The sequence below is a fragment of the Haliotis cracherodii genome, unplaced genomic scaffold (genome assembly GCF_022045235.1).
Source record: "Haliotis cracherodii isolate W230 unplaced genomic scaffold, xgHalCrac1.p SCAF_10, whole genome shotgun sequence".
NCBI classification, from domain to species: Eukaryota; Metazoa; Mollusca; class Gastropoda; order Lepetellida; family Haliotidae; genus Haliotis; species Haliotis cracherodii.
Window position 1 is genome coordinate 50,120,511 of NW_027266265.1, and position 136,608 is coordinate 50,257,118.

The following is a 136,608-nucleotide window of genomic DNA, read 5'->3' on the forward strand; positions in this document are numbered from 1 at the left end:
AGGCCTCTGTAAAGCTTTTAATCTTATTAGGTTAGACAAGTGGAGGACATTTCCAAATTTAACGCATCTGTGACAAAAATTATGTCCGATGCAATTCCCTATTTTGACGTGTTCCCGTGTGTTGTTTTAGTTGAATTGACTTGCCTTTGCATGTGTTTGGGACGGATGCCTCCGGTGGGGCATGCTACGCTTACCTTATCGCGAACACCTAGCATCATGGCTATGTGATGGTGACTCATAAACGCATGCTCAGTTTTGGTCGGAGTCGTCCTATCGACTCTGCCTTCGGTGGGGATTTCTTATGAATATGGAAAGGGTTTTGTCGCATCTTTTTTCGAAGATTTCAAAGAGCGTCACACGACGCTTGGTCTAAAGATGTTTCATCCCGGTTACAACATTTAAGGCTTCAAAAAAGCTTTCAAAATGTTTTATGGAAGACGTGGAGGACATTTCCAAATTTGACGCAACAGTGACAACACTAATGTCCGAAGCATTTCCCTACGCATGTTCCCGTGTTATTTTTTTCAGATGAACAATTGACTTACCTTTGCATGTGTTTGTGATTGGTGTCACCGATGGGGGCAGGATATACGCTCACCTTTTCGCATACACCAAAGCATGGTATCCTCACTGTTTGATAGTGATTCAGAAACACATGCCCTTGATAGATATAGATATATTTATCGAACCTACAAACGCGAAATTAATTCTGTAATTATCATCTATTGGAGTATTACTGGAGGTCCAAAACTGCCGGACACTACCGATCAGCGCCGGACACCATTGTAAAAGCGCTTTTGATATGCAACCAATTGGGGTTATCACAGAAAGTATAAAACCAATTATCTTTGTTAACTTTTATCAATATGTTTGATATTTTCCAAACACCGGATGTACTTCCTCATTAAGTCAGGGGTGTGAGTCGTCTAGAGCGCCACAATTTGCTCTAAGAAGTTCCATCCATTAGGCGTGCCTGAAACCTACGATTGTCGGTTCGACTCCCAGATTCGCTCTGATTATGTTCCTTGGTTGGTCAGCATCCTACCCGTACTCTCCATTGTTGATTACCAAAGTGGTAAGACCTACATCATGTACGGCTTTCAACCCATTGGCATATAACCGAAATAGGGGCGGTGGGGTAGCCTAGTGGTTAAAGCGTTGGCTCGTCGCACCAAAGACCCGGGTTCGATTCCCCAGATGGGTACATTGTGTGAAGCCCATTTTCCGGTGTCCCCTGGGTGATATTGCTGTAATATTGCTAAAAGCGGCGTAAAACCATACTTATTCACTCACTCACATAACCGAAATACTACATACTTGTTCAGAGCGTCGTTAAACCCACTCACTCTTGACAATATCACGAAAATGACTTACAAATGAGTCATTATTGTTCCATCAACCCAACACAATAAAAAACATTTGGCGTTGGTCGTGTATGATATCCCAGTGGACTCGGTTCAGAGGGCCCCACTCATTCTACATACACACGACATCATTGAGTGACAGAATGTACTCTGTAGAAAGTATGGTTTTGATTGTTGCGTGTCTTGACATTTATGTTCGGCTGTTTGTAATTGTTGACACGTATTGGGCAAGCTAACATTACATCGCGACAATCCGACTTGAGCGTATCCATTACCCAAGCCGGATCCACCCTCTCGGTGTTATTGGAAGCATAGCGGAATCCAAACTATGTTTTTATACAATTTATAAAGTGCACATTGTGTTGTGATAACTAAAAGATATTTCCCCACTTCTCCGATTTTTGCAGTAACACATGTTCGAGGACAAACAGCACCCTGTGCTCACAACGGGTTCTTTCTAGTGAAGTTACATGTTCAATCAAGTCCATTAAACGCTGTTCTCGGGACGTCTAAATAGAATAATTGTTTTATCAATAATGTATATTTGAGGTATTTTTCTTAAATGAAAGTAGTGTTTGGTGCAGCGTTGCTGGGAAATGAACCGGGTCATATGTCTCGTCAAATCGGTAATTTGATGTAAAACATATAATTCAACGACAGACATGTCTAACACGGATATGCAATGGGCCCGTTGACCCTGTGTGGGTGAGTGAATGTTGTTTCGTGCCGCGTTAGCCAGCGTTGCAGCTCCCATAGATATCTTGATAGATCGAGTTTGGGCTTGACACACCACCGGTTGATAGCATGAGCACATGTACGTAATTGACAAAACTAGATCCGGTTTTTGTCTACTGTAAATATGGTTTGTTTATCTCATTATGTTGACGTTTCCTTCCAGCAATATTCGATCTATATCACGACAACCAGTGATTGATATTATGAGCAACGTCCCAAGCCGTCGGGGTATGATGGCATGCACTCGATCAAGTCACCAAGCCTGACCAGGCGATCCATGTAATCGACGTTAACGATAAGCAAAGAGTGGACCTAATCTAAATTCAAAACGTCAATAAAAAAGACATAATCTCGATTATCCGCCCAAACTTTTTGTATTGGGCGTAAAAGGCAAAATAGTGATGAAACTGTGTGAATGGATCACTGACAATCAGTGAGGACACCATGTGTTCACGAAAAGGGTAAGCATGTCCTGCTCTACCTGTCCTGCATGTCCTGCTAGAACCCGCCACAATTTGTTTGTTGCCTAAGGCCGCCCCCAGGAATACTCCACGGGGCGGTTATATAATTAGGTACTGTCGACTCGACATTTCAAGGTTAAGCCGAACATATTGCATATCTGGAAGTTATGTAGCGGTTTCAATGCGTCAAAAATGTAAACAGTCCATGACTTCGAGACAAGGGGAGAACCCTCGATGTAATTATGCCCAATTTCACAAGCAACCTCTGCTACTTGCGGAAGCCGATGCTGTTATTGCTGTTAAGACTGCAATAGTAGATCGTAATAGATCCAGTCGAGTGCATTTCAGCCATAGCTGTGATGGCTGTTGGAAATGTGAAGGTCCCGACTGTACAGACTTACTATAGACGTAGATATAAGAACTGCTTATGGAACTGATGTCCTGATTAATGGCCTATACAAAAAAAACTAATGATTAATGTTCTGTTACCCAATGACCAAATCAACAAAAATTGTTTCCCTATTTTCCGGAGATCACAAATCTTAAAATATACAGCGTAGAATGTGGAGTTGTCTACCCGTTTCATATTACATCCACAGTTTTGAGAGTAATTTTTAAAGTTTTTTTCATCTTCTCCATAAAAACAAGTACGCAGTAAATCTGAAAACCGCACACAAAGTCCCACCCACTCACCAAAACAAACCTTTTACAGCCCTATTGTCGACCTTACAAAAATAGGGATGCTTTACTCAACACCAATATATTTACTATCAACCCATTGTTTTGGTGCTTTCTAATGAACACCGAAAATAGTAGTTATAAAAGCTGTTCCAAATGTTTAAGTAAGTGACAGGAAAGTTAAAAAAAATATCTTTAAAAATGTATACCTGACCATGCATAGTTTGTTAAAGTCCTGACAATGGCGTCCATGTTTCTAAGAGGGTGCCAACACGAGCCAGCACCAATCAGCCAGCCTCGGGCAATCTCGTGCCATGTCCGTCGCCGTTACTATGAATAGCTTCCTCTCAGCGGAAACTCTCGGATATTGTCCCCGCCTCGCCTTCCTATCGCTCGCGTGATACGCTAACACTGGCATTAATATTAAACCCCCCGATCAAACGTTTTTGTTTAAACATTTGCGATATTTCCTTCTCCTGTACAAGTCGTAGCTCATGTTTACGCCAGCGAATTTTGTCTACGGAAATTACGACCAAGTTAACATTGGTGACGCGTGCCTTAGGCAGGAAAAGATTTCTATGAGCTTGGCGCCTGTCAACCACGGGGAGAGGTACAGCGGTGTTGACACATTGCAGGTGGGTGCACGCGACACCATGACAACCTATTCCCAGTATTCCAGAGTCAAGATGGAACCAGCGGACCGAGGGGGTGGGGCAAGGGGGTGGATGGACTCACAGCCCAAAGGCCTCACCCCGGGGATTGTTGCCAGAGACGATAAGTTAATTTCCTCGGGGGTACCTACCGTGAAGAGACTGCAGGATAATCTTCCCCATCCCCCAAGACATGGATATCCTGCTCCAGACAACTCGAATTCCGTGACGGAAATTATCGGAAATGATCCACGGAAAAGTGCCCCTCAGCTTATGGGGCGTTCGACGCTAGGTGACAACGTCATGTATAACTTTCCAGGCTCTCCTTACCTACCTCAGAGGAAACAACCACCCCTCCGTCAGTCCAGCTTCTCCCCTACCCCCGGGGAGGTGACGTGCACGGAGAAAGTTCTACCCAAGGTGTTTGTGCCGGCAGGTGAGTTGACGGCAATTGACGTTACAACGGGCCAAGGGATTTAGAGTAATGGCGTCCTCATTAATTTTTTCATACGTGTTGTTAAAACTCCTTAAATGGTTGCTGTACTATAAAACTCATTATGACTAACTACTAGATTTAAAAAAACCAAACGTTTTTTATGTTTATAGAAAGGTTACATACTTAACATTTTGGCTGTTCACAAATAATATAGCATCATAACGATTTAATAACAGACAGTAGTTACGTGGATGTAGATATCGGAGATATTTCTTTCGGAGTCCAATTAATGTGTAACCTGTTCCAAGATGCATTAACTCAGGAAACCTATGTTTCCCTGGGTGTATAAGTGATGAAATAAATTGTGATTGGTGGAAGATAACAATCATGTTATCATACATATATACCTCATTTGCACTATGTAGTCATAGCAAGGGATTAAGTCATGATGGGCCTATCAGTATTTACAAAAAGTAAAATACCAGAAAAGATAATACATTGTATGGATGACAGCTTCGTTTTTCTACTATGATGCGACTTCCTTTTTCTATTATGATGTAAGACTCTTGCTTGACAACGGTATAAGCATCATACCAACACGTCGCTTCATAATAGAATAAAGAAATTGTCATAAATAAAAGACCATATCCTTACTATTACTTACAAACTTCTAAAACTGCCAATCAAACAGTTCAAAAAGTAAAATAAACAAAGTCTTGATAACCTTCTTGTTGAAATGTTTGAGTAATGGAATGTTATGTCACATGGATTGCGTATGACTAATGTACTTAAGATTATCATAGTAATTCATGTTAAGACATCATTTTGAACAGGTATGTATGCTTTTTTAACATATCATACATATACAACGAATATTTCTAATATATTCATAAATGAATTGAATGATCTATATCGTTTTGCTCCATCTTACATCAGCATCATACCTCGGGCCATAAAACACACTATCAGTGTTACATTTTTTTTAAATTTGAAAATGTTTCCACGTCAATCAGTTGATCATTATGATTTTACGGACTGTATTATCAGAACAATTTGTGCGAAGAATGCATTTATTCTACCGGAGAGTGCATTAATCGCGTATGTTTATCAACTGTATTTCGTTTTTGTATATTTTCTTATATGCGGTTGCGATGAAATATCAATAGAAACTGTTGTTCCTCATGCTGAGTGAGTCATCACCATCTCGCGACACAGGACCATTTCATTGTCTGCCAAAGTCGTTCACATATTGCCACTGCATTATTTCGTGCGTCAAGACATGCGTAAAGTGTATAGATTGCCCTTTGTACATCTATATTGCCTTCTTTATACATGTACATTGACGCTTCCATACATGTCTTTGCACCTTGAGAAACTCAGATACCTTTATATAAAGTTTGACAACAAATAATATTACCTAAGTTGACAAGCATGGCACCTATAGTGAACTTTATCCTGTTATCAACAGGTTCTCATTTTCCTTTATGATCATGGAACAAGTATATTTGATGAAGGTTTGTCAGCATCATCAATATATATAATTCCTATTCTGTACATATGGGATGGAAATATATCAAACTGTGACAGCAGTAGAATGTTTTCAGATCCTGACTTGAAAGTCTTACTGAATTATTATAAAATTACAATGCGTTCGCTATATCTAAATGTAATTCCGTATAACACAATTATCCATCACCAAACGCTGTATCTTATCCCCAACATATTAAATACTCAAGATCAGACAGTGTTTCATAAAAAAAAATGTTCGTATTTTCAGAAGGATCAGTGGACATGGTCTTCTGTGTTAATAACCCTCCTGATTTTTAACAGTGATTAATACAGACTAATATGAAGCTATAAACGAGGAATGCTTTGAGAGGATTATTTCTGCATTGCAGTGTTTTAAACAGTATACACCAATCAGTGCGCATTGTAATAATGCCCACCGACAACCACAGAACGCCGTCTCATCAAAGTATCATTGCACGTCGAAGACGCATACATGTGGTGTATATGGTTCACCTCCCAGGCGATGAGGAACAAAAGGATGATATCTCCGTCTCCATCTATCAAATAATAACAGTGCAGCCTGTATTTAACACGTCCATGAAAGGAACACTATTAACAGGGCTTTATACATAAGTGCTTCTTCTTGGTTATTATAAAAACTGGATATTTGATCGAGAAGCGAGATCAAAGATTCCCAAAGACAAAATTACCACTGACCATGAGCAACATATAAAATATTGTGGTATTATAATGGTATAACATATATCCTTGCACCCTTACACAGAACATGACAACTAATAAAACATAAATCTTCCTCTACATCTTTTTCTTCTCCGTCGTCTTCTCAATGTTCAAGGCGTATGTATATATTCTTTAAAAAAATAAAGAAACTGTCAGGTGATTTTTAAATATTAATATGAATAAGAGGAAAGCCAAAGCTTAGTACTATTGCCTTCATTTAATAATTAGTGAATCATACTTTATATTATATAAAAGTGATATTGGAAGATAAAGAGATGGTAATGAATCATTTAAAAAGTCGAAACCTTCGGGGTGTTCCTTTTCGTATATGAAGAGCAAGGAAAGGAAGAATATACAAAATAATATTTTAGAGCACGTATAATTCATGTGACCAGTATATATTTTTTTATTAGGTTATCAATATTAGCAGTGGCTTTATTCTTGGATATAGATGGCATTTAGCTGCTGTATCAATGAAGACAAGTTGGCTTATGGGTTCGACGTCTTTATTCTTTCAACCCTGGTGCCTTCATCAAGGCCCAAGCATCAGAACCGAAACGTTGCGTTGAAAGAATAAAGACTCCATCCATCCACTCTGAATCGTTACTCTTGAAGTCAATTTGGTTTTTAAGTATCCAATACAAGTCAGGAATAATGTTGGTGAAAGCTGAAAATTTGTCAACCTGAAACATGATACGTTTCCTATAATTTATTGTAACCGAACTCATTAAGCATTATCGCGAGGAAAGAAAATATAAATGAGTCAAGCTTGATGGTGGCAGATCATCAGAGAAAAGGAAGAAACCCGACCTACCAAAGATAATTAGTAGTAGTGTGGCGTTTGTGGGTGATCTTGGGAAATCAGAAAGGTGAAGTATGTTGAAACCCTTTTAGATGTATCTGTTATATTGTTAATGAGGTTTATTAATCATACTGAATTATTATTTATCATACAAACTACATGCGCAGATGTGGTCACAATTTGATAATTGTAGTGTATCTTATTTGGGTTATGGTATTCTTTTATCCTTTTCACGACCACCTAGTGTCATCTCTGATTTTTAGTGGTCTATTCATATACTTTTCACCACTATTTTGCCAATGGAATCTGTTATTCGAAACTGATTATTCTATGGCTTTGACGTTTTATTTTTAACAGTATTGGAACTTGTCTACTCGCGATTGGGCTCTGCTACTGCAGTGTAGATGATTATAATCATATGTTCAATATAGGTAATAGTATACAAAGATGTTCTCCATTTTGTCAGTTCCTTCTGAATACCAATGAACAAGCTGGTGTAAGCGAGGATCTTTGGTATTCTATAACAATATATTCTGTTATTCAATTCAAACATGGTTATTGTGCGTAAAACGTTTCAACAAAATGATTTAATACGCAATGGACTCTGCTTTTAGGGGAGATTCCTTATTACTATAGAAATGGTTTTGATGCTTTTATTCATATGATTTTAACATTGTTGAAGCATTAACTTATATTCTAAGACGTATCACATGAACTCTTTTACCGGATATTTAGGTCATTTAGTGTTTTGTGCCGCCCAAAAATCAACTTGAATCAATGTCCAGGTGTGAACCATTTATAAAAGATTTATAATTTGAATACATATGTGCTTTATTTCTACTAGTTTATACCAATAGGTAAATTATTAATGTGCCCACGTGGATCGGGGACGAAAGTTATCGATTATCCCGAGCTCTACGAACGATATATGTCAACTAAACGTATTATTAGTATATGATACATTGCAAAATACACACACAATTTTTTTTCCAAAAAGACGAATTCACATAACTGTGACAATCCATGTAATGATGTTCAATTTGTGCTCACATTCAGATTACGTTTTCCCTTTGTAGGTAAATTCGAATTAAAGAGAGCGTTTATACTAACAATGTATTAATGATATACACAGAATTGTCTTTCGCGCTGTTATATGTGTACAGAATATGCACTATTGAAATTAAACACGCTATAAGAACACAGTGCAAAGTTATGAATATCAATGATATAAATAGTAGTTTATATTACATTGACTAGGAAACACAGGTCAGGTATACCGTTAATACCCCACGCAGATATGATTTACACAAACAAATAAGGCTAACCACTTGTCATGTCGAGGGAAAGACACATCTCGGTGAAAAGGAATGCTATTTCAATGAAAGAGTTGTTTCTTTTGTTCAAATTATTTGAATCGATTAATTCCAAATTATAAGAAAAGATACTGTTCTGTATATGCAGGAACTCCATAGAACTGTCAGACATGTTCATCACAGTTTATTAATTCTGCTGAATTGAATATATTCTTAATAAAATGGACATACAGAAGAAAATATCGATTTGGAGTATTTCTGCACGTAGGAAACGTCATCAAATTGTCATTATTGTCCAAGTGCCAACCAATTCTAGGTGATATTAAAAGGTGTGTCTTGGTCACTGAATTATATGCCAGTAGTAAATTATGAATGTACCAACTGGCATGGGACTGGACATTTCAAATGAAAGATCTTTTTGCGTATCAAATCTTATGGCGATATAACGATCCCCATGGGAAAATGGAATTTTTACAATCAGTATCCATATAGTTAGTGAAGCCGCAAATAGTAGATATGTTTACTAACATATATAAAATTGGATTAGGTTTAATTTGAGATCAGAATCACCATCCTCATAAAAATACCCGGGCTTTTAATGTCTGTGACTTAAGAACTATGGGTTTATTCTACTGAGAGTATAAACAAGTAAGTTTTATCATGCATGTGGTGAAGGTAGACATGCCACCTGTGAATAGGGCCCCAGTCTGATGGTCCTTTAGTCCAACTAAAACTTTAGTCCAACTAAAACTTCACAATAGAACATCATTCAAGCAATCTTTTACACATTCAGTTCATTTTGATTATCGATAAAATATTGTTCGTTCAACTGTACTACACTTTAAAATGCCTGATATAAGTATTGGTTGAAACGTGTTTTAGTCTATGCTAAAAAATATCGGACACAAAGTATCACAACTTGATATACACTTCCTCAAAGGATTTGCAACAAACATGACAATTCTATAACTATAGTAAAACAAGGATTGATAAGCAAAGTTAGGAGAAGGTTGAAATAAGACGTCTCATTGTCATCACTGATTTTCAGTGATCCATTCATATAATTTTCAGAATCTGTTATAGCAGATAATCGAGACTGAATCCGGCGTGGACGTTTGTATTTTCTTATATCTCGTTCTGACAATGTGCATTTGAACTGCTGTATGTTAGTAGTTACATTTACAGTTGCATCTGCAGTTCACACTATTCTTATTAATGTAGAAACAGTCAAAGTGTTATTGGTCCGACACCACCCTTTGAGTACAGATGTCAATGACAGATTAACTTTAGTCATATGAAAAACCGGGTGTTTTTAAACTTCTTTTGATTTGCATGTATCAATCGAAAATAATAGCGAGTTAAACATACTATCGTATTTGTAATTTTCACACTGTTGAAAATGAATTTTATTTCAAATTTCTGTTAGATGTCCATTCAAGACAACCTGATTCATCATGCATTTTAAACAAGGAAGATGCAGATGATTCTAAAATTCTTCTTACGGTTACGGTGGCTGTTATAACTGTACATGTCACCTTGACAAGCCCCCATTAAGTCTCTTATGCTGTTGTAAAGGTTTTATCCTGGTCTCTGTACTATACCTCGGAATGTTATGTACAGGAATTGACGAAGCTGCAACAAAACGAAAAACATAATTGAGGAGAAAGAAAAAAGAACATGTACTTGTAAGAGGAATAACACATGCATCCTGATTTCATTTTTCCGAGTTTTTTTTGTTTTTTTTACTCTTCCCTCAAGAAATGCTCAAGAACATAGAGATGACAAGTGTTCACTGATAGGTCAATGAAGTCCTACCTACATTGTTATTCATCCATGTACTTCGGCAATGATTGTCTTGTCGTTGGTGGACTCAGCAGTATTTCAGCTGATGACGCCGGCCTGTCAATGATATTGAAATGTAGTTTTGACAAAACAAACCAGTGATTGATATTATGAAACGCTGTCGGGGTACGTAGATGTGGGTTGCTGGGGACAAACGTAACCGCACGGGGTTTAACATTTTTAGAACATGTTACGTGATAAAGCGTTATAGGAAGCGATAGTCTATATTGATATTTCGTGGAAATTATTAAATCTAAGTGTGTTTCAAGTTTCTCTGTGCTGACAAGACAAAACAGCAAGGTACAATATAGTTCATACTACCTATACTCCTTTGGGTTAAATAACATGAATCGATTAAAATAAAAGCGACAAAAGCATTTCCACAATCATAAGAAATCTTCATGATATCATAAGCATGTGTTTATGAACCACTATGAAATAGTGATGATACCAGGTGTTCGCGAAAAAATATGCGTATCCCGTCCCTCCGGTGGCACCCGTTACAAACACATGCAAAGGCAAATCAATTGACAATTACAAAAGCACAAACAAATATTCTTACTCCCACTCATACAAACAGGCGTTGTGGAAAGGTTCGCGATCTTCTAAAATTTCGTTAACCAAGCCCTAATTTAAATATGTTTAATATTCATAAGCAAACAATGGCGTGATTCGCACATTGAAGGCTCCAATTGCCAGCCTCCAAATAACTTTATTACGTCAAAAAAACACTCTGTCAAACATAATCAAAACATTAGCGTTAGTTTGGGTAGGCATTTTGGCCCCAAGTAACTTAGTCTAAGTAATTCGGTTAAAAGAGAATGCTTTTATATCGAATGCCTACATTTGTGCCAGGCCTCAACGACAAACGCATGTTTTAAGTGGCTTTTAGTAAGCTAAACAGGAAGGTATTTCGTACATGGACCTGGCTTTCATTGAGTCGGGGTTAGAAATCACAATATAAGACACGATATGTAAATTTTCGATACTCCATATCCGTTTTAGTGTGGCGTGAGGGTTTCCAACGACAAGCAGGTGTTGGCTTTTTCTAGCCCAGACCATTCTAACAACTCCGAGAGCGTATGTCATTGTAGCTACATATAGATGCGTGCCGCAAGGCCAAGCTGCATTGTTTCTGAGAAATATTCGCTGTACTTTTTATAGGATTCTTCAGCTGATGAATGGTTGGGCGTAACGTTCTCATTCACGGCATTCAACACAGTGGCATTCAATAGTGAAAACATAAATATGTATAATAAAATACGGAAAAAAACTTTACAGTTCAGATGAAAAATTACGAACAACGTGTGTTTTTGTCTATTTTAAGAACGTACAATGGTTAATGTATATAGATTAACAGGATTGTTTTGCGCTCGTTAAACTTGGGATGTCGTTGAGGGTTGTCACTTTTTTGTCTATTAATGCTTATAATTTGTGTATAAAATACCTGGATGTGGGATTTAATTTAATTTCCACTTTTAATTCTAATAATTGAATACAAACAAGAAACGTTTAAATGTGGTGCTTCATATCAAGAGGAGGATGAAATATGCTCTGGCGCCACACAGAGCAATCAAATGTCATTACTTTTTTCGTTTAAACATATCGGCATATCGATTATTTCCGGGGTTGTACGGGGATGACGCTGAATGTACAGATGTGAGAGCGTCGGTGGGGTAGCACAGTTGTTGAAGCGATTCCCTACATGGGTACAGTGTGTGAAGCGTAGTTCTGGTGTTCCCCAGTTGAATATTTCTAAAAGCGGCTCCTGAAACCTGCACATTCATGAACTCATAAAGAATAAGACACTGCCTTTCGGACAGGGAGAGCGGGAGATCGATGGTTCCATCCCCGGCCGCGCCAACATATGGTACTTGTTATTTCCCTGTCTGCGCTCGGCATTAAGGGCATAACACAAGGACTGGTCGGCTTTAGTCAGTATACTTTGTCTGAGCGGGGTATATGTAAACCCGCGGCATGGTATCTCAATGCTGCCATAGCACTATAATGTCACTTAATTTTCAAAGAATATTTGGTCGTTAAACACACTACAGTTGATGTTTGGAATCTTTATACTACATAGAGAGAGACTTCATAAATTGACCAGACAGATATATGCAACACACTGATAGTCCCGAATTGTTGGGGTTGACTTTCTATTTCAGTTTGTAAGTAATATATGTAGTTTCTAACCATGACGACACACGAACATTTTGAAACGCGCATCTGTCACTCTTGCATTAGCACTTTGACTCAATAATCACCTTAACAATAATATTACTTGATGACTAAACCCCAAGTTATGAACCGATTTTTATTTACAATGAAACATTCTTCGGTAATTATAAAACGCCAGAGAAGAACCAGTCTCGATTATTGGACGAAACAAATTCCCTTGGGCGTAAAAGGCAAAATAGGGATGAACATTATTAGAAAAGATGACAGAAACTCATGACACCAGGTGCTTGCTAAAAGGGTTAGTTTGTCCTGCCCGACCAGGAGCACCAGTCATTATTTCCTGATACAAGTTTAATCCTATCTATTGTGACCATTTACTTGGCCAATATGCCGCAATCACCGCGACTGTATACAACATGAATTTGAACATGTGTGTGATCCTTCCTGCATAATACGGCAACTGTAAGCATATCGCATTAAACCACGGAAATGCATGTAAGCCTTTGGGTGTATTAATGTACACGAGGTGATAGAATACATTTCCCTTCCAAGGAATGCATGTCCGTTTGTACTTAAAGCAATAACATATGCATTTGTGTGCACATGGTGCATTTTGTGTGCATGACATGCCCTTCGTTGAAGCAACGTTCAGAATGCACGTCATTTTACTCACAACTTAAGATTACTAATCCCAACAACGCTGGCATATATTTTATTCCACAAGTTCACGGGTTATATTATCAGACATATTTAAGAGTTGATTCCAGCGAACACTTGCTTCTGAAATACGTTTCAAGTCGAAATCCAACAAGACGTGCAAGTTAATGCGTATTTTCCATATGCTGTCCTTGCAGGACCCAAACGGGTTAATTGTGAGGCCGATAAAACTGGTTCTCTGATGGAATGCGCTTGCGTAGTTGTACAGCCTATTCTCTGTAGACGTCGACCAAGTACAAAGACGTGCAAGATAGCGCGTAGGCTCTCATTGTGTCGTCATAGGGGTCGGTTGTGGTGGTTTGTCCCGGGGGTAGTAAGTAAACGCTCAAGTGCTGCCCCACTCCCCTCACACGAGGCCGGGCGTTAGGTACAATGAAGGCGTCGCGTCGAATTCTACTTCAAGGTTTGAATTTACAAACATAAAGCTTCTTTTCTTGTCGTAACATCCCTCCTGGGAATCTCATATCGGCGCACAGAAAACAAAACAAAATGGAGAGGCAGTTTAGAATTCTCCTGTTGTTTCACGTTGCGTCCATTATGGTAAGAACAATAGGAATAATTGGAAACGGAACAAGAGTCATTTACAGAGGTTAATGTGCAAGTAAAACTGGACCTAAGCCCTCCTTGTCTCTGTATTAGGGGTCCGAACCCCCTTGCATCGGTATCACGTGCATGTGTGAGGCATCTGTTTGCATGCACACCATATGATCGGCCATTGTTTAGGCAACGCTGGAACACAGACTAACGTGTCCTATAGTACGGTAACAGGAGCAAATGTAAAAGTTCACAAAACTAGCGACATATAAAAACACGGTTGGGTGGGATCACACGAGGCCAGCCTGGGATGAGAACCAGACAGTTCGTGTTTGTTTATCGAGTGCAAAATTTAAAAGGGGAGGTAAAAGTGAGAAAATGTGGTCGGAAAGAGCCAAAGCCTCCACCCTCGGCCGGCAATAGCCGTGTTTGGACAGGGCGATACAACGTTGACAGGGGGTTCAATCTCTGTTTACTGTGGCCGCTAACAGGTGCCCGTCCCAAGAGACTCAACGTTGCTACATTTTAACAGTCTTGCTCAGAAGGGGGGAAGAAGGGGTTAGATGTGGTAAAGGAAGGGGCTAGCCGAAGTGGTATTTGTTTTGCATCCCTAAGGAGTTTGTGTAGGAGTTAGATATTACATTAATGTTTTTAGAAAAAACCGACGGGAATATTTTTCTAACGTCGTATAATCATTGACGTTATGGGGCGCCGTCGATGGGACGAAAAGTCGGCTGACTGTGGTTGGTAATGCTTCCATGAACCTCAACTAGCCGATTCCATACACCTGCACATTAATGATAATTGTTATCATCATCACAACATACCTTTTTATGCACATTGTGTGAGTGGCCGGCGCTACCAGTAGGGCAGGACATGCCTGCCCTTTTAGCGAACACCTGGTGTCAATATTGATTTTCAGTCATCCATTCATATAACTTTCAACGCTATTTTGCCTTTTATGCCCAATGGAATCTCCTTCGCCGGATAATCGAGACTGTTCTTTGGCGTTGACGTTTTTTGACGTGTCGTGATGGGGCCGGGGCGAGGTTTTTGTTTTTTAAAAATTTATTTTGTAATTTTGCCGCGCGTTTCCACGAAACACCAACTGGGCTAAATAATTAATTTTGATTACTAAGTGCAGATTTGTTCCAACACATGTATTTTCTCGTGACATCTTGGAGAATATCGAACAAAACCTAGGATTGCATAAATATGGATTCAAAACACAAAACCAAAATATTCGTTGGTTGTGCATTTCCTCCATACAATTTTATGTTTAGTTTCATTTATTTGTTCATGTTAACGTGACTAACCCTTCTGAAAGGCTGGTGGAAAAACAAGCTTAGTAAGGCTAATATTTCAAGACAATTTGAAACCTTATATTGTATAAGCAATTCGACATTTTGTTTCCTGGACAAAGTAAGTGTGTACAAGTGATATCCTCGAAATAGGTCAAACTAGCCCTCACCTTCACAACATTCTCTCACATTGTTCGATTCTCAGATCGGAACCCAGAACCGCCAAACAAATAAAATTCCGGACATAAGGCTTAAATTGATACCAATATTGTCATTAACACGTAAATCCAAAATGGCTGATCATAAACATATGTCCGCGTCCATTATGATGCACGTTTTATGCATTAGACTAGGGTCAGTTCTTGATGTTTGGCTAAACAATATGAAATCCATTCGGATGTGAATTGTTCACAGTTTCGAACAGTGGTTCTTTCCATTCTCACGGTAGAGTATGGGACTCGCGGTGAGAACTTGTGCTTTTTCGCTTGTAGTTTTCACACGTGAAACAATGTGATGCCCAAACGTTGAACGAATTGCATCGAAAACACAACGCTGAATGTAAACCACAAATGTTAGCAATGCAAAGTGTCGTAAGTGGTTGCACTTAGACCACTACCAAGAATATAACCTTCAATCAATGTAAAATGGGTTTATTCACGTTTGGCGGGTTTAAAGTTTGGGACTATTTCATATTTCTTCCTATACATATTTTAGTAAAAAAATCCAAAGCAATCACTTTCTGATTGGCCTTTAACATTATAGTAATGTGGGCGTTTCTTTGGTGTTCCTGTTGAAGCCTAATATAACTATTCGGTTACCTGGATGAATGACGACAGTGTGTTGAATGTTCCAGTAAATGTATATGTGTTTAACCAAGAACTGATAGTAAAATAAGTAAGTGAGCGAGTAGAATTTTACGGCGCCTTTAGCACTATTTCAGCGATATCACAGCGGGGGTATTCCGTCAATGGGCTTCTCACTGTGTGGAATCGAACCCAGGTCTTCAGGGTGATAAACCAACACATTCCCTCACCAGACTACCCTTAACACCATTATAATGATGTCAAAACCTTTATTTGTATCATTATTGTAACAAACTGGTCTATGGACAATTGACAAATGTAAAACGTCTTTTGTCGATTCATTAAAAACCCGCTCAAGGATGTAGATTGTATATACTAATGACACGAGAGAATGTCTCAGTTTCACACAATTAAAAGTCACCAATTACAACGCCTTGACTAACCCCTACTTAAGTGCAAACCTATTTTAATATATATTGTTCAATTATGTAATAATGTCATAATGAAACTGATAATATAAAACATAATCCATATTCAATAATGATAATATAAAAGGTCAATCTGGGACTAATCCCCCGACATATATAGTTTTCTGAGTCAACACTTTGTGGTACAATTGAACAAATATAATGTCCCTAACCCTACACAACACAGGCAGACGTTGGTTTATGTGTATCCGTGCGTTTATTGCTTGATCTTGCTGAGGAACAAACCAGATAGGCTTTGTACTGCGCACAGGATGTGCATGCAATAACAACATCCTCTCTGGGGTGTCCGCCATATTTATTCTCGTGGAAAAACGCGTGATCTCGTTGATGAGCTCCACTGAAAGAAAGAGTGCTTATTTTTTCATCGACTCTGTTTGTTTCACCGCCAAAGGAGATTGTTCCTCACGGAAATATTTGTCCGTAATGTGAATTTAAATCAGAGAACCTGTTGAGCAGATGCACAGAAACGTGTGACGTCATCAGTTCCTGTGCCTGGAAGTCATCAGGAACAGTAAGATGTTCCTTATCCCATGGGGAAATCAGAATGGCAGTGAGGGACCGAGGCACACAGACAATAACAAGATTGACGTGCTTTAGTTAAGGAATAAATAGTTCCTTTGCGTGTTGCTCTTGAGAAGGTTGTTTTAGGACTTTCCGCTGCTTTTTTAGCTTGCAAACGAAACAGTGCTTAAATGTTTACTTTATTATTTTTTTAAATTGAATCCTTTGTGTACTAAAGCAGTGTTAGTATGGTTGTTCAAAATTACAAGGGCGTTTTTCAAATAGATGTTCACATCGAAAGATGGAATTTATCTTGTTTTGGGGGAATGAATGCAATTCTCGTTTTCGCATGGTTCCCATTTGGTATTTGTTGTTTTTGTAATATATGCAGGTCGAGTACCCTCGCGTACACCAAATTGTCAGGAGAGTTTTTTTCCAAAATGTTGAATGAACTTCTTTAAAATGTTTATAAATATTAGGGTAAAGTCATGCTGATTATTCTAGCAGTTCGGGATGATTAATAACAGACTAAATTCGAACGTTTACTGAATTTATATAATTTTTACACTGTTGCCCACCTGTAGCATACTTAAACATTTCTGGATGCCAACACAAATAGCTACTTCAAATATACTTCAAGATTTTAATGTGCCATTATGATTCTGTTTCAAGAGAATAAAACCAGTCCTTAATAAAAAAAAAAAATGACACCATCATACACAGTGGTCACGTATAAATTCTGGTGATAGAAAGATCTCACAATTGTGTTGCAGAACAAACGTTCAGTGACTATGGCATACAAATGTCCAGACACTAGAATGTGTCGTTTTGTTGACAAGAACCTAAATTGGCCTTTGTGATTGTTGTTGGAAAAGATATATGTTATGGTTCAACAAATCAAATGTGGGGAACAACAAGAGAAACATTTGACCCAGTCTAGAAAAAATATAACCGGCAACTGGGTTCATGAACAACCGAAACAACATCATGCGATGAAATACAAATTCGTGTAAAAAAACAATCAAAATACCATTCAAATTCAATATCAAACAACGTAACAAATATGTTTTGAACCCTACCTCGAAACACCACACTGTCAGCAGTAATATCTCACAAATGACCAATAAATGTTTGTTTGTTTTGTTGTTGTTTTTTTTTTTTTTGGGGGGGGGGGGGGGTTCAACGAGGTTATTATTGCAAACATGTTTTCATCTAACTTATTCACGCTTACAATAGTGTTACTTCATAGTAGCAGACATTTCTTAAACAAACTCTTGACAGTAATTTCGAAATGATTTGAGGATACCGATAATAGTCAAAGCGGAAATTTATAACTGATCAAATGGTAAACATACACAGCTACTTCAGAAATGTGAACATTTCTCACCATATTGTTGACATATCGCCCGATATTCAACACAAAATCAACTTAAACCTCAATAGTATGGAGAATTATTGCCACAAGACGTTGTGTTTAGTAAAACTAGACATTTGGACAATCACCACTTCCCTCGATGCTTAATTGTAGATTTTTGTCATTACATTAACTTCATCATAGCATGTACGTCAAACATTGTGTCTATATATTTATGTAAGTTTTACATATTGAAAATAATTCAACCCTATTATGGTAACAAGCTGCCCTGCAAAGTTAAATCACACATCTGATTCATCAATTTGAGTGATATTATACGACCTTCCCGCACAGTTACCTACCAATGCCGAATATTATTATTCAAATGCCGATGCTGCAAATAATTATGAAGCTTCATAAATAGTCTAAACATGCATGCGAAGATTCGGTAAAATTGATAATGATGACGATAAGAACACTGATAACGATGCCGACGATGACCAGGGGCAAACATTCTATAGCAAATGTTAAATTGGGTCTATAGACCAAATGATTAAAATGTATCATTGAAATGTAGTCAAAGTGTATAACAAGAACTAAAATGTATCATTGAAAAGTAGTCAAAGTGTATAACAAGAACTAAAATGTATCATTGAAAAGTAGTCAAAGTGTATAACAAGAACTAAAATGTATCATGGAAATGTAGTCAAAGTGTATAACAAGAACTAAAATGTATCATTGAAATGTAGTCAAAGTGTATAACAAGAACTAAAATGTATCATTGAAATGTAGTCAAAGTGTATAACAAGAACTAAAATGTATCATTGAAATGTAGTCAAAGTGTATAACAAGAACTAAAATGTATCATTGAAAAGTAGTCAAAGTGTATAACAAGAACTAAAATGTATCATTGAAATGTAGTCAAAGTGTATAAACAAAAGAAACAGATGATGGGGTGTTTCATTACTTTGTAAATACTGTAAACTACGGTTATAACGAACTCAAATGGACTACTAATTTTAGTTTGTTATAACCGTAGTTCTTTATACGCATATATACAATATCCATACACCAAATGGCCGGGACCAAAATTAAGTTCGTACTATCCGTAAGTTCGTTATAAGCGTGTTCGTTATAAACGTATTTACTGTATTTCCATTTCATTTATCGTAACCAAATATGTTTCAAATTGATCATGATTATTTAGTTACGTTACCAAATTTGCATACTGTTGAATAATATCAAAAGTAAAACTAGACTTTTATTGACATTTAGTTAATATAGGTAATAAAGAAGTGTATGGGTGAAAATATGTAACGTCAACACCAGATAATCAGTCTCGATTATCTGCCGAAAATGCAAAAAGTGATGAACGGATCATCAATGATGACACCAGGTGTTAGCGAAAAGGTTAAGCATGTCCTGTTCTACCTCTAGCACCCACCTCTCACATAATTTGAAAAGAAATGGATGTTTAAAAAGGTAATTGTTTGTATATTGGCCAACGCCGCACCCAGCAATACTCCCTCCATACGGCGGCATATATCGTCAATATACTGTAAAACAAATACCAGTTCACACGAAGCCATCACGTTATTCTGATTAAACTGTGCTGATCCTTCAGACATAAATGATTAAGTTTTCCACTTCATTGACATTTTCGGTTCTCAGACATGATAAGGAAAATACCCCAACTCGATACAGTGGCGCCTCCGGGGTCTGAACAATAGAGTTATCATAAACACAGTGTGGCTGAAACTAATAAAGACACACTTCTTCCTAAATAGACACATCATGAAGTTTTCTTTAACGCAGCCACATGCGCGACGCTTTTCCCATAGTCCGACATTGGAAAAACAAGTCTTTATGCGAAACAGAACAGGAAAACAGGCGAATTGTTGTCAAAAATGCGTCCATAACGCGAAATACTGGTGCATGAAACCACGCGTACTCCAGTGGCTTCACCTAGGGTATGGCCGTGCTTCCGCCGTACTGCACTGATAATCATACACAGGTTTGGTGTGCATTGCCAGAGATCTTTTCAAATCATAACCTCACATTATGTACATAGTCCACGCGGCAGGAGATCCGGATATCAGAGAATATTAAATTCTAGGAAGCATTTATCTCAATTTTCACGTAGCGCGTGTGTCATGCGTTGTTTTGGCATTTGCTTGGCGTACATGATTTTCGTATCGAATCGTCGTGCTAGGAAATCAAACGTGACATTTATTCGGAATATATATAAAACGGCTGTTGACGTATTTATGCTTTGGGACATATCATATTTCAGAATCAAGGAAACGTATCTTCATCGATGGTGGATGAAAACGTTACCTTGAAAAAAACAACGTGATAGTGCTATAATCTTAATTTACATGTGATGCGTTTTGACTAAATTTTGGAAAAAAATAGCATACTGGTTGTTTATTGGTGTTGTTCAGTTTATTGGTATTGGTATTGGTATAATTTTTAAGTTAGGACAGCAATAATAGTGATATACCATGTTAATGCTGTGATGATTATAAGTATGGGTATTAGGTATTTTATTTTTTGGTTTGGTTTGGTTTGCCGCACTCACCAATATTCCAGCTATATGGCGACGGTCTGTAAATAATCGAGTCTGGACCAGACAATCCAGTGATTGACATCATGGACATCGATCCACGCAATTGGGATCGATGACGTGCATCAACCAAGTCAGCGAGCCTGACCACCCGATCCCGTTAGTCACATCTTACGACAAGCATAGTCGCCTTTTACGGCAAGCATGGGTTGCTGAAGATCTATTCTACCCCGGATCTTCACGGGTATTAGGTATATAAGCACTTACTTGATATTATAATTTCCGAAGCTATTGTGAGTTGTAATTTATATTTTATAAACGAAATATAAATATCACGAAGGAACATCCCAAAATGGTGATACATTTGTTATGGACATCTAATCAGATAAAACAATATTAATTTGAATAATGTTCATCGATGTATTGTAATTGTGTCAGTAGTGACAAGATTTCAATAATTCATTGTCAGAATCCATCGTTTACCATTAAGATATTAAATAAAAAAGACAAAGTCCTTTCCATATTCATAGGAAATTACTGCCAAAAGCAGAGTCGTTTGAACGATTCCGACTATATCATGAGCATGTGTGTATGAATCACTATCAAAAAGTGATGCTACCAGGTGTTCGCGAAAAGGTAAGCGTATCCTGCCCCACCGGTGGCACCCGTCACAAACACAAGCAAAGGCAAGTCAATTGTTACACGGATAGAAATAGATACACAACTCAATAAGATCATGAGAAATTAATACACCATTGACAATGATAATATGTATGAGCTACAGAACTATACATCCACTAACTGTAGCATAATATTGGTGCAAATAAATAAAACGACATTTGACCAGCACCCTAAAATGACCACCCTGGTCGGTATTCTGCTGGACATTGAAAATACAGTATCACCACCGGTCACGAACACATATGCAGTGACTTCTTTCAGTGGCATTTAGAAGTTGGTTTGATGAAGTAAGTTCTATAGATGAACAACTTCTTTATTACAATTAGTGCACTAAAGAAGTTGTTCATCCATAGAACTTGTCTTACTACATATGCAGTGGCTTTTTACTGTATATTTTTACCATTCTAGAAATCTACAGAAATTTCAGAACGTAATTATTAAAAACGTAAAACAATAGACGTCGTTTAATTAGAATCAGTAGCACATATACATTAACATGGTGAAGACGAAAAGAAGTAGAGTATTAACAAACTGGATTTCACGTCGGGTTAATTACAGTATAAATCTGCAGCGACGATTCTTGGCCCAGAGGAAGAAGATGAAAGCATGAATTTTTAATGACCAATCCCAATCGCTCAACGACAGAGATAATACTTTCGTGACAACTAATACTTGAAATACGGCGAGCCCAATGAATGGGGCTACCGAGATTTGCTCGCTCGATACAATTGCTATTTGTGTTCACTTAACATTTGTAAATAATACATTTGTCTTCATAATTATGGCTAAATGGAGATGCTGCCTTATTAACGACTACTTGTTAACAATGAATAAATTGCGCCTCTTTAGCGAGCGTCTAAATTATCACATGCAGAGGGTCTTCAATTAAACCAGCTTGACTCTTTACAAAGCTGAAGGTTAAAATTAACACCTTTGCACGTGGCGGTCACCTTTTGCACAGTAGGGGGCGCGCAGAGTCAAATACGCCGTACCCGAAGGCTATTTTCAGCATGTCGGGTAACACGCGAGTTTTTGAGAGCGTTAAAGAGGTAGCACTGAAACCGTTAAAAGGTAATTTTAATCTCGCCTGGTAGAAAGAAAAGGAAATCCGAACTGTAAGTCTCTAATTTGTGGGATTGAATCTTCAACGTATCAAAGGACGACTTTTGACTCGTTTCCTGTCAGATTGTTTAAATGTTAGACTTCAGAAGAGAAAAGATACACGCTGGCGAAAAGATCCGAGATAATTTCTATCACATGTTTGAACGTGAGTAAGCCATATTATAAAAGGCGTGAACCCCACGCCGAATAAACTGATCTAGATTTGTCCACAATACATCTACAGCACCAAGAACCGCTTACAACTACACATGCACGATCTCATGTTTCCGCCAATGGGGTTTCTTCGCTGATGCTCAAGGGCAGGGTTTATTAAGCCTGTCATAACGCTTGGCATTCGGGTTCTGTTCTTAAGAGTTAAATCATCTTAAGTGTCGGAATGGCATATCAGTTTATCAAACTAACGCCAGGATTTGTATACGTCTATAACGTGCAGTCGGCGTGTATATGTTCGGGTGACTAGGTCCGCGCTGCCAGTTTATCTGACATATTCCTCACATGTACCGCTTTGTTGAATCAGCCAGTGCAAACTACTCGAGCTTCGACTACAACTATTGAAGTGATCTACGGAAATGGATTCGCTAGGGCGGATGGAGAAGTGAAACCTCCACATCTCCCTGTCACGTGTGGAAGTTTGCAAGTCAAAGACAAAACTGGAAGGTTTCCTTGCACTAACCAATGGACAAGGTTCCGCGTGGTGATTAACGGACTGGAGTTCATACCGTTATGATGAAGTGAAAACCTTTCACGTGTTCTAAGATGATAAATGTCACTAGATATGCATAGCACCATCAAACATTTCACAGCTGGGATGAACAACTTGTAAACCGATAGCCAATTATCGGATAATGTTGCTGCATATTTAAAAAAAAAATCTCAACTGTGAAGGATTTCATTGAGGTAACTTTCTGGAATTAACCCGCCCCAACCTGCAAAGAGGATATTTCATTCATCAACAGCTTTCTGTTTAGATTCAGCGGAGGGAACATCACAGTTACCCATTTGCATACACATTTGCATACAAAATTCCATATTTTGGACTGAGTTTTATTATGTTTTTGTCAGACCCTCAGCTATGGAGCGCGTGGCACGTGCAGCAGTGGGTGGATTGGGCGGCACGAGAGTACGGCCTCAGGGAGGTGGACCCTGCCAGGTTCATGCACGTGGATGGTCGCGAGCTGTGCCGGATGTCACGTGATGACATGTGTCGTCTGGTTGGACCATACGAGGCGGAGGTGCTGTTTACTCACCTCAACTACCTGCGACAAGGTGATTATAATTCTTTTTGCAATATAACGTTTTATATTTTTCACACGTTGATGAAACGCTGCCATTCCATTTTCTGTATTTCTATAAGGTTATACATACATTTCTTTCGAAGATAAAATTATTCTAACAAGGTGTACGACAAGAATAAATTATCTGTAACAACGCTGTAATGTTGAGCGTTACATGTTTTTAAAGAATTTCATTTGGAACCGAGTTTTGTTTAACGCCGCGCATTGAACGTTACTTCAGTTATGTCACGGCCTGTCAACTTGATAGCTTCACAGACGTTTACCACTTAGGTCAAACCCACAAGCATTATTTAGGAATTACTACTATATATGTTCGTATATATCACGTGAAGCCATTTCTGGTGTCTCCCGTCGTGATTTTGCTGGATATTGCGGCTTAAGAAAATACTCACTCACTCATATGTTTCATGGTTTATTGGGTACTCGATGCCCAAACATACCGATTTAGGTCGATATGCATTATTTTCAATACCGATGCTACTGTACTACTCAAAAGAAGTTAAGGACTACCGATTCTTTCATCCAACTATTGATAATCTGTCAAGCAATGACAAGTGTAGAGAAGTGTTTTATGAAAATACAACAAACATGTATTCATTGTGTAACTTCCGTGTAGTTTTCTTATAAAGTTTTCTATCGTTTCCATTTTTGTCATTAACTTGTTGCTATATAGCATTCATTGGCAGACACGTGTGATGTTTATCGTGACATGAGTCATTCCAATGCAAGACATAAAATGGAAAAAGAAAGATTTCAAAATTGTTCATAACATAAATGAATTGAGCTAAACACCATAAACCCGAGTTAAGATTAGAACAACTGAAATTATATTGATTGATATTGTTTTTACTTATTATTCACATTAGACACTATTCATCTTCGGATGCATAGAGATCGTCGCTTTTCTTTTATCTGCGTTCACTTAGTTTTTACCATCAGTATATTGAGGAATAATGGACAAACTCCATGAACCAAAAACTTAGTAATTGTTCTATCGTGTCACTGGAGGATTTTGTTCATCACATCACTTGATCGTCTGGTCGTCGCATGGCAGGATTACTGCTGTGCGGCGTCAGGCAACAAACTAACACTTACCGTATTCGACGTAATAAGCGCCGAGGGCGCTCTCAAAATTAGAAGTAGGGGGCTCCTATTAAAATATTATTTTGGTGGAAAAAAACAGAACTGAAAGATAAATTTAATTTCGTGGTTTATGCTGACAGCCTGAAATGCTTATATACGACAGATTTATTTTTCCAAATAGCACACGAGTGCGTATTACACGCAAATAAATAAGTCTTCTTTACATTGATCAATCGGAAGGGAGGCTAATTGGGATTGTTCACTGGCCAATATATTAGCAAATATCGCCGTGGGCGCTTATTAGAGCGGGCGCTTATTACGTCGAATACGGTACTTTTTTATGAAAATAGTGTGGCGGGTGCTACCGGTAGGGCAGGCCATGCTAACACCTGTGCAGTCACTGATTTTCAGTGATCCATTCATATAAATTTTCCGTTTCGGCTGTTCATCGAGACTGTATTCTCTGACGTTGACATTTTCTATTTTGTAATAAATGTTCATTATATTCACAATTCGCATTAAATCATATTTCTAATACCCCAAGGATAGATTTCAAAGAAAAACTTTCAATTCAAAAAGCATTGTGTTAATGGATGAGCTTATTATAGGTGCGCAGTTTACATATCGGTTGGTTGGTTGTTTTATGCCGCAATCAGCAATATTCCAGCTATATGTCGACGGTCTGTAAATAATCGAGTCTAGACCAGACAATCCAGTGATTGATATCATGAGCATCGATCCACGCAATTGGGATCGATGACATGTATCAACCAAGTCAGCGAGCCTGACTACCCGATCCCGTTAGTCGCCTTTTACGACAAGCATGGTCACCTTTTACGGCAAGCATTGGTTGCTGAAGACCTATTCTACCCCGGAATCTTCACGGATCTTACATATCGGAGATCAGTGTTTAAATGCTTTTATTGTCCTGTACTGAATACTTGTATTGATGTATTGAAGTGTATGTTATGTTCCGTTTCAGCGAGTTCCAGCTGCATCTCTCCCCTGCCCCCAGATAATCGCGACCGGGGGGTAGTGAACACGCCCTCCGTCCCTTCATCCCCAGGGTCGTGGTCCTACCCCACCCTGTCCACACCCGACTCCATGGGGGCAGCACACAGACAAGGTAGGAACATTACACTGTAACAAAATAATTCTTTGTTCATTTGGAACCCCTTTCGGGAAGGGACATTTACTGTTGGAAACGTATACACATTATACAAATATGATAATATTAATAAAACTAATATATAAAAGTCATATTATCAGGGGCCTAATTAGGAGATAAACATACTGTGCTTTCAATGTAAAGCTAGGTTACATGTAGATTTAACCCCGCTATTTTGATTTTGGAAACGAAAGCGCAGCATGAGGTTTCAAATGTTAATTTTAGCTCCATTCTATCGTGACTAGATAAAACGCAAACTCTATGGTGTTAGCAAATATACTGAGTTATGGCTTTACGCGTCTGTGAGCAATATTCCAACAATATCACGGCGGGGGACATTAGAAATGGGCTTCACACATTGCATTCATGTGGGGAATCGAACCCGGGTCTTCGGCGTGACAAGCGAACGCTTTAACCCCTAGGCTATCACACCGCCCCTACATATATATTGAGTGAAGCGGCATGGGTTGAGTCTATTGTTTTGAGTAGGATGTCGATCAGAATCACTGACAACAGCCTTTAAACAAAACATGGCCCTCTATATGCTCAAGCAGTGTGTTAACAGCCTAATACTTCACTCGAACCCATGACAGGCATTGAAAGCATGTAGCACGCCAGTTTCGTAAGTTAACATGAGGTGGGCACCCCTAAGAAAACTAAGCAAGCCGTGCAAAGGTTTCGTTTTACACCGTTCGTCACTGCAATGACCCCATATCGATCATTCTATGAAGGGAAGTTACAACATTTAACTCTGGCACATACTTTGTTCAGATGCTGACCTGGCCAAGTCCCAATGGTTGACACAGGGCGGATCCCCTCACGGTGAGTAGTGCTATACACACCCTGAAACAAAGTCTTGCAGGTGTAAAATAACCTGCCGGGCAAAAGAAAATACACGCTTGAAAACTGGATTTGACCAAAACTTCACAACAATACTAGACTGAAAACAGTCGCTTATTGTGAGAGACTCAATGATCGTATCAAAATGAATACGTCACCATCTAATAACCATATCTTGTTTGTTTCATATTTAACCACCATGAAACATGGGTGTGAACTTTCTTTTGCCCGGCCGTATAGTTAGACAAGTATATGTTTCCTGTGTCAGGAGTCTGTACATGGAAATATTTACTGGCGCCTGTCTTGTACATGTATATTTAATACATATAATATAAATCTTTTTCATACCATAGGTTAAATGTTAGGCAATGTATCTCATAAATGCAACAATAACCAGTTGGTCGGTGAGCACTCCATGGGCTAGGCAGCACCAAAGTAGCGGCGGACATTTCATCACGTTGTGAGAACAAGGGTCTCCATAGTTATAAGCGGTGTATCAATTACGTTGTGTTAGTGATTGAGTGAGTGAGTGGGAACAGTTTTACGCCGCTTTTAGCTATATTCAAGGCATATTACGACCCTGGACAGCAGAAATGGGCTTCTAACATTGTGCTCATGTTGGAATTGATCCCGGTCTTTCGCGTGACAAGCAAACATTTTAACCTCTTGGCTTCTCGACCACTCTCTGTGTAGTTCAAATTATATCGGGTGTAAAAACCTCATGAAGTGACATAGTTAAATTTAATCCAATTTTTGAAATGGTAAATATATTAGAAGTTACGAATGTTGATTAAGTTATGTTTGTTTGTGTAATAACACAGTAATATTCCATCTATTTGACGACCATCTGTAAATAATTGAGCAATATTCAGCATTATTCCCGCCATATGAAGCCGGTATAAATTAATCTAGTCCAGGCCAGACAAACCAACGTCCAACGCCTTTAACGTATGATGACTGGGAATCAACCAAGTCACCGAGCCTCACACCCCATCCATCTGGTCACCTTTCACGACCAGCATAGGTTGAGCACCTGGTATAACCCAGAATCCAAATAGATCCAGTGATTGCGCTCAGTGACTTGGTTGATGGCGGGGCCACTGTGATATACCTTCAATATTTCAGCCAGAAGCGATAAACAACAAATAAATAAACAATCTATCAGGTCTCAAGATATACAATTATGTTAATATCCCTAGCAATTCTTAATAACAGAAAACTACTTCTATAACGAACACGCTTATAACGAACTGAAGGATATAACGAACTATTTCTTGATCCCGTCCATTTGCTGTATATATTCTGTACATTTGCTTAAAACGAACTACGGCTATAACGAATTAAAATTAGTGGTCCCTTTCAGTTCGTTATAACCGCAGTTTACTGTAGTTAATTGTGTAATTGTTTAAGAAAACTTTAACCCGTGGATGTTGACATTTCAGGATTCAACCCTGGTGCGTTTCCCGGTGTGAGTAAAGGTGGGATGGATCACAGCGCCTCCTGGCGGACGCAGGGTAAGACAAGCGTTGTTAACGAGTATTACTGACGGGTAATCAATTGTCCAGAAACTCTTTTTCTTGTTTTATTTTCAAATCAATATACACTCTATTATATGATAGCTATCCATATTCTTATTTGTTATTTTTATCATATCATTTAAACAAGCGATTTTGTGTTGCAGATCCCTATAAATTGTTTGGACACTTATCAAGCAGGCTGTCAAATACAGGTTGGTATTTCGAGCTTTCACTGCATTTGACCATCACGCGAAGTGGGCAAAGATTATGTCAGAAAGAAATTGTACACGTGTAGCCCGTTCAAATAAGGCCCCTTGTCATGCTTGTCATATATACTGACGAATGAGGTTCGGGTGGCAGCAATGTGGCGCCATGATATACCTGATAATTGCTATCTGTGGCGCTAAATGATATTCACACACTTGACACAGGGGTGGGGTAGCCTAATGGTTACAGCTCGTCACGTCGCAGGCCCGGGTTCGATTCCAAGTGTTGGTCCAGTATTTAACTGCCATTATCCCGTGATATTGCTGTAGTATTATAATGGGCGGCGTACAACCTCACTCACTCACTCACTAGCTATAACATGAGATGAAGCAACAATATCTGAAAAATATATATCATATGTGTTGATCATACATAATTCAGCTTTGAGTTTAACGCCTTAACATAATGTTGAGACGTTACAAAACAACATCACAATCCAATGTTTTGATAAAGGTATAATTATATATATTCTTTTGTGATGCCATTTCATATTACACATTCATTTAAGTGTTTGTTTTAAATACATCTTCAAGATAAAATGGATCACAACAGAGAACTCTAATTAAATGGATAATAATTCAGCGGGGAAGTGGTCTAATGTTCAAAAGATTCGCTGGTCGTTCAATTGCAATTTAGTTCAGTGTAGCGAGGCTCATTCATAAAACATCTGATTGCTCTTGCATCGGAATTTGATCAAGTGGTGCACAAATAGCCTGCAGTGATGTGTCACGTGTGCGTTACGTGCTAACAGTTTGTTTTAATTGTAAGTAAGGTAGAAAACTCGTGACGGAACGTATCGGTTCATGTCGGTACTGCTGTATTTGTTGTGGAACAGTCATGTAAAGCATCTCGTTGTGCAGAGTTGCGTCCCTTTGGCGTGTTAGGAACGTATGCACGTGGCTTCGAGACAACAGATTCGCCCTAATTATGATTCTTGATTTGTTGGCACCAGACCCGTGTTCGTGGGTTTTACCAAAGTGGTAATCGTCTAAGACATTCATCACTTTGGGCTTTCCTCCCACATCCAAGTGACACGTCGTTATATAACTGAAATACTGTTCAAAGAAGCGTTAAACACACTCACTCTTAATGGCCTTCGTCGTGATAGTAATACTACGTCGCTACGATATATAGTGAGTAGCTGAATATGGTACAGGACTCAAAAATGAGCTTCATATGTATGGATGTCATAAATCAACCCGTGACGTCAATGCTGTAACTACTAGGCTATCATACCGCCCCTTAAAACAAAAGGGTCGGTTGGGTAGCCTTATGGTTAAAGCGTTTGCACGTCACGCCGAAGACCCGGGTTCGATTCCCCACATGCGTACAATGTGTGAAGCCCATTTTCCTGTGTGACCCGCTGTGATATTGCTGGAATATTGCTAAAAGCGGCGTAAAACCATACTCACTCACTCATTTAAAACTGAACATGAATTACAAGATGCCTTGTCTCCTCTTCCCAGGCAGCGGTCAGATCCAGCTGTGGCAGTTCCTTCTCGAGTTGTTGTCGGACAGTCGGAACGCGCCTACCATCACGTGGGAGGGGACCAATGGCGAGTTCAAGCTCGTGGACCCGGATGAGGTCGCCAGACGCTGGGGGGAGAGGAAAAGCAAACCCAACATGAACTACGACAAACTGAGCCGTGCACTGCGGTACTACTACGACAAGAACATCATGACGAAGGTCCACGGCAAGAGATACGCCTATAAGTTTGACTTTGCTGGCTTAGCCCAAGCCATTCAGCCCGCGGCCCCAGAACCGAGCCCTTACAGACACCAAGACCTGTTTCTGTCAAGTTACACCACACCTAAAATGAACTTTCCCAATGCTTATACGTCCGTACCGGCAGTGACGTCAGGGATTCTTGGGGCCCCTGGGAATTATTGGTCCGGACATAACGCCAATATCTACCCCAACCTCCAGAATCACGTAATGACCAACCCCCCAAGTCACATGACGTCACATGTGGGGTCTTGTTATGCATGAATATTTTATTGTTGAAACTTGCAGTATATTTATATGAAATATATATTATATTAAAATGAACCTTGCAATATATTTATACATACCGATGGACCTATTTATGTGACTACCTGCAACACTGAGGTCTACAGTGACGGAAGCGGATGAAACCACACTGGCTCGTACACCATCAAAGGCTAGCGGCAATCGAGGTGCTATTTTGCTTCAGATTTATGTTCCCAAACGACCCTCTATACTTTCTAGGTACACATTGTTATTGTGATGAAAGACTGTGTTAAACATGGTATCAAGTGGTGGCATACCGCAACAAAACAACGGTTTGGGAAATTGTGTTTACATTGTGTCCGTGAACCAGGGGGGATAACTCTAAAACCAGGTGGACACGCAGGGTGTACAGAGATGCAAATAATTGTAAATAAAGTGCTATGTCGTGTAATTCCATGTCGTGTTGGGTTTGCTCTTTGAAGCATTTTAAGTTCTAAGATATACAGTGTGAAACCTCTGAACTCACAGACACAGAACGGTCTACGTAAAGACGGAATAATGCGCCATTAGCGGAGGACAACAGTGTATGTTAATGAACGTTGAGGCTCGAAAACTATCGTACTTCTCACAAGTAAAATATGTAACAAATTTTGCTTTAGTCACGAAGCGGATTAATGTGCACACCTCCATACACGCAATAAAAATTAGTTCTGAAATATAATTTCGTACAACAGTTTCTGTTTAATACCCTAATTGTTTGATCAAAGAGATCGGTCACACGATGAATGTCAAACAATGCCATATAAAAATCCATTAAGTTGACTAATCATCAATACATTTAAGGGAGGCATTCTTTACAATTACAGAAAGTATTTTAGTAAAGTGGAATTAATATCATGTGGATTTTAAAAAGCTCCAAGTATTGTTTTTAATGTTTGCAATCTCAGAAAAGAAGCAAGTTCGATTACTCCAATACATTTCATTTTGTCAACTTGGTTGGTCAACACAACAAACTAAAGGAAAACGTTCATTCCTTGATCCATGAGGCATGTGTCACTAAACGCGGTGAAGGTTCTGGGCCCCGTTCCACAAAGCGATCTTAGTGCTACGTTGATCGTAAGCCTATGCTGAAGTATAGGAGTTACGACCAACTTAGCACTAAGATCGCTTTGTGGAACGGGTTCCAGGACAATTTGTAAAAAATAAAGGCAAATGTAATGTGAAGTTTACTACGAAAACACAATATGAAATCCTGGACGTCCTCACTGATGCTAAATGAATCTATGTGGGATTTGGGGATAAGACATCTAGGCAAGAAGTAAGACTCCCCAAGAGCACCAACCGTGCTTCCTTCTTGCTGGTCTGTGTTCCCGTCTTGCTGGTCTGTGCTTCCTTCTTGCTGGTCTGTGTTCCCGTCTTACTGATCTGTGTTCCCGTCTTGCTGGTCTGTGTTCCCGTCTTACTGATCTGTGTTCCCGTCTTACTGATCTGTGTTCCCGTCTTGCTGGTCTGTGTTCCCGTCTTGCTGGTCTGTGATCCCGTCTTGCTGGTCTGTGCTCCCGTCTTGCTGGTCTGTGCTCCCGTCTTGCTGGTCTGTGTTCCCGTCTTGCTGGTCTGTGTTCCCTTCTTGCTGGTCTGTGTTCCCGTCTTGCTGGTCTGTGTTCCCGTCTTGCTGGTCTGTGCTCCCGTCTTGCTGGTCTGTGTTCCCGTCTTGCTGGTCTGTGTTCCCGTCTTGCTGGTCTGTGTTCCCTTCTTGCTGGTCTGTGTTCCCGTCTTGCTGGTCTGTGTTCCCGTCTTGCTGGTCTGTGCTCCCGTCTTGCTGGTCTGTGTTCCCGTCTTGCTGGTCTGTGTTCCCGTCTTGCTGGTCTGTGATCCCGTCTTGCTGGTCTGTGTTCCCGTCTTGCTGGTCTGTGTTCCCTTCTTGCTGGTCTGTGTTCCCGTCTTGCTGGTCTGTGTTCCCATCTTGCTGGTCTGTGTTCCCGTCTTGCTGGTCTGTGTTCCCGTCTTGCTGGTCTGTGTTCCCGTCTTGCTGGTCTGTGTTCCCGTCTTGCTGGTCTGTGTTCCCGTCTTGCTGGTCTGTGTTCCCGTCTTGCTGGTCTGTGTTCCCTTCTTGCTGGTCTGTGTTCCCGTCTTGCTGGTCTGTGTTCCCATCTTGCTGGTCTGTGTTCCCGTCTTGCTGGTCTGTGTTCCCGTCTTACTGATCTGTGTTCCCGTCTTACTGATCTGTGTTTCCTTCTTGCTGGTCTGTGTTCCCGTCTTGCTGGTCTGTGTTCCCGTCTTGCTGGTCTGTGTTCCCGTCTTGCTGGTCTGTGCTCCCTTCTTGCTGGTCTGTGTTCCCTTCTTGCTGGTCTGTGTTCCCGTCTTGCTGGTCTGTGTTCCCGTCTTGCTGGTCTGTGTTCCCGTCTTGCTGGTCTGTGCTCCCTTCTTGCTGGTCTGTGTTCCCTTCTTGCTGGTCTGTGTTCCCGTCTTGCTGGTCTGTGTTCCCGTCTTGCTGGTCTGTGTTCCCGTCTTGCTGGTCTGTGTTCCCTTCTTGCTGGTCTGTGTTCCCGTCTTGCTGGTCTGTGTTCCCGTCTTGCTGGTCTGTGTTCCCATCTTGATGGTCTGTGTTCCCATCTTGCTGGTCTGTGTTCCCGTCTTGCTGGTCTGTGTTCCCTTCTTGCTGGTCTGTGTTCCCGTCTTGCTGGTCTGTGTTCCCTTCTTGCTGGTCTGTGTTCCCGTCTTGCTGGTCTGTGTTCCCGTCTTGCTGGTCTGTGTTCCCGTCTTGCTGGTCTGTGTTCCCTTCTTGCTGGTCTGTGTTCCCGTCTTGCTGGTCTGTGTTCCCATCTTGCTGGTCTGTGTTCCCGTCTTGCTGGTCTGTGTTCCCGTCTTGCTGGTCTGTGTTCCCGTCTTACTGGTCTGTGTTCCCTTCTTGCTGGTCTGTGTTCCCGTCTTACTGATCTGTGTTCCCGTCTTGCTGGTCTGTGTTCCCTTCTTGCTGGTCTGTGTTCCCGTCTTGCTGGTCTGTGTTCCCTTCTTGCTGGTCTGTGTTCCCGTCTTGCTGGTCTGTGTTCCCGTCTTGCTGGTCTGTGTTCCCGTCTTGCTGGTCTGTGTTCCCTTCTTGCTGGTCTGTGTACCCGTCTTGCTGGTCTGTGCTCCCTTCTTGCTGGTCTGTGTTCCCGTCTTACTGATCTGTGTTCCCGTCTTACTGATCTGTGTTCCCGTCTTGCTGGTCTGTGTTCCCATCTTGCTGGTCTGTGTTCCCGTCTTGCTGGTCTGTGTTCCCGTCTTGCTGGTTTGTGTTCCCTTCTTGCTGGTCTGTGTTCCCGTCTTGCTGGTCTGTGTTCCCGTCTTGCTGGTCTGTGTTCCCGTCTTGCTGGTCTGTGTTCCCTTCTTGCTGGTCTGTGTTCCCGTCTTACTGATCTGTGTTCCCGTCTTGCTGATCTGTGTTCCCTTCTTGCTGGTCTGTGTTCCCGTCTTGCTGGTCTGTGTTCCCGTCTTGCTGGTCTGTGTTCCCGTCTTGCTGGTCTGTGATCCCGTCTTGCTGGTCTGTGTTCCCGTCTTACTGATCTGTGTTCCCGTCTTACTGATCTGTGTTCCCGTCTTGCTGGTCTGTGATCCCGTCTTGCTGGTCTGTGTTCCCGTCTTGCTGGTCTGTGTTCCCGTCTTGCTGGTCTGTGTTCCCGTCTTGCTGGTCTGTGTTCCCGTCTTGCTGGTCTGTGTTCCCGTCTTGCTGGTCTGTGTTCCCTTCTTGCTGGTCTGTGTTCCCGTCTTGCTGGTCTGTGTTCCCTTCTTGCTGGTCTGTGTTCCCGTCTTACTGATCTGTGTTCCCGTCTTGCTGGTCTGTGTTCCCGTCTTACTGATCTGTGTTCCCGTCTTGCTGGTCTGTGTTCCCTTCTTGCTGGTCTGTGTTCCCGTCTTGCTGGTCTGTGTTCCCGTCTTGCTGGTCTGTGTTCCCGTCTTACTGATCTGTGTTCCCGTCTTACTGATCTGTGTTCCCGTCTTGCTGGTCTGTGTTCCCGTCTTGCTGGTCTGTGTTCCCGTCTTACTGATCTGTGTTCCCGTCTTACTGATCTGTGTTCCCTTCTTGCTGGTCTGTGTTCCCGTCTTGCTGGTCTGTGTTCCCGTCTTGCTGGTCTGTTGTTCTATGTTTATGAGTCGGACGTTCTGCTCGTATTGACAAGGTCAAAACAAAGGAATTTGGCCAACACGTTTGACTTAAGCTTTAGATATGGATTATCTGATGACCAAATAGCTAATTCGCTTCCACTGATTTACACATCTGACCTAGAAGAGTGACCAGTGAAACCGCCCTCATCTGTGGAAGAGGCATTCAGATAAGCAAAATTTCCTTGTTTGCCAATCCCTCCACTTTATTGAAATAAATATGTTTATATCCGATATGTGCATAAAGATTCAGAGTGACAAAGCACTCTCCACAAGACTGTATGACAAGAGGGATGACTTTCCAATTGCCAATTTTCCTTACATCTCGAGAAGTATTCCATCGGCTAACGCCTTTGGTGCCTACATTTCACAACTTTTGTGGTACATTCGAGCATGCTTTCTTCACAAGATTTCAGAGAGTCATACGACTTTTGCTCAGAAGTTGTTTGATTAGAGTTACAATATTCAAGGCCTAAGTCAAGCTTTAAAAACGTTTTATTGGGGGCATGTGGAGGACAAATTTGTTGCATCGGTGACAAAATGATGTCCGATGCAATCTCCTATTTTAACTTGCAACATAAGTTCCCGTGTTCTTTAAGAGAAACAACCTACTTGCCTTTTCATGTGTTTGTACGAGTGCTACCGGTGGGGCAGGATACGCTTACCTTTTCACTATTTGATAGGGATTCATAAACACATGGTAATGATCATGTCGGAATCGTACAATCGACACTGCTCTTAGAAGACATTTCTTATGATTATGGAAATGTATTTTGTCGCTAATGTTTTGAGGTAATGTGCACGCACACACATCGGGGTGTGACGTGGTAAAAAATCTTTTATGAAACAGTGTGACGTCATAATGGCCATACCAACCGGTCAGCTGACTTGGTTGTGTTTTTCCAAGACCAAACAATTAGATTGTAGTTTTTTCTCTTTCATAATCCAACTGAACTGCGTTAATACCCAAACACATTTCTTCTGGAGTTTCCACAGTTTGTATATGAAGTGACAAGTGCAGTCACGTGATCAGCTGTGGATGTACGAAGATATCTTCTAGACACAATTAAATATGTTCATTACATTACATATATTAAGGAATGCCATGTCTAGATAGAATAATAAGGATTTCTCGACATATACCATCAACAGCGAAATACATTGCAAACACCATATTCAAAATCCGCTGTATTCAAGGCAATAATTGGTCTCTTGCTTGTGGTAAGAAACGACTTAATGGATCGGGTGGTCAGGCTCGGTTACATCGTCATACTGGGAGTGAGGGGCTGTCGGGTAGCCTCGTGGTTAAAGCGTTGGCTCGTCACACCGAAGACCCGGGTTCGATTCCCGACATGGGTACAATGTGTGAAGCCCATTTCTGGTGCCGCTCGCCGTGGTATTGCTGGAATGTTGCTAAAAGTGGTGTAAGTCCAAACTCAGTCACTCATACTGGGAGTGAATCCATTGGTTGACTGCGTGTCACCTTGGATCATTGCGCACCTTACCATTCACTGGATTGTCTGGTCCAGACTCGATTATTTACAGGCCGGCGTCATGTAGCTGGAATATTACTGAGTGCGGCGTTAAACAGCAAACAAAGGTCGTTGATTGTTAAGATGTTGTGAAAAAATAGGAACACAATTATAATCTTATCAACATATATAAGAAAGTAGCTGATATAATAAACTACAACTTGGGTATATTTGGTATTTAAATGAATAAATATTTTTAAAATATTACAGTCCTTTTCAGATTTAAAAGCCAGAATACAAATGAGTAAATACACGATCAAAGATACGTCACCATTTTAGTCATCGTAAATACTATATATTTATTACATCAAGTTTCTATTGAATAATTCCATAGGTATTAAATCTAATGCTTATTTTTGTCCGCTAGCTTCGTCTTATTGTATAATGCAATATGTCAGAGCAAGATTTTTCGAGTTGCTGTACAAATTTCCAAATATTTTGTCTGAATCTCATATGGTTTTCTGTTTATGATGTGTGATATACCAACCGTCATATACCTGTAAATGTTTATGGAGGAATCATTTTTTCAAACAACCTGCAACAGATATGTTTTGCTCCGTCTCTTATTGGTGTAATAAAGGTAGTAGTTACACGTACAATTTACAAATAATGATATTTCAGTACACCATATACATGACTTAAGTGTTTATTTACTACGACTCAAGTAGTAGGTATTTTGGTACGTTAGAAACAAATTTGTATATATCGCAATTGGACTGAAATGTCACAAACACAATACATGTGTATTTCATACAGAGAGTTCAATAGGTACATATACTGTTTTGTAACTGATGACTACTTTAGCGTAATTGTAAAATCTTTGTGTATTATCAAAATATTCAAGTATATGTTAATGTTATAAATATGAGAATATAATTTTGTTTTCGAAAGCTAGGAAGATTTTCAGCTCAATGTCGCAGTCAAGGGTCATTTTCACATTATTTCAAATAGACAATTGGGATTCACATTTTCGATGTGAGAATTGATCGCAAGAGGCACAGAAATGGAGAACTAGACAACTAGACAACTACGTACAAGATTTACACAGGCTAACAGCAGACTTAGTAGTGAGAACAATAGGCCTTTGCTTTGCTATGTTACAGTGATCTTCGCTAGGTGAGTGAGTGAGTAGGATTTAACGCCGCTTTGAACCGTATTCCAGTTATATCACGGCGTGTCAGAAGAGCAGAGTGAGAGATCAAGAGTTGATATCACTTTGAAGAACTTCAGCTCACTGGGGGAGTAAGTGAGTGAGTTGGCTTTAACGCCGCTTTTAAGAGTTTTTCGATTATATCTCGGCGGATCAGCTTAAAGTGGGAGGAAAGCCTGAAGTGGTGCAGGTCTTAGATGTTTACCACTTCCGTGAAACCCACGAACACGGGTATGGTGCTGACAAACCTTGAATCATATTCAGGGCGATTCAGGGAATCGAACCCATTGGTTTCGGGCACAGCGCAGCCAATTGCGGCCCCCTTAGACGACTGGACCAACCGTATCCCTCGCCAGGTGTATTTAATTTGTTATATTTAAGCAAGTCAGATGAAATGTTAGATTATTATCTATATTTCGTTTATTGATCGAGCGATATAAGAAAAAAATATCATTTCAATTTCACGTCGCCTCTATGTCCGACAGATTAGAAAATGAACTGACACAAAAATTGAAAAAGTAACAACAGCTATTTCATTTTCTTTAAACTTAGCTTCTTCTCCAGCCACTGTGAACACATAACGGAGAACAAGACAGAGAGTGTATAGCTTCCGATTTATGAACATTTCTAGCCTTTTTTCGACAACTTCCAACTCGTATAATATTTTTAGTTTAGTCAATCATGTAACAATGTAATAATAAAAATCGAAAGCCATAGCAAAATAAAGTCATATCCTGACGTCAGACTTTTCGGCGACTGAAAGAAAACACAGATCTTTCAGGCGAGAAGCACATGCTATTACCCGTAAAGGTAGAATGATCGTACAGTTGTATGTTATAACTTTCCGATATTTGCACATATTCGCACAGTTCTCAATGCTAATCGCTTAGTAATAGCCATATGACGTCACGGTGTTTCAATGTTGAGAAACATTGGGGGTATTTATATCGTTGTTCATGACGTTAATAATTGATTTAATTTACATTACGTCATCTGACCAATAGACTGCCTTCAGTGAAGTTTTTCTTAGGGGATGACATTTCAGACAGTTTTTTTCAATCTTTATTTTCGCTCTTAAAATGTCAATGAGTAAAAGTTAGAATAACCTACTTGAAACTGGTCAAAGGCACGGGATCAAGGTCAGTCATTCACACGGGACAGATAATTCGCGTAACGCGTTGCTTATTCGTTGCGAGTGTACTCTCTGATTGCGTCCAATGTGGTGAAAGCCAATATTGATGTTTATTTTATGGACGCTTCTTTCAATTGAGCTGACATGTGACACGAAGGACATTCGGGCCATAAATATTTTGTTTGTTTGTTGTTTAACGCCGCACTCAGCAATATTCCAACCAAACGACGGCGGTCTGTAAAACAATCGAGTCTGAACCAGACAATCCAGTGATTGACATCATGATCCTCGATCCACGCAAATTGGGTATCCGATGACATGCATCAACCAAGTCAGCGAGCCTGACCACCTAATCCCGTTAGTTGCCTGTAACAGCAAGCTTGGGTTGCTGAAGACTAGTTCTATCACAGCTACCAAGCTCTAATATGTGTGTGTGTGTGTGTGGTGGTGGGGGGGGGGGGGGGGGGGGGGGGGGGGGGGTTGGGGGATGCAGACGCCAGACAGTGTACAAAGTTTACAACGCGGAAATTGAAATTTTTATAATTTGATTTTTTAAATAATCTTCATTGACATTAATTTTTAAATCAGCCTCAAAATACACTGTTAACAACTATGATAGAATACATGAACTGATCGTAGAGAGGTAACATCATTCAGCATTGATCAGGTGCAAGCCTTTTAGTTACATTACTTCAAAAGTAATGCACTAATATTGCATCAAACTATACGTGGTCGATCATAGTTATAAGCCGTTCATGTTCACAGCCCCCACGAGCACGGGTATGATGCTGACAAACCTAGAGACATTATGAGGGAGCCGGGTTTCGAACACACAATCATAGGTTTTTGCACGTCCCATGGACACAAAGCTGCGAGTCATATTTCTGTATGTGCATAAATGTCGATTGGCATCAAGGAAGACACAAATCTCAAGTTCATTTATATGAGGGTGAAATGGGGTTTAACGTCGCGTTGAAGATTATTGCACTTATATAGTGACATGCATGCTAACACGTGTGTGTTTTGTTGTGATTTTTTAGGTGTGTGTGTGTGTGTGTGCGTGTGCGTGCGTGCGTGCGTGTGCGTGCGTGCGTGCGTGTGTGTGTGTGTGCGTGTGCGTGCGTGCGTGCGTGCGTGCGTGCGTGTGTGTGGCTGCTTGTACTAATGCCTATTTTATAGTGCTAGCCCGCTAGCTAGACCGCAGTTTAACATGAATATCCCACTCAGTTTACAGACGCCGAGCCAACCAGTCCTTGTTTCAGTCCTTAATCCCGGGCGCCAGGCAGGGTAACAACATGTACCATCTTTTAACGTTTTTTAGTATGACGCGACCGGGGATCGAACCCAGGGCCTTCCGCTGGCCGGGCAGGCGCTCTACCATCAAACCACGAAGGCGTTCTCAAGTACGTTTAGGAGGTATATATTTTTTTCTCTGAAACTGCTCGTCCAAAGTACTTCCAAAGTGGCATTTTCAACAAACATTTCCGTCTTTGAACACGTGGCGAGAAAGCCTTGTTAGAAGGATGCTCTCGAGACATAATTTCGGCCTGCAAACACATAAAAATGTCATTATTGTAATTCATAACGGTCGTACTTACTCTGAGTGCAGACTGTGACCTCAATCCACTTGGGACATATTGGATGTCATTGTCTGATAAACCAGGTCACTTTTTAAACACAGGTAAACAAGATAAAGCGTTAGTTTACTGACCTTCCTGCAGTTACACAATCAGGTGTAATAACCTGGTTTTCAGTCAGAGGGGGGGGGGGGGGGGGGGGGGGTTGAGGGCGGAGGGACAGACTGGGGCAAGATAAGGGGAGAGCACTTTCAGATCTAGAGAAGGCCGGATAATGAAATAAAAAGAGAAAAGGTAGTTACTGAAAGCAATGATAGTACGAGAGAGAGGTGAGGTGTGGTGAGGTGAGGTGAAATTGGGTTTAACGTCGCGTCCAAGATTATTGCACTTATATAGCGACGTGCCTGTACGTGTGTGTGTGTGTGTGTGGCTGCTTGTACTAGTCCGGACTGATGCCGATATATAGTGCTAGCTTACTAAGATACCATGCCGCAGTTAATCATGAATACCCCACTCAGACACAGTATACCGAGGGCCAGACAGGGTAACAACAAGTACCATCTTTTAAGGTCTTTTGGTATTACGCTGCCGGGGATCGAACCCCGGACCTTCCGCTCTCCGGGCGGACGCTCTACCACTAGACCACGGAGGCGGTCGTACGAGAGAGAGAGAGAGAGAGAGAGAGAGAGAGAGAGAGAGAGAGAGAGAGAGAGAGAGAGAGGAGAGAGAGAGAGAGAGAGAGAGAGAGAGAGAGAGAGAGAGAGAGATTTTATCTTCATGGTCATCCAACAAAGTAAATGCAGAGTCTCGGCCAAATCATAATATTTTTCTGAAATGCTTGTTGCATTGTTTACGTCTGTTCCATGTGATGACTATAAAATATCAGTTATGCACTCCAGGAAATCATATAAGAATCACCTTTTTCAAATTGAATCAATGTCTTTCCAAACGTATGGCTTTACAATGTATTTTGCAAACCACAGTTGTCGGGTATAGTGAAAAACAAGACAAATAACAAGAGCAGATTAAGCATCAATATAATTGTAAATTGTTCCTAATGGTATACAAGAACGAAATCATCCTCCCATATCCAGGGTATTATATCTCCATTGTATTTCGATGCACACCTCGAACCTATTTACCACCTCAGCGTCACTTCGTAAACGCCTCTAAAACAGCACAGAGTTTATCTCGCTCTTGGGGGTAGTTTGATTGGACGGCTATTTACAGTATCGTGTTATTTGAACAGGACTCAAAACGAAGCTATGGATGTGTACTGGATAATCGCGTATGGAGATAACGATGTTGTGATATATTGTTATTATAAGCTGTCTTAAAATGACTTCATAAACCCATCACCTAATCGTATTTTTTATCAAGGATGAGAAATCTTACCAAACATTATTATCTAGACATTCCATCACAGCCGAAGCAAATTTGTGTGCTTAATTTATTTATTATCACAAACATGGAGCGTGGCCCTTGCATATATCAAATAAGGCGATTGAAAAAGTGGGTGAGGCTTTAAACCTTGACCTGAATTCATACCACATAAACATGGCGTACTGTGATTCAGCAATACCATCCACAGAGGCAAAGCTACCCGTGGTAGTGCTCGAATATAGTGTCTTTTCTTTGCTTGACCCACTAATACAGCATGGCCTTCACTGAAAGTGGGGCCTTCACCGTGGCAATGTGAGACATTTGACTCATGCTGCACGATGATCCACTAATACGGCATGGCCTTCACTGAAAGTAGGGCATTCATCGTGACAATGTGAGATTTTCGACTCATGCTGCACGATGATCCACTAATACGGCATGGCCTTCACTGAAAGTAGGGCATTCATCGTGACAATGTGAGATTTTCGACTCATGCTGCACGATGATCCACTAATACAGCATGGCCTTCACTGAAAGTAGGGCCTTCACCGTGACAATGTGAGATTTTTTACTCATGCTGCACGATGATCCACTAATACAGCATGGCCTTCACTGAAAGTGGGGCCTTCATCGTGACAATGTGAGACATTTGACTCATGCTGCACGGTGATCCACTAATACAGCATGGCCTCCACTGAAAGTAGGGCCTTCACCGTGACAATGTGAGATTTTTTACTCATGCTGCACGGTGAACCACTAATACAGCATGGCCTTCACTGAAAGTAGGGCATTCATCGTGACAATGTGAGATTTTTGACTCATGCTGCACGATGATCCACTCATACAGCATGGCCTTCACTGAAAGTAGGGCCTTCACCGTGACAATGTGAGATTTTTGACTCATGCTGCGCGGTGATCCACTAATACAGCATGGCCTTCACTGAAAGTAGGGCCTTCACCGTGACAATGTGAGACATTTGACTCATGCTGCACGGTGATCCACTAATACAGCATGGCCTTCACTGAAAGTAGGGCCTTCATCGTGACAATGTGAGACATTTGACTCATGCTGCACGATGATCCACTAATACAGCATGGCCTTCACTGAAAGTAGGGCCTTTAAATCTTGCTCCTATAGAGTGAGATACACGATTTATGATTTATTTATCTGTGAGAAGTTCACAGAGATCGAGAATACACAATATCTAATAGTATATGCAATGTAGGTAAAGAATATCCACGCCCCTCTCTTGATATTAATATAAACATTGTAGAGTCAAGAGTCAAAGACGTTTATTGTATCAAAGGCCATCGGCCCATATACATGTTCAGATAAATACAGCGGGGGAGAATTTACAGATTGGGCGATACAACAAAAATTATAAAAATATAACATTCATTTAACAATCGGTGATAATCATGAGGACTTTCTAGGGTAAGGTAATTAAAATTCTGAATTTCCGCTCAACATGTTATTTCGTAGTTCCATCCAATGTTTTACAAATAAAGATAGTTTAAACATTACATTGGCATCATTCGATGACATTTTATAAACATTGTACATAATGTTATGTATTAAGTATTCTTCTTTCCCATGTATGGGAAATCTATGCTGCATTTGTTGACGACTGTTTTATTTCATTTGACATTGCACAGGAGATCTGTCACTCATTTGTTGTATTTGAATTCTTCGTCAAAATATAATACAAAACACACAGAGTATTTCTCAAATAAATAAGAAAACTAAGTTCATTCTAGTAATTAATCCTCTTCTGGACAACCATAGAAATGAAATTCCAATGCGTTTACATATACATATAATTATACAACAATGTACGATAACGATCTCAATCCTCCCCCACACCCATACTTTAATGACGATTGTACGATAAACCCTGTACCAACCCTGACAAGGATAGGTTCTAGTCATTTAACGCCTTTGACACTAAACTTTTAATGTTATTACAATTTACGTAAAAAGTTATTACATTTTATCGCAAGTAGAGATTATTACAATTTACGTCAATTTTTATTACAATTTGCGTATTACAATTTACGTCAAATTTTATTACAATTTACGTTGTTATTACAATTTGCGTCAAAATTATTACAATTTGCTGCAAGTATTACAATTTACCTTTTTATTACAATTTACGTCATAACAGGCCCTTATCTTACCCTGTTCTGTAACGAATTGGGGTTTTTTGGGGTTTTTTTTGTCTGTCGGTCTGTCTGTCTGTCTGTTTGTCTGTTTGTCTGTTTGTTTGTTTGTTTGTTTGTTTAACGACGCATTCAGCAATATTCAAGCTATATCACGAGGGTCTGTAAATAATTGAGTCTTTATCGGACAATCCAGTGTTTGATATCATGAACATCGATCCATGCAATTGGAATACGATGACTGTCAAGAATTGACCAGATTGGCTGATATTGGATCAATAGGCGGCTCACAGGAACCAATTCTTGGAAAGTCCAGCTATCTATTGGGTATGGTAATCAAACAAATTTTGTTCAGACTTGATAGGTGCTTACGTTTTTGGACAGGGCTCAAGTCGGTCAGGTCGACCGCCTGTGTCTTAACGTTGACATGGTTAGTTAGACAGAAGCACCTACTACAATAGTGGTGGCACGTGGTGCTGTGCACAGTGCACAGTTCACAAATGAGGTGAAGTTAAGCAACGTCGGTCTCGGAGAGTAGTTGGATGGGTGACCACGATAAGCAGCTTGACTCCAGAGAGTTTCTAAGGAATCGGTCCTGCCCCCCACTGAAGCACATGGACCACATGCGGTGTCTCCTCAGGCAAGTGACTTTGTTCGAAATGTGCCTCTGTTCACCCAGCAGTGAGTGGGTACCCGGTAGAATGAGATGGTAATGTGTCTATTAACATGTGAGTTGTATACTCCCCCGGGAGCTGAGAATGTATATCGAGTGTTCACTGATCCATTGACTGGGGTAATAAAAGTGTAACGCTATGAGCATCCACATGGTGAATGGAATCTGGCGCATATTAATGCACTTATTAATAGCGACAAAATGGCTGTCCTACGAAATGGCTGTCCTTACGCGACCATACCATAAGCATATATCTATATAATAATCATATTCTACTCAAAAGAAGTTAAGGAACACACAATTCTTACATGTGACTATCGAGTTATTCTGTTATGGCATGAGCGATGGCACTATGAGCGTATATATAACAATCTGGAACCACCGACATCAAAATGAAAATGATATTTCACTCTTTCATTGAGCGTCCTAAGAGGACGTGTGTGCGGCTCCTTGATCTATGGTTCTAGGAACTACAGGAACATTCTCAATGCTGATTGGTCAGTTGACGTCATTTATGAACTGAACGTCAGTTTGGTTCGGTTCATTGGAATGTTAACGATTTAAAAGCGCTGGTTAAAAAGTATGAACCTCCGAGCTCACCTCAATGAACCCATCCGGCAAAAGTTCGCACGATCAATTTCACAAAAACTGTTCACATCGTGTGAATTTTTCAGTCCGTTCACAGGAGTGTGAACTCCAAATATCAGACTACCCATTAAGCATGAAAGAAACAGAGTGTAAACTTTAAAGTATGAAATTATAGTGTTTTTATTGTTGGGGAAAATACGATATGACGTAATCTATTGTTCATGATGTCATAAATTGTTTACATTACGTAATGTGAACAATAGTTTGCCTTCAGTGACGTTACCCTGTGGGGTTGACATTTCATATTTCTTGCCTTCATTTTCTCTATAAAAATATAAGTATATACAGAATAACCTATTGTCACGGAGCTGTGCTCCAGTTACCAGGGGTGTCATTAAACATGAGAAAGTAATAATGAAAACGAGGTAATAGGTTCACGAGTTTATTATTAACAACTAATTGTACCAATAGATGACCAATAAACCCAGCCTGCGCTGACGAATATCACTGATTAATGATATCAGAGCTAATACACAAGTGGCTTAGCTAAGCAACTGTATTACAGTAATAAAATGAGAGAAGTTTAAACAACTCTTTGACAAGATACAGATGGATACGCCCAATTAAGTCGGCTGCGACCATCTAACACCTGAGTTAATTTACTCAACACTCTGATGTTTTAATGTTTTAAGTACATTTTTTTGTTTGGGGCGGGGGGGGGGGGGGGGGGGGGGGGCGCTTGTAAGCTATTTAATGAATTGGTAAGTATTGCAGTTTTGGGTTGTTTGTTTTTAGAGTATTGTACAGTGTACAGTGTAGATGGCCATCAACTCCGAAGTTGGCCTGTACGCCTTGTTTTTAGTTTTAGGGTTTAGGGTTCCAAAGCCCACATAGCCATTAATTGGATTTTTTTTACCTATCCGTGTATATTTCCAATGTTTGGTTTATGTATTGGAGGGAGAAGACCTGGAGCAAAGCTGGAAGCCCATGTTTGCTAGTGTAGACGTTTAGTTTTATACATAATTACAGTTGGTAGTTGTGATGTAAAGTGTTGCGGACGGGGATTTTCCGTTTTGATGTGGCAAAGCCCTAGTTCGTTTGTTTTATTAAGAATGTAGCTAACACCTGGGGGTAAAGATACAAGATGCTGACAGAAGTAAACATGTATATGTATATACTGCGCGGACCTCAGAGAGAACAATCTCTCCAGGACAGCTGGGGAATACAATAGTCTTAGGTCTTTGCCAACGTGTGTTTCTAAACATGGAGAAAAAAGCATATCAACTTACTACAATATCCAAACGGAAGATGTAGGTATCAAAATAAAGCGTTGAACATAAGCTATCCAGCGGTATTATTAAATATTTACGACAAGCTATGTACAATTATTGATATAAATTCCCCTATTGTCTGAAAACCATAGTTACAAAAACATTTTCAATATAAGAATAAGGTAGCGAACATATAAGAGATAACATCCACCGACTTCCACCAATGAAGATTTAATGGAGATGGAGAAACTAATACTGTCAGATAGACGCATTGCTGAATATGAGGAAGACACAGGTCTAAGCCATGGATCCACTGAAACTATTATTAACACTGAATATCAACAGATGAATAAGATATCTGCTCGTTGGGTGCCAAAGTTTCTCAATTCTGACCTTAAGGAAACAAGAACTGACATTGCCAGAGACAATTTAGAGCTAATTGTGAGTATAAAACAATCCACGGATTTCTTCGTAAAAAGTAGTTGATTGATTTATGGCCCTATTTAAAAGTGTTACGGGACTATCACGCCGGCAGCTCGTGGCAGGTCATGGCAATAATCTAAATACTAATGCGACCTAGACGTCCTTACCCCAGCAATGATAACTCACCGGATGTCGATTAGGTAATTTCAGTATTTGAATGTCATAGCGTTCTCAAAAAAACAAGTGGAAATAATAGAAAGTGGTAGTGAGGCCGTCTTATCAACAGTCGTTTCTGAGACATAAATGCAAAGTTTAATTTATTAAGTCCACTCGCTAAATTCGCATTTAATTAATTCTCGCGCTAATGTCAAGATTTACAGTGTGTACTATTCAAAAGAAGTTAAAGAACACCCGACTCTTTCATATGACTATGCTTAATCAGCCATGAGAGAAAGCAACAGAGCGAGAAAGCAGACCGATTATTTGCAGACCGCCGTCATATAGCTGGAATAATGCTGAGTGCGGCGTTAAACAACAAATAAACAAACAAACAAATCTCACGTGAGATGATGAAAATGGAGAGTTTCTGACTTTAGAGAGATGCCTACTGGACTGTTGTTGTCGATCATCATTGATCACATGTAATTTATAAACCTATTCCTTAATGGAGTCGGGGGCACGGCTGGCCCAGTCGTCTATGGTGCCGCGATTCGCTGTGACCTATAACTGGAACACTGTTAAAAGAGGCGTTAAACCAAACTCACTCACTCACTCACTCACGTAATGGAGTCAGTTGAAGGTCGTCCTGATCTTTGATCATCTTCGAACGTCTCTCTTTCCCTCTTTAACTTCACTGCCCACCTTTGAACAGTGGCAACTGAAGGAGCATCATCCTCTCAGGATGACACCATGTCCGCAAGGATGGCTGTTGGAGATACTGGATGACATTTTGTCAATTTCCATCAAAAGACAATACGTAGTCACTTTGATGCCTGCAGAAATATGCTGCCTGGTTGTGTTTAAATTTTGGTTCAAATGCAGCCTGTAAGCATGGAAAATATTGTACTTCATACTTGAAAACTCTTAAGGGTGTAGTATGCATCCTTTGTAGTTAGGATCAGAACGTATCAGCCAACCGTCGTAATGGTTCATGTAAAATGATAAACGTTAGCGACAGACACCCTGCCTTTATTCATTTATACTTGACACAAGTCTGACCAGACGACATATGGCACACACATTATCAATTAACACCGAGGGTGCTGAATCACTATAACAACAAACACAAAAATGACGTCATACATACACTTTGACAAATAACATATTCCTGTATGTACCACATACGGGTGCAATGACGTACAGAAAGTATCTGGAATGACCTATTGATACAATGATACTTAAAAACACGCCATGGATTGCCACCAACACAATACTTAAAAACGTCTTTAACTCTACGTCCATAGAATGTGACACAATTGACTTTAAAACAACAGGTCATGCTGCTGGTGTAGGTCAGCCTCTTCCATCACATGTGTTCCACTGTCGTTTACACATTGTTCAAGACCCGGTTGTCTTAAATTTTATTGACACATTAACTTGTAAATAAGCAAGCCGACTAGACAAACAAGTGATTGATATTATGAGGTGAGGTGAAATTGGGTTTAACGTCACTTACATAGCGACGTGGACACACGTGTGTGTGGCTGCTTGTACTAGTCCGGACTGATGCCGATATATAGTGCTAGCCCACTGGGATACCATGCCGCAGTTTAACATGAATACCCCACTCAGACACAGTATACTGACTCCGAGCCGACCAGTCCTTGTTTTAGCCCCTTAATACCGAGCGCCAGACAGGGTAACAACAAGTACAACCTTTTAGCGTCGCCTCGTAAGACAGCATAGGTTTCTGGCGATCTATTCGTACCCGATTCCCGAAGGAGAGGGTTCACATGAAAAGTAAGAACGTCGATATTAAGGCCAAAAGTAAGAAGAGGATAAAACATGTGTGGTCTAGACTGACATTCCAACAGCGGCAACGTGAAGACTCCACATGTACGAGTTCCGTTACGTCATTAGACTTACTGTGATGACGACTAAGAACAACAAGCGTTACCATGAGTGCAAGACAACTCTGAATCAACACGAGGCACAAATAAATTGATAAATTGGATACCGACGTTTTAGGCATGACGTCGTTGATGTAGTTAAGAAACACTGCATGAGAAACAAAAATAGATATCAGATATGATATTTTTTCACCGGAATCCGCCGGCAGGATAAACACGAAAGAGTTCATGACAGAGAGAAGAGTCATTGGAAAAATAACACTCACGACATAGAAATCACTTTGACGTTTGAGAATCATTGTAAACTCTGCATATGAGTGATCAATTCCTGTTTGACTAATTTCCATAAGAGAAGCCTTCGTGTCAAGAAGCTCCCATTCTCCATTCACTGAGAAATACTTATCAAGGGGAATGTCTGTGACCTTAGGGTTTATACCAAACCCGTAACCATGTTCCGTGGAAATGGTCATTTTACATCTTTGCTCGTCAAACGGGTAGTTCTTGACGTTGATGTCGCAGGTTACCCTGTAGATGGAGAATGACTCCATCATGACGAATCCAGTGAAGTAGATGTAGACGTTGTAGTTGCTGTCAGTGGAAATACGGTCAGCACTGTTGGTGACCATCAGTTTGGGCGTCCATATGTCCCCCGGCGTCACATGAAGATTCTGTTGATTTGCAAAGTCGGCAGGATTCCATGTCAGATCTAGGTCTGTCCAACTCACTTGGGAATATGCCGTGAAGGTTAAAATTCTATTGGCGTCATCTAAGCTCAATATATTGGTTGGTTTAAAATGTATAGTGATATTCAATTCATTGGTCATAGTAGCATAAGGGGGCACGTACTTCATCGATGTATAATTCTGTAGAAGGTGATTCCGTAGGTTCATCACAACTGTCCGTCGATTGTCCTGACAGTTAATCGCCACGGAAAAACACAACAGTATCCAAACAAGCTCCATTATCATTGTAAAGATACCGTTAACACGCCTACTTATAACGCTTCACAAATTTGCGTTTTATGTCCAATGAAATCTGTTCCTGCATCTGGTTATTTTCTGGCGTTGATGTTTTAAATTTACCAAACACAAGCAGGTCAGTTTATCATCAGTTGTGTGGTTAAGGTCGTGACAGCTAGCAATTTCATGTAAGAACAGGTGCTTCAAGGTACAGTGATACATCTGCACTTAAGGCTCCAATTGGTGCTACATACTGTGTTCTGTTGTACACGTTTTTCTGTTACCATTTTCTCCAAATGGATTTCTCGAGTGTAGATATGTTCCTCAATAAGCAGGTCTAGTACACAATATATGTGTCTTAAAATAGGCTTCTGCAAATGTTCCATACAAAGCAAACTGTTTCCATGTATATGTCGGTCTGTTCATTCAGAGAAGACTTCTGATCTGATTCCTCCTTCATGGATAATGAAATGGGTAAAAAGCAGGATATATTAACAAGTTTTCAAGCTTGTTCTTTTAGGGCAGACCTCGAATCTTTAACTTTCCAGAAATATCGTGAAGAGAAAAAAACAGAAAGTGCCCATTGCCCAACCATCATATTTGTTGAAGGGGCGGTCAGGTAGCCTAGTGGTTAAAGCGTTTGCTCGTCACGCCGAAGACCCGGGTTCGATTCCCGACATGTGTACAATGTGTGAAGCCCATTTCTGGTGTCCCCCGCCGCGATATTGCTAAAAGCTGCGTAAAACCATACTCACTCACTCATTTGTTGAATCGCCGTGTCATACTGAATGCCACTCGCCAAGTTCTACAGCAGTCCAGCAACAAATACCCTAACTTCTCTTTTTCATCCTTTGTATGATAATGTAAATAAGTTAGTCATTGGTTTGCCAAGTCATGTGTCATCAATACGACTGCTTAACATTGCTCTTCGTCACTCAATCAATAGATACTGGAACAACGAACGTCGCCGTTTTCACAAGGATAACTGTGTCCCTAAGTGCCTATTGTGAATCGATGCATTGTGGATTACAGGTCGCTAATGCAGTGTTTAATTGAGATGGATGCTGAATTGGTGTGTTCAGCACTTGGGCAATATAGATTAAAGCTATCTACTGTGGACAGTTTACCCGTTTGTTACCCTGGGTGATGCCAACCAGGTACATTATCTGATTTTGGAGTTGACTGCAAAGAACGACTTAGGGGAACTTTTTAAATAATTCTTCTTCAAACATCGAACAGTTTACTCTGACAGAGCATGATCAACTAACAACTCTGTGAAATATTATAGAAAATGTGTTTGATAACGACGGCTACTGACTTAATAGTTTGTACATCATTTGTGTTGAGTAGATTGTACATTACTTGGCGATTTACGTATGTATTTTCTAAATGGGGTAATTATTTCTTTCTTTGGGAAGCAAAGGCATCGCAGATAAACAGAACATGGAACTCTTCTTCCGTTGACCCAGACTTACAATATGTACAAATAATATATAGTCTTTGTCTTTGTTCTTCCTAATATCTTGTGGGGCGGTCGGGTAGCCTAGTGGTTAAAGCGTTCGCTCGTCACGCCGAAGACCCGGGTTCGATTCCCGACATGGGTACAATGTGTGAAGCCCGCCGTGATATTGCTGGAATATTGCTAAAAACGGCGTAAAACCATACTCACTCACTCACTCCTAATATCTTGTATTTAAAAATACAATGAAAAGACATCCTAAACTTACACATCACTCGTAAAAGGGATTTGTCATTTAATGTTAAGTACGAGGGGTGTTCATTAAAGACTTAGGGTTATCATATTTGGTTGAAATTTCACATGTGTAATGATACATGTATCTATGGGTTATGTCTGAATTTGCAGCACCGAACTATTAATCTTACCACTTTTACAGGTGTTATGAGTAGGGTGTGACAATGGAGCCAGTAGAATACCGAGCAGTGATTAGGTTTTTATACTTGAAAAGTCGCACACCAAAAGAAACTTTCGATGAAATGAAAGCAACTTATGTGGAAGATGCCCCATTATATGACGTTGTTAAACACTGGCATCGCCAGTTCAAGTGTGGTCGGACATCTGTGGAAACAGCTGCCATTCCTGGTCGCCCCCATTCAGCCATTGATGAGGACACTATCCATCAAGTGGAGACCGCCATTTTGTCAGACCGACGTATAACTGTTCGCCAGTTAGCACAAGATGTCAAGATCAGTGTAGGGTCTGTGGAAAAAATCATCCATGACAATTTGAACATGCATAAGGTGTCTGCACGATGGATTCCCAGGTTGCTCACACCTTTCCAAAAGCAGGAACGAGTCAATTGTTCAAAGGATCTTTTGGACATGTGCCAAAAAAAACAGGCAAACTTTTTTGACAGACTTATCACACAGGATGAAACATGGGTCCATCACTATGATCCTGAGACTAAAGAAGGCACGTGTCCAACCCTCTGCAGGCAAGGTCATGCTCACGGTGTTTTGGGACCAGCACGGAGCAGTGATGATGGATGTCTTGGCAAAGGGTACCACAATTACAGGAGCTTATAATGCTTCACTGCTGCGGAAATTGCGGGACGCTATCAAGCTTAAGAGGCGTGGCATGCTGACCAAGGGTGTCCGTCTCCTGCAAGACAATGCTCCAGTACACAACTCTCATGTTGCCCAGACAGAAGCGCGGTCCTGTGGCCATGAAATCCTTCCACATCCTCCTTACTCTCCTGACCTTGCACCATCTGACTTCCGCCTCTTTCCAACCATGAAGTCATTTTTGAAGGGAAAACGTTTCACAGATGATGAAACACTGATTTCTGAAGTCAAGTCCTGGTTTGAGACGCAAAATGAGGGCTTTTACAAGCGAGGTCTCCACAGTTGCATAAAACGATGGGAGAAGTGTGTAACTCTTGGTGGTTCCTATGTGGAGAAAGACTAATACCTATGCCAAGTTTCATTCCACTAGGTCCATCGGAAGTGGGTCAGGGGAAATCTTTAATGAACACCCCTCGTATGTCTCATGTTCAAACACAGATTTAATGGAAGCATAATGTAAAAACGGTGGGAGGATATAATACTTTATCACATAATTGGTAGGTTTCTCGGCAGGATAAAGCCAACGGATAAAAACGATATCCGTTGGGGTCATATGCGTATAGAGATGCAAATATCAAAGGTCAAGTAGGGACTACTTTCACTGTTTATAAACAAACATGGCGTCGCCCTCGTCATTCGGCGATCGAGTCAGAATTAACGCAGGGGTTAAGCTAGAAATCGTTCCTTTCAGAACTAGTGAGTGAGTGAGTATGGTTTTACGCCGCTTTTAGCAATATTCCAGCAATATCACGGCGGGGGACACCAGAAATGGGCTCCACACATTGTACCCATGTCGGGAATCGAACCCGGGTCTTCGGCGTGACGAGCGAACGCTTTAACCACTAGGCTACCTGACCGCCCCTACATTTGATTAGGTGTGTTGGGATAAACACATGTGTACAATGCGTGAAGCCCATTTCTAGTGTCACACGCCGGGATGTACTTAACATCGGCGCCAAACTACACTCACTGATTAAAGTGACTTGACTACGTAAAAAAATCAGTAATCTTGATATTTGTTAATCTTGATAATCATAACGAATTCTTGATAGTCAGTACCGTCAGAATTAACGAGGTTTCACTGTTCTCAGATTAGAAACTGTGGCGACATAAAGTCTAGGAATTTGGAGATAAGGATAGTGTTGGTAGATAGCACAGCAAAACAATGACTGGTCGTGAATCAGGTGATGATGATAATGCGTAATCTTCGTATATGTTTTATCCAATCGAACGGTAGATAGTGATGGTAAGTTAGCGATATGGCGTTACACGGTTTACTGTGAATTCGCGCATTGGTTAACGACACACTCCGAGTGAAACCGAGTTAAACATCGCTATAGTTTGGGGGCAATGTAACTGTTGTACTAGTTAGTAAACACTACTGTTTGTTTGTTTGTTGTTTAACGCCGCACTCAGCACTATTCCAGCTATATGACAGCGGTCTTTAAATAATCCAGTCTGGACCAGACAATCCAGTGATTGACATCATGAGCATCGATCCACACAATTGGGATACAATGACATGCATTAACCAAGTCAGCGCGTCTGACCACCCGATCCCGTTAGTCGCCTCTTACGACAAGAATAGCCTTTTTTCACGGCAACCATGGGTTTACTGAAGACATATTCTACCCCGGATCTTCACGGCTCGTAAGGGGCACGGGTGGCCCAGTCGTCTAAGGCGCCGCAATTCGCTGTTCAGAGTTGCGTCCCTTGGGCACGCCAGAAACCTACGGTTGTGGGTTCGAATCCCGGTTCGCCCCGATTATGTTTCTGCATTGAGTGTCTTGGTAATAGTATCACCCTGACCTCAACCCTGACCCTGAATATGGATATATAGTATTTATCACGTCCCATTTTAATTCTGGAAACCCATTTGTCCAGAAACTCTCCATGCTGTACCAGTTTCGGTCAAAGGTATTTCTAAACTCAACATTCTGTGTTCATGGGTACATTCTAAGCAAGACAAAATGAAAAAGAAATGTTTCGAAAACTCAAAATTTAAACTATGTCGCCCATGCTCGGAATATTTTATACAACATGATGACATAAAAACAATCATCATCGAATATTGTTTATTTACATGTTATAGCAATGTTACAAGTACACACTAATCCAGACACATTGTGAAAACACTCTACACAATGTGCCATGTCAATCGAATACCGCACTCAGCAATATCCAGCTATATGACGGCGGTCAGTAAATAATCTAGACTGGGCAAGACAATCCAGTGATTGATATGAGCAGCGATCCATGCAACAGGAATACAATGACATGCATCAAACAAGTCAACAAGCCTGACCACCCAATACCGTTAGTACTACAAACATTGTCGCCTTTTACGACAAGCATGGGTTGTTGAAGACAATTCTATAACCCAGATTCTATATCCAAATTGCATGAATCGGTGCTCATGGCATCAATCACTGGATTTTCTGGTCCTGACTAGATTATTTACAAAGCGCTGCCATTTAGCTGCTAAACAACAAACAAACAAAGGAGTCCAACACAAGGTTGTGTATTCATTTGAATGTATGTTATTCTGAGGCAAAATGGCTGAAGAATTATTACAAAGTCAATCAATGCAGCTGGCAACAAACACAAATTGGTCCAGGGGTAGACCGAACGTTAACACAAATTGGTCCAGTTGTTGACCGAACGTTAGAATTTGTCCTGGAGATAAGGAAATTATTAAAATGAATGATGAAAAGAGGTAAGAAAACCTCGCGTTCCGGGGGTTAGAGTGACTTTACTATGTACAGAAGATTCGGTAATCCGGAAACTTGTTTTTCTGGACGATTTCTATGGTATCGGTACCGTCCGGATTACCGAGGTTTCACTGTTCTCAGATTAGAAACTTTGGCGACAGAAAGTCTGGGAGATTGGAGATAAGGCTAATATCGGTCGATAATACACCAAAACAATCACTGATAGTGAATCAGGTGGCAATGTTATACGTAACCTTCTTGTGTGTTTTATCCAATCGAAAGCAAGCTCTGATCTAATGATCACAACCCTAAACAAATGTAATTTTTCGCCGCCGGGAGTTGCATCCATTAGCAGTCCAGGATCCTCTGATTAGCGCTGAGCAGGATCTGTCATCGCCATACCCATGCTCGTGGGTTTCACCAACATGGTCTGCATCAACAACCTTGGAACTGTCCTCCCGCGTTAAGCTGATATGTTGTGATAACACGGAAATACTGTTTAAAGCAGGGTTTGCCCAAACTCACTCGATCACTAAAAAAGCATAATGTAAATTATAATATCAAAACGATATGATATACAGACTTCTAAAGAGTAGAGTGTAGAATATGCTGTAAAATAACGTTTCAACATACAGACAAAATAAGTACATGATTCGGTGTTGAAAATTGAAAATTGGCCTAGCTTGAAACATTATCGTGAAGGTTTCCATTGCATGTTATAGCTGAACTCGCGAGTGCGGTATATATCACAATAAATAAATTGCAAATGATTGATTGGCTAACAAATATATTTTACTCAAATGTTTCCATAAAGCTGTAATAATTAGGCCACGCCAAGCGGACTACTTTTGTGTCTTGTATTGTATTACTGCGCTGAACGAAGTCAACGCATTCGTCACCACTCGCCCTTTTCCATAAACTGCAAGAAGCTATTTCGGCTTGTCCCGGAATAACACGAGTTGGTCACGAATGGATGTCAATGATTTCAGTATTTTTTGTGTTAATAACACAGTCTTCGAAGTTACTGTTGTTGGAATATTAATTTATCCTAATTTATCCGAATTGATTGAATAATCTGTTGCGTTCAAGACGTTTAAACCACCGCACACACGTACTGTGCACATCCGTCCATGAACGAGATACTGCGACAAATGGTTGAAACTAGTCAAAGCGCTCGTAAAATAACCAACCAAAACACATCCAGATATCTGAACCAAATCTACATAAAAAGTTTACAAGATAACTTTGATCCAGGCAATTAAAACGGCGCAAAGAAACTTTGTAGCATACCTACCTATTGATACAAGTACCTATACTATCATTAAGGGCACATACGAAATCCAGAAGGCGAAACAAATTGCAATTTGTATGTGGTACCTTCGCAATCAGGAATGGGAATGTGGCACATCTGAGTTTTAAATACATATGTAATATAAAAATAGACAAGAAAAATATCATGAAAACCAGCATTATGTTTTCACATAAGTGAGTAAGTGAGTTGGGTTTAACGCCGCTTTTAACAGTATTCCAGTTATGACACGGTGTGTCAGCTTAATGTGAGAGGAAATCCCGAAGTTATGCAGGTCTCAGACGTTTACCACTTTGGTGAAACCCATGCGCACGGGTATGGTGCTGACAAACCTCGAAACATAATCGGGGCGAACCGGGATTCTAACCCACAATTTTAGATTTCTGGTGTGCCCAAGGGACGCAACTCTGCACAGCGAAACGACTGGGCCACCCGTGCCCCCTTACATCAATCACTTGTGAACATTTATTATTCTTTTCAAGGAACAAGTGGTATTGAGCTGACACAATCATAGCGGAAAACATAATAAATGTTAAAAATTGTAACCGAATAGAATGACATAACACACTTCTGTTGGCACAGTATGTTAGCAACATGTGTTGCATTGTCTAGAACAGAACGAACAACTATAACAGTGACACAATAAACAATGTTTGTAGATCTACAGTGGTAAAATTATTAATATATTTCATAATTAATATTTTCAAAGTAATAATTACATTGTACTATAATCTAATTTATAATGAACTAGATCAGAGGAGACCTGCAGATATTGTTACAATTGAAACCCACAATGTTGTGAGTGCAAAGTTTTTATACAACATGAATCATACTACTCTATGAGAATAACGTCCTTGTTGTTAAGCGTATGTTAACTCCTGTTAATCATTCGCGCTGTACGAAAGCGCTCCCACCTCGCTACCCGGAAACTGGGTCCACGTGTCCCGCCTCTCAACGTGACAGAGCTTTGTCTCCGTGAGCCCGACTATCACAAACGTGTTAAGTGTAATAATTTACTGGTAGGAATGATTACAAAAATATTTTCATAATGATTTCCGCATTTCGCACGCACACATATCATTATATATCTGTGAGACAGAGTCGTCTTTTTAAAATCTTAATTTTTTCTCTCTAACAATTATTCATCCGCATGTAATTTTCTCAAATCAAAAACAAATAAAGCACGGCGCATAGCGCCATACAATGACTTAATGTGGTAAAACATCTTACCATAACTAACAGTTGAAAAGTCAGAGTCTTGCGCTTAATGAATACATGCAGACAGGAGTATCAAAGAGATTAATCGCAGTTATTGAGTTGTGATTTGACAATCAAGTTTTTACCCCGAAATATGGGAACCTGTCTATCCATAAAGAATAATAGGAACAGTTAGCTAACAAAGTTGGAACAATTTTGGGTGTAGTTTACACTGGCATAATGTAACCAAAATGTCCAACCAAAAGTTGTTCATCGCAACTAATAAATAAAAACGACAAAATCCTTTCCGGAAATATACGATCACCTTGGCACTTTTGGATAGATTCATAAACACATTTTTTTATATAGTCGGAATCGTACATTGCACTCGGTCTTTATTAGACTTTTCGTATGATTGTGGAACAGATCTCTATGCTGTAAAAAGCCCATGGGGGCGTGTGGGTGAGTGAAGTGGAAATACAATTTTAAAACATTCAAAGTGAGGGGCACGTGTGACCCATGCAGTCGTCAACGGCGCCGCGATTCGCTGTGCAGAGTTGCGTCCCTTGGGCACGCCAGAAACCTATGATTGTGGGTTCGAACCCAACTCACTCACTCACTCAGTCATTGAAAGAGCGGTAATATCCCTTGGTTGAACCTGAAGCGTTCCCTGTTGGCAAAACTGTTTAGTCCTTGGTCCCAGAACGAAAATTTGGCAAATTGGTACCACTTGGGGGGGCAAAGGGACATATGCATTTTTGTACAGCCTAGTATACATTAGTCATATTATGATATGATAGCAAGGTTTTTACGGCAGCTTATTTATTGAAATGACCTTTGACATTTGAGGGTGTCTAAAAATAGTAACATATATTAAACATTGGAAATGAAAGATTTTCTGTCCCTTTTACCCATTTAAAGCATAAATATGTATGTCTTATTGATACTTTAATATCATATAGCCATATGTATGCTCATCTGGGTTGTGAAATGATAACATGTAATTATTTTAGACCTTTTTCGTAAGTTGGACATGATTTTGTCCACCACAAGGTATCAAAATCCCAATAATAGAAAATAGAGTCTGTTAGCAATCTTGATTGTCATTAAGGTTTTGTCTACTGATTCTCCATCCACAATTTCATTGAAACACAACTAAGTCACACTTGAATTCATAGTACCTACATGCACTAGTGTGTCCAAGGTCAAGGTCAACATGAGAGAACATGTCTAAATAGTCAGAGATAACATGCAATCCCTCTTTATGCTGAGTGGTTGAGATTCGTGAAGACTCTATGTCCATCTTGTTAAAGAGTGAAGTGCTGTCCTAAGAACTGTCTTCCAAGGTAAGCTGTTCTTCAACAAATACAGGCTGGAACTCACATAGAAGAGCATGGGGTGAATGACTACTGTCCTTGTAGTAATGTTGAAAATATTGACATCCACAAATCCTTTCTCTCTGTCAGTAATCAAGTTGGGTGAGATGTCAAGGTCATCGGTAATAGCTGAATGGCTAGTTCTTTGCAATATAGCACATATATTCTGTTAGGGAAGAGCCTTGTCAGTGATAGTGACGTCTGAGTTGGGTGGAATGACAAGCTTCCCAACTCCTGTGCACTTGACTAATCCAAGCTGAAATTGTCTTCTCTCAAACTCCCATTCCTGTAGCATGATGGCTATGCTTGAGGGTTGTTTAACCAGCACTGTAGGCGTCTAAGACCTGCCTTACTTCAGGCTTTTCTCCCAAATAAGAGCTGACATTAAAATACACTTGATGATATCTACATAATTACAAATATCATCAGTTCAAGTCAATCTTCTTCGTCTCCACAACTGTCGCCTGACTCGCTCTCCTCACCAAAGTTGGTGCATGTTTGGAGTTTGCACATGCTAGTACAGGTCAGTCCATTTAAGATGCATGTGCAGCTGGGAAGTTTGCATGACTTGGGACACTTGCAGGCTAACAGCTGCAACACAGCTTCAGGCGCTGGAAGACCACTCATCCAGTCAACTGCCAGGTCGTATCCATCAGCAGTCTGTTCCATGGTCCATCCAAAGCCATCAGGTGATGGGATGTTGGGCCTGTTGTCGAGAGCTTTCTTCCATATTGCTGTTTGATAGTTGGCTCTCTGTGAATGTTTCATCAAACAATCTCTGCATGGTGGAAGTTGGTGGGCTTCCATTTCACCTTTTTTTGAAAGGAAAAGGTTGTGCCGCAATATATTCACATGCTTGAGAGAGAAACCATACAAAGAGCAAGTAAACTCCTCAAGTATGGAAAACACTTCTTCTCCAATTCCCTGGCCAAAGTTGATTTACTTGTCTTTCTGAGTGATCCATCAGGGTATGCAAGTGACAGTGGTAAAGGTCCAAGGGGGTGGCTGAATACAGATTTCATATTGAGTTGTCTGCTCTGTGCTTTTATGACCATATGAGCAAACAGATTTCTATCTGCTCTGAGCACTACTTCAGCTTGACTAGTTTGAACCTTTTGCTTCTTCTTGGTCAGATTGCTGAATTTTTTCAAATTGTTTCTTGGCAGCCGATCGTGAAATTTCTGCAATGGAGGGTTGGTAAGAAGATGTCAGGAATGAAAGTCACTGAAAGACTTTTCTCCTATTTCTTCTGCTCTCAGAAGGTCAGAAGTGATGTTTGGAGTGGCTGCAGCGGCAGTGGATAGTGACACCAACTCAGCATTGTTGAAAGGATTGATCCAGTTGTTCTCAAGATGATATTGCCAAATGTTTCTTGGTGTTTCCAAACAATCTCAGTTGCTTTGGCATAAAGGGCTTGATCCAAAGTGACTACAATGTTTTCAAGTTGGAGGGCATTCATTATGGTCAAAGACTGCTGCAAGATTTCATGAACTGTGGACATGTTAGTGGCAGGTGCATTGATGGTTGGAAGGTATCCAATTGTGTCCTGTTTTATGTCATCCTCATCACCACCCAATATATTGAAGCCAGTCCATGAACTGATCTTCTGTTGTTGGATGTTATGAAGTCTTGCAAGAATCCATGTTAGGTTTTTCTTCATTGATTCACCCATAGCTGATTCCGAGGGAGAGCATGGTGCTGGTATTGCTGGTGGTCCAACTCTTTCTCCTGCATTGTACAGCTGTAACAATGGAACAACTGAGTCAATGGTGCGTCTTCTTGTCTTTTCTACTGATGGAGCTGGATGTTTATCAAGATGTGGGCCATGGATGGTAGGCTGGATTGCTATACCATTCACTCTGTGGGAAGTGCCTCCTCCTGTCAGAGTTTCCTCAAAGCGGTCAATGTTATCCAATGCAAGTGAAGTAACAACATGAGGGTGAATGTTTTGTGGTAGTGGTACAGCATCTTCTTCAGCCCATGCTAGCTTTTGGAGGCATATTGCAGTCTCAATTTCTTCAAATTTTGGTTGAGAAACAGCATGGCCAAAACGGTTCAAAATTTGAATAATGGAAACATTGCCAGTGAGAGTCTTGACAGCAAACGGAATCAAAATTTGCTTGGGTGTAATTGTTTTACCACCAGTCACTGCATTAACATGGTCTTGACCAAATTTTTGTTTTCTCCGACATGAATTCTGGTTTCACATCTCCAGTGAGAAGAATTTCCAAAAACTCTTTGACAAACTTGGATGGATTTTTCAAATCTGATGGTTGTGGTGGCCATGGCAGTTCGTCTTTCATATTCTTTATACACTTGCGCAGTAGAATTGCAGCTTCCTGTACAACTTTCTCTGTGTCACTCTTTGTCCTCCAAACATTCAACTCTTCTTGCATCTTTTGATTTTCTCTGGCAATGGTTTCAATAGATAGGGTATTTGGTAAAAGAAGAAGCTTGCCATTGTTGTCAGTAAATATGTGAAGGCTGTCACCAAATTCAGAACTAAGTTTACGATGCAGGTGCTTCATTGTTGATGCCTTGATTTCCTTGCATCCAGCATTTTCAAGCAGACTTCTCAACTTACTAGCAAGGGCTGTAATCTTGAGCACAGATGGGTTTGGAAATATTGTGGTTCTAATGTACTCACAAACTTCTTCAAAGGCAATTGATACATCATGTTCATAAATTTGATCTTCTTCTGTTTGCTCTACAGGAGTTTAATGGTGATACCTCTCTTCATCCCTTGTGTAATCTCTATAGCAACTTCTGTGGTAGTGTACCTCAGGTGCAATAATATCTCTGCTAGTTACTGCAAGGATTTTAGAATCTAACTTCAGTGTTGCTATTCTCCTTAGAGTTTCATCAGTTCTAAGTTGTGACGATATTACTAACTGCTCCCTAGAGTTGGTACCTTTTTTATACTTGGTCTTGCTGCAAAATACACATTTTGCCTCATGCACAGTTGTTGAAGAATGGCCTGACCTGTTCAGTTTCTCTCTCACGAGAATAGACTCTGTTGTTGCTTCAGGTGACAGGAACTGTTTCAGATCTCTTTCATTCGTAAATCTGCTCCGACAATTTCAGTGGTACAGCAGTGATGGAAATTTATCTTCTTCTGTTATTTCCGCTATTCTTAAAATATTAGCATGTTCTCAAAGTTTTGCTGCTCTGAATAGTGTTTTCCACGAAGAAACAGAAGACAGTGAGGTTAAATTTGAAGAAGACTCTTCACAAATGATGCAGGATTCATTGTAGGTCTTCTGTTTGGACAAGATGGAAACATCTTCATTAGATTTCTCTGCCATGGTCCACTGCCTTCACAGATAGGTGCTGCAACCAAAAGATATTTATAAGTCCAGTGCAAACCTGTTAACATAAAAGTAAATTTATTTCAAAGATACATGTACAACTTAAGACTAACCCAGCAAAACATATATCGTAATAAATAATCATCTATTGCATATTATATTATCTGACCAGCAAATCTCTGAGAGGACTACACTCACATTTTCCCTACAAAGATTCCTTAGAGATTGTTTACACAATAAACCCATGTCATAAAGAAAATTAAAAAATTGGGCATAGCTTTCGCGGGCCGGGCTACCTGCCCGGTCGAGGGAGCATGACCGCTCAATTTCTTCAACCCCCCAACCCATGAGTCACAAGGGCAACTGCCACATGTATGCAATGACTCCCCCATTCCCCAAACAATATGATCACAAATATCAACTTACTTGCAACAAATGTTATCTTTAATTGGTCTTAATAGAACAGCACATACTATTACATTTTAGACATACATTCTTTTTTTAAAACAGCAATATTCAACAGAGTACTCATGCCATGATAATATAGTCTTAAGAAAATACTATCTTCTGTTGTTTGTTTACAGTGTCACAACAGATCTAATTACCAAATCTTTGCATAGATAGATTAAAACAACAAGAAGCATTGCACATTGGATAACTAGTAAATGTTTTTTAACTGCTAACTCCCAACTTTGAGGATCATTTGTAAGTTAGATTTCATTTTTGAGCAGATTAAAAGAAAAGTTAATTGGACTATATTTAGACATGACCAATTTCTGAACAAAACTTTACCTTCTCATACAGTGTAACAATATTCAAATAAAAAAATAACGAATGATAATTTGACAGCAACAGTAACTTACCTTGTATAGACCTTGGTTCATTGATGAAATTTCATATGTAGCTGTGCATGACAAGAAATAGTAGACCTCTGTCAACCAGTGCTGAGACCTGGTCCAATGCTGCTGCCACCTTGACTGTGCTAAAAATAGCATGTGGCTACTACTAGCCTGCAACTTGTTCCACAATATGTAATTAGCTGGCAGCAGCAGGGCACTAACTAAAAGTGGCTATAAATGTTAAAAGCTGTGAAATTAACTTTGCTATCACATAAAATCATGTTAAACACATTAATGTGTAATGTTTGGTATATGTGACACTTTGCCCCCCCCCCCCCCAAGTGGTACCAAAAACATATAGGGCCTGTAAGTCTCGCGAAGCGCTACTTCCGGTACCAGCGTTTCCGGTGACATGCCAATATTCATGAACTAGTTCTGCTTTCGAAATGCGCGACCGCCAAAGCTAACTCTGTAGACGGGACCAAGTATACTACCATACTTGGTTGTCACCGCTGTTGACAGTCGTAAAAGTTTACTTATTTCGGTATAATATGATCGGTTATTTGTCATTCCTGCAAGGTGTATTGGTTCCTGATTGACAACTGACAACCATAGGACCGTTCGTAAAGGTATGTGTTCTTTTCTTTACCTTTAAAATAATTTTAACAACCAGTGCGGTACTATCGTTCAGACGCGTATTTATAGTCTCAGTGGACAGTGTTTTATGATTACGGAGGATGTGTTACATGTTTCTCTGATGTTAGATTATTTATGAAGATGTAACTACTAATAGGTAGGCCACATTACCCAACTTACCATGGTATTCTGGTATCTGACAGCATGAGCAGTGTCAAGGAAGCCGTGCCTTTGACAGTTTGAATAGGCATTAAATTATTAGGCAAGATTTGGAGGATGAAATTTGGAATATTTATGCTATGAACATATTTTTAAACGTGAAATATATTTAAGGATATTCTATTAATTTATTTTTTTAGTATTTATAGTATTTAATAAACCAGTCATATGTTTGAAACTTAAATTTAAAAAATGCATTATATTTGGTCATATATATATATATTTGCTCTGTCACTCACCTTTAATAAAGTAAATAATTTTCCATTATGGCATTTGTTAGCTTTGATGAGAAACTTATTTTTAAAATATGTTTTTTATGAAGGAAGGTTTATGCAATGTATAAAGCATATGCATAAATTGTTGTGTAATTATCAAAATGAGTTTGTATATTTAATGTGAATAGTTATAATAACATGCAGAGTTATTATTATTTGCACTTTGGTAGGCTTGAACTAAAGTTTTACTCTCATCTAAATGTAAAGGATGACAAAAATTAAGGAAGACACACACACACACACACACACACACACAGACTCAAAAATGGTTTATTGAAATAATTAAAAGTTTAATAACCTATTTTGGATGAATGATTTTCATAGCCCTGCCAATATATATATTAATCCCAAAAATAATTACGCTAATTAAATAAATGTCCTCTCAACATGCACCAAAAAAGAATATATGTGAAACTTCTATTATAAACATAAACAAAATTATAGTGTCACAAATCACTCAATAGTTAATCAAATAACCATGAAACCAAATCAATACATTATATCGATGACTATAATTTAGTATTTGAAATAAATATATCAAACCCTAACCTGTAAAACACACATATCCCTTGATTTCGAATTCCATTCGAATATACAATATTATGGGCATAATGAAATTGTGTCTGTCAAAATTTTTTTTTTTATTTTACTTGCGAAATTCAGTTGAAGACCTCTTAGTCTTAGGTGGTTTCAGGTTTGTGCAACAAGTAACTGCTGTTAGTATTCCATATGAATATTCACAGTGATATACCTATTTTTCAAATTGTGTAAACATTATTTGTTAGTCCGGTGATGAATAGAACTGGTGTTAGACAATGGTAATTTTACACTGTGTATGTACTTGATGTCTAGCTCTATGTTGTTGCAGAACATGAATGTTTTTTTTCTTGGTTATGCAGGAGTGAATTTCTGCTGTACAGCAACCAAAAGTCGAAGCAGCATCCAGCACACAGCAAATTCAAGTCAGAAGTGGCCAAAATGCAAGACAAATACACTGAATTGTGTAGGCGATCACCAATGACATGTCCTACATTAAGAAAGATTCTTACTATTATATGAAGTGTAATGTTATTCTGAGGGAAGAAATAAAAGTGTTACACCTTGTCAGCAATATAATTGTTATGACACTGCAGACTGTGATTGATAGCAGGATTAATTGTGATGAACGGTAGGGTTTTTTAAATTAATATTTCTGGTTGTGAGGCTCAATTGAACCAAGTAAAGAAAATTGCCACAAGTCCAAAACATTAATACATTTACCTTATCACTCAATCCACACTGATGAACACAAATTTAGTGCAACCATATTGACTTGATGCAGAGATAGAAACAATTGCACCTATTTTTCATATATTTGTGTATTTCAAATATTCTGCTCAAAATCCAAGTCAAACAAATGAGGTAACTGACATTTCACATTTTTCGCTATCCATTTGGACCAATCTGTTTTAAGATCTGGTCAAGAAATGTCAATGTTTATTGGCTATTGTTCTATGAATCAGTGTAATTTGCATGCTGGACCCTAAAACAGCGATGCAAAAACAAGACATGTTGATATTTCAACAAAGAATTCATTTCACAAAGCAACAACTGCCATGCCATTGGTTAAGTTAAATTTTCATTGGTAAGCATCTGTTGTATTTTTTTGGAAACTCTTGACCCATAAACATTCCATGTGCATTGTTATGATATTATATTCAATATCAATTCAGTATCATGGCTGATACCAGAAATATTAAAAAGACTTTTTTTGTATGGCATTATCCCAGACAAAAAACAATAAATAAGCTTCAGATCTATTCAGTAATTTTATTCCAAGGTCACAAGTATTAAACATTCATGGCAAATATTCCCAAATGCCAAACCTGAACAAATAAATGTGCCAGCATGCACTGTTACTGGTGTCAGTATCTAGATTCACACTGGACTGGAGAGTCCCAAGATGTTCTGCAACACCATGTTGATGACAAGTAGGTCCTGTTCCAGCAAGTGTCCAGTGTATATGGTGTATTCTGATGTTCACAGACATCATTTACAGAACCAGTACTTCAGATAGAACTTTAATATGTTTACATCTGTATACACAACAAGAGTTGTTCTTTCATAGGCAATGCAATGCTTAACCACAAAATATTCCCAAAAATATGTTATTGTCCGAGATGCTCTTGAGGTGCAGTTATGTTTGGCATCAAGGTAATTCTGGTGATCCATATGCATCTACTCGTGGGTCAGATGAGGAAATCTTTCTCCCCTCAAACATGGAAATATGGCCCAACTGCAAAAGATAAATAACACTAATGAGATCATATAATATATACTTCTAAAATACCAGTCATTTCTTACAATGCCCACATCAAGATATACTTAATAAATTAAGCATGTACATTGTACCTTCAACTGAATATGATAAACAAATGCTAAATGGGGTTGTAATGATCAAGTCTATTCACATCATACAGAATACATTTAAGTGAGGTCACTTTTCAGAGATCTTAAAAACAAACACTGCAAGGATTTAATCATCATTATTTACAAATTAGATTAATATTTTTTTTTGTGTGAATAAAACCTGATTTTTTAGTGCACATAACATTATCATCGTGATATTGGCACATATCCTTATTTATTTACACAGGCCTCCCCATAAGTCTCCTTGCACAACATTAAGTATTGACAAAATTTGCATTGCCAACATGCACATGATAGGCCTTCTTTAAATATGACTATAGTTTGTGTCATCTCCCCTGGACCTACAAATATAATTTTGTGACGTTCCTTATCAGAGCTGAACATTTATTATTGGAAAAGGTTAAGGATAGATGTAATGAAAATTTGCCATAACATTGTATGGTGCATAAACCGAGAGCATATTGAAATACCTTCAGAACGAATGTTTATGCTCATTTTACAACGCCAACACCATTGTACGTGTGATGATGAACCATGAACCGACCAGTATTGCCTTATCAACACTGACAATTATACCAACTTATCAGAAGTGTGCAAAAAACTTACCTCAATATTTATGAATGGGTAGCGGCCAGTTTCACATCGACCATAGGACGTCTTGACAACACTGCAACTGCTTTGACAAGCCAACACTTGCTATTCATGTTCCCCATCTCGAGTGTTTTAATGCCTGTGACAATGTCATGTTTTTCTAAGTTACACCTGCGTGTTCCAAATATGATTCGCCGGGCCCTGTCCGACGTAACACTGCTGTCGCCATTGCCGCGAGACGTTGTTTGTCACCGGAAGTACTAAATAACGTTATGTCTCGCGTAGTCCCGTGACCTACTTACACCCCCTATTGGGACCAAGGACTAATAGGAATTTAGAGCCAGTGAGAATTACTGTAATACCTTGTTTATTTTTTCATCCTTAGCATATCTGTTATTATTATTTGGGTTTTATTCTTCTTCTTTTATTTAACCGGTTTGTGGGAATAATAACACATAAGAACCAATATTGCGTTGTTACTCGAAATAGCCGGCGTTAAATAAAGCGTCTTGTATCTTGAAAGAGTGAGTTTGATTTACACCGTTTTGAACAGTATTCCAGTTAGATGTAAGAGGAAAGCCCGAAGTGATGCAGGTCTCAGACGTTTACCACCCTGTTGAAACCCACGAGCACGGGTATGGTGCTGACAAACCTAGAAACATAATCGGGAAGGTTACTGGCGTAACCAAGGGACGCAACTCTGCAGTGATTTGACATTTTGACAACTGGGACACACGCACAGGAACTCGAGTGAGTGAGTATGGTTTTACGCCGCTCTTAGCAATATTCCAGAAAATACCACCACGGGAACTCGATGATAGCGTATATAACATAATGTTCGTATAGAAAAACATCACACCCCTCTATACATCTAGATAGTGGTGTGATTTTTTTTCTATACGAATATATTATGCTGAACACGCTATCGTCGAGTTACTGTGGACACACGTCGCCCCGTATCTTGAAAAAGGAAAGCGTGGCTGCACTTAATTCAAATTCTGAGATCAGTGTATTTAGCAGTATAACATTTTTAAAGTCACGTCACACTGCATATGGTGCAATCGATTGTGAAAGTACTTTGCTGATCGTTTGTAAATAATATTTCTGCATTTATTGGAACACAAAGATTTTCTTTCAAAATACAACACGTTTGTCCTGGAACCAAGGTTTTCTTGTTCAGCTTGTTCTATTTAATGGACAGTAAGGACATAGTGACCTTGCTAGACCTAGTCATGGGTACATGTGAAGTCGACGGCAGGCTCGTGCTTGTATAACTGGATCACATAAAAATTAGTCGGTTGCTGAGTACGTCAAAAAGGTCATATTTCCACTTGTCATTGACAATGAGGGCACGTCATAGTGGTGATCGTGGGATTGTCCTGATTAAAAACTTGACCATATGTCAATTATCCCTCAGTAGGAAAATATTTTGGTTGTAGGATCTAGATAATACTGTTTGTATTCAACACCTCGCTCGAGTACTTTAGCCTCGTAATGTCATATGTGCAGCTATGTTTGGTTTGTTTGTTTGTTGGTTAACGCCGCACTCAGCAAAAGTCAAGCTATATGACGGCAGTCTGTAAATAATCGAGTCTGGACCAGACAATAAAGTCATTGACATCATGAGCTGGGATTTTGCATGGAGAATGGATATTTTCTCAGCTACGGCTGCAAAACCAGATATCTTTAATTAAAACTATACACCTAAATGTTTGAAGAAAAACATCTTGCAACATTTTGTTGGTTCAGGTTTTTCGTAAGTATATAGCATAATTATATTTCTCAAGCATTTTCTGGGACAATATAATTTTTACGATAAAATCCCCGATTATGAAATATTCGATCCCCACGTGTTCTTGTGTGTTCCCGGGGATAGTGTGATTGGTGACACGCTGTTCCGTTGACCAGAGTATTGTGTAGCGTTAATGGAAGCAATAGAGAGGAAAATAGATCTGGTTGGGAGTGAAATAGAAAAAAGGGAAAATAAATTATTTGAAAAAAAACAAACAACACACATATTAACAAAAACAAAATCATCGGTTATTGCTGATATCCCTCAGAATACCAGCGATCACTGCAGGGAGAGTAAACCATGAGAGGTAGCAAACATGGTTTACAGTCAGTATCTTTGCTGAGGGTCCTGTCTGCCGTGCCCGGTGGAGGGACAACTTGACCCGCGCTAGGGTCTGTATGCGATTTCTAGTCCGCGGTAGGCCCTTTCTAATCGCCTCCGCCTGCATCATCCACACTCTGCCCATTATATCCCACAAAACATCATTGTTTGTTAATCTTTCCTTCGAAGGAAGGTAGTCTGAACATGATAATGGTTATGTACACTAACATCCGTCGATCAGCTTCAAGTAATCACTACTGAAGTAATTCATGACATATGATCATATAATAAAAATCAAATGAAGGTGGCGATACGCATAATAATACGCGCCTGTGTCTCAATAAGCGAAATACTACAACCAAGATAAGGAACCAAGTTCTTGGTCACAGGTCACAAATGTTGTTAGTCCTTAGGAAAACAGCCGGGCTTTCCATATTTAATGGAACAGCCGGTTACGGAAAGAGGCGAGTGGTGACGAATTGGTAAAGATTTGAAGGCGTGTAAGAATAGCGTTATTTGATTGGCTAATGTCTTCTCCCGGATTTTTGCTCGTGGATGTGAATGGTATGTGATTTCGAGTACACACAAACATTAGATAAGCGCCTTGTCTATACGGTCTTGCAAAACGTCCAACATATCAAGATGTCAAACGAAGTCAGCGGAGTCGAACACAGTGAAAATGATGAAATGAGAACAAAGAGTCTTCTGACCAGGTAACACACTAATAAGAAATTAATTTATTTGCAGACACACGAAACGAACGTAGTATGACGTGGTTCCGCTTCAACAACCATCTTTACACGTATACAATATTATTCATCACAGTGAGAGTTTTTGTAACATGATCTCATATGTTGTTATTTTATCAGCGCGTTTGTTGTGTATTATCACGCGTGGGAAATAACACGCGTTTCACACCGACTGATTAATAAATAATTAAACAGCTTTTGTTACAATATTGTCGATAACATGCTCGTTGGTTATCGATCCATTTTCGATCAGTGATCGTTCTCATTTGCCCGAATGACAGCTTGCAGATAAATGATGGACACAGCTACTGGTCGGTTGTGTTTTTTTACATAACATAACTTCGAAATAAAGTATGTAAACAATTTGAATTGTCGTTATCGTTGTGTTCAAACTCGACTGTACGTGGGGTGTGTTTTATTGAGACATTCAAAAGGTGCTTAATTCTTATTAAATACAAAAATGATCCTAATTATTATTTTTATATTAAAGTTTTATTTGAAATTTAACATGTCCTTCTACGAATTTGTGATGGCTAAATGAAAATGATTTAATTTATTCTCAAAACAAAACATGCCCATTCATGTATGTCAGAATGTTGTTGGTTTGAATCCAACAATATACTTGACCATGCTGACAATGACCCTTGGCGTGTCTGTTATAATAATTCTCGTTTATTTCACAACGTGTGATGACGCCTTTGATCGAGTGGTCACACTCGCCGACCTGTTTGATTCATATCACCATATCCCAAATGTGTAGATCGAGGCTCATGATGTCAATCACTGGATTGTCTCATCCAGACATGATTATTTACAGACCGCCGTTATATTACTGGAATATTGTTGAGTGCGTACTTAAATCACAAACACAAACAAAACACGGTATGAGCATAAACAATCTGCCTCTACACTGATTTTGTTATTCTCGGGAAATATATTTCAAAACTGACAACGAGGTCACAAGAGGTCGGAGATACCGTGGAATTGTTTGGTTTGTTTTCTCCTCTGTTTGTTGAGACGGAGGGTCAGTCCAGTCAAGGATGTTTGTTTGACAAATCTGATGTAGGACTACATCATGAAGCAGTGTATGAGCTTATGACATATATGTGAGATTATATTTGCCCAAATTCAGGTTACCATGGTTACAGTCATATCATGTTCTCATTTTGTGAAATATTGCTGCTTTTGTACACTTTATTTGGTGCTTTGATGTGTGCAGATTACAAAGAAGCTGCTATTTTCCCTGTGTTCTTGATTATATTTTGGAGAATGTGTGAAAGATTTATTGTCAGTCATGGTGAATATTGGATCTTTGTTGTCAAGACTGTCATGCAGGGTATTTATCTGGTAGGATAGTTATTCAAAATAGATCACATTTTCATTGTAGCACAAAGCAAATGTTATAGGTACTTTAAGCATGGTTTTGTGTAGTCACGGTATTAGCATATGTACTGTTAATGAATGTACGTGGGGTTTGTACTATATAACTTGTATTAGTGTATATAGCTGTAAAGGATATGTACTGTTAGTCAGGGTATATAGCTGTATAGGATATGCACTGTTGGTCAGGGTATATAGCTGTATAGGATATGTACTGTTAGTCAGGGTATATAGCTGTATTGGATATGTACTGTTGGTCAGGGTATATAGCTGTATAGGATATGTACTGTTGGTCAGGGTATATAGCTGTATAGGATATGTACTGTTAGTCAGGGTATATAGCTGTATTGGATATGTACTGTTAGTCATGGTATATAGCTGTATAGGATATGTACTGTTGGTCAGGGTATATAGCTGTATAGGATATGTACTGTTGGTCAGGGTATATAGCTCTATAGGATATGTGTTGTTGGTTAGGGTATATAGCTGTATAGGATATGTACTGTTGGTCAGGGTATATCATGTATAGGATATGTACTGTTAGTCAGGGTATATAGCTGTATAGGATATGTACTGTTGGTCAGGGTATATAACTGTATAGGATATGTACTGTTGGTCAGGGTATATAGCTGTATAGGATATGTACTGTTGGTCAGGGTATATAACTGTATAGGATATGTACTTTTAGTCAGGGTATATAGCTGTATAGGATATGTACTGTTGGTCAGGGTATATAGCTGTATAGGATATGTACTGTTGGTCAGGGTATATCATGTAAAGGATATGTACTGTTAGTCAGGGTATATAGCTGTGTAGGATATGTACTGTTAGTCAGAGTATATAGCTGTATAGGATATGTACTGTTAGTCACGGTATATAGCTGTATTGGATATGTACTGTTAGTCAGGGTATATAATATCAATCACTGGATTGTCTGGTCCAGACTCGATTATTTACAGACTGATGGCATATAGCTGGAATATTGCTGAGTGCGGCATTAAGCAACAAACAAACATATCAGGGATTTTATGAGATGCAGAAATGTGCATCCAGTATGTACAAATGTATAGAAGGGAATCAGAAAAAGAATATGTTGCTTCCAGAGCAAGTACAGTAATATTGATTGTACTGAATTCTTGGCAAGAAATATATTGGCCATTATTAAAAGTAATTACTAATTCTTGCTGTACACTACTCCACAACATTTCACCACTTTACAGAGCCCTTGAAATTATCTAGAATAAGTCAAGATATGTTAACCACTTTCAGAGATGGCTTTTTGCTCTTTAAAAGCAGGGGTGGTCGGGTAGCCTAGTGGTTAAAGCGTTCGCTTGTCATGCCGAAGACCCAGGTTTGATTCCTGACATGTGAAGCCCATTTCTGGTGTCCCCAGCCATGATATTGCTGGAATATTGCTAAAAGTGGCATATAACCATACTCACTTACTTTAAAAGCACTTTAGGATGCTTGCAGTGGTCATCTACAACATATATGATGCATTTGATCAATTAGGTTCAAAATTAACCATGAAAACAGTTATTTTTTTGTTTCCTATTTGTAGATGTATCTTTTGTATTTTGCTAATCTAACAAAAATGGAATGGTCAGGCAAATAAAAATGGATTAAACTAATTTTATTATGTTTTCTGTGGCTTTGCAGGAAAGACAGGATGAGAACTGAACTAAAAATCTTTACTAGCCCGGGTAAAGATAAAGTACCATTCTAATGTTAAATCAATTGGGAAATTGTGTGTGACATTTTTGCTGGTAAGACATCAGGGTGAGTGTGGGGGCACAGATGGCCCAGTCATCTAAGGCGCCGCGATTCACTGTGCAGAGTTGCATCCCTTGGGCACGCCAGAAACCTATGATTGTTGGTTCGAATCCTGGTTCGCCCAGATGTTTCTAGCTTTGTCAGCACCGAAGTGGGTTTCACCGAAGTGGTGAACATCTGAGACCTGCATCACTTCGGGCTTTCCTCTCACATTAAGCTGACACGCCATGATGTGACTGGAATACTGTTAAAACCCAACTCACTCACTCACTCACTCACATCAGGGTGAGAACTAAACTAAAAATCTTAACTAGCCCGGGTAAAGATAAAATATTAATTAATTTCTAAGATTAAAACAATGGGGAAATTTGTACTAAGCTGAAGGAATATGTACTAGGCCAGGGCTAGCGGGCTCGTGTTAATTTCTAACCTCGTAAGTCATTCCAAACCCCTAAAATATTTGTAGCCTTTGTGAGGGTGACAATCTGGTCTTCAACAGTATGACAAGATGTGTCTCACCCCTGCTGCCTCAGTCATATGTATTCTGTGTGAATCCTTCCTGAGCTGGGTCATAGATTATATCACTCCTGTCAGTGGCGTCTGGCCTCCTGCCGGCAGGTAGCCTAAGCGTCATGGTGATGGATGGTGGGAAAATATAATTTAATTTTCATTGTGTTCACACTGTGATTTGTTTATTAGGTCGTATGTAGTCGACACAAACAACAATGATGACAGCACATCATGCTTGACCCTGAGGTAGGTTTTGTGTTGATGCTTGGGTTGTGGTTGTCATGGTTATGTGGTCAGGGCTTCGTGTCAAACAAACAAACAAACAAACAAACAAACAAACAAACAAACAAAACACACATGCTTTTGTACTATGTACTCAATACTGCTCTTTGTACAGAATAGTTCCGTACCCAATGGCCAATGCTTCATAGTTCATATCAAATCAAACGTGAAATATGTATTCATTGTGTGACTGACCTTAGGCCCAAATACAGTTAAGTACAATTCCACGTTTGGACATGCCTACCTACATTCGTCATGTGTATCTCATAGATATCAGTGTGTCTGTATATACAACCTTGAGGCATGGAATACATACAAACTTTATGCTGTATAATTCCTATCAAAGCTTGCCCTGAACGTGCGCCTGTAGAGGGGAAGTCAGGCAGTTATTGCCCGTCAACAATGGCAGGGTTTAAGTGTGCCCTGCTCATTGTGTGTCAAGGTGTCCTACGAAGTCATAGTACTGATTATTTACAGGCTGTTGTGATATGGTATACTCAATAAATCAATATTTCCTTACAGTGTTATAAGAGCTGAGTATCCCCTGAGATCTCATGATCTCCATCAGTTTCTAACCAGTTTTATCGTCTGTACCCCTGTACCTGATGTATCAATGACATCGTAGGTATCGGTGAATCATTGCAGCCCTGTATGTTATGTTTTTGGTGTCAGCAAAAGGCGATTAATGGGATCGGGTGGTCAGGCTTGCTGCCTTCGTTGATACATGTCATCGATCCCAACTGAGTGTATCGATGCTCATGATCTCAATCACTGGATTGTCTGGTCCAGACTCGATTATTTTACAGACCGCCGTCATATAGCTGGAATATTGCTGAGTGCGGTGTTAAACAACAAACAAACACATTTTGGTGTCAGCTTATGCAAGTCTGTTGTCTAAGGCGTCACATTTCAATGAGCAGAGCTGCGTCCCTTTTGCACGCCAGAAACCTATGATCATGCGTTCAAATATAGGTTCGCCTTGATTCTGTTTCTAGGTTTGTCAGCACCATTACCCTGCTAGTGAGTTTCACCAAAGTGGTAAATGTCTATGACCTGAATCACTTCGGTCTTTCCTCCCACATCAAGCTGGCCGCCGTGATATAACTCGGACACTGCTCAAAGTGGTGTCAAGCCAAACTCACTCACTTCATCAATGATATCTGGGACATATTGCTGTGTTCCATAACGTTGCAATCAGTTACACTATTACAAAGGATTAATAAGCTGTATCACAAAATAGTAGCAAATCTCGACAAATATCAAAGAAAATGCATTGTATCCACATGTTGGGTATAAGTAATAGAAACTTTTGAAAATGTTTTTTAAACTAACTTGCAGATTATCATGATTATATTTTGCTAATAAGTACTGCAAACTCTCAACATTGTTGGGCCTATTCAGTGACATTGTGTGTAGAAATGAAAGATCACTGAAAGGAGCTTATGCACGCTCAATAATCCCCCACCCCTTTTGAGGCGGGGCGGCTAAAGTGTTCGCTCATCACACCAAAGATCCGGGTTCCATTCCCTGGAACAATGTGTGAAGCCCATTTCTGGTGTCCCCCGCCGTGATATTGCTGGAATATTGCTAAAAGCGGCATTAAAAACCTTTTGAGGCTAGTCTCCAGCAGTAGAAACTAACAGTTTCAGTCCACTAGTCCTTATAATGATAACATATAGCAAAATCCCTAAAAATGGTGAATTTCTACTTGTCCTTATGATACCTTTACTATTGGGCAGTTTGGCAAGGACTACAGGACTAGTGCCAATTCCTAACCCTGGTCTCATGTCAACAACCCATAATCTGATAATAAAATTGCACACTCCAGCATGTGCTGTGGGTCACAAAACAATCGTCAGACTCCGCCTTTCAAAGAAAAAGATAAGATATATGGTTTGTCTCAAAGCACTTAGGAAAAAGAAAAAAGATACGCTGTATCTAACAATAACTTATTGTTGAGCCATTTGAATGATCATTGGGAAAAAAACAGGTGTGTTCTAAGACGTCATAGGCACACCCTGTACGCGTGACATTACAACTAACCTATTATGTTTCATGACTGATAACATATCAATGTTTATAGTTATGTAGGGGGCATCTGTGGCCCAGTCATCTGTGGCCCAGTCATCTGTGGGTTTGAATCCTGGTTTGCCCCGATTATGTTTCTCGGTTTGTCAGCACCATACCTGTCCTCTTGGGTTTCACCGACGTGGTAAACATCCAAGACCTGCGTCACTTCGGCCTTCTTCCTACTTTAAGCTGACTCATGCTGTGTACGAAATAACTGCCTGCCTGTGGCTGGTAACTTTTCAATTGGGCTGCAAAAAAATTTCCTCAATCTGCCAGACTGTCTGGCAGATCAAATCATGTGAGCACCTTGATTAAAAACATGAAAAGATTTGGAAAATATCTGTTGATGCCGAGTTGGCGGTACATATGTTTTGCAAATCCTGCAATTGACCAAAATCTGCACTGCAGTAAAGAACTAGATGTCAATTTCATAACGTGATCATGACTGGACTATGCATTCGTTATTAGCCCAGCCCTAATATTAGTGGTGGGACGATAAACCCATGCATCGATGTATCACGATTTTTTTACTTCTCAATACGAGTATCGATCACAGTCACACACTAAGTAAAAAATATCGATTCTGACCTTAAATGTTTGCTATAATAACTGTTCCACTAAACACTTATCAGTAGCACGAGTTAATAGTGAAAACATACATATTTTCCTTTGTTGTGCCATACTCCACACTGCCAACTGTAAATCATCAGTGTGCCAGGTATATGGCATCCTCTCTATGTAAAAGATGGCTTTCGCAGATAAGAGCACAGGCAATCACGTATCGGATCGTGAGTAAGGTTTTGTGATAAGTATCAGATCGCACAGCTGGTGTATCATCCGAGCCCTACAGAATATAACTCCAAAATTCCAGCCTAGTTCAGCAAGGGTTGAAACTTTTATATTCAGTTAACTCCCTTTCCCGGGAAGATGAACTCCTCGTAGATTCTCAAGTAATTGTTAGCATTATTTCAACTGAATTAAGACGCAGTTTGGCTCTTATTTTTTGTGTAATTTTTCAATATTAATAATAAGCCTGATACATATTCATATTCATTATTGCAAATTGTTTTGTTTGTTTTTTAACGCCATACTCAGCAATGTTCCAGCTGTATGACGGCAGTCTGTAAATAATCAATTCTGGACCAGACAATCCAGTGATTAATATTATAAACATCGATCTTCGCAAATTGGATCGATGACATGCATCATCCAAGTCAGCGAGCCTGACCACCCGATCCCATTAGTCTCCTTTTACGACAAGCATATAATGTACAAATGATATGATAATCAGTAGTTTATCCAAAAAGAAATATTTTGTGAGTGAAAACAGCCTATGTTGTTGAGTCAGCGTTGTTTAATATGGAAGTCAGCAATATTCTAACTGATAATGGCTGCCTGTATATAATCAAGGTTTTGATAGCATGAGCAAACAAATACCCTCGCTACAGACTTTGACCTCCCAGTCTTCTGTTGAGTTAATGTTAAGATAAGCTGGAGGTACTGGGAACTGCGGGTATTTTCGTACAATGAGGCGATTCATCTCCTCTTCGTTCATCTTGTGATGATAACATATCAGTGAGTCTGGGCGAGTGTGCTTCAGATTGCGGTCAGTGACCCTATAGGTTACACACAACCAAATGTTTTCCCATAGACTTCTATAGTAACGTTATATTTTTTTTTTAAATAACTAAGCATTCAACAGCTATTACCTGTACGTGTGTGCACAGTTTGGCCTTAGAGCAGCAATAAAAAAATAAAAAATGACTAGCTTAGCCAGCTCCTTTTCTGAGTACCGGAAGCTAAACACACCACCCCCAGTTTCGCACCAAATGTCACCTACTTGAAAATAGCTGTGGTCACATTCAACATAAGTCATCATGTTGAAAAAGACAGTACTAAATATAGAAAAACATGGGCAGTTTTAATAACTGGATGGATGTACATTTGAAAGACATAAAAATCTTACAGAATATCCTCCAATCACAGCCTGCAGATATCTCTCGATCTGCACTGAAGGCTCCCTACGAAAAACGCACTGTCCAAACTGGTTCTGATTTGGTGTAGTAGAACCTGTAAAGCACTGGTGGAACATTCTCCTAGCTTACCAAGACAATATTACACAGTCACTTTATTTAAGCCTATGGACATGTTGATACTTTAATCCATCGTTTGCCTTTTGTATAATATTCTAACACTTCACTGTATTCATGATGGTCAAGGAGGTTAGACATTAGGGCTGGGACGGGTAACTCGGGTACTCGGGTCCAGTGGGTCCGGAGTAGGATCCGGGTTTCCACAGTCCTACCCAGACCCATGGTCAGTCATGTGACATACTGTTTAATGACAAAAACTCACTATAGCTCAGTGGTTACACTACAAGTCACTAATGTTCACATTTCTTTCTGACTATGCATGCAATACTTCTGACTGTCATATGTTTGAATACAGATAAAACTTCAGATCGTTTTATAGTGTACCTAAATACGTTTTTAAGGGCTACTGTCAAACTAGTCCCAATCAGACATTTTACACTGGTATCTCTTGAGACCTACAGCGGGTACCCGGGTAGGGTCGGGTAATATGGGTGTGGACTCTGGACTCGTCCCAGTCCTATTAGACATGACTAAGCACTCGCTGAGACCATAAAATGTTTTTGAAAACTGCCATAAATGTGCCATGAAATACTTAATGGTCTCGGTCTTAGGTATAGAGGAATACAAATAACTCACACAATATTTGTTTCTGCAAACAATATTTACCAAAAGTATATTTAACTAGTCATACATTTATTGGTAATTATACTTTTTACCTTGATATTTTTAATTTTAGCGTCTTGGATACTATACATGAGACTTGTTAAAATGACTGACTACTAGCCTTTTTCTTTCTTACACTTGGAAGATGCTATCTGGCCACTGAATACATAATGAATACTAAAATGTGTGAAGATGTCAGTTTTTTAAACTTCCGACCTATAATCTGATGATGAGGCTGTGTCTGTGACCACAGATGATTTGCTTACCATCTGTTTGTCATGTCCTTTCTGTCCTTGTTTACATTTAAATAGAAACAGTTTGGTTCAAATTCTTGCTCATGTTCAAATGTTAGAAAATATTTTTCTGAAAATCTCTAAAATTATCTTTTTTAAATATTTGAGCTTTACCAATCATGCCCATGAAGCTAATAACATGCCTACGATTAGTTGTGTTTAGAGTAAACATCATGCACACGTTGAAGTGAACAGTCTTTATATAATATCATTAACATGAACAGTGATGAAGACATTTTATAACTTTTACAACAATTTTTTATTTTATGCGTATTTCTCAACTGATAAATATCCCTTTTTTTAACATTTGAGCCTTACCTATGTTACCTCTACCATATACTATAACCGTATTCAATGTAATAAGCGCCCTGCTCCAGTAAGCGCAGCGATATTTGTTAATACTTGTGAACAATCCCAATTAGCACCCCTTCCGATTGATCAATGTACACAAGACTTATTTTTCGTGTATAATATGTTTGTTATGTGCATCCTTAATTATGGGAAATTAAGTTCTGGAAACATATATCTGTCGTATATAAACATTTCAGGCTGTCAGCATATACCACAAAATTTACGATCTTTCAACTCTGTTGTTTTTCACCAAAATAACATTCTAACAAGAACCCCCTATTTCTAATTTTGAGAGGGCCCTGGGCACTTATTATGTCGAATACGGTAGTTATGTTAGACGTTAACAACATTAACATGAATACATTTGATAACATTTATATAATTTTCCATACTTGTTCTTTTCTCCTTTCTTAAGTAATACGGGGGCGGTCGGGTAGCCTAGTGGTTAAAGCGTTCGCTCGTCACGCCAAAGACCCGAGTTCGAATCCCCACATGGGTACAATGTGTGAAGCCCATTTCTGGTGTCCCCCGCCGTGATATTGCTGGAATATTGCTAAAAGTGGCGTAAAAACAAACTCACTCACTCATTCTTAAGTAATACATAGGGACCAACCAATTGATTTTCTGGGGGTGGGGCGGGGGAAGAAAGGTGAGGGAGAGGGAAGGGGTAACTGGGATTTTGTCTGGAGATTTGATATTTTTCAACTAATGCTGCAAAAACAGATTAATTAAAACTATGAGTCTGAATATTTTTTAAGAAAAAACACTTGCAACAATGTAATTTTTTGGCAGACTTATTTCTTTTTGTTTCAACATTCTGAAGCATAATTATATTTTTCACGAATTTTCTTGGTCAATTTATGTTTTTCGATAAAAACGCAGCCCCAACCCTAGAATTTCAAGAGGTCGGTCCCTTATCATTGGTTGTGATCCCGAGTTTGTTTCAGATAAACATGACAAGTGCTCAAATGAGCTATCAGTGGGCTCATATCTAGACGATAATGTTTCAGGATCACGAGAAGTATCTCAAGATCTTGTTGCATGAACTTGATGAATTGACGAAAAAAATGGGCAGATCATATGTAACCATGGTGATCCTGCCCTAGACTTTGAAAAATGGAAAAAAAAATTATTTTACTACTTTAGACATATGTTTGAGTGAGTCTATTTTTCAAACATGTAAAACAATTTTTTGTTTGTCATTTTGCATTTGCCCTGTTGTCCTGTTGATAATATGCTGACCCGGCACGTTTTGTAGAACAGGAAGAAGTTAGGCCAGGTCGGTTAACTGTTCAAGGCTGAACTCATTTATCAAATTCATAGACACCCCCCCTGGCATATCAATTATCAGAGGAGTTTGCAACACACATGGCTGCACTTGCTTTAAGTTTATACAAACACATCATGTACATAAGCATGGTTAAGTCAAATCACTAAATCTAACTGTAATGTTCTAAGTAACTTGTGTGAGCAACCACGATCTCGTTACATACATGAGTTCATTGCCCCTTGCTAGGGCATGCTGTTAAAAAACAACCTCCTACAGCTGTCTACAGCTCCCAAGAGCCTCAGAGGGCCAAGTATCATATACAATAGGTGGTGTCACTTGCTTTTCTACTTTCGTGTGTCAACAGGTCAAAAGCTCTAAGTTACATGTTTAAGTTTAACTGCACATCTTGACTCCTGAGCCCACTTGCACAAAGCAACCTTAGCGCTACAACTATTGTAAGGCTATGTTAAAGTATGGGAGTTACGATCATCTTAGTGCTAAGACTATTGTAAGGCTATGTTAAAGTATGGGAGTTACGATCATCTTAGTGCTAAGACTATTGTAAGGCTATGTTAAAGTATGGGAGTTACGATCATCTTAGTGCTAAGACTATTGTAAGGCTATGTTAAAGTATGGGAGTTACGATCATCTTAGTGCTAAGACTATTGTAAGGCTATGTTAAAGTATGGGAGTTACGATCATCTTAGCGCTAAGATCGCTTTGTGCAAGTGGGCCCAGATCTACCTGGCTCTGCTACCCCCTTGTGGCAGAGTGATATGATACTTTGATAGATATACTGCTCAAAAGAAGTTAAGGAACACCAATTTTTTTTTCATATTACTATAGTGAAACACACAGTTATAAGTTTACAATCTAAGGTGAGGGGAGTTGCGGTTTAGCGTTACATCCTAAATTATGACACTTATTTTGCGATGTGTGCATGTATGTGTGTGTGGCTGCTTGTACTGGTCTGGACTAATGCCGATTTTATAGTGCTAGCCCGGTGAGATACAATGCCGCAGTTTAACATGAATACCCCACTCAGCCACAGTACACTGACTCCGAGTCAACCAGTCCTTGATTTAGCCCCTTAATGCCCAGCGCCAGAGTGGGGAACAGCAAGTACTGTCTTTTAACGTCTTTTAGAATGACATGGCCAAGGGATCGAACCCCAGACCTTCCGCTCTCCAGGCGGATGTTCAACCACTAGACCATACAATCAAATCACAAATGGCAATAATATGGGTCTCATGAGTGCCAGCAGCACGGGATCGGATGGTCAGACTCACTCTCTGCATGTCATCACGTCCCAGTTGCGAATTCTATGCTCATGATGTCAATCACTGGATTGTCTGGTCCAGACTTGATTATTTACAGAGCGCTGTCATAGAGCTGGAATATTGCTGAGTGCAGCGTCAAACTACAAACAAACAAATTATCCAGTTTACACTACTTCCCATATTCCCATGTCAAAGTTTCCCAATGACTCTCACTACAGTCTACTTTGCAGCAAAGAGCTATCCAAGAATTGCAAGATAACGCCTAAAAGACCAGTTGGTGTTATTCTACTTGGCATGGTGAAACTAGTGCACTTGATCATTTACCCTCACCCACTTATTGTGGTCGGGTAGCCTAGTGGTTAAAGCGTTTGCTTGTCATGCCGAATACCCGGGTTCGATTCTCGACATGGGTACAATGTGTGAGGCCCATTTCTGGTGTCCCCTGCCATGATATTGCAGGAATATTGCTAAAAAGCAGCGTAAACCATACTCACTCTCTCACTCACTCACTTTTATTCATTTACTGTGACTTAACAAAAACAAACTTTTTTTCCAATCTGTCACATGAATGTACTGATACAATGATGGGGGACGTGGGGTAGCTTAACTGCAACAGTGCTTGCTTGTCACGCTGAAGGCCTGGGTTTGATTCTCATCATGAACACAATATTAATGTGTAAATCCCATTGCTGGTGTCAACTCCGAGGGAATAAAACCTCAGTCTTCAGAGTGATGATTACATACTTTCACAAATAGGCTACTCCTCCACCACCACCCACGAACCCCACCCTCCCCCTTCCCGTGAATTCATGACATTTATCATGTTTATTAATGTTACATGAGCTGATCAGTGTCAAGTTTGTCATATCCTGTTTGTTCAGCATTAGTCACCCAGCCTGAATTTGATTTTCCTCAGAAACTACTATGTAACTGAAACCTGCTGCTTCCTCCCTCCAATGATGACGCTGAATTTGTTCAAGGGTTTGATTATGATTTTCGAGATGACAGCATATTGAAAACAACTATTTATTTATATCATGAATGCGGAGGGGTGTCAAATATGATATATCATACAAGTAAAGATTGGTCAAAGATAACCTAATTTATATGTTGAGATGGTCAAATGTTATATAATGTACATGTGGAGATGTTAAAAAATGATATAACATACGTGTGGAGAGGTGTCAAATATGACATTTAACATACACATGGAGAGGTGTCAAATATGATATGTAACATAAACATGGAGAGGTGTCAAATATGATATATAACATACACATGGAGAGGTGTCAAATATGATATATAACATACATATGGAGAGGTGTCAAATATGATATATAACATACACATGGAAAGGTGTCAAATATGATATATAACATTTACATGGTGAGGTGTCAAATATTATATATAACATTTACATGGAGAGGTGTCAAATATGATATATATAACATTCACATGGAGAGGTGTCACATATGATATATATAACATTCACATGGAGAGGTGTCAAATATGATATATAACATACACATGGAGAGGTGTCAAATATGATATATAACAAATATACTACTCAAAATTTTATAAGGATCGTAGATATTTTTCATAATAAAAAAACAAAATAACTGCATAACTGGCAATATTGTGTTCAAGTGAAATCAAAAACGTCTCCAACACACGTGCACGTGCATTTCATGCCATGGGAAATGCGTTTCACATCACAGTTCATGCTTTTGCTACCATTGCACGATTTCCAATCAGGCAACGGTGTCTGATTCATTCTGAAACTGTAAACTCAATTGAGTGTTTACACTACGTTTATCTACGCAATGCCCCCTCAACGTGTAAGGCGTCGCCTGACGACAGAACAACTGGGCAGATGTATTGGAATGCTTTATGCTGGCTATTCACAACGTGACGTTGCCAATGCACTAAACGTCAGCCAGAGCGTTGTAAGCAGGGCCTGGTCCCGACAGCAAAATTTTGGTACAGCAGCACACCGACATGGGGGTGGTCGTCAGAGGTCGACAACCCAACGCCAAGATCATTTTGTGGCTCTTCAGGCACGACGTCATCCCTTCTGGACAGCAACCAGCCTACGTAACGACCTCCTGAACGCCTCGGGGGTGAATGTGTCCACTCAGACGATACGGAATCGTCTTCACAATGCAGGTCTCTACTCGAGAAGGGCATGTGTCCGAATCCCCCTGACTGTTCGACACCGGCGGGAGCGATTGGAATGGGCTGAAGATCATGTCACTTGGACACGGAACGATTGGGTTCCAGTTCTGTTCACCGATGAGTCCAGGTATTGTTTGGACTTTACAGACAGGAGGCAGCGGGTGTGGCGACGACAACGTGAACGTTTCCATGATGCCAACATCAGTGAACATGACCGTTATGGTGGTGGTTCCATCATGGTCTGGGGTGGAATCAACAGAGATGGAAGGACAGATCTTCATGTCCTGGAGAGAGGAACAATGACGCGGGTGAGGTACCGGGATGAGATCCTCGATGTGTACGTCAGACCCTGCGCTGGTGCTGTTGGCCCTGAGTTCATCCTGATGGATGATAACGCCCGTCCTCATCGCGCCAGGGTGGTTGAGCAGTACCTTGAGCAGGAGACAATTGTCCGCATGGATTGGCCAGCGCGCTTGCCGGACTTGAACCCGATTGAGCATGTCTGGAACATGCTGCAGGTTGCCCTTTCACGCCGTAGAGCACAACCCACGACTTTGGCAGAGCTCGGACATGCCCTCGTGGAAGAGTGGAACAACCTTCCCATTGGGAACATCCGGGTGCTTATTGACAGCATATCTCGACGTTGTCAGGCCGTCATTGATGCAAGGGGAGGTCATACTCGATATTGACACTTCATCGACTAAGTGTAATGATGGACTATCCCTCATAACTGTGTAATTCTTTCTCTTGTTTGCTGTTAACATTTTTTAATTAAATGCCTTTTGGTGTTTGCAGATTTCAAACATTCCATATTGATACAAGTTCATGCCGTTCATGAATTTTCATTCATAACATGATTAAACACGTTTCTGAGTCAGAGTCATGTCTTTTGTTATGTTTGTGGTTACTTACACACATATCACCTAGTGATCCTTATCAAATTTTGAGTAGTATATTATATATAACATACACATGGTGTCAAATGAGGGCTTACCCTGAGGGTAACAACAGGCATTGAAACACCAACAATTACATGATAGTTTGTTAACATGGTTAAACAATATTTACTCTACTTCTTGACAATGTCTGAAATTATGGTGATGAGTTGGAATTGACAAATAAACAAACAACTTTCATGCCATTTAAGATGAATTGTTGTTTTCGGATTTATATCTATATTGTATTTAATTGGTATGATTTTGCAGCAAACAGATTATTGATTTAGGGAATCAATCATGATTTTATGAGTGCTTCAGAAATTGATTACAGGATGCACAATGTTCTGTGGATCAATATGTACTGCATTGTGAGGTCAGTGATATTACAGAACACAGGCCAGTTAACACTGTGGAGATTTCGGCCTCAACATTTTAATTAATTTATGCTCTACTGATGTTAGAAAAGAAGAAATTTCAGCCTCAACCATTTTACTCTATACTTGCTCTACTTATGTAGAAAGAAAGAGATTTCAGCCTCTGCAATTTGTATCCTCATCCAGTTGCCAGTGTAGTAGAAAGAAGGAGAGTTCTACTCTGACCATTTTATCCTTTCCTTGCTCTACTGAGATAGAAAGAAAGAGATTTCGGAGTCAACCATTTTATCCTTTCCTTGTTCTACTGATGAAGAAAGAAAGAGATTTCGGAGTCGACCATTTTATCCTTTCCTTGTTCTACTGATGAAGAAAGAAAGAGATTTCAGAGTTGACCATTTTATCCATTCCTTGCTCTACTGATGAAGAAAGAAAGAGATTTCGGAGTCGACCATTTTATCCTTTCCTTGTTCTACTGATGAAGAAAGAAAGAGATTTCAGAGTTGACCATTTTATCCATTCCTTGCTCTACTGATGAAGAAAGAAAGAGATTTCAGAGTCGACCATCTTATCCTATCCTTGCTCTACTGATGAAGAAAGAAGGAGAGTTCTACTCTGGCCATTTTACCCCATCCTTGCTCTACTGAGGGAGAAAGAAAGAGATTTCAGAGTCGACCATTCTATCCTTTCCTTGCTCTACTGATGAAGGAAGAAAGAGATTTTAGCTTCGGCCATTTTACCACATCCAGGGAGTGGAGAATCAGGCCACGGTACTGCCCTTGTATTTATGAACAGACGGAAATATTTTACAATAGATATAGACACAAAGGGTTATCAACTGGGAGGACTGTCTGGCTTTGGGGAAAGCTATATGTGTTCTACCAATAATACTAGTGTATTAAACAAAGTCAATGGCGAATAATAACGCGCTCGAATCATCTGGTCTGGGTTATGTTTACGTCAGTTGGGAACTAAAATCTGAATGAACACAATCCAAAGAACACAAGGTCTTTGAACATGTTGAATGTTGAAAGTGCAATATCATACCAGTTCTTGTCAGTCCTGCAAACGAGCAGAATGTTAATAATTGGTTTGAATAAATATTGGTTGGTGCATGTCTTCATTTCCCAACTGCCTATTGCTACGGTTCATTATTTTTTTACGATGTTGGAACAAGCAAGCCATTTGAGGATTCAAACATGGTTGAGGTCAGAAATGGTTTTAGAACACTCTGGAACACACCGGAACATGACAATTTCGCAGTGGCAATGTCCTGCAAGCACTGACTAAATTTTTATGTCGTTGGTACAAGCAAACCATTTAAGGATTCATACATGGCCGAGGTCAGAAATGGGTTAAGAACACCCTGGGGAAACAAGGAACATGCCAGTTTTGTAGCCCTGGTGTCTCGAAAGAGGTGTCTAACCTTTGAAGGTGTTTGAATATAGTCAAGGTCTGAAATTGGTTTAGAACATCCTGGGACCCATAGGCACCCTCCTTAAATTATATTTATATAAATACAGGCAAACTATTTGAGTATTTGAATATGGACACGGTCGGAAATAAGTTTAAAACACCCTGGGACACTCCAGCAAACACCAATTTTGTAGCAGTGTCTTACTTTTGATGATAATGATACAGACAAACCCTTTGAGGATACAAATATGGACGAGGTCGGAAATATGTTTAGAACATGCTGGGACGCTGCGGCACATGCTAACAGATGCAGACAATTATTGTCACGGAAAGCTGGCTTTATGTTACAACATGCTGCTAATTTTTTTGACTGTTTGGTTTGTGCATGACAGACCTGTATATTAGGTGAAAAGTTCGTTTGACGTTATTTAGTTAATAGTCAAGTCAGTGCTACAGTTTAACCACATACATCCATTATCATCAGCCAGGAGTCAGAACTGGGGATGAGGTAAGGGATTTAACAGATTACTGTTTTATGTTATTAGATAGTGTTATGCGTGTGTCTGTCCGTCCGTCCGTCTGTGCATCCATGTATGTATGTATTCTGTACCATGTTCATTATTCAGCCTTGCTTGACACCAGTATAAGGATCTATATCAAAACGTCACCTTTACAGTAAAATTATAGAAGTTGTTATCCATAAATTGTGTCTACTTAGTGAGGTTATCAAACAGAGTAGACTGCCTGGCGTATGTCTGGATTACTCAGTGTTATGTCAACAACTTGACGAGATATGGCAGGTTTAATGAGGTTTGACGATTTGGACTATTGACACAGATGTGGGGGATTATCCTGACTCGTTTAACAGGTTCTTTCCCAGTTCCTCAAGCTCAAATGCAGTCAGTTGTAACACAGGTGTTAATGGGCTGAACAGTGGGGGGTATCATGGTTACCATATTCGACATAATAAGCGCCCAGGGCGCTCTCAAAATTAGAAATAGGGGGCTCTTATTAGAATATTATTTTGGTGAAAAAATTGAAACATCGTAAATTTCGTGGTTTATGTTGACATGTTTATATACGAAATATTTATATACAGATATATTTTTCCAGAATTTAATTTCCCATAATCAAGGATTCATATAACACACGTATTATACACGAATAAATAAGTCTTGTGTACATTGATCATTCGTAAGGGGTGCTAATTTGGGATTATTCACTAGTCAATATATTAGCAAATATCGCTGTGGGGGCTTATTAGAGCGGTGCGCTTATTACGTCGAATACGGTATACATGTAGTATAGTCTTATTCCCGGACCTGTGGTTAGTCACGTGATATATTGTTTAATGACAAAAGATTATCTAGAACTCTATGGTTACACTATAAGTGACAAATGTTTGCATTTCTTATTGACTATGCACACATTCCTTCTGACTTTATATGGATGAATAAAGATAAAACTTCGGTCAACTTCAGTTTATGCATGACGTGTGCATGGTGTATCTAAATACATTTTGCCAGGGCTACAGTCAAACTATTCCCAGTCGGACAATTTATCTCTTGAGACCTACAGCGGGTACCCGGGTAGGGTCGGATAATAGTGGGGTGGGTACACGGGTAGTCAAATTTGGTAGTAAATTTGGACTCGTCCCAGCCCTAACCTATTTAATCCTGTTCAACACCAAGGATTGTTTGTTAGTGTACATGTATGTCCTTGTACACTAACACAATCACATGCTGTTCATTGAAACTGTGCATAATGTACCCGTGAAGATCCGGGGTAGACTAGATCTTCAGCAACCCATGCTTGCCCTAAAAGGTGACTATGCTTGTTGTAAAAGGCGACTAACAGGATCGGGTGGTCAGGCTCGCTGACTTGGTTGATGCATGTCATTGATCCCAATTGCGTGGATCGATGCTCATGATGTTAATCACTGGATTGTCTGGTCCAGACTCAATTATTTACAGACTGCCGTCATATAGCTGGAATATTGCTGAGTGCGGTGTAAAAAACAAACAAACAAAACAAAACAATTTGCAATAATAATGAATATGTATCAGGCTCATTATATTAAATATTGAAAAATTACACAAAAATAAGAGCCAAACTGCGTCTTAATTCAGTTGAAATAATGCTAACAATTACTTGAGAATCTACGAGGAGTTCATCTTCCCGGGAAAGGGAGTTAAACAACAAACCAACCAACCAACCAACCACAGATTCATAAATAACTTCAGAAATCTCTCCCATCATGTTTATCATATCGGCCATTTTGACATCTTGTGCTTGATGTGATGAGTGAGTGAGTTAAGATTTAACGTCATAACTCACTCACTCATTCACATCAAGTACAAGATGTCAAAATGGTCGACGATGTGAATGTATTATATGACGTGCTGTCATTGTGACTGACTTACTGAGGTATTTCTTAACAGACCTTTATCATCTATGACGATCTTTTTTGACAATATTAGTTGTAAACAAGCTACAAAAGATGTCACTTTAGAACAATGTGAGCATACACAAGCTCACGGCACCTCTCCTTTTGAGGAACTACTTCATTATGCAATACAGCTGGCTGTTGTTTGTCCGTCAGTGTAAACATGAAGTCACACGTACTAAATAAAACTGTGTATTGATCTACATCTTTAGAGGTAAAAAATAGTGATATCCAAAATTATAAGGATTGACTTCCATACAGTTTGGCCCTCACTCTATGAAGGTTCATACTCTAATGAACTCACACAAAGTGAAAGTCCTTTTGAAACTTCTTTTGAATATTATAAATGCCCTGGGCTTATTCAGAGATACTTACAGTCGATGTAGAATACAAGGTGACAAGGATTAACATCATTGCACCTGTTCAGCCTTGAGGCGTAATTAGTAATAACTGTACATAACAGTATTTACATAAAGGCTACACGGTAGTCATGGTAACGGTAATGTAGACAATAGTTGCTGTCATGGATAGGTTGATGTATATAACAAGTGCCTTGTGTTACAGCAAGCAGCTAAATTATTTGACTCTGGTAGGACAGACAGCATTGGGGGAAATCTAGTTTCACGTTAACTAGGTAATCATGAAAGTCATTGGTGAAGTACCACACAAATGTCCATTATCATCCGTGGAGTCAGAACTAAGGAGAAGGTAAGGGAGATATCAAATTATCTTATTGGGTGTATCTTATTGGTAAATGACAGTATTATGTTTAATTTGAGAGTATGCAAATAACATCTGCAAATCTAGGATAGTATGATCATGATAAATGGCTTATATGTATTTTTCTTAAAACTTACCAATTTATCGACTCCAAAAAAATTGAAATGTGAAACAAGTAAATGGAAAAGCTGTGAGGTGGTTCGTATTCCACTGACCAGAAATAAGTGAATGTTCAGAAAGAGTAATACGTTTCCTAATTTAAGATATCCACATAACAAACAGACTGAATTATTTTATTGAATGTTTGCTGTGGATATTTAGATTTTTCATATTGTAATTATTATATGATTTGGACCACACATACAGACATATGTTCTTAAAACTAATCAGGTCGGAAAGATTCCACTTGGCCAAATAAATCAAATTAAACTTGCTGTCCTATACCATGTACACGAAACATTTTTGCTCCTAACACCAATTAAATCAACCACATATCAGAACCAAAAAGCAAAGTCAGCATTTTTATATATTAGATATTTGTGTCAAAACTCCTTAATGCACACGAGATCTTTGTTCGTCGCCTATGACTACAATGTATGTTGAAACTTTCATTATGCATGAAGAGCCATTGAACGGCGAAAGATCTTGTGCGTGTGTGCGTGCGTGCCATATAGATCATATACCATATTCAACGTGATAAGCGCCCTGCTCTAATAAGCGCCCACGGCAATATTTGCTAATATATTGGCAAGTGAAAAATCCTAATAAGCATCCCTTCCGTTTGATTAATGTACTCGAGACTTATTTATCCGTGTAAAAATATGCACTCGTGTATTATATGCACCCTCAATCATGGGCAATTAAATTCTGGAAAATCATATCTGTCGTGTATAATATGCACGACTTTTCTGTTGTATCATTTCAGGCTGTCAGCATAAACCACGAAATTTACGATCTTTTCACTGTTTTTTTCCACCAAAATTATTTCTAATAAGAGCCCTCTATTTCTAATTATGAAAGCACCCTGGGGGCTTATTACATCGAATATGGTAGTTGGAATATTGCTGAGTGCAGTGTTAAATAATAAACAAACAAACACATGATACGCTTGAGTCATATATTCAACCGGAGACCATATACAGTAAATGTGGTGAAACAGTAGACAGCCTCAATGGGTTGTCATTACTTCACAAGAGATTATTAATGTTTGCTGTGCCAGTCATTTGTGTCTTTTCCATTATTTCAGAGTAGATCAAGTTTCCTAATTTACAAATATGAACATGATGAAAAGAATTAATCGTGTTATTACTGAACATGCTATATCACAACACATTTATTCCGCATAGCGTTTGAAATAACCGAGTTCATCAAGTTTGTATGTACACTTGTGCAGATATCACATCACCATGTTCACATGCACCAGTGTACTGTTCACATCATCCAAGCAGCTTTGTTGACGTCATTTGGATGTTATTGTGACGTAATGTCGGATTGACGTCTAGAATGACGTCATAGCTACAGATTGTTGGCATCATTCGAAAAATGTGTTTTTCTTAGACAGCGATCATGATCGTTGCAATTTTATAAAGAGGATCTCAGAAATAAGAAATTAAGAAAGAAATAGTGGGTTATACGGAAATAATTACACTCATGTAATTCATACTGATTTTCACGAAACTTGTGTAAGGATTCAGGTATTACCCTCGCTCTCACTCAATAGAGTGAGTGAGTGAGTGAGTTTGGTTTTACGCCGCTTTTAGCAATATTCTAGCAATATCACGGCGGGGGACACCAGAAATGGGCTTCACACATTGTACCCATGTCGGGAATCGAACCCGGGTCTTCGGCGTGACGAGCGAACGCTTTAACCACTAGGCTACCCGACCGCCCCTCTCACTCAATAGAAACAAAAATTCTGACACTCATTTCTAAAAATCTGTATTCATGACACACATGCTGGTATAACCTCTATGTCAAGTTTACAGTGTTTCCTCTAATAAAGTCACATTCTTGATATTGTATCAAGATTCTTAAACTTCTGAAATTACAGAGAAAAGAATTACAGCTTCATTCACTTGCTTGATGACGGTGTTAGAACCTACTCCGAATCGTCGCTCCCAATTGTAATAAAGAAGTTGTTCATCCATATATCTTATCCTTACTTAGTACTCCAACTTCTGAATGTCTCTCAAAGAAGTTCATTAACCATGTTAACAGCTGATGAACTTTAAAGTTAAGAATTGACCTTCACTTTGTGTGAGTTCATTGGAGTATGAACCTTGACAGAGTGAGGGCCAAACTGTATGAATGTCGGAGCTTGCAAGAAAGGGTCATAATGATAGCAAATCCCTTCATCAGAAATACTGACTCCTTCTTGTCAGGTACAATGTGTGAAGCCCATTTCTGGTGTCCCCCGCCGTGATATTGCTTGAATATTGCTAAAAGCGGTGTAAAACCTCTCTCTCTCTCTCTCACTCACTCACTCACTCACTCACTCACTCACTCACTCACTCACTCACTCACTCACTCACTCACTCACTCACTTTCTTGTCAGGGACTCTGGATAACCCTTGATCATGTTGATATTAGGATTGATTTTTGTGGTTCCGAGATCCATAAGTTGATAGATTTTACTGTATTTAATATGCCTATGATGAGGCATAAAGACTTTTAAGACAAGAATGGGTAAAAGTACATCTAAATAGAATATAGGTGTGTTTTATATAGAGGTGTGTTAAAGTCAAAGTCTGTCCACATTTGATATTCTTTGATTTACTTTTTGCAACAAGATACATCCTGTTTTCTCTTGTGTCTCCTAGTTACCATGGAAATACTATAGGTTAATATAGATGATTTTACCCTTATGACTCTGACAGACAGCCTGTCCATTTTGGATACATTCCAAACACGATCAAATGATGTTAGTAATTTATATGCAACTGAAAACGCTGAATTTGTAAGTTTGCATTTTGGAAATTCTGTCGAAAAGCTGATTCATGTTGCATAACATGTGCCTTGCCCAGGCACTTCAGCATAAAGGGTTAAAAGGTTTAGTGCGGCAATATTGATCATCACTCTCCTCCTCGTCATCATCGTGGCTGCAGCATGGCCGACAGGTAACGGTGTCTACCACACCAGCACTAACAAGCAGCACAACTAGCAAAAACAGCACATTAATTGCACATTAATTTCACAGTTAGCTACAACAGCACAAATTAGCACCCTGACCTTGAAATAATTGACTGTGTTGACGTTATTTTCTGTTACAAGGAATGTATGAGGTTGGGTAAAGTTACCATGGTTACAATGAAAACTACCATTGAAGTGTGGATAATGAGGCAAATGTGAACGATCCAGTGTGACTTCTGGGTTGGAAGCAGACAGTTGTCCTGACATTGACCTCAACAATGAGTTTCAATGGTTTGGGTGTCCATAGAAGTAGAACTTGCGACAATTTGAAGGTTTTCTCTGGATGCATTGATAAGTATGATTAGTGACTGAGATTATTTTTAGCAGAAAATAACGAAAGGGTTATTTTTTTATCAAGATAGTTACTGGACCCATGCAAGTGAATACTGACTTTTCAGCTCCTTGTTGATCGGTATTCAGTTGCTAAATCTTCATATTTTAAAAGCGCTTTGTTCTTGATTAAACCAGTATTGTGACTATGAGGTGACTCCGTGCCGACTAATACTTGTTTTAGCCTCTCAATGACGAGCACCAGGCAAGGTAACAAGTGACATCTTTTAACATCTTTTAGTATGATGTGGCCGAGGATCAAACTGACCTGTTCTCTGGGCAGATGCTCTATCCACTACATCAGACTCTGTCCCCAAAACTACTAGCTGGAACATGGTTCTCAGCATCAGTTTTAGTAGAATTTAGGCTCATTATGTGGACTATCACCAGCTTACTGGACCGAACAGAAGTTTACTTGACTCGGGCTTTGGACTAGTAGTTAAAGGTGCAAACTGATACACCACTATGTGGCTATGAACACAAACAGAATAACTTGACTGGGTTTACTTGGAGGTATGTTTCTGATGATTTCCAGCAAATTATTAATTGTCCCTGTATGCCATGTATACATAATACTCACCCGTGAAGATCCGGGTTAGAATAGGTCTTCAGCAACCCATGCTTGCCGAATACGGCAACTATGCTTGTCATAAAAGGCGACTAATGGGATCGGGTGGTCAGGCTCGCTGACTTGGTTGATACATGTCTTCGTATCCCAATTGCGTAGATCTATGAACATGATGTCAATCACTGGATTGTCTGGTACATTTTTTACAGACCGCCGTCATATAGCTGGAATATTGCAAACAAACAAACAAACAAAATGGCAACAAATACATATTGCTATTGTGTCCATGGTGTACCTCTGTTCAGTTCTGAAGTCTTGTATTTTCCTGATTATGAGGATGAAGTCACAATTAATTTCAGCAAAATGTTATCATGTTCTGTTATATTGAACAGAAATTCTGTAACTTGCTCTGTGATTCCAATGGAGTTCTTCATCTGCTTAGTGTAATGTTTACAGATGACAGAAATGTTGATTGGATGGCCGCAGTGGTGGCTAAGGTTGGACAGTTCCAGGTGGTGTGGTTACTTGAGAAGACCGTTTCTCCAACTGATATTTGCACTAGTCTGCTTCATTAATTTGAAGAGTGTGATGAAGTGTTAAATCCTAATCCCCCCCCCCATTTTATGTAACTTTCATGCCCCCTCCCCTCCCCTCCCAATACATATAACATTTATTTTGCCATGACCCCTTCCCCCTTAATAAATTAATAAATGACCAGTCCCTAAATAATGTTCACCCGCCACCCGCCACAACCCTTCCCCGCCACCACCCGTCCCCGCCGTCCGCCACCCACCACCCTTCCCTGCCACCCGCCTTCCCCACCACCACCCGTCCCCGCCACCCCGCCACCACCCTTCCCCACCACCACCCTTCCCTGCCACCACCCTTCCCTGCCACCCGCCACCACCCTTCCCCGCCACCACCCGTCCCCGTCCCCGCCACCCGCCACCCGACTTCCCCGCCACCCGCCACCCGCCACCACTCTTCCCCTATATCATAGCCCCTTAGCACCAAGACCCATTTGTGGAATAATCCAAGGTGTCAGCAGTACTTCACTGTTTCAATGGTACACAATGTTATTTCAACAATATCTGTTTCAGCTATACATACAATGAAGTGGAGGAAATCGCTAAGAGCATCCTTGGCAGAGTGACATGTCGACCAACTCTGGGAATCATCTGCGGCTCCGGATGCGGCAAACTGGCCGATGGAGTGGAGGAGAAGGAGGTGATCAGCTACAAGGACATTCAGGGCTTCCCCGTCAGCACAGGTGAGATACATGCACTACCTGTCAGACCCCCTGGGGGTTCCCCATCAGCACAGGTGAGATACATGCACTACCTGTCAGACCCCCTTGGGGTTCTGGGTCAGCACAGGTGAGATACATGCACTACCTGTCAGACCCCCTGGGGGTTCCCCATCAGCACAGGTAAGATACATGCACTACCTGTCAGACCCCCTTGGGGTTCTGGGTCAGCACAGGTGAGATACATGCACTACCTGTCAGACCCCCTGGGGGTTCCCTGTCAGCACAGGTGAGATACATGCACTACCTGTCAGACCCCCTGGGGGCTTCCCAATCAGCACAGGTGAGATACATGCACGAACTGTAAGACCCCCTGGGGGTTCTGGGTCAGCACAGGTGAGATACATGCACTACCTGTCAGACCCCTTGGGGTCCCCATCAGCACATGTGAGATACATGCACTACCTGTCAGACCCCCTGGGGGTTCTGGGTCAGCACAGGTGAGATACATGCACTACCTGTCAGACCCCCTGGGGGTTCCCCATCAGCACAGGTGAGATACATGCACTACCTGTCAGACCCCCTTGGGGTTCTGGGTCAGCACAGGTGAGATACATGCACTACCTGTCAGACCCCCTGGGGGTTCCCCATCAGCACAGGTAAGATACATGCACTACCTGTCAGACCCCCTTGGGGTTCTGGGTCAGCACAGGTGAGATACATGCACTACCTGTCAGACCCCCTGGGGGTTCCCTGTCAGCACAGGTGAGATACATGCACTACCTGTCAGACCCCCTGGGGGCTTCCCAATCAGCACAGGTGAGATACATGCACGAACTGTAAGACCCCCTGGGGGTTCTGGGTCAGCACAGGTGAGATACATGCACTACCTGTCAGACCCCTTGGGGTCCCCATCAGCACATGTGAGATACATGCACTACCTGTCAGACCCCCTGGGGGTTCTGGGTCAGCACAGGTGAGATACATGCACTACCTGTCAGACCCCCTGGGGGTTCTGGGTCAGCACAGGTGAGATACATGCACTACCTGTCAGACCCCCTGGGGGCTTCCAAATCAGCACAGGTGAGATACATGCACGAACTGTCAGACCCCCTGGGGGTTCTGGGTCAGCACAGGTGAGATACATGCACTACCTGTCAGACCCCCTGGGGGTTCTGGGTCAGCACAGGTGAGATACATGCACTACCTGTCAGGCCCCCTTGGGGGTCCCCATCAGCACATGTGAGATACATTCACTACCTGTCAGACCCCCTTGGGGGTTCCCATCAGCACAGGTGAGATACATGCACTACCTGTCAGACCCCCTGGGGGTTCTGGGTCAGCACAGGTGAGATACATGCACTACCTGTCAGACCCCCTGGGGGGTCCCCATCAGCACAGGTGAGATACATGCACTGACTGTCAGACCCCCTTGGGGTTCTGAGTCAGCACAGGTGAGATACATGCACTACCTGTCAGACCCATCAGCACAGGTGAGACACATGCACTACCTGTCAGACCCCCTGGGGGCTTCCCCATCAGCACAGGTGAGATACATGCACTACCTGTCAGACCCCCGGGGGCTTCACCATCAGCACAGGTGAGACACATGCACTACCTGTCAGACCCCCTGGGGGGTTTCGGGTCAGCTGGTCCCCTGGGGGTTTCCAGGTCAGCTTGATTCCTGGGGATCCGGGTCAACTGGCCCCTAGCAACCTATTCTGGTTGTAAGAGGCAACCAAATGGACCAGGTGGTCCTGGGTGACTTGGTTCATTGCATGTCATCATGGGGCGGTCGGGTAGCCTAGTGGTTAAAGCGTTCGCTCGTCATGCCGAAGACCCAGGTTTGATTCTCGACATGGGTACAATCTGTGAAGCCCATTTCTGATACTGCTGGAATATTGCTAAAAGCGGCGTAAAACCATACTCACTCACTCACTGCATGTCATCATACCCAGATGGTGTGGATCACTGGATTGTCTGGTCCAGATTGCTGCATATATATTGAATGAGTAGATATTATGTTGTTCCACCTTCTTGTTTTGTTCTATTTATGACCTTCAATTCATACCTTAATGTTACAGCTTGCTTCTGAATTCAAAGTTTAGAATTATACAGTATATTGTGATACATATCTCAATACAGCCATGTGCATTTCAAAATATTGTGATACACCTAAACCTTAGTATCCACTGTCTGTCCACAGTTCCTGGCCATGAGGGGAGGCTGGTGTTTGGGAAGCTGAGGGGCAAGGCTGTGGTCCTGATGCAGGGGCGAGCTCACTGCTACGAGGGCTATTCTCCCCAAAAGGTAGGAATTGAAAACAGAAGAATATTATATTATAATTATAATCCTTTATGTTATGTTATTTTATGTTATTTTGTATTTTATTTTATTCTGTTCCGTTCCATACCATTCTAAACCGTTCCATCCCATTCTGTCCCATTCCATGCCATTCTGTTCTATTCCATACCATTCTGGTCTGTTCCATACCATTCTGTTCCGTTCCATACCATTCTGTTCCGTTCTGTTCCATGTATTGTTACTCTGTGCACCTACTGATGGATATTAGGTACTATATAAAATCATATCATATCAGCATATTCAGCCGATGTTCACTGTCTTGCCACAATGCCTAAATATTTTGTTCATCACATACACTTTTCCTATTCAACATCTGTATTTATCTGGCAGAAATGAGCGTGATGAGAAAGTGCACAATATCAATTCATCTGGGACAGAGTTTGCGTATTTGTATAAAGTATCCCAAAAAGATATCCAAAACCCAATTACTTTCAATTAACTTGCGTACAGAAACGCATGCATTAAATGAAAAAACTCAAGCTCAAAACTCAAAAGCTCACGTAAATACCCTATGAGGCTTTTTCAGCATGCATGTGTACAAAAGAGCTGATTTCCGAAACACAATTACGAGCTAATTTACTTTCCGAGTCAAGCCTGTATATTTAGAACAGTTATGTACATCTAAAACATTATTTCATCTTTTTTAAATCTTAAAATGTTCAATAATTTATGGAAAAACCCAATAGAGTGATGAATAGATGAGTGAAAAAATATTAGTTACCCAATGAAAAATGTAATAACCCAATTAAAATAGAAACCCTAGAGTAAAAACTCAATTGCTCAAAAAGTTATCTGGAGAACCTATGCTGGCTGTAAGAGGCGACCAATAGGATCAGGTGGTCAGGCTCGGTGACATCCAACAGTGTCATGCAGTGTGTGCCTGTCTTTCTGCCCTCTAGTGAGCAATGCATGCACCAGGGGTAGACAACCCTGTCTGTTTTGGTTGATAAAGTGTCCTCAGCATGGATCATTGCCTACAGTATCGATCACTGGATTGTCTGGTCCAGACTCAATTATTTGCAGGTCACCATCATATAGGCTTGAATATTGCTAAGTGTGGCATTAAACAACAACAAAACAAACCCTTGTATTAACAGATCACCCTCCCAGTACGCACGATGAAGTTGATGGGAGTAAAGGTGTTGTTTGTCACCAATGCTGCTGGAGGGATCAATGAGAAGTTCAGTGTTGGGGACATCATGATCATCAAAGACCACCTCAACCTGGCTGGATTCGCTGGCATTAATCCGTTGGTTGGAATGAATGATGAGAGGTGAGTTGGAAAATCAGTTGAAAATTGAAAATACCTAGATAGGACAATACATTGAAAATACCCAGATAGGATAATACATTGAAAATACCCAGATAGGACAATACATTGAAAATACCCAGATAGGATAATACATTGAAAATACCCAGATAGGACAATACATTGAAAATACCCAGATAGGATAATACATTGAAAATGCCCAGATAGGATAATACATTGAAAATACCCAGATAGGACAATACATTGAAAATGCCCAGATAGGATAATACATTGAAAATACCCAGATAGGACAATACATTGAAAATACCCAGATAGGACAATACATTGAAAATACCCAGATAGGACAATACGTAGAGAGTTTGTGTGATGCTGACGACCTTCGGTTCTATCCCTTGTATGCAAGTTTTGTTTCTCATGAACAAAAAAAAGGGGATGTGTTTTATCTAACTTATTACCGAAAATAATAATCTGTAACAACATTTATCAACAAAAGTTTTGATTGTAAGTTTCAATACCAGTTTGCCCCGATAATGTTTCTAGGTTGGTCAGAAGGTGAACCATGTGTAACTTTTCCTGTTGTCAGGTTTGGTCCCCGCTTCCCAGCACTGTCAGGAGCTTATGATGACGAACTGCGGAAGATTGCCAAGGAAACGGCAGCTGACATGGGTATGACCAAATTCTTCCAGGAAGGCGTCTATAGCATGATGGTAGGACCATCCTTCGAGACGGTCACAGAGTGCAAGTTCCTCCGGCTCATTGGTGTTGATGCTACAGGTAACAGCGTTTATGTCCCAGTGTATATTGTCCCCATATTGTCCCACCTGTCTGACAGGGATATTGTCCTCATATTGTCCAACCTGCCAGTGATATTGTCCTCATTTGGTCCTACCTGTCTGACAGTGTATAATGTCCTCATATTGTCCCATCTGTCTGACAGTGATATTGTCCCAATAATGTCCCACCTGACAGTGATATTGTCCCCATATTGTCCCACATCACAGGGATATTGTCCTCATATACTCCCACCTCACAGGGATATTGTCCTCATATTCTCCCACCTCACAGGGATATTGTCCTCATATTCTCCCACCTCACAGGGATATTCTCCTCATATTGTCCCACTTCACAGGGATATTGTCCTCATATTCTCCCACCTCACAGTGTATATTACATTACTAACACCCCCATTCTTCATCTCCAGGAATGAGCACCATCCCAGAGGTGACCGTAGCCCGTCATTGTAATATGAAGGTGTTCGGCCTCTCCCTCATCACCAACAAGTGCATCATGGAATTTGAGTCTCAGAGCTTTGCCAATCACGAGGAAGTCCTGGCAACAGGGGAAATGAGAAGCAAGGACCTCCAGAGATTTGTTGCGGAAATGGTCTCCAAGATAGACGTATAACAAGGTCCACCCCAGGCCTATCACTGATTACATCCACGTCTCAGTCTGTGTCAGACATGTACCTCTTGTAAACATGAATATACAGCAATAGTAGCTTGTATGCTGGTCAAGAGTTACATCCGCAAACATAGTTCCATGTTATGATGAAATGGCCAGATTATCAGTGTTTGTGGTTCCAGTTACATTATTATTAAAATTTAAGTCAGTTGATAAAATAATTAAAGGTTTCTATTTTAATATTTATGTACATATTTAAATATTGTTAAGTTCAAAGAATTTAATTAATTATGGTGATTCTGCCAAATTGTATTATTGTAATCTATTCTACGATTTTTTAAAAATATTTGTGGGTTTACAATTAATATTTTCCTCGTCATTAGGGTCATTTGAACCACATTGATATCCACACCATCTGATCACTGTAACTTATTTTCATTTTCGAATATTCCCATTTCAATCCAATGTCTTATAGATGGTACTCCTTTTTCTTTTTTACAAAGTAGGCTAGGTAACTGACAGTTTGTTTACTGCCATGGAGTAAAGAGTTGGCAAAAAACAGTCTGGCAGACTGGTTCTCTTGCACCATGATTGACGTAACTAAAGTAGTATGTTGTGTGAGGGATGTTTTCATTATATGTCCTGGTGAGATAAGAGTATTATCATTGTTGTTTTCATGTATCATTGTATCAGTTTTATTCCTATTGTTGTTTCTAGTTACAAACTATGTGCCATATTTGCAGAATCTGTATTATTGTCCTTGGACCAAAGGAGGAAGACATACATACACTACATTCAGGATTGTAACAAATCTAGGGATGTCATCATATAATGCAATATCGATGTATTGATAAAAAGATTTATTGTACAGATGCAAATAATGAGTGAGTATGGTTTTACGCCGCTTTTAGCAATATTCCAGCAATATCAGGGCGGGGGACACCAGAAGCAAATTTATGAATGTCACTACCAACTTAATCATTCACTGCCACAGAAGCGTTACGTTTATTAAGACTACCATGGTAGAGATGGACAACGACACGGCAGAAATCTGAATTTTAAACATTTGCTCTGGTTAACAGATCAGCCCAGTTCATATTTAGCTTTAAATTTATAAAGTGGGTCTATATAGATGATATTTATTTATACAAATGCAGAAGAATTATTTTATTATTTATCAAAATATTGTGATATTCGATATACATCAATTCTAAAATTTCCAATTAATGACATCTCTACAAAAATATTCCCGATTACACAGTAAACAGAAGATGCAGATGTGTCTCATTAAAACAGTTTTTTATTGATTTTATTTTGATTTAACATGGAATGTAAGGAGTGAATAAAGGAAAGAATGAATGAGAGAGTGAGGAACAGAAATCTCCACATCAAACACAGGAGATATAAACGTGAATGCAGCAGGAGCATCCATAAACACCTTGCTGTTAACTTGGAAGCAGCTGGCACATTTTAATATTCCTTCTAATAGAAACTGTTGCCATGGTTACAGTATGGAACATTTAAGGCTATGGGACTCATTTTAGAGAATGACCATAGTGCTTCGACCAGTGTACCTTGATCTCACTGTTTAAGAAACCCTTACATAAAGAATTATTTTATGCATTCAATTAATTAATATGCCATTATCTCCATTAAATTCGTCACCATGGTTACACAGCTTAGATCTGTGTTAATATGCATTCCTGTTGTTTAACAGTTAAAAGGACAAACATCATCATCATAGATTTTTTTACTCTTTGAAAAATCTGACAAATGGCAGGTCACCTTTGAATGTGGGATGTCACTGGCTGAAAATTATTTCACCTCCATGGATCTCATGTATTTTGGCAATCTCATTAAAACCCGATCTTAGTTCTCGCTACTGCTAAACAAAGATCGGAGGACATCCCATTAGGAGTCACATCAGACCGACCTTGTGCGAACTTTGACCGACCAATGGAATGACCTATCAGAAGGCAGCATTCTCGTGCTTTACGGCACAAATTTCAAATTGGCGACTACGCTTCGAAACATATTTTGACAAATTCTCGATTACTAATTTGAAACCTGAACAAAATAACATTCGGAATGGCTAATAGATGGTCTAGATTGTAAGGATTCAGTCGTTAAACCCAAAACTATCGTTTGGAATACCCCATGTTAAAGTTTTCGAGATTGCATGATTAAAAATCACATAATAATCTGGTAAGCGACGCACTGATTGGTCGGATGAAAGGTTGTTCTGACGTGACCCCTAATGGGATGTCTTCAGATCTTTGTTTAGCGATAGCGAGAACTAAGGTTTGATTTTAATGAGTTTGGTATTTTGGTTATTTCAAAGAGATGAAAACGTCTGTGAAATATGTAGCGGCTCAAAAGAATTTTTCAGGTCTGTTTTCACAATGTGTCAATCGTTATTTGCTCCTATTTGTCCAAAGTAAGTATGTGATAGTGTTGACTGTCTCATTTCTGTTGTTTACAGTTATATTCTTTAATGATACTGTTATTCCTATTTGTATGTGGCATAATTCCTTGCCAGTATGTTGTGTAACCAGGGAAGCTTACAGTTTCTCCCTGACGTGGACGATCATGAAAAAATGATCACTTTGGTTTGATCTAAACAATCTTGTTGAGGGGAGGATATTGATTAAATATCTTTACTCAACATTTATGAAATTTTCAGCCTCATTTAGGGATGCATTAGAAATGGTTACAACATCGACTTCATTTGCCTTGAAAACTGACTTGGATATATTTTCACTGAAAATTGTGGACAAGGGACACACGGTATAGTGAGTTGGGTTTAGTACCGCTTTTAACAGTATTCCAGTTATATCGCAGCGTGTCGGCTTAATGTGGGAGGAAAGCCCGAAGTGATGCAGGTCTCAGATGTTTACCACTGCGGTGAAACCCACGAGCACGGGTATGGTGCTGACAAATCTAGAAACATAATCGGAGACTGGGCCACCCGTGCCCCCAAGTACATTATAGAATGTTTGGTTATTCTTGGATGTTGCCTGCAGCACTGCAACACAGAAAGTGTCAGCACCACACAGATAACTACCATGCATGTTGTTGGTGTACAGGGGGAATACGTGGTCCACTCATCTCAGGCTCTGTGCTGTGCAGAGTAGTGTCCCTTAGGAACGCCAGGACCATATGATCGTGGTTCAAATCCCAGTTCTCCCTGATTATGTTGCTGGGTTTGTCACCACCATACTCGTGGGTTTCACCAATGTGGTAAATATCCTCGACCTGCTTCACTGCGGGCTTTCCTACCACATTAAGTTTAATTATTGTTCAAGGTGGAAACAAAAACACAGCAGTGAATCTCCAATTTTCATCCCCTCTAGGGCAACCAAATTACCTCTAAAAAAAAACGTACAAAAGTAATAATATATCATTATGGAATTCATTGAATACATGTTTGTCATCCAATCTTTAGCAAATGTTAGGCTGTTTATTATAACGGTGTGTTTTATGTGGTTGAAAATATTCTATGTATCGAAAGTCTTGGGGACACCAAAGAGCTTGGAATTTGGCGCTTTTCTATACATGACTGACATATCTTTTGTGTCACAAAGAGCGATATGACATCACCATGGTGATGTGAGGTGTGGAACTGAAGCTTTGCAACGCATGCTTTGTTTTCTTTAAGGGTGCCCACTCATGTTAGCTTACCAAGTTGTCGTGCTTATATGCTTTAAATGCCTGTCATATATTCAAGTGAAGTATTACAGTGTAAACAAATAGCTTGAGCATATACAGGGCCATAGTTTGTTTAAAGGCTGTTGTCGGTGATTCCATAATTCAGTTCATGTTTCATGATCGGTTTCCATTCGGTTCCAAATTTAATTTAGCGCGGTTAGATATCCAGGTAACCTAGCTCTACATTGAAAACACAGCATGCTATTTTTCTAATTGTATCCGATGTAATGTGTACGTGAATGTATCCAAGCCAGCATTGTACTCAATACTCTGAATGTTGTAACCTGGCTTGTATTATTGTCAGGGAATGAAAAAAAGGATATAAACTAGAGAAACCGATCGTATTCCAGTATGTCTGATGCTCTGTGTCAAAATGTTGACCTTGAAAGTCCTGAAAGACCAAGCCTTTTGTGTGACTGAAATTTATTGTTGCTATTGTTTATTGAAAATCAATAAAAAAAATTGGTATTTTATTTCATTTCAAAGTGCATGACCTCTCATTATTAAAGTGCACTGACGCCTGCAGCTGCACTAGCAAGATGACCGTCACATGGTAAAGATTAGTGTGCGATCATACCCATGTTCAACCAGTCGTAAAATAAGAATTAACCCTTAACCTTCTGAATTGTTTTTACACTTCTTACCCCTGGCTGCTGGATTAGTGAGTGAGTGAGAAACATAATCGGGGCGAACTGGGATTCGAACCCACAATCATAGGTTTCTGGCGTGCCCAGGGGACGCAACTCTGCACAGCGAATTGTGGCGCCTTAGACGACTGGGCCACCCGTGCCCCCAGCTGCTGGATTAATTTCAGCATAAGGCACTGTAAAGAGGTGGAGGCTTCATTAAACATGGGCTGAATGAACCAATATTTCGCACATTTGTTCCTGATAGAAAAATACACATTATTATATAAAAAATATCACAACATTTTCTACCATACAGAGGTTAAGACCAAAACGAACATAAAATTTTGTAAATTTACTTGAACTTACTAGAATTATGTGATTGAATGTGGAATGCTTTTCATAATAGCACTTGTATTTCAATAATCATATTGCCGATATCTTGCTTAAATTTGCATATTACTATCTGCAAACAATAGCACAATGTTAAATTATGAACCATTTTAGTAAATGTATTATCCATTAATAAATATAATCAGAAACAGAAACATAATCAGGGTGAATCGGAATTCGAACCCACAATCAGGTTTCTGGCGTCCCCATGAGACGCAAGTCTGCACAGCGAATCGCGGCGCCTTAGACGACTGCTCCACCCGTGGCCCCCATAATCAGTTGAGGTTAGGTGAGGGCTTTCAAAGAAAATACCATGCCTCAGTTTAACATGAATACCCCACTCAGACACAGTATACTGACTCCAAGCCGACCAGTCCTTGTTTTAGCCCCTTAAATGCCGAGCGCCAGACAGGGTAATAACAGGTGTCATCTTTTAACATCTTTTGGTGTGACGCGGCTGGGGATCGAACCCTGAACCTGCCGCTCTCTGGGCGCATGATCTACCACTGAGGCCTTCAAATAAGTTGATATAAAATAATAATAATAATATGTGCATCTATAAGCGGATGCTGGGCAGTCTTTTCATACATTTACATACTTATTGTTAATTGGTTCCCTGTACAGAGATATTTTATTGGTGTTTAGTGATTAAATACTGAAACAAGATGAATGGTTTGTATTGTATTTTTATTTTGATTGTTTATCATAACGCCCTGATGACGTTACGTTTACTGGTGTGTGAGTTGTCTGTGTGTCGTAACGCCCTGAAAATGTGAGGTGAGGTGAAATTGGGTTTAACGTTGCGTCCAAGATTATTACACTTATATAGCGACGTGCATGCACGTGTTTGTGGCTGCTTGCACTAGTCCGGACTGATGCCGATTTATAGTGCTAGCTCACTGAGATACCATGCCGCAGTTTAACATGAATACCACATTCAGACACTGACCAGTCCTTGTTTTAGCCCCTTAATGCTGAGCGCGAGACAGGGTAACAACAAGTACCATTTATTAATGTCTTTTGGTATGACGTGGTCAGGGATCGAATCCCAGACCTTCTGCTCTCCGGGTGGACACTCTACCACTAGACCACAGGGGCCCTCCGGCTGAAAATGTGACATTTACTGGTGTGTGAGTTGTCCGCCCTGATGACGTTACATTTACTTGTGTGTGGGTTGTCTGTGTGTCATAACGCCCTGATGACATGACATCTACTAGTGTGTGAGTTGTCCGCCCTGATGACGTTACATTTACTTGTGTGTGGGTTGTCTGTGTGTCATAACGCCCTGATGACATGACATCTACTGGTGTGTGAGTTGTCTGCCCTGATGACGTTATGTTTACTGGTGTGTGAGTTGTCTGCCCTGATGACGTTATGTTTACTGGTGTGTGAGTTGTCTGCCCTGATGACGTTACATTTACTGGAGTGTGAGTTGTCTGTGTATCGTAACGCCCTGATGACGTTACATTTTCTGGTGTGTGAGTTGTCTGTGTATCGTAACGCCTTGATGACCTTACGTTTACTGGTGTGTGAGTTGTCTGTGTATCGTAACGCCCTGATGACGTTACATTTTCTGGTGTGTGAGTTGTCTGTGTATCGTAACGCCTTGATGACCTTACGTTTACTGGTGTGTGAGTTGCCTGTGAAAGGTGCCACTGATGGAGCACCATACACTCACCTTTTTTGTGAACACTTGATTTCATCACTATTTGATAGTGATTCATCTACATGTTAATGATCTAGTCGGAACTCAAAAAACTCAGTGCATCAGTTATAACTACAATAGGTTTATTGTTCAGCATTCAGCATATAAGACTGTGTTCACAACTTCACACTATTGCCACCTGCACACAACATTATCTCATTTAATGCTGATGCATCTGTTGCAGTTTCCAGGGTTAATCAATGGGAAGTTATTAACACACGCAATCATGGATCATATGAAAGTGTCGGCCATATTGGATTACTGTGCGGTGTAATGGAAGGAAAGCATCCGTCACGTCCATGAAGAAATTATTTTACTTACAAGTTTACTGCATGAATGCAAGTATTAACATACATAAAAAATAATTCCAACAAATACAGCTAGCCGATGTTGTGGTGCGGTGTGTGTAATGGTGTGTGGTGTGTTGTGTTGTGTGGTGTGTTGGAACGTGTTGTGTGTTATGGTGTGGTGTGGTGTGTGGTGTGTTGGAACGTGTTGTGTGTTATGGTGCGGTGTGTGTTATGGTGTGGTGGTGCGTTGGAACGTGTTGTGTGTTAAGGTGCGGTGTGTGGTGCGTGTGGTGTGGTGTGTGGTGTGTTGGAACGTGTTGTGTGTTATGGTGCGGTGTGTGTTATGGTGTGGTGGTGCGTGTGGTGTGTTGTGTGGTGTGTTGGAACGTGTTGTGTGTTATGGTGTGGTGGTGCGTGTGGTGTGGTGTGTGTTGTGGCATGGTGCTTGTGGTGTGTTCTGTAGTGGGGTGTGTTGTGGTGTGGTTGTGTGGTGGTGCGTGATGTGTGGTGGTGCGTGTGGTTTGGTGTGTGTTGTGGCGTGGTGGTGCATGTGGTGTGGTGTGTGTTGTGGCATGGTGCTTGTGGTGTGTTCTGTAGTGGTGTGTGTTGTGGTGTGGTTGTGTGGTGGTGCGTGATGTGTGGTGGTGCGTGTGGTTTGGTGTGTGTTGTGGCGTGGTGGTGTGTGTGGTGTGTGTTGTGGTGGTGCATGTGGAAACGTCTTAAGTGGTGAACATGGAACGCTAATTACAACTAATTACCACACATTTTGCTATATTTGACAGACAAAGTTGCTTGGGGCATTAAATAAAGTAGTAAGAGATTTATTTTAGAAAGTGTCACACCTTGTATCAATACAGAACAAAATGTATCATGTATCGTATCTTTGCATGAAAACTTATGAAGCACCAGTGTATCCTTTCACCCCTAGTGTACCCCTGTGTATTATCAACACTATGGAGGGGAAAAGACAAAAATGTTCACAGGAACATTTGACCTTTTCCAAGCAGGTTCATAGACCATCCACTCGCTGCCTAGATACTGCATGTCTAAGCCACTCTGCAATATTCCAGCTATATGACGGCCACTGTAAATAATCGAGTCTAGACCAGACAATCCAGTGACTGACGTCATGAGCATCGATTTGGGACATGGTGACTTGCATCAACCAAGTGATCCCGTTAGTCAACTCTTGGTAGCTGTAATTAAAATATTTTGATAAGCAACGCCACTTCGAACAATATTCCAGTTATATCACGGAGAGTCAGCTTAATGTGGGAGGAAAGCTCGAAGTGAAATATATAACGTAATATAACAGACAAGGAAAAAAATGGAAAAACGCCTCAAAATAATAGCTGACAGAAGGTTATTCTATGTTACGTATTCGCTGTACCAAGAACCCTTCTCCAGTAAGCAGCCCCGACCAACTTCTACATCAATCTGAAAGCAATCTCTTCGATCTCCCCTACAAAGACTGAAACCTTAATATTTTCTTGTGTGTTTATTACAGACCTTTTTACTGAAAAACGCAGCGCAAAAGGTGTTATAATTGCCTTGTAACTATTATCAAAATGTTTTAGTTGAATGAAGTTTTTCTCTGCTGCTCAGCTCAATCTCTGAAAATATATTAACTAGTTGTGTATAGTTTTAACAAATTTTATAAGCGACCCCCTTTGTCAATTATCTAACCGCCTAGGTCACTTATTACACTGAATACAGTAAAACCATGTGACCAACTAAAGCCTATCTTATGAGAAAAAATGTAGAAAAGTTTGGTTTACCGATTACAAGTAGAGACATCAGCTCCCTCAATCTATTTTTGGAATAATATCACACAATATTACCATTGGATGTCACCATCTTTAATTACTTAATTTGCTTTGGGTCGCTTCACAAACAATGAAAACATTCGAACAATTGGCCAAAAATAACCAAATATTATAATTCTCAGTGAGAATTACTGAAAATAATCCTCGCCCCAAAGGTTAACATCACCTGTTGATATTTTAGTGCCCTTAAAAATACAACCAATATAAGGGTAACGCTGTTTTTCAGGGCATTATCATTTGCAGAAGCCTGAGGTCTTCCATAAACTGCACGACGAAGGAGGGCAGTTGAAAAGACCGAGGGCTTCTGCAAATGATAATGCCCTGAAAAATAGCATCACCGTTATTACAGCTAAAATGGATTGAATTTGTTATAAGATAAAAAGAAACAACAATATCGGTTTTGAAACATTTACTGCAATCAACACAAATGTCACTGACCCACTTTTACAAATATTGAAACGTCATAGAACAAACCAGATGACGTCACTATTGAGTGTGACGTCACCTATCCCTACCCTATGAGTCACCTAACAACAGGCCTGTTAATTGCCCGTCGTCAAGCAATATGAGGTCATTATCAAGTTACAGTTACCCGCTGATTTCTGATAACATGCGCACGGTTTAATGATAATTCTATCCATTTTAGCTATAAAAAAAGTTAAAGAACACCCAAGTTTATCGTATGACTATTGTCAGTCTGTCATGGTATTACAGAATAACTATTGTCATAAGAAAAAATAATTTAAAATTGACACCCTTGCCCAAAGGGTAACATCACCTGTTGATATTTTAGTGCCCTTAAATATACTACTCAAAATAAGTTAAACAACATCTGATTTGTATGACTATAGTTAATCTGTCATTGCATTACAGATTAACTATGGTCCCATGAAAACATTGAGAGTTCCTTAACTTCTTTTTGAGTAGCATATTTGTCCATGTATTTACACTGTGTCTGAACCTTTGGCGAGGAATATACTTCACCTTCTTTCTCTGGTAGCAAATGTACCTAGAGCTTTAAGAAACAACCAAACAAAAACGCAAAACAGACAGATTGCCTGCACCCATACGTTGGACACGGCAGCGTTCCTCAATCGTCCACTTGTAATCTCTATAGGTATGTTCATCCACACGTACAACATGGATATAACGGCACTGAGGCACACACTCAGCACAATGTGTAACACGTTCCCATCAGTCCTGCGATTTGATTGGCTACTGAGGATCTGTCTGATGAGCTGTTGGCTGAGTGGTGTGGTTTGAATACGAGGAAGAGGCTTCTGATTGGTCTTCAGTTTCTTTTCCAGCCGAGCTCGCTTGGTGTAGACATCCACGTAGTACCCACTCAGTTGTATGTGCAAGTCTGGAAACAAACAAATGTGTGAATTAAATTTAAATAACATTTTTTTTTAAACATTATTTCAGTCATTTCAAAGAATGTTGGTTCATTGGTATCATCATCATCATCATCATCATCATCATACATTTATATAACACAGGTATCCAGGTACTAGTATCTGCTCAAATGCAGTTTTATTTGTTGCCCGTTTGCATTCCAGTTATCTGAGTGAGTGAGTGAATGAGTGATAAAATACTTAGAATCAGGATTCTGATACTGCAAAACCATTCCCACCAGTATCAGTCAAAGAAGCCAAGTGTTCTTTGTCATAATCTCAGTGTTATGTATCATGAACACTTGAGTATGATCACTGAAAATGTACAACACCTGTTCTTTTCACATACCGATAGTCCAATCAGAGAACGTTTCACAAAATCAACATCCATGACTGGTACTGTATTTCCGGTTATGCAAGGGTTTTTTCTGTATTCAGGGATTAAACATGAAACTAAAACATTTTGGGGTCTTAAAATGATTAAGTTGTCAAGAAAAAATACTCATGGTTCTACGACCACCTACACCTACGCCCCATGAACCCATGCTTGTCATAAGAGGTGATTGTTCAGGTGGTCAGGCTCGCTGACTTGGTTGATGCATGTCATCGTATCCCAATTCGTAGATCGATGCTCATGATGTCAATCACTGGACATCTATGCTGGACACAGAAACTATGTTTCTATATTGTTACACGTCTACATGTTGCATACAAGGACTGGATTCAAGTAGCTTTTTGTATATTTAAAATAAAACTGGATCGGATGAACGTCATCGCATCTCAATTGTGCAGATCGATGCTTTCAGTGTCAACCACTGGATTCATGTACCTTTTTGTATATTTAAAATAAAATTGGATCGGCCGTTCAGACTCGCTGACTGATGAATGCCATTGCATCTCAATTGCGCAGATCGATGCTCGTAGTGTCAACCGCTGGATCGTCTGGTCCAGACCCAACTATTTACAGAGTGCATGATCTAGATGGAAAATCGCTGAGTGCAGCACGAAACAACAAACAAACAAACACAAAACTTGAATGGTCTGTTACTGACCCACATCCATGACACAGGCCCGGATGTCATGTCGACACAGAGGACACACAGCGTTGTCAGCCAGGGCGGAGGAAGGCAGCTTGCGGAGGCACGGCTCACAGAACATGTGGCGACAGGGATGCACCACGTGGGGCTTGTGGTACAGATCCAGGCACACTGGGCATGTGAAGTCTGGGTGGAAGGCATCCTCCTTGTTGTCAAGCAGTTCCTGAAACATATTTGTGACCAACTGTAAGAAATGGGTCCTTATGGGTGAAAAATCACATTTTGACCTTTCATTATAATTTTAAACTACAGTATCTACGGAACGCAAAAATACAATTCACAAGCTTCAATTCATATTTATTACAGATATACATGGCATCAATCATTTGTACTCATTTTCCGACTTATAACTGTTTATGTAATAATTGCAGTTTTTAGACATAATGTCTGATTAATTGAAAGTAGAGATGTCTTGTTTGTTTGTTGTTTAACTCCGCACTCAGCAGTATTCCAGCTGTATGACGGCAGTCTGAAAATAATTGAGTCTGGACCAGACAGTCTTGTGATTGACATCATGAGCATCGATCTATGCAGTTGGGATACAATGACATTCATCAACCAAGTCAGTGAGCCTAAACACCCGCCCCCCTTTGTCGCCTCTTGCAACAAGCATAGTCGCCTTTTACAGCAAGCATGGGTTGCTGAAGACCTTTCTACCCCGAATCTTCACGGGTCGAAAGTAGAGATGTACAATGAAAGATTTTGAAATAACGTTTTTATTACATTACGAACTAACGTGATAATATAGCTGGAATACTCTGAGTGTGGCATTAAACAACAAACAAACAAACAAACAAACAAACAAATGATCATGTCGCTTGTCGGGATTATTTACAGGCCTCCAGCTGGAGTATTGCTGAGTGAGACATTAATAAACAAACAAACAAACAAACAAACAAACACACAAACAAGCAGCATACTAAGCTGCTAAGAGAGGAGTGAGCAACAGACGTCTTCTGGTCTTGTGTTCATTGGTTAACTGTAGGGCTCGGACGGGTAACTCGGGTAACTCGGGTAACTCGGGTACTCGGGTCGACTGGGTACTGAGTAGGGCCCGGGTACCCACAGGACTACCCAGACCCGTGGTTATATTGATTAATGGTACAAAATTATCTAGGACTCTATAAGTGATAAATGTTCTGACTTTATATGTTTGCATAATGATAAAACATCAGTCAACTTCAGTGTATGCATGACCAGATCGGATTATACGTGTATCTAAATTTATTTTGACAGGAGTACGGTCAAACTATCCCCAATCGGACATGTTTTACCTATCTCTTCAGACCAACAGTGGGTATCCGGGTAGGGTAAGGTAATAGGGGGTGGGTACCCGGGTAGTAAATTTGGACTCGTCCCAGCCCTAGTTAACTGTTGAGTGTTGTATATCAGGACTCAGGAGTGTTGTAATGACATATGATCTGTCAATCTGTTGCCAAAAGTGACTGAGTGAGGTAAAATTTAATGTTGCATCCGCATTATTTCAATATGCTATGTATCACACCCTGACCTTTCTCTCAACATGAGGAGGCAGTCAGGTAGCCTAGTGGTTAAAGCGTTCACTTGTCATGCCGAAGAACCCGGTTCGATTCCAGACATGGGTACAATGTGTGGAGCCCATTTCTGGTGTCCCCTGCCGTGATATTGCTGGAATATTGATAAAAGGGGCTTAAAACCATACACACTCACTCACTCAAAATGATCAAGATAGTGTTATATCCCCACCTTACTATCAAGATGTTTATCAGTTCCAACCTTACTATCAAGATACGTTTCATATCCCATCCTTACTAACAAGATATGAGTGAGTGAGTTGGGTTAAACGCTGCTTTTAACAGTATTCCAGTTATATCACGGTGGGTCAGATTAATATGGGAGGAAAGCCCCAAGTGATGCAGGTCTTAGAAGTTTACCACTTTGGTGAAACCCAGAGCGCCTTTGGCGCCTTAGACGACTTGGCTACCCGTGCACCCTAACAAGATATGTATAATATTCCCACCTTACTATCAAGATATGTATCTCTACAAAGTGTATAACTAAAATCGCAATGATCAATGATCCAGTCCCTGGAGCCAACCTGGAAGGATGCAGCATATCTGTGAACACGGGCAGCACGTGAAGTTGTGTTTCTCGACAACTGTTTCTCAAGCTTGGCCTTTTGTTTCTTCCTCTTCTTGGCCCTGGCTGACACTGTGTTCTGACGAACATTTACAACAGATGACACGTCTTCCGAGGAGACACACTGATCTGAAATAGTCAAACAATAAGGGAGTGAGTGAGTATTTATAACGCCGCTTGATATCCAGCGATATCATGGCAGGGGACACCCGAAATGGGCTTCACACATTGTATCCATGTGGGGAATCAAACCCAGCTTTCAGTGAGACAAGTGAATGCTTTAACCACTAGGCCACCCCACTGCCCCTCAAGCAATAAGCATGATAAGTCATGAGGTTCAGACAAATAACAACCCTTAATTCATCCCGGACCATTCCTGTAAAATTGTCTGGATTTAACACATTCCAAGTAAATATATTGCTGGTACAGGCCATGCAGAGTAACTTCCCTTTGCATACATGGTATCAAGCTCCTTCCCAGCACGTGACACCTTCGTTACACTCTCCGGAACATCGCTGCAACCAGTGTGAGTGCGGCCATTACAAGAATCTTGAAATTTGTCCTCTAACCCCAAATGTAGTAACGTTTATACTTTTGTTTAAGTCTTTGAGCATGTTGAGAATGTGAGTACAGCTATTTTTTAAAAGTTTTCGACTGACCCTATTTCCCAGATGAATTTAACTTTTTGTTTGTTTGATCAGATTAGTTCGAGGTTGCAGAGGAACGGAAAATCACATACTTTGAGTTTGACTGGTGGCAGCGATAGTATAGAGAGCTCTGCGAATGGGCTATCGCTGTGAGGAGCTTGACATGGTATTAACATAAAATATATATGAAAGGTATTGTTTCTCCACTAATATGGTTTGGCTAAGGGTTCACTTTGCAAGACAACATGTGAGTCTTAAAACCCGATCATGACAACAGACTAAATAATTTTGAAATGTGTGAGTGGAGTGCCGAGTTCTTGCCGAACAACAATCACATGTTTTCAACATCAATGACAAAGCCCTTAGAGGGCAGGTACTTTAGAGTACAACCATGATTCCAGAGAACATATACAGCTCAAAAGAAGTTAAAGAACACCTGATTCTTTTATATTACAATAGTCAATCTGTCATGGTATGATTTGAATAAAGTAGGAAAACTCTGAGACTGTATATTTGATCATTTTTTTTCATGTCATTCGATAACTGGTATAATGATCAATAACTGTAGTTAATTTTGTTATATTATTTTCATAAATAACACTTGTAGAGACATTTTTGTGCTACATGCAGAAATCCACGGCCCACTGACAGACAGTCACACATGTGAGCGACCCGCTCTCAGGTGGTCACTTGTACTTGTAACGGGGACCCGTCTCGTGTGCACGTTACGTCCTCTACTGTTGATATCAAAAGACACTATGATTGTATATTATCCTAAGTCAGAGATTAGCAATTAGGGATTAATTTGGCGAGAAATGTTTTCCACTTTAAAAATTCAACTTAACATGCTTAATCTTCAAGATTATCTTTTTTACCTGACCATTGAACTTGCTCCCCAGTAATAATTGCCCATCAAAACTAATTTGCTTGTAAACACATTTTACTGTACCATTATTTTCACTGGCGAGCTGGTTTAATAGTTCATCCTCTGCAAACATGTCAAATGCATCAGAAAGATCAAAATGATTCTGACTGTCTTCACACGCAACAGGAATGTCACTGACGTCCCCAGACGGAGCTCCTGCATCCATCCCAACAGGCATCGAAACACACACAACCGCCTCATCCACACCTGACTCCATCGATGTTGCTTCTTCTCCACAAACAGAATAGTCATCACCATTAGCACCAAGAGTCAAAGACTTCACACTATGTTCTTCATTGCAAAGCTCAGGCCTGTCTTCAGACATCTGATCTGCAACGTGTTGATCGTCAGTTCTCTGAACACCATCTGAATCAAGCGTGGAGCTTATCAGAGGCTCTGTCACAGTGTCATTGGAATGTTCATGGGATTCAACCAATACACCAGTCTTTTCTTCAGAAACAGCCCCCTTTCCCTGAACTTGATGGTTAGACAAGGCCACAGGAACACCAGATCGAATACCAGGAACATTGGAAGTACAATGAACACCAGGAATACCATCAGAATCTGCGTGTATTGGGTGTTCCCCAGCTGGTTGCTGGGGACATTGTTCTACATCTTTACAGTATTCAACATCTTTCGCGAAGGGTGTAATGTCCTCACAATGTTCCGATTTACCATGGTTACTGAATCTACAAGAGACCTGTGGAATAAATGTTGGTTGATGACAATCAGCGATGTCTTCCTGGGCTCCATCACCTTCCACCAAAACACATTTTCCTCGACTGACGTCATCGTGGTTTTTCTGACTGATCACTTTCTCACAACAGCTGCCTTGTACTTTACCTTCAGGTGCCATGTCTGCTACATGGATGTAATCTGCACCACACTGTCTGTCACTCGCACTGATAACATTGACTGAGTCAGCATGTTCGGTGCAGTCAATATCTTGAATATCACAGTCTTTCTTTCTTTGACAAAACAGGTCATCCATATCCACTTCAGTCCCTTCTACAGCTTCTCTGACATCTCTCTCCTTCTGACTAAACACAGTTGCTCCCTCTCCATCAATATTGTCTAGATGTCTTACTGCTGGTATGGGATATGAACAGGACTGACCACCAAGACTGGTCAAAATCTCAACAACTTGACCACAATCAACACCATCATCAGCCTCCTCTTCCTTCATCATCACACAGCAGCCGGGTAGATGAGGAATACCTGGTCGTGTGTCAGGTTCATGTCTTGCTACACGCCCTGGATGTCCACAAACCCACCTTCCAACACTGTCCCCATCTTTCATCATCACACAGCCGGGTAGATGAGGAATACCTGGTCCTGTGTCAGGTTCGTGTCTTGCTACACGCCCTGGATGTCCACAATCCCACCTTCCAACACTGTCCCCATCTTTCATCATCACACAGCCGGGTAGATGAGGAAAACCTGGTCCTGTGTCAGGTTCGTGTCTTGCTACACACCCTGGATGTCCACAATCCCACCTTCCAACACTGTCCCCATCTTTCATCATCACACAGCAGCCGGGTAGATGAGGAAAACCTGGTCCTGTGTCAGGTTCGTGTCTTGCTACACGCCCTGGATCTCCAAAACCCCACCTTCCAACACTGTCTCCATCCTTCACCAACACCTCACAGTGTACATCATCCCCAGCAACCAAACCTGCTTCTTGACTGGACACAGAATCATGCAGAATGTTGTCACCATGGTTATACACAGTTCCCTCTCCCTCGGGTATGACACTCTGAGTAAGATCATCCACCTTATCACAGACTGCCACAGTCATCTTCATTTCAGGGCCTACTTCATCCCTACTCTTGCCATGACAACAACTCGACATATGGTCCTGTGGTGGTTGAGCAGCTACTCTAGTCCAAGACAAACTCCTTTCTCTGTCAACACTCTCCTTCAACCTATCCAGCTTATCTTTCCCCAAAACACCTTTCCCTGTCCATGCTTTCTGTGTAACACTTTCACACTGACTTAGAAAATCATCACAGTTTGTAGTTTTTCTATCTGAACACAAGTGGTTGTCTGTTGATTCTTGAAAATGTTGAAAACCATCCAGCTCCGTCAAGCACCTGCTCTCTTGCCCCGGAACTTCCTTCTCTTTCCAAATTACAAATGCACTGTTATCTTTTTCCTGGAGTTCTGATCTTGTGACTTCAGATTTATTTGTCAAAACATTCAACTTACTCATCGCAGAAGCTTCAAAATCCGAAGGCAAATTCCGCTTTTGAGAACCAGAGATGACGGCCTCAGACACGGAAGATACCTCCCTCTCATCCTCAGTAAGTAGCTGCCCATCCAAAGACATCTCTCACAGGGATTCTCAACACTCTTGAGTTAAATGTGAAACATGTCTCTCCTTTTGATATAGAACTAAAATCCTTTCTGAAATATTCATTTTGTGTACTGTGCTGCGCTACTAGAAGCAATGGACTATGAAAACATCCTCCTCATAGGCAGCACATGTATGGAATGTTTTCAAGGTCACAGTCGTCATTGACATCCTATCATGCAAATACTTCATCATGTCTAAGGGTAAGAAATATTTCCTGCTTCCCTCTTCTTGTTCCAAGATTTTTCATTCTCTGGAAAGAAAAAAAAAATGTTGAGTACTGTTGCATGATGATCATAGTTACCATGGTTACATGATCTGAGGAAAATTTATTCCAGAAATTTTGAGGGGGCTGTGTGTGTGATTTTGGCTTAAAGCCACATTGAACAGCACATTGACTCAATGTTACCTGATTATGAACCCTCGTCAGCACCAGAACTACTCATGTGTTTCACCTAAGTGATACACTGCTCAAAAGAAGTTAAGAACACCTGACAGAGTAACTATAGTAATATGAAGGACTGGGGTGTTCTTCAACTTCTTTTGAGCAGTATATCACTAAGGTGAAACACATGGGTAGTTCTAGAGCTGACAAAGGTTCAAAATCAGGGCCAATTATGCATTCGAACCCATGACCATACATCTGGGGCGTATCAGTTCTCCTTAGTGTGTGGATGCTTCTGTCATGTTGATCCACGGACGTATATACATACGTCTTTGGTTGATCATATCAGCCATTTTGACGCCCTGTACATGTTTGCTCTACCCCCATGTGTAGTGTCAGAAAGAATAATAGTTAAAGCACAAGGACTTTAGTAAGATGCCAAATTTAAGAGGAATCATTATTGTTACTGGATATGGGCTTAAAATAAAATCTGCAATAAGCACCACCATAAATTAAAAATCCAGACCGGCTAATTGCCACACCCCTTACGTTAGAGATCAGATAGCTTTTAATCATAATAGAACACCCCTAACATGGATATTGTGGAATTTGTTACATAATATTATCCATCAGTGTGTGATTATCCAGAAATCTACCATGAATTTGGAAATTACTTGATTCTGATTGGTCAATCAGAGGGTTATTAAATCACAATAAACCCCCTCTGATTGTAACAGCTGGTTTTACGGCCGCATCACTGCGAAAGCTAATATTCACAGAATAGTACTTTTTTCAGTCATTTTTAGAAGGCATATTTATATAATTATATCTACAATTACAGGTTAAAAAATGCAGTTTTAGTTACTACAATATTCAAAGGATGTGTGGCAATACATTTTGTGTGGAAAACATGACAGAAATCTGCAAAGAGAATGTATTTAAGTTATGGAGACAACAGAAAGCTTGAATTTGGCGCTTTTCTATAAACGACTGTGATGTCATATGTTTTGTGTCACAATGAGCGATATGACCTCATAATGTGGACGGGCAGTCTAGAACAAAAGCCTTGCAAAGCTTACTTAGTTTTCTGTAGGCGTGCCCACCTCATGTTAGTTTACCAATTTGCCGTGCGTATATATACTTTCAATGCCTGTCATATGTTCGAGAGAATTATTACGGTGTAAACAAACTGATCAGTGTATACAACACCATACATGTATTTTGTTTACAGACTGTAAATTTAGCGCAGTTAAATCTACAGGTAACCTAGCTCTACATTGAAGACACAGCATGCTTATCTTCTAATCCTTGCAGTAATAAGTATTACCGTATTCGACGTAATAAGCGCCCCGCTCTAATAAGCGCCCACAGCGATATTTGCTAATATATTGGCTAGTGAACAATCCCAATCAGCACCCCTTCCGATTGATCAATGTACACAAGACTTATTTATTCGTGTATAACACGCACTCGTGTGTTATATCACCCTTAATTATGGGCAATTAAATTCTTGAAAAATATATCTGTCATATGTAAACATTTCAGGCTGTTAGCATAAACCACGAAATTTACAACCTTTCCACTCAAAATAATATTCTAATAAGCACCCCCTATTTCTAATTTTGAGAGCGCCCTGGGTGCTTATTACGTTGAATACGGTATATATATTTAAGTTTTCATAATAATTTGATTCAGTTGAATCACATGACTTGAAACATTACACAAGTGCATTCTGGGGCAGAGCTAACCATGTAAACACCAAACTTTGGTGTTGTTGGATATTATTGTCAGTTAAGGTGTATTCTTTCGTAAAAGTTGCAACTTATGATTCAACCACTAATGTTAGTAGATCACTGCAACTGAGTGAGTGAGTGAGTTGGGTTTAACGCCGCTTTTAACAGTAGTCCAGTTATATCACGGCGTGTCAGCTTAATGTGAGAGGAAAGCCCAAAGTGATGCAGGTCTCAGACGTTTACCACTTCGGTGAAACCCACGCATGGTGCTGACAAACCTAGAAACATAATCGGGGCAGACCAGGATTCGAACCCTCAATCATAGGTTTCTGGCGTGCCAAAGGGACGCAACTCTGCACAGAGAATCGCGGCGCCCGTGCCCCCCCACCTGCAAACCATGACATGGAAAGCATTGAAGCATGAAATGGCATCGCCGTGGGACAAATATGGTGGAATGGTGGAGGAAGAGCAACAGCAGCTGTTTTGTTGACTGCAGCATGTTGGTAAATGCCCTAAGGTGAGCAACATGGGTACATGTGACTTTACAATGATTGCTCATTCATGCAGGCAGGGACTAGTGCAACATGAGAGATGGTTGACATCATCTTTAAAAAAGTTGACTTTATACGAAGGAAAGAGTACTGCTCTCACCCTGGATCCTTTCAGCGAAGCATCTTAGAATTCTGTGTACCGGTAAATGTATAACGATACATTGATAACTGTCACTGTGGTAGTTCTAAACAGACATCACTCATCCATTGATAATTATTTAAACCTTTTGTAATAACCAATCTACAAAAGATGTTAACTTTTGTGGGAAACATTTTCTTAGAGATTTTCACCCTTGATCTTTTAGCGAAGCATCTTAGAATTCTAAGTACCCGTAAATGTATAACGATACATTGATAACTGTCACTGTGGTAGTTCTAAACAGACATCACTCATCCATTGATAATTAATTAGATCTTTTTGTAGTAACCAATCTACAAAATATGTTAACTTTTGATGGAAACATATTCTTAGAGATTTTCCTCATTATATTGCCCTTGCTTGCACAATTTTACCATTTCACCACAACTGTTTACGAAAAAAAAGCAACATTTGAAATTTAAATTATCACTAATATGTGAATAATATGTAAACTGTAAAAAATGAAATTATAATGTAGTCAGTTGAATATTGCATGATTTCACACTCGCTAATAGTGTATAGTTTCAGTTTCACTTGCAGAAAGCTTCACTGCTAAATATACACGGAAGTATTTCACAAAATGTTTTCCGGAATTTATGAAATTGTCCTCCGGTTTCTCGATGCCACAAGATTGCAACAACAAAGACCATCAATGATGACACAGCTCTTATCCAATCTTCGTTGTTTACAATCGTACGGCTGGCCCGGTGACACTAGATTTGATGATGGTTGCGAATGAAAACGAAAATGAGAAATGTACATACAAACATATGGTATTATGTTGTTTTCATATGACTACGTATCTTGTTTATGGATACATATTTTCTGTTGTCAAATATATTATTGTCATTGGAGCTGAAACATATGTTACTTACGAAGTGTTCTTGCAAGTGCTTGTGCCATCAATATAAGGGAGGTGACTCTTCTTACAAGTGCTAATAGTTTAGAGTTATCCTACCATGACCAAAGAGGCCTCGTATGGGTTGGTTTATCAAGTCGTTCGCCACTGACAAAATGATTGACCAAAGACGTATATGTAGTTATAAGTCTTTGAACTGATATATATCTGAATTAACTTCACTAATATTATTTCTGTTACATGGTCTTGCATCATATGCATTCAACACAAACATGCACAGGATTTACATGTTACCAGCACGTTTAGAATGGGTTAACTGTTACTGGCGAATCTATTGGGCGGATCCTGGAACGGAAGAGTGACACAACTAATTGAGATCATATAAACGACTCATGCAAACGGTCGCATATTTACCTCTGGTAAATTGTAAACATACTGTGATGTGTGTTCCATTGATAATATGATACATAAATCAGCCTGTGCTTGCAGTTTGAGGTGTCTTAAAAATTGTTAGGCTAGCTTTTATTAATCTGTAGGGGGCACGGGTGGCCCAGTCTTCTAAGGCGCCGCAATTTGCTCTGCAGAGTTGTGTCCCTTGGGCATGCCAGAAAACTATGATTGTGGGTTCGAATCTCGATTCGCCCGATTATGTTCTTAGGTTTGTCAACACCATACCCGTGCTCGTGGGTTTCACCGAAGTGGTAAACGTCTGAGGCCTGCATCACTTGGGGCTTTCCTCCCACATTCAGCTGACACGCCGTGATATAACTGGAATACTGTTAAAAGCGGTGTTAAACCCAACTCACTCACTAATTTGTAAATAACACCAGCCATATTGCAATGAGAATATCTCCTATGACTTCCAGTGGAATGATATGAAAATTAATTTCTTCGTTACTTTAAAGTTGACCTGTATAGAGAGAATTAAAGAACCTCTGGGCCAAATATCGATTAGATGTGTACTGTGCCCAATATCACGCACCCTAATTACCATGAATGGCTAGATTAAGTGGAAGAATGTCTTTTCAATATGGTGGCCATAGGTTAATTCTAGGTTACGTGAAAAATGTCATTTTAATGATATGATGGACGCGGTTTGATTCAAACCTTTATGAGTGAGTGAGTGAGTTCGGTTTAAGGCCACTTTTAACAATATTCCAGTTATATCACGGCGTGTCAGCTTAATGTGAGAGGAAAGCCCAAAGTGATGCAGGTCTCAGACGTTTACCACTTTGGTGAAACCCACGAGCACGGGTATGGTGCTGACAAACCTAGAAACATAGTCGGGGCGAACCGGGATTCGAACCCACAATCATAGGTTTCTGGCGTGCCCAAGGGACGCAACTCTGCACAGCGAATCGCGGCGCCTTAGACGACTGGGCCACCCGTGCCCCCTTCAAACCTTTATGACCTTTATTGGTTTCGTAACACTGTTCCTGACAGACCATGCAACGCTTCAGACTCAAACTCTGAGCGGTTTCAGAGATGTTGAAACGAGACAGGTCATGATGGATGGATTGAAGATACCATTGGACCAGACATGGTATCCAATCTTACCGCACATAGTTCCTGCCAATTTCAATACCATATATTTCTGTAACAACGTTGCCACATGACAAAGAACAAGACATCTCCGTACTTATTCAGCTAAGGAAAACCAAAATCGCTAAAATTTATTGTGTCGTGTAGAAAACAAACATCAAAATCAATGAAACTAGTGTCTGTGTAGATTACGCCAATAGAACTTGGTGTTACGATTTCTGGACTCACTTATGTAACATTGACCTGATCAAGCAGAAAGAATCCACACCCTGAAATCCACTTGTGCGGGTTCATCTGCAGACAATGCAATTATTGAATGAGTGAGTTGCGTTTTACGCCGCTTTTTGGGTATATTCCAGCCGTATCACGGCGGGGGACACCAGACAGTGTCTTCACACATTTTACCCACATGGGAACCCCAATCCGGGTCTTCGGCATGACGAGCGAACGCTTTAACCACCAGGCTACCCTCCCAACTCCCAAGACGCGGCCAGGAGGACGAGTGAGTGAGTGAGTATGGTTTTACGCCGCTTTTAGCAATATTCCAGCAATATCACGGCGGGGGACACCAGAAATGGGCTTCACAGATTGTACCCATGTCGGGAATCGAACCCGGGTCTTCGGCGTGACGAGCGAACGCTTTAACCACTAGGCTACCCGACCGCCCCGCCAGGAGGACGAACCAAGGATCTTTCGTTCTCCGGGCAGACACTAAATGAACTTGGCAAGCCGTCCCACGTCAATTTAACCTCCAGTGCAACACCATATGGTAACTTATGACGACGTTATCAACAAAACAAATACGTCAGAGCCGTCCCAGTAGTGGCCGCCCACCCGTGATAATCCCTTGCCAAGACATGTGGATTCTAACACCCACAAAGGTTCGAGCAACTCTTACAGGCTGCACCATCCCTGGCAATCTGGTATCTGCATCCCTGGTATCTGCGATGACGGTACGTGTATACCCATGTACGCCATCCGTACGAGACGTCAGCCAGGTCAAGTCTGGTGGCAGAACATTAACGCCGATGTCTCCAGAGGCGCGATGGACACACGTCAGTGGAGAAGTCACTTGACGAGTCACATTTCCTTCTTCACTGATCCAGTCGCAGGGCACTTGTCTACAGGCACCGAAGTGAACGTTAGGTTACACCGTATGTTCTTCAAGATGGTGGCGTAATGATCTGGATTGGATTAACGGCTATAGGAAGGACTCAAATGATTGTGAATGACGGGAATTTGAATGATGCGAGATTCCGGGATGCGATTTTGCACACGGACATTTTACCGTTTTTGCAGAAATTAACGGCCCCGGAATAACAGTGTTGACCACATGTCGCTCGAGTTATGCAAGAGTATCCGACCCGGAACAACGTTAATGTGTTACTCTGTCCTGTAAGATCCCCTGATCTGTCTGCCAGTGGGTTGAAATGGGAAGAAATTTGCAAGGTCTTCCAAATCCGCCAACATCGTTGCAGGAACTTCGGCTTATCCTTCCTCGGGTACGGAATACGTTCTTCAAGGTTTTGTGGCCTATATTGACTGTTGCTCGTTGTCATACCTTCGGATATTGTTCTTCCTATGGGATATAATTGCATCCACTGTAGTAAATATCTTTACCGATTGACTGTTTTGTATGGACAATTACATTTTTCCTTTGAGTTTATATAATCTACAAGATCAGTATTTGGGCATGGTTTGTTTACTTCTTTAACGCCACCGACCAGACAATCCAGTGATTGACATCATCAGCATCAGGGATACGATGACATGCATCAACGAGCCTGAGTACCCGATCCCGTTAGTCACCTCTTACGACAAGCAAGGTCGCCTTTTACAGCAAGTATGGGTTGCTGGAGACCTATTGGAACCCGGGTCCTAACGAGTCTTGGGCATGGTATAATTATTTAGTGTAGGATGCAATAGTCATACTCTCAGTTGTGTTAGCTGTGTGTCATTGTTCCCTGGTGGCACATGTTGTTTCCGAGTCAATGGTTTGTTGGATCCATGTATTCCAACGATGCTGGATTCCATGATACTCAAACACGTTGATTTTTAATGTGAACCTCACGCAGTGATAGTTAAGTTATCACGTGCTCACAAAAAAGACCTTGTTTCACCGTAAATAATGCTTACGCAATTCCACACCTTGTTGAAAATCAACGTCTACATGCATTGGTTAAGCGTCAAACAGGAATGACGCAAATTGAAGTGGCAGTATTTTAATGTTCATCCAAAGAAAATATCTTTTGGGAGACGTTATCTACAGTAGGGCAACACTCATGACTTGTCATGGGCCGGGTGTCCTCATGTGCCGTTACGTCAAGAAGACAACCATATTCGGTTGGTGCATCTATGGAATCGATACCGAACTGTTTAACAGTTCGGACAATTTCTGGATTGGGACCAATTAGTGGCAAAACCGTATGCAACCGGTTGAGGGAGTACAACATCCGGCTCCAGTGTCCAGCGATAGGCTCAGTTTTGCTTCCATGTCGCCGTCTGGCACGCCTAGCCTGGTGTAGAAAATCAGAAGACAATATTGGGACAGTATACTGTTCACAGATGAGTTCAGGTTTCATCTGGAGAATACTTATTGTCATGTAAGGGTCTACAAGCGTCTAGAACATTTTAGCGACGCTTGAGTAACTCAACATAGTTAGTTTTGGGGTGAATGAGTAATGGTATGGGGTGGCTTCACAACTCATGGGAGAACACACCTCATCATTGTTAATGACAATTTGAATGGTGCACGCTACGGTACCGCATCATGTTCAAGGTCATGTTCTACCCCCTTGTGCAAATGCAGGTCCTGTCACGTTGCAGCAGGATCATGCCCACAACAGACGTTTCAAGGCACCGCAACCTTTCTGCACTGTACAGTTTCTCAAGACCCCTCCCCCTTAGAACATGTCTTGGATGAGATGGATCAATGCCTACAACAGGACCAGAACAGGTCAATCACGCTAGTTTAGTTGGGCCAATCTTTGGTTGACATTTGCAACACCCCCAGGCTGTTTTCAATCATCTGGTGTCTTCAATTCACCGCCACTGCCTTGCCTGTATAATGCAAATGGTGGTCACACATTGGAAATTGAGTTGGTACACTACCCTCTTTTAGAGGGTGTTGATCTGTCTCCTGTTACCGGGTATGGCTTTTGTCAATGAATCTGTTTCGTCTGTTTGTTGTTTAGCACGGCAGTATTCCAGATGGCAGTCTGTAAATAATTAAGTCAGGACCAGACAATCCTGTGACATAATGAACATTGATCAATACAATTTGTATACGATGAAATGCATCAACCAAGTCAGCGAGCCTGACCACCCGATCCTGTTTGTCACCTCTTACAAGCACAGTCGACTTTGTCATGACTAAACATTGATCAGACATATGACAAGATATTATGTTGTTATTTTCAATAACATAACATCTACACCACTTATTATTTAGTGGGGGCACGGGTGGCCCAGTCGTCTAAGGCGCCGCGATTCGCTGTGCAGAGTTGCGTCCCCTGGACACGCCAGAAACCTATGATTGTCGGTTCGAATCCCGGTTCACCCCGATTATGTTTCTAGGTTTGTCAGCACCATACCCGTGCTCGTGGGTTTCACCAAAGTGGTAAACGTCTGAGACCTGCATCACTTTGGGCTTTCCTCCCACATTAAGCTGACACGCCGTGATATAACTGGAATAATGTTAAAAGCGGCGTTAAACCCAACTCACTCACTCACTCACTATTATTTGGTTACTTTTCCCCCGCTGGTATATAACATTCGGCAAGCAGCAAGAAGGAAGGTATGATGCCAAAGATAAAAACGAGTCACTTCCATAGGCATGGACACAACCACACTTCAAGTCTGAACAAAAACAACAACACAATAAATATATTCATTATGGTGTTTTTTTTAAATTGAAATTATATGATTTTATACAAAACATGAATATATAACCAAATATGTCTGTACATCTTTGTACAATGTCAAAATTGAAACGGTTGGGTTCCTCAAGTTATTAATCTCAGGAACAGTGGCAGATCCAGGGATAGTTGTGGAGTGAGTGGCATTTCAAACTCAGCTTTTACATTACATGTCAACACTAACCACATAAACCACTCAAAACACATTTGTATTTATTTAAGTACTGGTGCAAATCCTTGTCTGATTGTCACGTGAATTCAAAATTTGACCCTTCACTTACATTGCTGAATGTATGACTAATACTTTTCATCACAGTAGGCTAGATTAGTTACACAAGGAATTCAACTGAATAAAAGATTTACCATCAAACCAATATAGCCTCAAAAACATATACATGTATCATATTTTGAGATATCATTTATATACTGAGTCCATTATCAACATATCACAATCATATTAAAACCGTAACACAAAGAACATAAACTAAACTAAAATATAAAAAAAATTACAATATATACACGTACATGTTTAATGTTCTCAATCCAGCACTCAGAAAAGCAATTCAGACAATCACAGACATAGTGATATTTATACATTCAGCAAAGTGGAACGTCAAAGTTGTAATTCACTTGACAAGGCTGAACAATTTTCAAATGTTCCCATTAAACATGCTGACCAATTCTGTGTCTCCAAATTTCAGTAGTGAGTATGGTTTTACGCCACTCTTAACAATATTCCAGCAATGTCACGGCAGGGGACATCAGAAATGGGCTTCACACATTATATCCATGTTGGGAATCAAAACTGGGTCTTCGTTGTGACGAGCGAACGCTTTAATCAAAAGGTTAACCACTAGGCTACCCGACCGCCCCTTCAAATTTCAGTAAAAAGCAAAGAACACAAATCAAGAAATATGGTCATGGATCAAATAAATGGTAAAACAAAGAATAATCTTACAGGAATACAGGAATAAACATGATGTCCATTACTTACACTATGACTCGTCAAGTCGATGGATGAAGTGTAAAAACTAAGGGAGATAATTCTGCAGGTGAGATCACTTTTTTTATTATCTCAAAGCAAGCTTTTAAATATCGCGAAAAACAGAAATATGTAAACATTTCATTTTACTTGAAACCATCTCATCACAAGCAAGGTCTACAATAATGGAATCCTCACAAACTTGCTGTAAATAATACAGGATCTCCGACATATTAGGTGAGGTGAGGTAAAATGGGGTTTAACGTTGTGTCCACGATTATTGCACTTATATAGCGACGTGCATGCACGTGTGTGTGTTTGTGTGGCTGCTTGTACTAGTCCGGACTGCTGATTTATAGTGCTAGCTCACTCAGATACCATGCTGCAGTTTAACATGAATACCCCACTCAGACACAGTATACGGACTCTGAGCCAACCAGTCCTTGTTTTAGCCCCATAATGCTGAATGCCAGGCAGGGTAAGAACAAGTGCCATCTGTTAACGTCTTTTGGTATCACACATCCGGGGATCAAACCCATGACCTTCCACTCGCACATAATTCCGAGCGCCAGGCAAGGTAAGAACAAGTACCATCTTTTAAAGTCTTTTGGTATCACACAGTCAGGGATCAAACCCATGACCATCCACTCGCACATAATTCCGAGCGCCAGGCAAGGTAAGAACAAGTACCATCTTTAAACGTCTTTTGGTATCACACAGTCAGGGATCAAACCCATGACCATCCACTCGCACATAATTCCGAGTGCCAGGCAAGGTAAGAATAAGTACCATCTTTTAGTGTCTTTTGGTATCACACGGCCGGGGATCAAACCCATGACCTTCCACTATCCAGGCAGACGCACTTTCCACTAAACCAAGGAGGCGGCAGGTGGCCAAGATGTAAACATAAATCTCTTTCATCAGACATTCTTTCACATCAATAACTTGACACTTCCTGAGGCACACACAATACTGAGAGAAGGGGATCCAGTGAATGACACGTTGCAATGTTCCTGTTCCTGCTCGTGTTCCTAGAAGAATGTTCTGGACTGGGTGTTGTGTACAACCAAATGCCCAAAGTGTAACTTAATATAGCTTGATATGAACCTCAGGATACATTTTTAATGCTTCCAAGTACATAACTATATGCACATCAACTCACAAGAGATATGTTTGTTTGTTGTTTAACGCCGCACTCAGCAATATCCCAGCTAAGTGACAGCGGTCTGTTAATAATCGAGTCTGGACAAGACAATCCAGTGATTGACATCATGAGCATCTATCCACGTAACTGGGATACAATGACATGCATAAACCAAGTCAGGGAGTCTGACCACCCGATCCCGTTAGTCACCTCTTACGGCAAGCATGGGTTGCTGAAGACCTATTCCACCCTGGATCTTCACGGGTCAAGGAAATATGTACACACAAAATCCATGATATGAGTCATATAACAGCTGAGCTAATATCCAGCTGAGTAAACAGAAAAAACTGCCTGCAAATGGTTTTGAGAGACGCAAAGTAAACAAATACATAAAAATAAGAAACACAACACTGAACAAACAATATCTTTAAGTGGTATTTTAGAAGCTGTGAAGACAATGAAGACAGGGCTAACTTAAGGATTCAAAATTTTTAATTCTTTCAATTGGAGTGAGTGAGTATGGTTTAAGCAATATTCCAGGCGGAGGGGACACCAGAAATGGGTTTCACATATTGTACCTATGTGGGGAATCGAATCTGGGTCTTCAGCATGACGAGCATATGCTTTAACCACGAGGCTATCCCACCGCTACCCTTTCAATAGAATGTCTCGGTTCATGTTCATGTACCTTCATCAAGCACCTGGTACTAGCACCTGAACTGTAACATCAGACTGAGAGAATATAGGAACTCCAAGCTTGAATCAATACCGTATTCGACCCATTAAGCGCCCGAACCCGGGTCTTCGGCGTGACGAGCGAACGCTTTAACCACTAGGCTACCCGACCGCCCCGCCAGGAGGACGAACCAAGGATCTTTCGTTCTCCGGGCAGACACTAAATGAACTTGGCAAGCCGTCCCACGTCAATTTAACCTCCAGTGCAACACCATATGGTAACTTATGACGACGTTATCAACAAAACAAATACGTCAGAGCCGTCCCAGTAGTGGCCGCCCACCCGTGATAATCCCTTGCCAAGACATGTGGATTCTAACACCCACAAAGGTTCGAGCAACTCTTACAGGCTGCACCATCCCTGGCAATCTGGTATCTGCATCCCTGGTATCTGCGATGACGGTACGTGTATACCCATGTACGCCATCCGTACGAGACGTCAGCCAGGTCAAGTCTGGTGGCAGAACATTAACGCCGATGTCTCCAGAGGCGCGATGGACACACGTCAGTGGAGAAGTCACTTGACGAGTCACATTTCCTTCTTCACTGATCCAGTCGCAGGGCACTTGTCTACAGGCACCGAAGTGAACGTTAGGTTACACCGTATGTTCTTCAAGATGGTGGCGTAATGATCTGGATTGGATTAACGGCTATAGGAAGGACTCAAATGATTGTGAATGACGGGAATTTGAATGATGCGAGATTCCGGGATGCGATTTTGCACACGGACATTTTACCGTTTTTGCAGAAATTAACGGCCCCGGAATAACAGTGTTGACCACATGTCGCTCGAGTTATGCAAGAGTATCCGACCCGGAACAACGTTAATGTGTTACTCTGTCCTGTAAGATCCCCTGATCTGTCTGCCAGTGGGTTGAAATGGGAAGAAATTTGCAAGGTCTTCCAAATCCGCCAACATCGTTGCAGGAACTTCGGCTTATCCTTCCTCGGGTACGGAATACGTTCTTCAAGGTTTTGTGGCCTATATTGACTGTTGCTCGTTGTCATACCTTCGGATATTGTTCTTCCTATGGGATATAATTGCATCCACTGTAGTAAATATCTTTACCGATTGACTGTTTTGTATGGACAATTACATTTTTCCTTTGAGTTTATATAATCTACAAGATCAGTATTTGGGCATGGTTTGTTTACTTCTTTAACGCCACCGACCAGACAATCCAGTGATTGACATCATCAGCATCAGGGATACGATGACATGCATCAACGAGCCTGAGTACCCGATCCCGTTAGTCACCTCTTACGACAAGCAAGGTCGCCTTTTACAGCAAGTATGGGTTGCTGGAGACCTATTGGAACCCGGGTCCTAACGAGTCTTGGGCATGGTATAATTATTTAGTGTAGGATGCAATAGTCATACTCTCAGTTGTGTTAGCTGTGTGTCATTGTTCCCTGGTGGCACATGTTGTTTCCGAGTCAATGGTTTGTTGGATCCATGTATTCCAACGATGCTGGATTCCATGATACTCAAACACGTTGATTTTTAATGTGAACCTCACGCAGTGATAGTTAAGTTATCACGTGCTCACAAAAAAGACCTTGTTTCACCGTAAATAATGCTTACGCAATTCCACACCTTGTTGAAAATCAACGTCTACATGCATTGGTTAAGCGTCAAACAGGAATGACGCAAATTGAAGTGGCAGTATTTTAATGTTCATCCAAAGAAAATATCTTTTGGGAGACGTTATCTACAGTAGGGCAACACTCATGACTTGTCATGGGCCGGGTGTCCTCATGTGCCGTTACGTCAAGAAGACAACCATATTCGGTTGGTGCATCTATGGAATCGATACCGAACTGTTTAACAGTTCGGACAATTTCTGGATTGGGACCAATTAGTGGCAAAACCGTATGCAACCGGTTGAGGGAGTACAACATCCGGCTCCAGTGTCCAGCGATAGGCTCAGTTTTGCTTCCATGTCGCCGTCTGGCACGCCTAGCCTGGTGTAGAAAATCAGAAGACAATATTGGGACAGTATACTGTTCACAGATGAGTTCAGGTTTCATCTGGAGAATACTTATTGTCATGTAAGGGTCTACAAGCGTCTAGAACATTTTAGCGACGCTTGAGTAACTCAACATAGTTAGTTTTGGGGTGAATGAGTAATGGTATGGGGTGGCTTCACAACTCATGGGAGAACACACCTCATCATTGTTAATGACAATTTGAATGGTGCACGCTACGGTACCGCATCATGTTCAAGGTCATGTTCTACCCCCTTGTGCAAATGCAGGTCCTGTCACGTTGCAGCAGGATCATGCCCACAACAGACGTTTCAAGGCACCGCAACCTTTCTGCACTGTACAGTTTCTCAAGACCCCTCCCCCTTAGAACATGTCTTGGATGAGATGGATCAATGCCTACAACAGGACCAGAACAGGTCAATCACGCTAGTTTAGTTGGGCCAATCTTTGGTTGACATTTGCAACACCCCCAGGCTGTTTTCAATCATCTGGTGTCTTCAATTCACCGCCACTGCCTTGCCTGTATAATGCAAATGGTGGTCACACATTGGAAATTGAGTTGGTACACTACCCTCTTTTAGAGGGTGTTGATCTGTCTCCTGTTACCGGGTATGGCTTTTGTCAATGAATCTGTTTCGTCTGTTTGTTGTTTAGCACGGCAGTATTCCAGATGGCAGTCTGTAAATAATTAAGTCAGGACCAGACAATCCTGTGACATAATGAACATTGATCAATACAATTTGTATACGATGAAATGCATCAACCAAGTCAGCGAGCCTGACCACCCGATCCTGTTTGTCACCTCTTACAAGCACAGTCGACTTTGTCATGACTAAACATTGATCAGACATATGACAAGATATTATGTTGTTATTTTCAATAACATAACATCTACACCACTTATTATTTAGTGGGGGCACGGGTGGCCCAGTCGTCTAAGGCGCCGCGATTCGCTGTGCAGAGTTGCGTCCCCTGGACACGCCAGAAACCTATGATTGTCGGTTCGAATCCCGGTTCACCCCGATTATGTTTCTAGGTTTGTCAGCACCATACCCGTGCTCGTGGGTTTCACCAAAGTGGTAAACGTCTGAGACCTGCATCACTTTGGGCTTTCCTCCCACATTAAGCTGACACGCCGTGATATAACTGGAATAATGTTAAAAGCGGCGTTAAACCCAACTCACTCACTCACTCACTATTATTTGGTTACTTTTCCCCCGCTGGTATATAACATTCGGCAAGCAGCAAGAAGGAAGGTATGATGCCAAAGATAAAAACGAGTCACTTCCATAGGCATGGACACAACCACACTTCAAGTCTGAACAAAAACAACAACACAATAAATATATTCATTATGGTGTTTTTTTTAAATTGAAATTATATGATTTTATACAAAACATGAATATATAACCAAATATGTCTGTACATCTTTGTACAATGTCAAAATTGAAACGGTTGGGTTCCTCAAGTTATTAATCTCAGGAACAGTGGCAGATCCAGGGATAGTTGTGGAGTGAGTGGCATTTCAAACTCAGCTTTTACATTACATGTCAACACTAACCACATAAACCACTCAAAACACATTTGTATTTATTTAAGTACTGGTGCAAATCCTTGTCTGATTGTCACGTGAATTCAAAATTTGACCCTTCACTTACATTGCTGAATGTATGACTAATACTTTTCATCACAGTAGGCTAGATTAGTTACACAAGGAATTCAACTGAATAAAAGATTTACCATCAAACCAATATAGCCTCAAAAACATATACATGTATCATATTTTGAGATATCATTTATATACTGAGTCCATTATCAACATATCACAATCATATTAAAACCGTAACACAAAGAACATAAACTAAACTAAAATATAAAAAAAATTACAATATATACACGTACATGTTTAATGTTCTCAATCCAGCACTCAGAAAAGCAATTCAGACAATCACAGACATAGTGATATTTATACATTCAGCAAAGTGGAACGTCAAAGTTGTAATTCACTTGACAAGGCTGAACAATTTTCAAATGTTCCCATTAAACATGCTGACCAATTCTGTGTCTCCAAATTTCAGTAGTGAGTATGGTTTTACGCCACTCTTAACAATATTCCAGCAATGTCACGGCAGGGGACATCAGAAATGGGCTTCACACATTATATCCATGTTGGGAATCAAAACTGGGTCTTCGTTGTGACGAGCGAACGCTTTAATCAAAAGGTTAACCACTAGGCTACCCGACCGCCCCTTCAAATTTCAGTAAAAAGCAAAGAACACAAATCAAGAAATATGGTCATGGATCAAATAAATGGTAAAACAAAGAATAATCTTACAGGAATACAGGAATAAACATGATGTCCATTACTTACACTATGACTCGTCAAGTCGATGGATGAAGTGTAAAAACTAAGGGAGATAATTCTGCAGGTGAGATCACTTTTTTTATTATCTCAAAGCAAGCTTTTAAATATCGCGAAAAACAGAAATATGTAAACATTTCATTTTACTTGAAACCATCTCATCACAAGCAAGGTCTACAATAATGGAATCCTCACAAACTTGCTGTAAATAATACAGGATCTCCGACATATTAGGTGAGGTGAGGTAAAATGGGGTTTAACGTTGTGTCCACGATTATTGCACTTATATAGCGACGTGCATGCACGTGTGTGTGTTTGTGTGGCTGCTTGTACTAGTCCGGACTGCTGATTTATAGTGCTAGCTCACTCAGATACCATGCTGCAGTTTAACATGAATACCCCACTCAGACACAGTATACGGACTCTGAGCCAACCAGTCCTTGTTTTAGCCCCATAATGCTGAATGCCAGGCAGGGTAAGAACAAGTGCCATCTGTTAACGTCTTTTGGTATCACACATCCGGGGATCAAACCCATGACCTTCCACTCGCACATAATTCCGAGCGCCAGGCAAGGTAAGAACAAGTACCATCTTTTAAAGTCTTTTGGTATCACACAGTCAGGGATCAAACCCATGACCATCCACTCGCACATAATTCCGAGCGCCAGGCAAGGTAAGAACAAGTACCATCTTTAAACGTCTTTTGGTATCACACAGTCAGGGATCAAACCCATGACCATCCACTCGCACATAATTCCGAGTGCCAGGCAAGGTAAGAATAAGTACCATCTTTTAGTGTCTTTTGGTATCACACGGCCGGGGATCAAACCCATGACCTTCCACTATCCAGGCAGACGCACTTTCCACTAAACCAAGGAGGCGGCAGGTGGCCAAGATGTAAACATAAATCTCTTTCATCAGACATTCTTTCACATCAATAACTTGACACTTCCTGAGGCACACACAATACTGAGAGAAGGGGATCCAGTGAATGACACGTTGCAATGTTCCTGTTCCTGCTCGTGTTCCTAGAAGAATGTTCTGGACTGGGTGTTGTGTACAACCAAATGCCCAAAGTGTAACTTAATATAGCTTGATATGAACCTCAGGATACATTTTTAATGCTTCCAAGTACATAACTATATGCACATCAACTCACAAGAGATATGTTTGTTTGTTGTTTAACGCCGCACTCAGCAATATCCCAGCTAAGTGACAGCGGTCTGTTAATAATCGAGTCTGGACAAGACAATCCAGTGATTGACATCATGAGCATCTATCCACGTAACTGGGATACAATGACATGCATAAACCAAGTCAGGGAGTCTGACCACCCGATCCCGTTAGTCACCTCTTACGGCAAGCATGGGTTGCTGAAGACCTATTCCACCCTGGATCTTCACGGGTCAAGGAAATATGTACACACAAAATCCATGATATGAGTCATATAACAGCTGAGCTAATATCCAGCTGAGTAAACAGAAAAAACTGCCTGCAAATGGTTTTGAGAGACGCAAAGTAAACAAATACATAAAAATAAGAAACACAACACTGAACAAACAATATCTTTAAGTGGTATTTTAGAAGCTGTGAAGACAATGAAGACAGGGCTAACTTAAGGATTCAAAATTTTTAATTCTTTCAATTGGAGTGAGTGAGTATGGTTTAAGCAATATTCCAGGCGGAGGGGACACCAGAAATGGGTTTCACATATTGTACCTATGTGGGGAATCGAATCTGGGTCTTCAGCATGACGAGCATATGCTTTAACCACGAGGCTATCCCACCGCTACCCTTTCAATAGAATGTCTCGGTTCATGTTCATGTACCTTCATCAAGCACCTGGTACTAGCACCTGAACTGTAACATCAGACTGAGAGAATATAGGAACTCCAAGCTTGAATCAATACCGTATTCGACCCATTAAGCGCCCCTCCCCTAATAAGCGCCCCCCCCCCCCCCCCCCCCCCCTTCCCCGTTCTGAAAATTTACATAGTAATTATTTCGTTTTAAATGAAAATCGTACGGGAACCGTAGTTTCCGGATATTTGAAGTCCATATAAGCAGTCATGACTGTATTCTGTTTATTTTAGATATTTGTGACTTTGAATATTATGCGCAGAAAGAAATGACACCGTACCCCTTCAGCGAAGTCTGGCAAACGAACGGGTGATGAGAAACTTCGTCAGTATACAAATTCGAAATTTGAGATAAAAAAATCACCAGACATGTTGATTTACCGTATAAATTGTATTTTTTGTTCAGCTAGGCATCGTTTTAAATCAAGGAATTAAGATTACCTTGTGCACTTTCTCGTAAACTAAGCCGGACACAGCAATCAGCTGTACACACGTTTTCTTGGAATCTACCGGTGAGTCGGTCAAGACACACCCAAAGATATAACTTTACAGGATTTTAAATGTAAGGATCGGCAAGAGTTATTCTATAATTCTTATTAATATATTCCATTTATATCTTGTTAATTTAGATGCAGCT

The 136,608-nt window shown here is 40.3% G+C and overlaps 4 protein-coding genes across 4 annotated transcripts; 2 read left to right on the forward strand and 2 right to left on the reverse strand.

Moving 5' to 3' along the window:
• Window positions 1–3,732: 3,732 nt before the first annotated feature.
• LOC139452031 (retroviral integration site protein Fli-1 homolog) lies at window positions 3,733–31,287 on the forward strand. The gene is made up of 7 exons (XM_071233318.1): window positions 3,733–4,324; window positions 23,839–24,042; window positions 26,137–26,280; window positions 27,094–27,144; window positions 28,605–28,676; window positions 28,844–28,891; window positions 30,413–31,287. The coding sequence occupies exons 1-7, from the start codon at window positions 3,733–3,735 to the stop codon at window positions 30,934–30,936; spliced, it is 1,635 nt and encodes a 544-aa protein (XP_071089419.1). The 3' UTR covers window positions 30,937–31,287.
• A 912-nt stretch (window positions 31,288–32,199) lies between these two features.
• Window positions 32,200–49,645, reverse strand: LOC139453879 (autotransporter adhesin BpaC-like). Its single transcript, XM_071235328.1, has 4 exons — window positions 49,286–49,645; window positions 33,957–34,590; window positions 33,138–33,414; window positions 32,200–32,485 (listed from the first exon to the last, which is right to left on the reverse strand). Exons 1-4 carry the CDS (start codon window positions 49,643–49,645, stop codon window positions 32,200–32,202), a joined length of 1,557 nt encoding a protein of 518 aa, XP_071091429.1.
• Window positions 49,646–70,063: 20,418 nt separating this feature from the next.
• LOC139454493 (purine nucleoside phosphorylase-like) lies at window positions 70,064–104,878 on the forward strand. Its single transcript, XM_071236240.1, has 6 exons — window positions 70,064–70,257; window positions 95,512–95,681; window positions 97,864–97,967; window positions 99,119–99,294; window positions 99,875–100,065; window positions 100,493–104,878. Exons 1-6 carry the CDS (start codon window positions 70,106–70,108, stop codon window positions 100,693–100,695), a joined length of 996 nt encoding a protein of 331 aa, XP_071092341.1. The 5' UTR covers window positions 70,064–70,105; the 3' UTR covers window positions 100,696–104,878.
• A 2,340-nt stretch (window positions 104,879–107,218) lies between these two features.
• Window positions 107,219–121,498, reverse strand: LOC139454494 (uncharacterized). The gene is made up of 5 exons (XM_071236242.1): window positions 121,458–121,498; window positions 115,446–118,027; window positions 113,809–113,978; window positions 111,687–111,894; window positions 107,219–110,603 (listed from the first exon to the last, which is right to left on the reverse strand). Exons 2-5 carry the CDS (start codon window positions 117,748–117,750, stop codon window positions 110,221–110,223), a joined length of 3,066 nt encoding a protein of 1,021 aa, XP_071092343.1. The 5' UTR covers window positions 117,751–118,027; window positions 121,458–121,498; the 3' UTR covers window positions 107,219–110,220.
• Between the last annotated feature and the right edge of the window lie 15,110 nt (window positions 121,499–136,608).

What these genes read in the sequence shown, in the direction of transcription:
- LOC139452031 (XM_071233318.1), top strand. Translation starts at nt 3,733, where the DNA reads ATGTTTACGCCAGCGAATTTTGTCTACGGAAATTACGACCAAGTTAAC. An exon ending in ACAGGGCGGATCCCCTCACG is followed by an intron (nt 27,145 to 28,604) that starts GTGAGTAGTGCT and finishes TTGACATTTCAG; the next exon opens with GATTCAACCCTGGTGCGTTT. An exon ending in CGCCTCCTGGCGGACGCAGG is followed by an intron (nt 28,677 to 28,843) that starts GTAAGACAAGCG and finishes TTTGTGTTGCAG; the next exon opens with ATCCCTATAAATTGTTTGGA.
- LOC139453879 (XM_071235328.1), bottom strand. Translation starts at nt 49,645, where the DNA reads ATGGTCACCAACAGTGCTGACCGTATTTCCACTGACAGCAACTACAAC. An exon ending in GTCAAAGTGATTTCTATGTC is followed by an intron (nt 34,591 to 49,285) that starts GTGAGTGTTATT and finishes ACGGGAACACAG; the next exon opens with ACCAGCAAGACGGGAACACA. An exon ending in CAAGAAGGAAACACAGATCA is followed by an intron (nt 32,486 to 33,137) that starts GTAAGACGGGAA and finishes AGCACAGACCAG; the next exon opens with CAAGACGGGAGCACAGACCA.
- LOC139454493 (XM_071236240.1), top strand. Translation starts at nt 70,106, where the DNA reads ATGGTATGTGATTTCGAGTACACACAAACATTAGATAAGCGCCTTGTC. An exon ending in ACAAAGAGTCTTCTGACCAG is followed by an intron (nt 70,258 to 95,511) that starts GTAACACACTAA and finishes TATCTGTTTCAG; the next exon opens with CTATACATACAATGAAGTGG. An exon ending in CATTGGTGTTGATGCTACAG is followed by an intron (nt 100,066 to 100,492) that starts GTAACAGCGTTT and finishes CTTCATCTCCAG; the next exon opens with GAATGAGCACCATCCCAGAG.
- LOC139454494 (XM_071236242.1), bottom strand. Translation starts at nt 117,750, where the DNA reads ATGTCTTTGGATGGGCAGCTACTTACTGAGGATGAGAGGGAGGTATCT. An exon ending in GCTCGCCAGTGAAAATAATG is followed by an intron (nt 113,979 to 115,445) that starts GTACAGTAAAAT and finishes TGACTATTTCAG; the next exon opens with ATCAGTGTGTCTCCTCGGAA. An exon ending in GGCCTGTGTCATGGATGTGG is followed by an intron (nt 110,604 to 111,686) that starts GTCAGTAACAGA and finishes GTTTGTTTCCAG; the next exon opens with ACTTGCACATACAACTGAGT.